Raw genomic sequence first — 127,482 nt, 5'->3', positions numbered from 1 at the left:
ATACATGTTACTGGGCAGAAAATCCATACTGTACATATTGATACAAAATTTTAAGTGGAAACTTTCCTCTTTTCCTTCCTCCACATTCCTCTCTCCAAAGGTAACTGTTCAAAGTTACATATGTTTCCTTCTAGAATTCTTTTTTTTTATTTTTATTTTGAGAGGGAGTTTCGCTTTGTCGCCCAGGCTGGAGTGCAGAGGCGCGATCTCGGCTCACTGCAAGCTCCGCCTCCCGGGTTCACGCCATTCTCCTGCCTCAGTCTCAGAGGAGCTGGGACTACAGGCAAGCACCACCACGCCCGGCTAATTTTTTGTATTTTTAGTAGAGACGGGGTTTCACCATGTTAGCCAGGATGGTCTCATCTCGATCTCCTGACCTCGTGATCCACCCGCCTCAGCCTCCCAAAGTTCTGGGATTACAGGCGTGAGCCACCACGCCCGGCCTTTTTCTTTGCTACTATATTTTCGTACTATCATTTCCTTCAGATAAAAGTTCACAGTCACATGATACAGGAGAACGCCAAAAATCCTGGCATAGGTTATTTATTACTCTTGTGCTAGTGAACAAGGCTTAACCTTTTGAGCTTTAGTTTTCTTTTCTTTTTTTTTCTTTTCTTTTTTTTTTTTTTTTTTTTTTTTGAGACGGAGTTTTGCTCTTGTTGACCAGGCTCCGTCTTTTTTTTTTGAGAGGGAGTTTTGCTCTTGTTGACCAGGCTGGAGTGTAGTTGTGTGATCTTGGCTCACTGCAACCTCCAAGTAGCTAGGATTACAGGCATACGCCACACTCAGCTAATTTTCTGTTTTTAGTAGGGATGGGGTTCCACTCTGTTGGCCAGGCTAGTCTCAAACTCCTGACCTCAGGCGATCCACCCACTTTGGCCTCCCAAAGTGCTGGGATTCCAGGCGTGAGCCACCATGCCGGGACTGCGCTTTAGTTTTCTTATCTGCAAAACCAGAATACCACCTGTCATGTCTACTTTGCAAGGTTTCAAAGATAAAATGACATCATATATATGGAAATCCCTAAAAAATGTTACTGAGAAAAGTTGCCAAATTTCTCTTAATCTTTTTTCTTTTCTTTTTTTAATACATATGGGGGTCTCACTATGTTACCCAAGCTGACCTTGAATTCTTAGTGATCGTCCAGCCTCAGTCTCCCAAGTAGTTGGGACAACAGATGTGCACCACCAGCTACTTAGTCTTTTTTTTTTTGAGACGGAGTCTCGCTCTGTAGCCCAGGCTGGAGTGCAGTGGCACGATCTCGGCTCACTGCAAGCTCTGCCTCCCGGGTTCACGCCATTCTGTGGCTACAGGCGCCCACCACCACGCCCAGCTAATTTTTTGTATTTTTAGTGGAGACGGGGTTTCACCGTGTTAGCCAGGATGGTCTCAATCTCCTGACCTCGTGATCCGCCCACCTTGGCCTCCCAAAGTGCTGGGATTACAGGCATGAGTCACCGCGCCCGGCCTAGTCTATTTTTTAATGTAAAAAATGATGAATTATCTCCAAGCGTTCTTCCAACACAATTAGTCTATCAAGACTGCTAATTAGGGGAGCTATTTTCATTTTAATTTAAAAATACAATATTCTTACTTGATAATTGCAATTTCCACCTCTTACTGAGGGTGGCAGTGCTGGTCTCTACAGAGATCAGGATTATTGGCGTTACAACAACCTTATTATTTGTTACATTGTACAAAACTCTTATTACCGTTCTTATTTTGTGTGGTATGTGTATATTTTTTAAGTACAAATGAAATGAAACTTTGTTTTGTATTAGAATGTGGTACTGTTTTGTTGTTGTTGTTTTTTTTTATGCCCACACTGGAGTGCAATGGCATGATCTCAGCTCACTGCAACCTCTGCCTCCTGGGTTCAAGCGATTCTCCTGCCTCAGCCTCCCGAGTAGCTGGGCATACACGCCATAATGCCTGGCTCATTTGCTTTGCATTTTTAGTGGAGATGGGGTTTCACCATGTTGGCCAGGCTGGTCTCTAACTCCTGACCTCAGATTATCTGCCCGGCTCGGCCTCCCAAAGTGCTGGGATTACAGGAGTGAGCCACTGTGCCTGGCCTATTTTTTTTTTTAAAAGGCATGTCATTGGGGTGGCAATGATACTGAGGTTACAATTTCAATCAAGTGATTTGTGCAACTCCAATTCTCTGTATTTACTTGCTATGTTATGACATTTTGTTGGCTACCATCACTGCATCCACATTAGTCCTTTAAGTAGGTTAGAGGTCATCCTGAACCTCCCTACCTTTATTACTTGTGTGAATGACAGTGTCAATCATTGAAAGCAGAGAAGAGTTCATAGGAAGGGATTGAGGCACTCTGGTCTAACTACTAAACATTGGATTCTGTATACTTTATTAAGTAGAGTTTGCCTTTGGGTAAAAACTGTGAAGGTCATATCATTTTTCCTCTAGCTCCTAACTTTTCTCCTGAAGCCTCTGCTTGACCTTTTGCCCAATTCTCTCCTATTAGGGAGAACCAGATCTGAGAGGCAGAATGTAGAGAAAAGAGCACTGCTTTGGCATTAGAAAACCTATGTTGTCATCTTCACTCTGCCACTCTGAGTTTGATTTACTCCAACTTAATCATTTAAATCTTGAACCTTGGTTTTCTCTTTTATAAATTGGGGTCAATGATGGTTAATTGAAGGTTGCTGAAAGACATAAACAGGAAAGTATTTATATAATTTATACATTTAGATTATTCATTTATTGAGATTTAAGCATAATATTTAATGGATTGCTCCTTACAGCAGTTTGTAAGTAACTCCACGGCCCTTGCACGTGCTGCTGGTTGTGCTGAAATGACCTCTGTCCTTTACCTTTAGGATTCTGACTCTAAAAGACTGGTTAGAGTTTCCTCTTTAGTGATTCCCATAGCACTTATGCTTCCTTCTGTTTGGTCTTTACCACATGTTACAATTCCTATTTACCTGTCTACATCTCCCTCTAGAGCAATTGGAGTCTTCAAGAGCAGAAACGAGCCTGGCATGGTGGCTCATGCCTGTAATCTTAGCACTTCGAGAGGCCTAGGTGGAAGGATTGCTTGAGCCCAGGAGTTCGAGACCAGCCTGGGCAACATAGTAAGGCTCCCGTCTCTACAAAAATACAAAAATTAGCTGGGTCTGGTGGCTCATGCCTGTAGGCCCAGCTACACAAGGGGCTAAAGTGGAAGGATTGCTTGAGTCTAGGAGGTCTGCATTGAGCCACGATCACGCCATTGCACTCCAGTCTGGGTGACAGAGTGAGATCCTGTTGCCAAAAGCAAAAAAACAAAAAACAGCCAGAACATGCATCTTAATAGGTTTAGATAACATACAGGATGCCCAATAGATATCTAATACAGAAGGAAGGTAGGGAGAAAGGATGGAGAAAGTAAGTCCAAGTAAAATGATAATACAAGGCTGACTGTGAAATGTGCTGTGGGAGTTAAAATAGGAACAGGTCATATTTGCTTGGGGAATCTACTTCATAGAAGAAGTGGAGGCCGGGCGCGGTGGCTCACGCCTGTAATCACAGCACTTTGGGAGGCCGAGGCAGGCGGATCACCTGAGGTCAGGAGTTCAAGACCAGCCTGACCGACATGGTGAAACCCCGTCTCTACTAAAAATACAAAAAAATTAGCCAGGCGTGGTGGCGCATGCCTGTAATCCCAGCTACTCTTCAGGAGGCTGAGACAGGGGAATTGCTTGAACCAGGAGGGAGAGGTTGCAGTGAGCTGAGATTGCACCACTGCACTCTAGCCTGGGTGACAGAGTGAGACTCCATCTCAATAAATAAATAAATAAATAAATAAGAAGTGGAAGTGGAGATAGGCCTTGAAGAATGAGAATAATTTGAGAGGCAGAAATTGGAAAGGCAGGATCCCAGATGGAGGGAACAACACAGTAAAAGGCACAGAATAGGGAAAGAGCAGGATGTCTTTGGAAAATGGAAACCACTCTTAATGGCAGTGGGTAAAGTACAGATAGGGAAGTTGCGAGAGATGAAGCTGGAAAAGTAAACAGGAGCTTACTCTGAATTCAGAAATGAGGAAGTTTAAACAGTTCACAAGCTGCTTGGCATATGTGGACTTCTCCTAAACGCTCAGACAGAGCTCCTCTCCTGTTTCTTCTAATATAGTCAGGTTATGGCCTCCTTTCCTCCATCAGTAACTTGCTTGCATCAGGAGCCTTTCCCAGAAGGAGAGTAAATCCCTGCACATGACTTACTTTTATTACCTCTTCCTCCTACCATCAGTTTTACACTTATTGGGTCTTCTGACTTTGTAACCCTGATTTCTTAAATAATCAAGATCAAACAAAGAGGCATGGGCCTGATCTGAATTTTATTAAAAAATAGTTACAATATATTTCACATGATCCACACCTGACAAATTAAAGGAACAGATAAGGTGTAACATAATGAATTGACAACCAAGTCATTTAGATAATAACATGGTAGGGTGGGATGGGGCAGGGGATGGCAAATTTACAAGACAGAAAAGCACTGTGACGTAGTAGCAGGATCAGTACCATTTTTCTGGCAGGCCCTGAGGACCTTCAATAACCTTGTGTCTCTGGCCTTAGTCAAGCCTGACCAAAGCGCATCTTCTGGATTCTGAAGTGGTCTTGCTCTCTTAGTCTTGGACCAGTGCTTGCTGTCATGCTCACACCTTGCCATGACCTCTACTATGTTGGTCTGATCTATAACCATGTAGCTGTGTTGCTTTCCCGATGTGCACAGCAGTTTTCTCATTCCAGAGGATACAGCTTTGCCCTGAGTTACTTGGCAGGCTAGCTCTTCACTATGGGCCATGTTATGCCTAGCAATTTCAGCTATGATACCATATTGGAACTCCTGGAATAATAGTATTGATCCAGAGCAAGCCCTTTAAATTCTGTAGTTTTGACTGCTGACAACTTTGAAAGCCATTCTTTTTTTGTTTTTTGTTTTTTGTTTTTTTGAGACGGAGTCTCACCCTGTAGCCCAGGCTGGAGTGCAGTGGTGCCATCTTGGCTCACTGCAAGCTCTGCCTCCTGGGTTCATGCCATTCTCCTGCCTCAGCCTCCCAAGTAGCTGGGACTGCAGGCACCCACCACCACGCCCTGGCTAAATTTTTTTGTATTTTTAGTAGAGATGGGGTTTCACCGTGTTAGCCAGGATGGTCTTGATCTTTTGACCTCGTGATCTGTCCACCTCAGCCTCCCAAAGTGCTGGGATTACAGGCGTGAGCCACCGGGCCCGGCCTGAAAGCCATTCTTACAGACAAATCAGTGCCTCTATTCCCTGGACCCATTTCTTCTGGCTCTTTACCATTAGCCACTGCCACTACCATCTCTGCTGGTCCAAAGATGAGCATTCAAGACTGCTGAGACCAGCTCGGTCAGGGAGACCCTAACCCAGCAGTGCTAGAGGAATTAAAGACACACACACAGAAATATAGTGTGTGGAGTGGGAAATCAAGGGTCTCACAGCCTTCAGAGTTGAGAGCCTCGAACAGAGATTTTCCCACATATTTATTGACAGCAAGCCAGTGATAAGCATTGTTTCTACAGATTATAGATAAACTAGAAGTATTTCTTATGGGAAACAAAGGGATGGGCCGAAATAAAGGGACGGGCTCTGGCTAGTTATCTGCAGCAGGAACATGCCCTTAAGGCACAGGTCGCTCATGCTATCATTTGTGGCTGAAGAACACTTTAAGCGGTTTTCCGCCCTGGGTGGGCCAGGTGTTCCTTGCCCTTATTCCGGTAAACCCACAACCTTCAGGGTGGGCGTCATGGCCATCACGAGCATGTCACAGTGCTACAGAGATTTTGTTTATGGCCAGTTTTGGGGTCAGTTTATGGCCAGATTTGGGGGCCTGTTCCCAACACAAGACCTGAAAAGAAGGTGTGCTAGGTTGCAATATTGGCCCTAATTCTTCAGCCCTACCTTCATGCAGACACTGCCATGGTCTCATCATGGATGGATAGTGCTTCCTTGCCCCTTGTCTTTGGACCTAGCCATGTAACTTGCTTTAGAGAATGATATCTGAAGGGAGTGTCAGTGTGACAATTTTGAGCCTAGGCCTTAATAGGCTTACGTGTTTCCTCTTGTTCTCTTGCACTTTTGCCATCACCATGAGAAGAACATACCCCAAAACAAGCTGTCTCACTGGTCCAAAGAAGAAAACACTCATAGAGCAAGCCACTCTACCCAACATGCAACCTACAGTGAGAAAAGGGGCCATGATAGCTAGCACAGCCTGAAGCAGCAATACCCAGCTGAGCCCAGCCTATATCTGCAGAACTCCAATCAACCAGCAGATAAATCTTCTTGCCCACCCCATCTGTCCCATGTCACCACTTCTCACTAGGTCAGGGGTGGCCACTTGACTAAAGGTAGTGGCAAATGAGTTGAGCCAGTCAGATCTTCCTGAGGGTTTGTATTTGGAAACAGATTATAATCAATAAAGGATGGAATCTTCTAGACTTGGAGACTGAGGTGTCATTTGGAACCCTGTACAGCCTGATGAATAGAGAAAGCCAATCTTCAGAGTGAAGTAGGAAAACAGAATGGATGCTGAAAAAGTTTCAAAAGAGTCCCAGAGGGAATGAAGAATAAAAATTGTGGAGAGCAGACTCAGTTCTCAGGGGCTTCCCAGCAGCCGCAAACGTGAAGACTGACTGAGCTGCAGGTCTTGTGTCTAAATAGTTCTTTGTTCTAGGCCAGGCACAGAGGCTTATGCCTGTAATCCCAGCACTTTGGGAGGCCGAGGTGGGTGGATCACCCTAGGTCAGGAGTTCGAGGCCTGATCAACATGGTGAAACCCCTTCTCTACTAAAAATACAACAATTAGCTGGGCGTGGTGGTGCATGCCTGTAATCGCAGCTACTTGGGAGGCTGAGGCAGGAGAATCGCTTGAACCTGGGAGGCGGAGGTTGCAGTGAGCCGAGATCACACCATTGCACTCCAGCCTGGGCAACAAGAGCGAAACTCAGTCTTAAAAAAAATAAAAAGTTCTCTGTTTTAGTATTAAAACCATCTCTTACTTCCCACTCAGCACATGCCTCTGTGCTCATGTGCACACAATCACACACATACACACACATAGTTTGGTTTTTAACTAACTTATACGACTATTTCTTCCCTTGCAACTGAAGAATTGACTAAGATACTTTCCATTATGGAAGAAGAGAAAAGATGGCAACCAGGTGTGTAATTGATATTCCCTCACATAGTGGAAAATGGAACTCACTGTGCACGTGGGATGTGTGCCACTTAGCTTTTCCCGACTGGGTGTATACCCAAAAGAATATAAATCATTCTATTATAAAGATAGATGCATGCATATTTTCATTGCAGCCCTATTCACAATAGTAAAGACAAGGAATCAACCCAAATGCCAATCAATAATAGACTGGATAAAGAAAATGTATATATATATATATATACGATGGAATACTATGCAGCCATAAAAAGGAATGAGATCATGTCCTTTGCAGGGACATGGATGGAGCTGGAGGTCGTTATCCTCATGCAGGAACTAAGGCAGGAACAGAAAACCAAACACTGCATGTTCTCATTTATAAGTGGGAGCTGAACAATGAGAACACATGGACGCAGGGGGCAAAACAACACACTCTGGAGCCTGTTGGTCGGGGAGGTGAGAGGAAGGAGAACATCAGGAAAAATAGCTAATGCATGCTGGGTTTAACACCTAGATGATGGGTTGATATGTTTACCTATGTAACAAACCTGCACATCCTGAACACATGTACCCCAGAACCTAAAAAACAAACAAAAATCTTGAAATTTTTGGGCTTAGAACAACAGAATATTTTATTTAGATTACAATTTTGTGGATTGTCTTGTGATAGATGGGATATTTGTGATGTTTGTGATGGCTCTTCTAGTCTAGGCTGGCTGAGCTGAGACTCCATGTTCTAGAATGGCCTCACTCACATGTCTGGTGATTGTCAAGCTGGTTTTTCTAGTAGGGCCTCAGTGGCAATGACTTGTCTCTGCTCCATGGGGTCTCTCATTCTCCAACAGGCTAGCCCAAGCTTCTTCACATGGTGGTTTGAGGAGGATTCCCAAAAGAACTACAAAGGAGCCCTAGCTCTACTGAAGAAGCTCGTTTTAACTCTCTGCTCATGTCATATTTACTACTGCCTCCTTAGCCAAAGCGAGTAACCTGGTCAGGCGTAGACTCAGAGTGGATGGGGACTAAACAAGGACTTGGATACAGGGAGGAGTGAACACATTGAGAGCCATTACTGTGACAATACAATGTACAAGGAGGGGAAAAATACTGAGAAAGAATGGCCTGTGAGTAAAGGCCAAAGGCCAAGGGAATGGTGTTTTTACAGGAGTGAGTCTATGAAAATCTTCAGTTTGTTATAACTTGACCTTACATATCTTTGGAGGTGTATAAGATTTTAACTTGGGGACTCATAATTCTACAGCCATAAAAACATTAGTCTAAATAGTTATAAAACATACAATAATTACCTACAGGCGTTCCATTCTCATTGGAGTACATAATCTGCCTTTCCTCCTTTAGAAAAATATAATTTCGGCCGGGCGCGGTGGCTCACGCCTGTAATCTCAGCACTTTGGGAGGCTGAGGCGGGCGGATCACGAGGTCAGGAGATTGAGACCATCCTGGCTAACACGGTGAAACCTCGTCTCTACTAAAAATGCAAAAAATTAGCCGGGCGTGGCGGCGGGAGCCTGTAGTCCCAGCTACTTGGGAGGCTGAGGCAGGAGAATGGCGTGAACCCGGGAGGCGGAGCTTGCAGTGAGCCGAGATCGCGCCGCCGCACTCCAGCCTGGGGGACTGAGCGAGACTCCATCTCAAAAAAAAAAAAAAAAAAGAAAAATGTAATTTCAGTAGAATTAACAGGAGAAATATCAAGAGAATGAAAATAAACTCTTTCCTGAATACAATCCAGTTAACAAGCTCTCTTAGACTTCATAGCAGAGGATCCCAAATAATAAAACATACCTACGGAGTGAAAAACTATTTTGCTGCAAAACACTTCACCAGGGGATGCTACAGAAAGCACAAAACCCTTCGATGAAATGGGGCTTGTTCCTTTAAACTTTGGAACCACATAGCTGTGAATCATAAGTTAAAAGTGTTCATTCTGTTCCCTATTCCTGAACACATTTGCCAGTCTGAGTGTCCATATCAGTGTGAAACTGGCAGACTGGAGCTCTCCAATGTTCAAAGCATATGAACTCTGTCTCCTGTAGAATATGCAAGTCCCAAAGTATCTAACATAGGCACTACATCAAAGCAAGTCATCTTCAAAGCAAGAGACATCACCCCATTTAGGAGAAGAGAGAGTCATGAGAGAAAAACCATACAAATATATGGTTTCCACATTGTACAAATACAAATTTACAAACATAAGTTATTTCCTCTTTAACCAGGTTCCTCTTACTATGTTGCCTAACTTCAAACCAACAGTTGTGAGATCATCATTTCCAGGCAGTCAGACACAAACTACGAAAGAGAAAAGTTCCACTTGTGTACTGTAATGTCTCTAACCAGTAATCAGGGGAAGCGATATGCAGGGGTGGGGGTAGAGAAGTTAAGGTACATTTGAAAATGTAAATAGAAAATGTACTTGAAATTGTCCTGAATTGCACAGATTTTGGGGTCAACTGTTTTTAAAAGAAGAAAAAAATTATTCTACTTAAGTCAGTGATTTCACGTTGTGCCAATAGCTTACAAAATACTTAAAATAGCCTTAGCTTTTAAAAATTAGTAAATTAGGTCGGGCGCGGTGGCTCATGCCTGTAATACCAGCACTTTGGGAGGCCGAGGCGGGCAGATCACCTGAGGTCGGGAGTTCAAGACCAGCCTGGCCAACATAGAGAAATCCTGTCTCTACTAGAAAATACAAAATTAGGGCCGGGCACGGTGGCTCAAGCCTGTAATCCCAGCACTTTGGGAGGCCGAGACGGGCGGATCACGAGGTCAGAAGATCGAGACCATCCTGGCTAACACAGTGAAACCCCGTCTCTACTAAAAAAATACAAAAAACTAGCCGGGCGAGGTGGCGGGCGCCTGTAGTCCCAGCTACTCGGGAGGCTGAGGCAGGAGAATGGCGTAAACCCGGGAGGCGGAGCTTGCAGTGAGCTGAGATCCGGCCACTGCACTCCAGCCTGGGCGACAGAGCGAGACTCCGTCTCAAAAAAAAAAAAAAAAAAGAAAATACAAAATTAGCCAGGCATGCTGGTGTATGCCTGTAATCCCAGCTACTCAGAAGGCTGAGGCAGGAGATCACTTGAACCAGGAGGCGGAGGTTGCAATGAGCCAAGATCGTGCCATTGCACTCCAGCCTGGGCAAAAAGAGTGAAACTCCGTCTCAAAAAAAAAAAAAAGAAAGAAAAGAAAAAAGAAAAAGAAAAAAGAAGAAATTAGTAAATTAAGGCTGGGTGCAGTGGTTCACACCTGTAATCCCAGCACTTTGGGAGGCCGAGGCAAGCGGATCACCTGAGGTCAGGAGCTCGAGACCAGCCTGGCCAACGTGGCGAAACCCCCGTCTCTACTAAAAATACAAAAGCTAGCCAGGTGTGGTGGCTCACGCCTCTAATCTCAGCTACTCGGGAGGCTGAGGCACGAGAATTGGTTGAACCCAGGAGGTGGAGGTTGCAATGAGCTGAGATCGCGCCACTGCACTCCAGCCTGGGCAACAGAGCAAAACTCCATCTCAAAAATAATAATAATAAAAATAATAAAATAAAAGTTAGTACATTAATATGATTGCTTAAATATAACTAAAAAATTTCTAATAAAATCTATTTTATCATAAGCAAGGAAATATACCAATGCATACGATGTGGCCAATAGTAAGAGAGGTCAAGAGCAGGGAATGGAAGTGGCAATGGCAGAGAAAGAGTGATGATATCTAAATCAAGGTAACGAACACCCAGTAACGTGCAGTCAACTGAGGAGGATACGTAGGCAACAGAACCATCCAAATCTATTGAAATTATTTCTGTGGTGTTTTTGTTTATGTTTTTGTTTTGAGACAGAGTTGCTTTTGTTGCCCAGGCTGGAATGCAATGGTGTGATCCCGGCTCACCGCAACATCTGCCTCCCCAGTTGAAGCGATTCTCCTGCCTTAGCCTCCTGAGTAGCAGGGATTACAGGCATGTACCACCATGCCCAGCTAGTTTTATATTTTCAGTAGACATGGGGTTTCTCCATGTTGGTCAGGCTAGTCTCGAACTTCCAACCTCAGGTGATCCACCCGCCTTGGCCTCCCAAAGTGCTGGGATTACAGGTGTGAGCCACTGCGCCCGGCCTATGGTGTTTTAAAATACATTTTATTTTTTAGGGCAGTTTAAAGTTCACAGCAAAATTGAGTGGAAAGTACAGAGATTTCTTGTGTACCCTCTGTCCCTGCACATGCATAGCCTCCTCCATTACAATTTTTTTTTTTTTGGAGACAGCGTCTTGTTCTGTCGCCCAGGCTGGAGTGGAGTGCAGTGGCACAATCTCGGCTCACTGCAACCTCCAACTCCTGGGTTCAAGTGATTCTCCTGCCTCAGCCTCCCAAGTAGCTGGGATTACAGGTGCATGCCACCACGTCTGGCTAATTTTTGTATTTTTAGTAGATACGGGGTTTTGCCGTGTTGGCCAGGCTGGTCTTGAACTCCTGACCCCTGGTGATCCACCTGCTTCGGCCTCCCAAAGTGCTAGAATTATAGGTCTGAGCCACCGCACCCAGCCAGCCTCCCCTATTATCAACACCCCCCACCAGAGTGGTACATTTGTTGCTATCGATGAACCTATAATGATACATCATTATCACCCAAAGTGCATAGTTTACATTAGAGTTCACTCTTGGTGTTGCACATTGTATGAGTTTGGACAAATGTATAAAGACATGTATCCACCATGATAGAATCACACAGAATAGTTTCACTGTCCTAAAATTTTTTTGTGCTCTGCCTATTTACTCCTCCCCACCAACTCCTAGCAACCATGATTTTTTTACTGTCTCCATAGGTTTGCCTTTTCCAGAATGTCACGTAGTTGGAATCATGCAATATGTAGCCTTTTCAAATTGGCTTCTTTCACTCAATAATGTGCATTTAAGCTGCAGTGAACCGAGATCGCGCCTCTGCACTCCAGCCTGGGTGACAGAGTGAGACTCCTTCTCAAAAAAAAAAAAAAAAAAAAAAAATGGCCATGTCTTTTCATGGCTTGATAGTCAATTTATTTTTTAGCATTGAATAACATCCCATTGTCTGTGTGTACCAGTTTGTTTATCCATTCACCCAGTGAAGGACATCTTAGTTGCTTCCAAGTTTTAAAAAGTATGAATAAAGCTGCTTATAAACATCATGTGCTGGTTTGTGTGTGAACACAAATTTTAAACTCATTTAGGTAAATACCAAGGAGTGTAATTGCTGGATCATATGTAAGAATATTTTTCATTTTGTAATAAACTGCCAAACTGTCTTCCAAAATGGCTGTAACATTTTGCAACCTCACCAGCTATGAATGAGAGTTCTTATTGCTCCACATCCTTTCCAGCATTTGATGTTTCTCTACAGTACTTAATCCCTCAGTCTCTACCATAGACAGATTGATGACACAGATGAAGACTTGGGTTTTGTATACAGTGGTGAGGAATGGAGCTCTGGGAAAATAAAGTATAGAAAGCATGATAGAAAAACTCCCTGAAAAAGGCTGCAGATTTTATCAGTGATGGCTCAATTATTTACACATATAGTGTTTATATGTTTACAGTAACTTGGGGGGAAATAGTACTGTTGATTGATTATAGGTTGGCTTATACTCTGAGTTCTTTTTTTCATGAATAATAGTAAATTCATAAAACACACATGTATCTCACCACTGGGTGAACAATATCATGCATTAGAATGACCTTGGACAATTTACCTTGATTCTTGCCCTCATTTTCTTCATCTCTAGTAAGTGCTACACAATCCTGAAAGTTCTTTTCAATCCTTTAATTAATAAAATTAATCTAGGCCAGGCGTGGTGGTTCACACCTGTAATCCCAGCACTTTGGGAGACTGAGGCAGATCACAAGGTCAGGAGTTCGAGACCAGCCTGATCAACATGGTGAAACCCCATCTCTACTAAAAATACAACAATTAGACGGGCATGCTGGCAAAAGCCTGTAGTCCCAGCTACTCGTGAAGATGAGGCAGAATTGCTTCAACCCGGGAGGTGGAAAAAAAATTAAATCAATATATGTTTTCACAGAGAAATATCCCCAAAGACAAATGTGACCTCTGTGGAATATTTCAAAAAGAAGTAGAGTTTCCCATTTAAAAGACAAAGAATAGATTTCAATTACGATCATCATTCCTCTTTCTTCTCATGCCATTATTGAGTGATAAATGACACATTTTCTTCCTACTCAAGTTTAAATATAAGGCCTAAACAAATAAAATGTAGTTACCTTTTCTTTTCAATAGCATATTTATTTAAAGTCAGCAAATGAATGATTGTAATCTCATTGAGATTAGTGAATTCCCTACATCCATTCAACATATATTTTGTGCCTACTATGTGACTTGTCAAAGGAAGCATTAAATATTATTTTCTCTGTATGATTTGAATGTGTGAATGGAGCACTTGAAAAGTCAGTGTCCCACGATTATAAATGTAATATAAATGTAGTACATGAACTAAAATGTGGTTCCTAAGGCTACATTTTTTAAATCAGTATCCATATTTTTTACTGTGTACATATAGTGGCAAAAGGTAGAAAATAAAAAAGAACATACATCTTTGGGCCGGGCACGGTGGCTCACACCTGTAATCCCAGCACTTTGGGAGTGTAGAGGTGGGAGGATTGCTTGAGTCCAGGGATTCAAGAGCAGCCTGGACAACATAATGAAATCTTGTCTCTACAAAAACATCAAGAAATTAGTTGGAAGTGGTGGCTTGTGCCTGTAATCCCACTTACTTCATAGTTGGGAGTTTGAGGTGGGAGGATCTCTTAAGCCCGGGAGCTCAAGGCTGCCGTGAGCCACGATGGTGCCACTGCACTCCAGCCTGGGCAACAGAGTGAGACGCTGTCTTGAAAAAATAAATAAATAAATAAATAATAAATAAATAAATAAATAAAATAACCTACATTTTTGTCTTTCTTCTATTAGCCACTGGAGGCTTAGAGGTGGACATAGAAAAATGAAAGATAAATAAGCACACAAAAGAGAAAGCATGAGGAAAACGAGAAGAATGTGAAACTGGAAGACCAAAGGGATGTGGAAGAAGGAAATAAAACAGCCAAAGTTACCAATGGTCCCACCTTGAGCACCACTTTGCCCTTAACAGATCCAACCATGACCTCAAGGGCATTCCGAGTATAATCCTTACCCCAGACCCTTAGAAACAACAGGTTTTCAAATTGAAAACTGCTTGGGCCAGGTGGCTCATACCTGTAATCTCAGCACTTTGGGAGGCTGAGGCAGAGGATCTCTTGAGCCCAGGAGTTCAAGACCACCCTGGGCAGCAAAATAAGACCCTCATCTCCACACACACACACACACAAAAAATTAGCCAGGTGTGGTTGCACAACCTTGACCTACCAGATTCCAGCTACTCTGGAGGCTGAGGTGGGAGGATCCCTTGAATCCAGGAAGTCAAGGTTGCAGTGGGGTATGTTCATGCCACTGCACTCCAGCCTGGGAGACAGAGCAGGACCCTGTCTCAAAAAAGAAAGAAAATAAAAGAAAAGAATATTTCTCAATTTGCACCAGTAGCAAGTTTTTCAAACATGTTTGGAAAATAAGAAAACTTCTGGATACTCATATTTTTATTTTTCCAAAAGGCCCAATGCCTTGGTTATAACCAGATATGACCAAGAATTAGACTGTGAGGAATGGAGATCACACCAAAATGTACCAATTGCATCATTTATCTATTGCTGCATTAAAAAAATGACTCCAAAACTGGGTGGCTAAAAACAACAACCGTTTGTTATTTCTCATGATTCTGTGGATTCTATTTCTCATGATTCTAGTGGGGCTCAGCTGTGGCTTTTTGTGTTGTTGTTGTCGTTGTTGTTGTCGCTTTCCATTCTCTGTGCTATTGGCTAAGGTCATTCATTCAACCAGGTCACTCATTCAGCAGCTGCAATCCGCCAGGACCTCGGATAGGGTTTAAATGTGCAAGATGGTTTCATTCACATATCTGGAAGTTGGTGCTGGTCAGCTAGGGGGCCTTAGTTCTCCTTCACATAGCCTTTCATCTGCTAGCAGTTTAAATTATCTTTCTTACAGCATGGCAACTGAGTTCCAAGAGGGAAAGGCTCACTGCTCCACAAGCAGTTATCGAGTCTGCTTGTATCATGTTTGCTAACATCCTATTGCCCATGCAAGTCACATGGCCCAAGCTCAGGGTCAATATGAGAGGGCACAACACAAGGACATTATTATTAGAAGGCATGAGTCGGCCGGGCGCGGTGGCTCAAGCCTGTAATCCCAGCACTTTGGGAGGCCGAGACGGGTGGATCATGAGGTCAGGAGATCGAGACCATCCTGGTCTACACGGTGAAACCCCGTCTCTACTAAAAAATACAAAAAACTAGCCGGGCGAGATGGCAGGCGCCTGTAGTCCCAGCTACTCGAGAGGCTGAGGCAGGAGAATGGCATAAACCCGGGAGGCGGAGCTTGCAGTGAGCCGAGATCGCGCCACTGCACTCCAGCCTGGGCGACAGAGCGAGACTCTGTCTCAAAAAAAAAAAAAAAAAAAAAAGAAGGCATGAGTCATTAGCAGCAGCCTATGTAGCAGTCTACAATATTCATTCATTCAACAATCACTTACAGGACTCCCAGATCCTAGGGATATAGTAATTATCAGGGCAAAATCCCTGGCACCAAGTAGCCTAGCTCATTGCATTTAGGGGGATGTCAGGGTAGGGCAAGTGTGGAAGGAACGAATATGCATCCTTAACAAGTACTCCAGGTGATTCTGACATAAACTAATATTTGAGAACCTCTGCCTTAAGCTTTACCTACCAATATTCTTTTTTTTTTTCTTTGAGATGGAGTCTCACTCCGACATCTAAGCTGGAGTGCACTGGCGAGATCTCAGCTCACTGCAACCTCTGCCTCCCAGGTTCAAACGATTCTCCTGCCTCAGCCTCCCGAGTAGCTGGGACTACAGGCATGCACCACCACACCTGGCTAAATTTTTTTTGTATTTTTAGTAGAGACGGAGTTTCGCCATGTTGGACAAGCTGGTCTTGAACTCCTGACTTCTGGTGATCCACCCACCCTGGCCTCCCAAAGTATTCCCTGGGAATACAGTTTTATCTACCAATATTCTAAGTGGATTATCTAATTGTTAGCAGAGACCTAGGATATAAGAGAAAAGGGCAGTAACAACTCATAAAACAGAGTTCTCTTACCTAATGGTTTTGCCACAATTTTGTCAAAATAGAAAATTAAAGGTTCCAGCATATGCATAGCCCAGTGGTTCTCAAAGTGTGGTCCCTGTATCAGCAGTATCGGCATCACCTGAGAACTATTAAAACTACAAACTTTAAAAATCTGGGGGGTTTGCAGCCTGGCAACCTGGATTTTAACAAGCCCACTAGATAGTTTTGAAGTAGGTAAAGTTTTTCTTGTTTTTGTTTTTGTTTTTGAGACAGAGTTTCATGCTTGTTGCCCAGCCTGGAGAGCAATGGCACGATCTAGGCTCACTGCAACCTCCTCCTCCTGGGTTCAAGTGATTCTCCTGCCTCAGCCTCCTGAGTAGCTGGGACTACAGGCATGCACCACCACACCTGGCTAATTTTGTATTTTTAGTAGAGACGGGGTTTCTCCATGTTGGTCAAGCTGGTGATCTGCCCACCTCAACCTCCCAAAGTGCTGGGAGTACAGGCGTGAGCCACTGCGCGCGGCTTGAAGTAGGTAAAGTTTGAGAAAAACTACCAAACCCTAACTCGATTATAACCGCAACACTGCATAAAATGAAACATTATTCTGGATAGTTATAATTTAGATTATTAACATGCATGTGAGTGGATGCTTCAATTTATAGCGGGTAGGGGTAGGCTCCCAATTTGCCTATTTTTCTCAAGCGGGTTTAAACTCCAAATCTGTGGGCCGGGCGTGGTGGCTCACGCCTGTAATCCTAGCACTTCTGGAGGCCGAGGAGGGTGGATTGCCTGAGGTCAGGAGTTCGAGACCAGCCTGGCCAACATGGTGAAACCTTGTCTCTACTAAAAATACAAAAATTAGTCAGGCGTGGTGGCACACACCTGTAATCCCAGCTACTTGGGAGGCTGAGGCAGGAGAATCTCTTGAACCCTGTGGGCCGAGGTTGCAGTGAGCCAAGGTCAGGTCATTTCACTCTATCCTGGGAGACGATGAGATTCCATCTCAAACAAACAAACAACAACAACAACAAACTGAGTCCTGAATCTGTCTTTAACTCCTTCTGCTACCTTGGCAAAATACTTTGTATATCTGCTTAAATCATCCCAATTCCATAAAATAACAATGTGCCTGCACTCTTTACTATAGTCCTTCCAGCACTAACTCCACGTTATACTTCCAATATCCACATCAATCCATATCCAAGTAATCATTAGAATAGCAAGGAGGGGTTAAGGAAAGGGTAGCTTTCCGAACAGACTAAACTTGAACAAATAAGTGCTACTTCTCAGGCAAATACGTGAAGACCAAGAAGCACTTCCAGGGGAAAAGGGGGTGCAGAGATTCTCGAGGGAAGCGTAGGCTTTCTGCTTACATAAATTCTGTGTAAATTAACAAAAAACAAGAAAAAACAGAGGAAGGGTAAGTGAAACACCTAGGTTCTCTCCAAGAGGGAAGTTAACATTGATTTTCTGCTTTATCAGTCAGAAATCATCACAGTGAGCTTTAGGTGACTCAAGCTACTTCATTTGCATGAAGGACCTTGATCTTCACCTCTGGGTTTTTGGTGGAGATAGGACAATGAGACTCCCTCTTGCCTCTCATGATTAACTGTTCTGCTTGTACAGTACTTTAGCAGGCAGTACATCATTTAAGTTTCACATTAACCCATCTACATCAGTGACATTTTCCCTATTTTACAAACAAGTAACAAGAAGCCATGGAAATAAAGGAGTTATTACTCAAGCTCATGATGATTAAGTGTTGAACGGCAAGGCCAAGATCAAACCAATGTCCTTCCTTTCCCAGTCCAGCATTTTCTCTATTGCTTTGCCTTCAGATCTGGGGTGCGTGGTGAGAAGAAGGTGAACCAGCATCCTATCTTTTTCCTTTTTATTTGATTTCCTACCTAACTTCCTTCAGCTTCCCTTCCCTCAGATTCCTGTGAAAGGGCCCTAGGTTTGATGTCAGGAGACTGAAATTCTAGTTCTGATTCTGCCACAGGAGGCTAGCCAGTCTTAAGACATATGTGTCACTTATGTGCTCTTGGCCTCAGAGACCCCGTTGTTTTTAATACTTCCAACTCTGTCTCAATGATAGTATGAAAAATGGAATCAGAGTGTCTATTGGTTGATTTTTACATTTATATAAAGGTTTTGGACAACAGCTGGGGCTTGAAGGAGTGAGAAAGGTTAAGCAAAAGGGGATTTGTCCCTCTGGGGATTAATTCCAGGACACCCCCTCCCCCGACGCCCTCGCCACACACACTCACCCTCCCTACCCCAGGATACAAAAATCCGAGAATGCTCAAATGCCTTATATAAAACGGCATAGTATTTGCATATAACCTATGCACATCCTCCAGTAAATTTAAATCATCTTTGGATTAACTACAACACCTAATACAATGTAAATGCTATGTAAACAGTTGTTACATGTTATTGTTTTTATTTGTATTGTTATTGTTGTATTGACATTTTTTCAAATATTTTGATCTGCGGTTGGCTGAATCCTTGGATAAGAGACCCACACATATGGAAGGATGACTGTAATTCTAAAAAAAATAAGACAAAGTGGACTTATAGGAATTCACAGTAGGCTGGGCGCAGTGGCTCACACCTGTAATCCCAGCACTTTGGGAGGCCGAGGCAGGTGGATCACGAGGTCAGGAGTTCGAGACCAGCCTGCCCAGCATGTTAAAGCCCCATCTCTACTAAAATACAACAAATTAGCCGGGCACGGGGGCACGGGCCTGTAGTCCCAGCTACTTGGGAGGCTGAGACAGGAGAATTGCTTGAATCCAGCAGGTGGAGGTTGCAGTGAGCCAAGATTGCACCACTGCACTCCAGCCTGGGCAAAAGAGCAAGACTCCATCTCAAAGAAAAGAAAAGAAAAGTTCACAGTAAATATTTAAGATAGGCTGAGCTCAACTCTTCCATCTAACATCTTTCCCCTTATCTTTATTTACTTCGTCTCTAACAGGGTGCTGAGATGTGACTCCTGAAAGGCCAAATAATATTTTGGCTTTTCAGTTTTGTTTTGGTGAAAGGAATGAGGATGTGGAATACACATTGTTGTAGGAACCACAGGATCGACAAATTTAAGAATCCCTCATGTACATCTAGCCCAATTTATTCTGAAATGTCTGAATTCTGATCCCATTGTGCTGCCAAACAAATAATTTGCTGTCCTGTTGGAATCTGAGAGTCAAAAGTATGTGAAAGTTCAAACGTGGTCAGGGATTTTTTTTTTTTTAATGGATCAATGTGGTAGGTTTGGTGGCTTTGTTTTTACTGCCTTCTAGAACCAAGAAAATCCTTTTCTATATCATTCACTCAATGCCTTTCACTGTTTTTAGAGGCAAATTGGCTTAGTTCCTGCTTATATGCCTGTCTTCCTCTTTTCCTCTTCCAGGAAATTCAGAAATACCGACTCATCTTCACTCTTATATTAAAGCAAGCCAGTTTATCAACAGTTATTAAATCTAGTATGTCCATAAGCAGGCTTCTTCTGGAACATTAGAATGTGAGGTCTAGACGGTGTTTAGGAAAATTTGCTTTCAGATCATGTGTGGTAAAACTATACAGAGATGGACAAGTGACGTGCTGTAGAGCAAGGCAAGAAAGGAAAAAAAAAAAAAAAAAGAAATGATGTTCCATAACACAGACATTTGGGAAAGGGATGGAAAGAAATGACAGTGGGTATAGCGGAGTGCTTTTAAAATTGATAGAGAGCATGGTGGGTTACAAAAGCAATTCAGTGATTTTCAATCAGCATTAAAAAAAATGATATGCCATTGAATAAAAGTACAGAATGCATACTGTGGAAGGACAAATATTGTATGGAAAGTTTTTCTATATATATGTATATTAGATGTATATAACATGTATTTACATATGTAACAATTGTAACTACAAATGTTCCCCGCACACACACACTCGAGCCTGGGTTTGTTTTGTAAACTGTTTCGCAGTGTGCGTCTTGGTTCCAAGTTTGAAAGCCCTTAGAACACAGGATCCAGAAGCATCCGGGCAAGGTAAATTCAAGGTCAAGGGAGTCCCTTTTCTGTCCCCTGCCATCCAAAGCAGTTAATGGAGGGAGAGGAAATGGCGTGTGGGGGAGGACACCGCAGAGTGAGGCCAAACGAGGAGCAAGGGCGCGTCAAGACTGGGTGGTGCCGGGCGCCTTCTGCCTGAATGGTCGATTGAGGAACTTGGGGAGGTTGATTTTGGGTGTTTTCGTTAAATACTAAACCGAAAGAACTTCCGCGTTTCTTGTCCCTGAAAAGCTCGCAACAGTGAAGGATTCGCGTTACTCCTTGAGGTGACCCTGTAGGGGGTCAGTTCCAGCCAAAGGAATGATTACGATTATTACCAGGGGTCAGACGCAGGGAGGTGGGCGGGGCGTGGGAAACGCGGGAAGGCCGGGCAGGTTGACACAGAGACTCACGTCGTGCTGTGCACAGCCCACCGGAGGGAACAAGCAGTTCTACACACTTCGGGACCCCTATCGAGGCGAGCCCCTGGACACGAGTGGAAGTGCGCTCTTTTCGCCGGCCAGGAGCGCTGTCTGCCAAAGGGCAGGACTCGTCTCCGCCCCAAGCCAAGCAGCTGGAAGGCTCGGCTGTCGACTCGCCGGGCCCCCACGTGACCTACTGCGCGGGCCACCGCCTCCACCGCGCCCAGGCCCCGCCCCCGTGACGTCTCTTCGCCCTCCGCTTGTCCGAGCGTTCGACTCTTTTGCGTTTGCTGATTGGCTAGCCCAGGTGACAGCGCCCACCCCACCCCCCTGACACGCCCCTGGAGCCTTGGAGAACGCGGTGGGGGGCGGGGCCTGAGCCGGAGGGGCGGGGTGAGAAGGCTGCGCGCGGGTAAAGGGGCCGCCTCGAGCGCGGTCCGAGCGTTCAGCGGACGCGCGCGGCCTCGCTCTTTGGACTCGTCACCCGCCCCTCCCCCTCCCGCCGCCGTCACCCAGGAAACCGGCAGCAATCGCCGGCCGACCTGAAGCTGGTTTCATGGCAGCCTCAAAGAAGGCAGTTTTAGGGCCATTGGTGGGGGCGGTGGACCAGGGCACCAGTTCGACGCGCTTTTTGGTGAGCCCGGGGTGACATTTGAAGAGGCGCTGAGCCGGGGCGGGAGTCGGGGGACGGAGGGGGTGGCTGTTGTGTCCCCATCCCGCGTCTCTCGGACCCGGGATCCCGGCCGCTGGGCAAAGGAGGGAGGCCGGAACGGGACCTGCCACACTGGGGGTGACCCACCCAGGCCTGGGGGACCTCGGCCTCTCATGACCCCCACGGCCGAGTTCAATAGCTGCAGTTTTGGTGGCGGAGCTGGGTCAGCTACTAATGGGGTGACCCTTCCCCCAGAGGGAGCAGGGACTCTCTGAGCATCCGCTTAGAGCGGCCGGCTTGCAGGAGGGGACAGGTGGCCACAATGACGGCTACCGCGGTCTTCCCTAGGAGCATTTGGCCTGCGAGACACAGGACGTCCTTGGATGGGGGGAAAGCTGTGTCACGGCTGTGGTAGCTAACACAGCGTCCTTTCCAGCAGTAGAACGAATAAAGTATTGGAGTGATGATGCGTTGTCATCCTCTCCCACAGAAATTGCAGAGGGTTGAATACTGGGGAGGGTGGCAGAACAAATTAGGAAACAGTCACACTACACTGCTTTTGCCAGAATCTTTATTTAATTCCGAAGACTCGCAAATTTCAGTTCTGAGACTTTGCCCATTACAAACAAATGATTGTCCTTACTGTGCTTCACAGCATAAAGCGAGACGGAAATTCTGTTTCTCTTTTTATTTACCATGTGTGACAGCACAGTTTTACCGCAAAAGATCGCTATTTAAGTGACTCTGCTGATTAATTTTTGTGCAATTAGGAAACTTGCTCTTAAAGTGACCTAGCACTGAGTTCAGTAAGATAATTTAAAAGTAATTGAGGCCGGGCGCGGTGGCTCACACGTGTAATCCCAACACTTTGGGAGGCTGAGGCGGGTCGATTACCTGAGGTCAGGAGTTCCGAGACCAGCTTGGCCAACCTGGCATAATAAAAATTAGCTGGGCGTGGTGGCGGGCGCCTGTAATCCTAGCTACTCGGGAGGCTGAGGCAGGAGAATCACTTGAACCCGGGAGGCGGAGGTTGCACTGAGCGAACATCGCACAACTGCATTCCAGCCTCGGCAACAGAGGGAGACTCTGTCTCAAAAAAAAAAAAATAATAATAATAATAAATAAAAATAAATAAATAAATAAATAATGGTAATTAAATGAATGCCTGCTGATAAAAGCCCATGCTTTCAATGGATATTTGACTAACTTAGCAAGTTGATGTAAATATTTAGTGATTATTTAGCTCTTCACTTTACCGCAAATCATGTTTTCTTGCATTATTTAGTATGTATATATCTATACATATATACACTTATGTGTATATACATATGCATTATACATACAGTGTATATATTTTTTCAAAGTTCTGTCAAAGCTGGCACTTGACTAAAAACTGCATTTGTGCTTTGATCCTTACATATCTTTTTTTGTCTAAAGTGAGAAGCTTTCAGTCTAATTTTGGTTTGAATCTTATTTAATGACTTACCCTAGTTTGAGCTGCCAAGCGTAGTTCCACTGTCTCTTGCACTGTTTATCTTTTGATCACCCAGGGCAGGTTTCACTTTGTCTTATATTCCTAGAAATGTTTATAAAGTAATCCTGAATCATAAGTAAGAAAGTCTGCTTAACTGGATTTGATTAATACATAATATACACGATCATCATCATCTTCCCACTTAAGAAAGACCATTAAGACATGTGCCAACTAACTGTGGGTTGATGTTTAAAGCCATATTCAAGAATTGCCCACACAAATGCCTGCAGGGACCAGGCAGGTAGAAGGGGGAAAGCAGACTAGAGAGATATCCAGGCCAAGGGGACAGCTAGTAGCTGCCAAGCAGGAACGCAAGCCCAGTGCTGCCAGATCATCAGATTAAAAGCAGGTAGTCTAGAGTTTTCAATGAAATCTTTCAATTCTTAAATGTTGGCAATTAGTTTATAAAGCACTGTGGGGGCCAAACCAAGCATGGCAGATGTTCTCAAGTTTATACAGCCTTTGCTTAATATGAAAATGGGTAAAATATTTCATAACTTTGTAGGCTTCCTTTAGGAGTCAGTTTGAACTGTCCATGCCTTATTTTTGACTCTCCATGCCTTCTTTTTGACTCTTCATTATTGCTGTCCATGTAGCCCAGCAATCTTCTTTATCCACTGCAGGTTATTCTTGGTCCCTCAGGTTTTGTTGCCCAAAAGACATCTTTCTACATCAATGAAGAAGGACTTGATCAACTTCATATTGCCACAATTAATTGTTCAGTGTGTAACATGAACAACATGAGCCTTCAAAAATTGGCTCCTGTTTACTGGGCTCTGTGAGGCCTGGTCTCATTGCATGTAAGCTAAGATGCAAATTCAGAAGATTCTCATCCTGCTTAGAGAATGATGTATAAAAGTTGATCAATAAAATTGTCCGCTCCTTGAGAAACAACTGTGAAAGAATGCTCTAGAGGCAAATAAAAAACCTTAGAGATCCTGTGTGAAATAGTGAAAAACTTGGGAATGGTTTAGCAAGGTGTTTTTTCCTTTGTTTATGAGGAAAGAAGTTGCTAAACCACTCCCTGCAAAATACAGATAAAAGATTTGCTGAATAAGTGCTTCAATCATAAGGTGATTCCGGGAGTTATTCCAGTCATATTACTCCATGTTGTAATTATGACTGAAAAATAATTGCTTACCTGTCAGGAAAGAATACAGTGGATAAGAACTGTCATAAGGAAGCTTATAAAATTAAAGATATTTAAGTAATTTCCTGACTATTATTCATTAAATTTGCATATTTAACTTGACTTTCCTGAGACCAATAACCTCTGCAAGCTTTCTTCTTTTTTCTCGGTTAGCAATATTAGCTTTCTCCCATAAGAAGAAAAGACTTTATCTGAGCTCTCTCATCCCAGGGAAATGCCTCCACCTCTATCCGCCATATCTGCTTCTCTACCTCTAAATAGTGGCTTAACTGCCACCTTTTAGTGTAAGTCTTCCTCAAACCGTTATTCAGAATTTCCCCCCCTTCCTATAGCACTTTAAAAAATACTACTTTTTTTTTTTTTTTGAGACGGAGTCTCGCTCTGTCACCCAGGCTGGAGTGCAGTGGCCAGATCTCAGCTCACTGCAAGCTCCGCCTCCCAGGTTTACGCCATTCTCCTGCCTCAGCCTCCCGAGTAGCTGGGACTACAGGCGCCCGCCACCTCGCCCGGCTAGTTTTTTGTATTTTTTAGTAGAGACGGGGTTTCACCGTGTTAGCCAGGATGGTCTCGATCACCTGACCCTGTGATCCGCCCGCCTCGGCCTCCCAAAGTGCTGGGATTACAGGCTTGAGCCACCGCGCCCGGCCTAAAAAATGCTTCTATTAATAGCTCTTATTACACTCCCCCTTGTATTATAATTGTATACCTGCTGTACTTGGGAGCAGGGACCTCCTTTTAAGCTATATGTTGACCAAGATGTTTTATGAAATACAAAGCTGAACAGCACTTAAAGACTGTTCAGAGTGTTTTATACGTGTTTATTGAGTAGATTTTTATTTCTCTTTAATAAGTTAACTGAATTTTTTTATCTTTTATTATTTTTATTAGTTTTTGAGACGGAATCTCACACTGTAGCCCAGTCTGGAGTGCCGTGGCATCATCTTGGCTTACTACAGCCTCTGCCTCCCAGGCTCAAGCGATTCTTCTGCCTCAGCCTCCTGAGTAGCTGGGATTACAGGCATGCGCCACCATGCCGGGCTAATTTTTATATTTTTAGTAGAGACGGCGTTTCACCGTGTTGGTCAGCTGGTCTCGAACTCCTGACCTCGTGTTCCACCCACCTCAGCCTCCCAAAGTGCTGGGATTACAGGCGTGAGCCACCGTGCCTGGCCAAGTTAACTGAATTTTAATTCTGGTTTTCTTTCTTACCTCTTAAAACTTTCTTGGGTACATTTGGTTACTTAATGCCTTACATTTTAGTGGTAGACATACGATAGAACATGTTCATTTCCTCATCAAATTGTCGAGTAATTAATCTTGGGACCCCATGCATATGCTTTGTACAAGCGGAAAATTTCCAACTTATCTGATAGGAAAGTGAATTGGGGTTGGCACATGGTAACTCAGATTGCAGAGTAGGAACTTCTTGGAAAGAGAATTAGTGTAACAGGAGCCATTTCTTTGTAAGACAAAAGTTTCAGCTTAAACAATCAACTTCCTTCTTTAATTTGGTAACTTAAGTTTTTCCCCGCTATGATGATTTTTTAAAAGACTTGTAGTATGTTGTGGCTTGAAATGTGTCAGGTACTATGTTGAGGACTTTTCCAGCATTATCTCATTTAATCCTCATAACTCTGTGATGTAGATAGTATTAGTAAGCTTCTTTACACAGGTGATTAGACTGTGGCTGAGGATTGCGCCCAAGGTCACAGAGTAACTGGTAGAGCAAGGATTCAAGTCCAGGTCTGTTATAATCTGAAACCAGTCCTCCTGACTACTGCCTTGGGTTCCTCAGCTGTCTAGAGTACTGCAGAGGGGAGATGAGAGAAGGGGGAGGCCACCTTCTCACCTATTAATCAAGTGTCAGTTCTGATTATCATCACAAATGAATGAATCTTCACCATGACAAACATACTTATAAATTGGTTTTGCAATCTATAAAAAATATTGCATTTGAATGAATACTGTGGGTTATGATCATCTTGTGACTCAAATTTAGTGGGTCCTAGGCAGGGCTCAGGTGTGTCACTGTGGATAATGGTTGCGTAATCATTTTGTTTCAACAGACAATACATATAAAGAATGACTAGAATTGTAGCTCAGTGTTTGTTTTGGCAGGAAGCATTCCCTTGGCCCCAGCTGTCCCATCATACTTAGAGATCTCATAAGGCTTACAGATGGATTTCCTCTTTCCTTCATTTGTTTATTCTTTTTTTTTTTTATTCAACACATATTTATTAAGCACTCATTATGGGCCAAGGACTAATGAACAATAAATTCGGCAAAACTGATTTGGCTCACAACTGGAATGAGGCCACTCTTGTGATAACTAGAGTTGTGATTCTTTTTTTTTTTTTTTCCTGAGACGGAGTCTCGCTCTATTGCCCAGGCTGGAGTGCAGCGGCATGATCTCAGCTCACTGCAACCTCCGCCTCCCAGGTTCAAGCAATTCTCCTGCCTCAGCCTACTGAGTAGCTAGGATTACAGGTGTGTGCTACCACAGCTGGCTAATTTTTTTGTATTTTTAGTAGAGACGGGGTTTCACCATGTTGGCCAGGCTGGCCTTGAAATCCTGACCTCATGATCCGCCTCCCTTGGCCTCCCAAAGTGCTGGGATTACAGGCATGAGCCACCGCACCCGGCCAAGTTGTGGTTCTTTTGTTGTTTCTTTCTTTCCCCACTACATTTGCTTGTTTCCTTGCCCGTCACATTACACAAGTACCAGGAATACGTTCTCAACAGAGAGCTGCCACCCACTCTTGTCTTCTTGTCTGTCACAAGACTAAGTGGTAAGAGCTTTCAGTTTTGAGCTTTTTGAGGGATAGAACCATGTCCTTTTTCTTCCCCAAAGCCTGACACAGCATCTGGCATGTGGTAGACACACGGTACATGAATCAACATTAGAGCAAGGGACATACAAGGACTCAGGTGTGTTGACTGGAATGCTTGGATTAGAAGAATAGACAGATAAAACTTGAGGCATCTTGGAAAAAGTCAAAATCAGAAACTATAGCTGTATTTGATGTATGTATATGCCATTTACTACAATTTCTTTCTTTCTTTCTTTCTTTTTTCTTTTTGAGACAGAGTTTTGCTCTTGTTGCCCAGGCTGGAGTGCAATGGTGCGATCTCAGCTCACCGCAACCTCCGCCTCCCAGGTTCAAACGATTCTCCTGCCTTAGCCTCCCCGAGTAGCTGGGATTATAGGCATGTGCCACCACGTCCAGCTAATTTTTTATATTTTTAGTAGAGATGGGGTTTCTCCATGTTGGTCAGGCTGGTCTCGAACTCTCAACCTCAGGTGATCTACCCGCCCTGGCTTCCCAAAGTGCTAGGATTACAGGTGTGAGCCACTGCGCTCGGCCAATTTCATTTTTAAGAAAAACATAATTTCATTTGCTATGTTTTCTTTACTTCTGTGGCTTGTTGGAAGATGCCTTTTCTGGTCAAATTTGGCATGGAACATATTTGTGGTTAATATTTTTATTTTCAATCACTCACATTTATGTAGTATCATGGTGTTCTCAAGAGGGAGTTTACATTTCTGAATAATGTCTTATCACATTTTAGTGTGTCGGCCAGGCGCGGTGGCTCAAGCCTGTAATCCCAGCACTTTGGGAGGCTGAGACGGACGGATCACTAGGTCAGGAGATCGAGACCATCCTGGCTAACACAGTGAAACCCCGTCTCTACTAAAAAATACAAAAAAAACTAGCCGGGCGAGGTGGCGGGCGCCTGTAGTCCCAGCTACTCGGAGGCTGAGGCAGGAGAATAGCGTGAACCCGGGAGGCGGAGCTTGCAGTGAGCTGAGATCCGTCCACTGCACTCCAGCCTGGGCGACAGAGCGAGACTCCGTCTCAAAAAAAAAAAAAAAAAAAAAAGTTTAGTGTGTCATAAAAGAGTAGGCTAGGCTAGTGGGGAATCACATGGGGAGGGAAATGAATGTGCACATTTATGATAGGACAGATGAATTAGTCATAGGATGAGTGAGGTAAGCCTATGGGGCAGTTACTTAGTAAAGAGAGCATTTCGGCGCCCCACAACTCTCCTTCTTATAAGGCAGAAAATACATATGTTGTTTCAGAAGCTAATTTAAATTTTTTTTTTGTTTTTGAGACAGAGTCTTGCTCTGTTGCCCAGGCTGGAGCACAGTGGCATGATCTCAGCTTACTGCAACCTCCACCTCCTGAGTTCAAGTGATTTTCCCACCTCAGCCTCCCTAGTAGCTGGGATTATAGGTGTGTACCACCACACCCAGCTAATTTTTGTATTGTTAGTGGAGATGGGGTTTTACCATGTTGGCCAGGCTGGTCTTGAACTCCTGACCTCAGATGATCCACCCGCCTCAGCCTTCCAAAGTGCTGGGATTACAGGCGTGAGCCACCGGGCCCAGCCAAACATTTTTTTATAAAAACAATTTTCCTTGTTTTTTCAGTTTTTAATTATTCTCCTCCTCCAAATCTGGAATTGAGTCATAGTTTGTGCATAGAGCTGAATATAGACCTGGAGACTTCCAATTCTAATACTACCACTTATGGGTAATAATAATAATAATAATAACGTAGCAGTAGTAGCAGCAGTGACAGTAGTGGTTACATGTTTCAAGTGTATACTGTGTCTGCACTGAGCTAAATTCTCATCCTATGTTCACTTTCCTTGTTTCTTCCTTTTTAAATTGCCCTTCACCCGAAACAAAATCTGGAATTGAGACATGATTTGGGTTTAGAGATGAATATAGGACTGGCTTCCTATGTTCATTATTCAGAATTAGTGATTTCTAATCCTTTTTTTTTTTTTTTTTTTTTTTTTGAGACGGAGTCTCGCTCTGCCACCCAGGCTGGAGTGCAGTGGCCGGATCTCAGCTCACTGCAAGCTCCACCTCCCGGGTTTACGCCATTCTCCTGCCTCAGCCTCCCGAGTAGCTGGGACTACAGGCGCCTGCCTCGTCGCCCGGCTAGTTTTTTTTTTGTATTTTTCAGTAGAGACAGGTTTCACCGTATTAGCCAGGATGGTCTCGATCTCCTGACCTCGTGATCCGCCCGTCTCGGCCTCCCAAAGTGCTGGGATTACAGGCTTGAGCCACCGCGCCCGGCCTCTAATCCTTATTCTGTCATCTATTAGTGGTGGTGGGAGTAGTAATTGTAATGATAGTAATTATAAAATTAGTAGCGGTAGTAACCTTTTGGATGTATGCTCTGCCTATTCTATGCTAAATACTCTTCATTAATTACTTTAGTATCCTTTTACAAACGGAAAACATAGAGGCTCAGAAGAAAATGTCAAATAGCTGATGTGGGCAGGGCTGGAGCTTGATGTCCCCCAGCTCTCTGTGCTTCCGGGGTCTGTGTGTGCTCTTTGCCTCGACATCACACCAAGCATGACGTTCTCAACTACCTTTCTGGCCCACACAAAAGTCTGAGAACGAATCTGTTTTTTTCCTTTCTTCTTTTTTTTTTACGAGACAGAGTCTCGCTCTGTTACCAGACTGGAGTGCAGTGGCATGATCTCGGCTCACTGCACCCTCCGCCTCCTGGGTTCAATTGATTCTTCTGCCTCAGCCTCCTGAGTAGCTGGGATTACAGGTGCACGCCACCACGCCTGAAAAATTTTTGTTGGTCAGGATGGTCTCAATCTCTTGACCTCATGATCTGCCTGCCTCAGCCTCCCAAAGTGCTGGGATTACAGGCATGAGCCACAGTGCCCAGCCTGGATCTTTTTCTTTAAGCTTATGACCTAAAATAGAAGCAACTGATCACTGGATATCTCCACTTCAATGCCCAAGCAACACCTCAAACACACATTATCTAAAACAAAATTTGCAATCTCCTATGCGTTCCTATCCTGAAACTACTGCTCCTACCCTATTCCTTGTCTGGTAAACACTGCCTACTCAGTTGCACTGACCTGTAACTTCTCCTCCCTGAGTGTTGCTCTTTTTCCTGCTTGTACCTCCTGAATTAAGTATCTCTCTGCATTTGCACTTCACTTCTGTCAACCTCATCGCAGCTGCCCTCCTAGTGGAGGCCTCTGTATGTCTCACCTGAACTGCAGACACATTGCAACTGCTTTTCCTGTCCCAGCCTTGCCTCCCTCTAATCCTTTCTCATCAGCAAGTACTACGCACCCTCGCCCACCTGTACATCCTGCACTCCTATGCCCACTGTGCCGCATGGACTCCCTCTGTTCAACCTGAAGTCTTAGTTTAGAAGTTACCACTTCTGAGAGCCCTTCTCGGACCCTCAATTCTGGGTTACCTGTCCTTTCTCCTCTTCATAGCTCTGACAGCCCTATGTGAGGCAGAGGTTGCAGTGAGCTGAGATTGTGCCACTACACTTCAGCCTGGGTGACAGAGCCAGACCCTGTCTCAAACAAACATCCCCCCAAAAAACCAAATGACCAGGCTAGACATTGTGTAAAGCAAACGATACAGCCACTGCTATCTTTAATTGACAATGATTTCTGAAATCTACTTGAAAAAATCAGACTAGCATTCTTGCCTCTGGGCACTGTGTTTTAATGTGGAGTTAATTACCCTGTACCATAGAGTCTTGTGGAAACATCATTAGCCTTCTTTGTACATTTGTCCATCTGCAGACAAATGAATGGCCAGAAGGCTTCATATGAACCTAGATATATAAGGAAAAAATTACTCTAGAACTTCATGTCCACTACAATAGCCACTGGCCACATGTGGCTACTGATTACTTTAAATATGACTAGTCTGAATTGAGTAGACTATAAGTGTAAAATATATACAAGATTTCAAAGACTTAGTAAAAACAAATCATTAATATTTTATATCTATCACATGTCAAAACAAGTTTATAGATATTGGCTTAAATGTGTTATTAAAATTAATTTCGTATGTTTCTTTTTACTTTTTTAATGAGACAACTTAAAGTTAGTATGTGGCTTGCATTTTTGATTTGGGTTATATTTCTATTGGACAGGCTACACTAAGGTGGTGTCAATCTCCTAAGTTTCAGAGCTTTAATGAAGTCGGGAGGTTTAGGCTCCATCCCGGTACATCCAAATGTTGTTTGATTGGATGGCTTCATGGTCTAATACAGCAAATAGAATTTACCAAAATCCTTCTGTTTTCTGTGTCTCTTCCAAAGATCCATGAATTCATTTTTAGCATAAGGGCCCTGATGTTGCCCTAATTAAAACTAGGAGGTGATGGAAGAGGGGTCTCACTCCATTCAGAGCCCCACAGGTCTACTATTGAGGTTTTTATGAATTCAGCCAGCAAAAAGGGACACCTTGTCTCCCTCCCTCCCTCCCTCCTTTCTTTCTTTCCCTCTCCTCTCCTCTCCTTTCCTCTCCTTTCCTCTCCTTTCCTTTCCTTTCTTTTTTTTTTTTTTTGACGGAGTCTTGCTCTGTCACGCAGGCTGGAGTACACTGGCGTGATCTCGGCTCACTGCAAGCTCTGCCTCCCGGGTTCACGCCATTTTCCTGCCTCAGCCTCCTGAGTAGCTGGGACTACAGGTGCCCACCACCACGCCCGGCTAATTTTTAGTATTTTTAGTAGAGACGGGGTTTCACCGTGTTAGCCAGGATGGTCTCGATCTCCTGACCTCGTGATCCACCCACCTCGGCTTCCCAAAGTGCTGGGATTATAGGCGTGAGCCACTGCGCCTGGCCCCTTCCTTCCTTCCTTCCTTCCTTCCTTCCTTTCTTCCTTTCTTTCTTCTTCTTCTTTCTCTTTTTCTCTCTCTCTCTCTCTTTCCTTCTTTTTTTTTTTTTTTTTTTTTTTGAGACGGAGTCTTGCTCTGTCGCCCAGGCTGGAGTGCAGTGGCCAGATCTCAGCTCACTGCAAGCTCCGCCTCCCGGGTTCACGCCATTCTCCTGCCTCAGCCTCCCCAGTAGCTGGGACTACAGGCGCCCGCCACCTCGCCCGCTAGTTTTTTGTATTTTTAGTAGAGACGGGGTTTCACCTTGTTAGCCAGGATGGTCTCGATCTCCTGACCTCGTGATTCGCCCGTCTCGGCCTCCCAAAGTGCTGGGATTACAGGCTTGAGCCACCGCGCCCGGCCTTTCTTTCTTCTTTCTCAGAGTTTCGACTTATGTACTGGGCTGGAGTGCAATGGTGTGATGTTAGCTCATTGCAACCTCCGCCTCCTGGGTTCAAGTGATTCTCCTGCCTCAGCTTCCTGAGTAGCTGGGATTATAGGCATGTGCCACCACACCCAACAAATTTTTGTATTTTTAGTAGAGACAGGGTTTTGCCATGTTGGCCAGGCTGGTGTCAAACTCCTGACCTCAGGTCATCCACCTGCTTCAGCCTCCCAAAGTGCTGGGATTACAGGCATGAGCCACTGCGCCCAGCCAACACTTTGTTTCTTAACCTAGAGTCCTTTAGGGATTTGAGAGTAGCAGGGAGCAGCAGTAATATGAATAACAGTAATACAGCTGGAGTTTCCCATTGTGGTGAAGTTTTTCTGCACATAAGTGTTTCTCATTTTATGTGATAATTTTTGTCCTAATAAGTATATGTAATACACCATATTTTTTGGACAGTCAGCAATACTTATTGAGCACCAACTTTGTGCCCTAGTTCCTAGGGATACTTCAGTGAATAAAACAGGGCAAATGGAACTGGCTTCCTAGAGGCACACCCTAATGCTAATGGAGCTGGCATCCTAGAGACATGCCCTAATGTTGCCTTGTAAATCACAGGGCTATCACATGGTATATGATGTATGATGTGTCAAGTTAACCTTTGACTTGTAAGATATTTTATCTTCTCAAAGGACTTCAGAATTTGCTCTCTTGCTTTCATTATGTTTATTATTTCCTCCAGAAAAGAGGAAGGGAGTGTGTGTGATGCAGAAGGAGGAAGGCAGCAAGTCACAGACTCAATGCTTTTTATTTTCTTAGTCTGCATTGAACAGGTAATTTTCTCCCACAGGAAACCTAGGCATGGAAACACTTTACTAATTGGAAGTGACTTCACTGCTGTAATTAGAGTAATTTTGGAAGTTAATTTTAATCAAAATATGCATCTTATGTATATTTGAGATGTATGCATCTTATGTATATTACTTTAGTACTCAAATATAGATACTACAACATGGAAAACAATATATATGAAAAACTTGCATACAGCATCTTTTTTTTTTTTTTTTTCAGACAGAGTTTCATTCTTGTTGCCCAGGCTGGAGTGCAATGGTGTGACCTTGGCTCACCGCAGCCTCCGCCTCCAGGTCCTGGTTCAAGCAGTTCTCCTGCCTCAGCCTCCTGAGTAGCTGGGATTACAGGCATGCGCCACCACACCCAGCTAATTTTTGTATTTTTAGTAGAGACAAGGTTTCACCATGTTGGCCAGGCTGGTCTCGAGCTCCTGACCTTGTGATCCGCCCGCCTCAGCCTCCCAAAGTGCTGGGATTATAGGCCTGAGCCACCGCGCCCAGCAAAACTTGATATATTTTAAAAAGTGTTGCTTTTTAGTAGTGCTAAAATTGTAGAGGATTGTATAGCACTTCTTTGTTAGTTTTCATCCACTGGTTTTAATGTTTTATATCAAGGGTCAGCAATTTATGACAAGCATGTCACAGAGAGTCCTCAGCTGGATGGAGCCAAGTATATACTTATTCCTCTACTAACAAGGACTCTATTGCCTTTTTGTTTTTGTTTTTGTTTTTTGTTTTTTGAGACAGAGTTTTACTCTTGTCGCCCAGGGTGGAGCTCAATCTCAGCTCACTGCAACCTCCGTCTCCTAGGTGGGTTCAAGGGATTCTCCTGCCTCAGCCTCCTGAGTAGCTGGGATTACAGGCACCCACCACCACGCCTGGCTAATTTTTTGTATTTTTAGTAGAGATGGGGTTTCACCATGTTGGCCAGTCTGATCTCAAACTCCTGACTTTAAGTGATCTGCCTGCTTCAGCCTCCCAAAGTGCTGGGATTACAGGTGTAAACCACTGCATCTGGCCTTCTATTTCTCTTTTATAAGAGCTAGATGCATAGCCGCACTTCCCTTCAAAGGAATCTACACAGTACGCATCTGTGTGCTGAGTATCTGTGACCCTTTCTGTCTCCACATCCAAGATAAATGGAGTGGAACCTTACACCATTGCTATTAGGATTGTATCAGCTCTCTTTTATTATTCTTGGTTTTCCTATTCTGTAAAAGAAATCCATACTGTTAATTAATGTGTTAAATTTCCTACAACTAGAGAACCATTTTGGTTTTTAAGGAGTAGGGAATTGCCTCTTGATTTACCTTTATCTTCAATAGGTTTCTTTTTACCTAAAGAGAAGTTATTTCTGATGCTGCCTTATATCTTTTATGAATCCATATGAAAAGAAAGTCGAACATCTTATATGGCATTTCATCTCATTGGACTTTGTCTACCAGTGAACAAGAACTTCAGTTACTGAATAACTTTAAACATCCTTGATATCTGCCTGCATTTTTACCTTAATATTACAATATATTTTTCAGGTTTTCAATTCAAAAACAGCTGAACTACTTAGTCATCATCAAGTGGAAATAAAACAAGAGTTCCCAAGAGAAGGGTATGTTTCCTAATTCGATATGTAAAGACACATTATGTTTGTTAGTCCATCTCACCTGACTTGCCCTGTGGATTTGTAAAGTAAACTTGGTCAGAGATCCTCCTGAAAAGATTTGAGAGGTTGTTATTAGTCAAGAAAATATGCAATAACTTGGTATGTTTTACGTGTCAGAATTGATGGCTTAGGAATTCAGTTACCGCCAAGGAATGAATAATAAAGTAATAAAGCAAAAGAGTATTAAATATCAGAAATTTTACATTGACTTTGAAGTCATTGAGTTCTGTGTTCCTATTATTGTGCAAATGCTGCTTTGCTGATTTGAGTGTCAGGTTTGTTTTATAATAAAGGTATCTTTTTAAAAAAGTATTCACATATCTTAATATCTAATACTAAAATCACATTTTTGGGAATAGTATTCATATGTAGTAATTGTAATTAAATATAATGTTAAGTATATTATTTAAAATTTAATGATGTTTATGATAACCACTTTGAAAAACTGTGTTGCAGTTTATTGCAAAGCTAACCATACACCTGCAGCATTTCACTCTTAGGAATTTACCCAAGATGAATAAAAGCATATGCCCATAGAAGACTTGCACATGAATGTTTATAGCTACTTTATTAAAAGTAGCCCCAAAAGCCAGTCGCGGTGGCTCACGCCTGTAATTCCAGCACTTTGGGAGGCCGAGGTGGGCAGATCACGAGGTCAGGAGATCGAGACCATCCTGGGGAACACTGTGAAACCCCGTCTGTACTAAAAATACAAAAAAAATTAGCTGGGCGTGGTGGTGGGCGCCTGCAGTCTCAGCTACTCGGGAGGCTGAGGCAGGAGAATGGCATGAACCTGGGAGGCGGAGCTTGCAGTGAGCAGAGATCGCGCCACTGCACTCCAGTCTGGGAGACAGCGAGACTCCGTCTCAAAAAAGTAGCCCCAACTGGAAACCACCCAAATGTCTGTCATCAGTAGGATGGATAACAATGGAACACCATTTAGTAATTTTTACAAAGTGAACAGATACTTGCAACAACACGAGAGAATGTCACTGGAATTATGGAAAATGAAAAAGTTGGATACAAAAGAGTATATACTGCATGACTCCATTGATCTGAAATTTTATAATAGTTTAAACTAATCTAGGATGATAGGAATCAGAAAAGTGGTTGTCTGTGAGGTGTGTCATTCACTTGAAAGGAGCATGAAAGAACTTTCTGAGATGCTGGAAGTATTTTGTATCTTGACTGGGGTGTTGGTTAGATGGGTATTTCCACTTGTCAAAACTCAGCAAATTGTGCGCTTTAGATCTGTGCATTTCACTGTAAAGTTTACCTCAATTTAAGAAAGAGAAAAAAATTGATGTGTTTCCAAATTGTATTGTCTTCTTCACATGAAAAAAAAGTTCTATTTTTTAGAGTTCCTTTGTTTAATAATAAAAGTTATTGATGTGCTAGCAGCATTAGCATGACTGTCCACAAGACTGAGCCCAGTGCAATTTGTAAAGAAGATACCTGGGTCTTGGCTAGATGAAAATTATAAATACACAGAAGGAGACTGTGTTTTTAAAAATAAATTAGAGACGGCCAAGTGTGGTGGCTCACGCCTGTAATCCCAGCACTTTGGGAGGCTGAGGCAGGTGGATCACAAGGTCAGGAGATCGAGACCATCCTGGCTAACACGGTGAAACTCCGTCTCTACTAAAAATACAAAAAATTAGCTGGGCGTGGTGGCGGGCGCCTGTAGTCCCAGCTACTCGGGAGGCTGAGGCAGGAGAATGGCATGAACCTGGGAGGCGGAGCTTGCAGTGAGCCGAGATTGCGCTACTGCACTCCAGCCTGGGCGACAGAGCAAGACTCTGTCTCAAAATAAATAAATAAATAAACAAATAAATAAAATAAATGAAAATAATAAAATAAGTTCGAGACAGAATTCAAAGCCAAGGAAGGAAAGGAAAGAATTTAGTTAGGCCTGAGAAAGGCAGAGAAGAAAGTCAGTTGGAATTCCCTTGCTACTTCTGGATCCTATGGTAGAATCATTTTAGGTTGTATCATTTCTACTTTTGAACTTCCTCAAACTACCATATTTCTCCTAGGCTTCTCACCCTTCTCATTTACTATTAGCCTTTCATCCTTCTGAGGCCCTGGTACTTTACCAAAATTGTACTGAGATTGGGTCTAAGAACTTGGACCAATCACTTATCTACATGAAATAGTTAAAAGGAGTTTTAAATATCTCCCTAAATTCCAACAAAACATCTTGGGAAAAAAGTAGCAGAAAAGAATAGTATACTTATTTGACTTTTCGGAATTCCTTTTGCTTCCAATATATCATTCTCAATAATAATAAATATATTTCTGTCTACTTAGAAATAACCAGCGATTGGTGAAACATGCAGATAATTTATCAAAATTAGTTGAATCTGCAGGATATAAAGAAGGGGAACTAATTTCTTATTGGACTTGGAAAAATAATTTAAAATAGGTAGATATTTGCTGTTTGTGGCCTGCTATTGTGGCCTCCTTGAAAATGATTAATTACTATGTGGAGAATATTAAAATTGTAAGGAAATAGGCTTTTATTGAAATCGTTTCTTTAAAATGTGGAATGTAATTTGCTTTGCTTAATCTGATTTTCTTTAATGTATGCACCAGCCATACCCTCATAAGTTAACTTTTCTATAGAAAAAAGTTATATTTGTGTTGCTTTCTTACTGACTAACCAAATGCCTTCTTTTGTTCAAAGATGGGTGGAACAGGACCCTAAAGAAATTCTACATTCTGTCTATGAGTGTATAGAGAAAACATGTGAGAAACTTGGACAGCTCAATATTGATATTTCCAACATAAAAGGTATTTTAATAGAATATTTTACCCACATAATAAGACTCTCTCAATCAAATTCATTAATTTATTCTTTCAGCTTATAATTGAGTGTCTATGCATTGCCAAGCATTTCTGTAAGAACTTGAGGATACAACACTAAACAGGAAGGTTCAAGTTCTTGTCCTCATGGAGCTTTTATTTGGATGGGGGCAAGATAATAAGAACAGACAAATATAATTTCAAATACTAAAAAGTTCCATCCAAAAAATAAAAACCAAGTGGTATGGTGTGTTGTGCCTAGAAGGGCTTGCTTTAGATTAGGTGGCCAGGAAAAGCCTTTCTGAGGATGTGACACTTTTGCTGAGCTCTCAAAGGGCAAAAGGGGTCAGCCATGTGTCTAGAAGAGTGTTTGAGGGAAAGGATGCAGCATGTACAAGGCCCTGAAGTGGGAATAAGCCTGGGACATTTCCGGGTCAGAAAGAAGGCCAGCATGTCAAAAGAAGACTAAAAGTGTTGAACAGTGAGAGTGGGTAGGGTGTTTCTGTAGGAGATCAAATTGTGGAAGTGGGTCAGGCTTCATCAGCCATATTTAGGATTTTGGATGTTATTCTTAGTATCATAGGGAGCCATGAGAAAGTTTAAGCAAGGCGGCAATGGATGATTTGCAGTTTCAAGGCAACTTTCTGACTGCTGTGTGGAGAGTAGATGGTAAAGGCAAAAGTGTGGACACAGGGAGACCAGTGCGGAGGCTGCTATGGAAGTCCTGAGAGAGGATGGTGGCTTGACCAATAATGGTAGCAGTGGAGGTGGAGAGAAAGGGTCATAATTTGCTGATAGACTGGATGTTGCGGTAACAGAGAGAGTAGTGGGGTTGAGGGAAGAGATTGGTCAAAGGTGATGCTTGCATTTTTGCCAGATCTCCTGGATAGATGAGGATGCCTTTTGCTAAGGAGAGAAAGACTAGAGGAAGGAGTAGGTTGTGGGGAAGGGGTATTTGGAATCCAAACTCTTCACTTATAAAATTTCCCTAAAATAATTGCTTGAGAGTGTTAGATTGTTATGAATTTCTCTGTGAAGTCCTAGTAGTTTTTTTTTTTTTTTTTTTTTTTGAGACAGAGTCTCAATCTTGTCACCCAGGCTGGAGTGCAGTGGCACGATCTCGGCTCGCTGCAACTTCCACCTTCCAGGTTCAAGCAGTTCTCCTGCCTCAGCCTCTTGAGTAGCTGGGATCACAGGCACACACCACCATGCCCAGCTAATTTTTTTTTTTTGTATTTTTAGTAGAGACAGGGTTTCACCATGCTGGCCAGGCTGGTCTCGAACTCCTGACCTCGTGACCCGCCCTCCTCAGCCTCCCAAAGTGTTGGGATTACAGGCGTGAGCCACTGCGCCTGGTGAAGTCCTAGTAGTTTTAATTGAATATCTACGTTTGACTTTTCATCATTCATGTAGGGAAAAAAAATCCAGCCACCCAAGATTGATGTAATAGCATAAAAGGTGGAAGCATAATGTGGAAGTTTGCTGTCTACTTTATAGCCTCAAATTTTCCAGTTCACCATTCAAGGGCTCTTTTTTTCCTCCTTAGGTAGTTTGACTATAGATAGAGAGATCGTCAGTTGGTGGTGGTGGCTTGATTGCTATCATCTTGGCTTTGATACCATCACTCCTGAGCCTTTCCCCTGTTTGTATAAATTCAAACTCATTTAAAAAAAAAGACTACAAATCTGTAGAGTGCCTACTATGTGCCAGATGTGCTAAGGATACAATGGAGCTAATGCTTAAGTGCAGATAACATGTTAATCTGATAATCACAAATAAATGGAAATGCATAAAATAATAGAGTTATTTCTGTTATTGCAGATTTTTTAAAGTATAATTTGATATTTTATTAACAACTTTTAATATCGTGCACATATTAATCCTATCCTCCTTTTATCCCTACATCTAAGTGGAAGGGCTTCAACTTATTTTAGGGTTGCAGTCCTGAACTTTATGTTAATTGTGCATTAGTGATTGTTGTTGATCATTTCCTTAAGCTGTTCTTGCAGTTCTCACAGTCTAAACAGTGGGAACAAATAATAGGCAATCAGTAGCACACTCTTGTCAAAATTACCAAAGACATAGGTAATCCAGGCAGCTTAAAGCCATGTTTAGAATGTAGAGTCCAGGGTGATTGACCATGGCTTTGACATCATTCTACCTCCCTTACAGGTAAGGTAGGCTGTGATGTGTTGGCTTTCTGGACCCACTTGGGTGCTATTCCTTTTTCTCTTGTTTTTATGGTTTATGTGAAGATGACACACAACTCCTGCCCAAGTGACTTGTCTTCCACTTGCACTACCTGGTCTAAGAATTGAACAGGCAGCTTTTCTATACTCCTCTGTTTCTGGCCAGTGTGAAGTCCACATCTGAGCCAAAGTGACCCAGCACTTCCATCTGTACAACTACCATCCTCTGGCCACAGAAGAGAACATCCCACAAGCTCCTACATACCAGGCCAGTTGTACTATTATTTTTTCCCGGAAAATTTATCCAATTGGCATTGCCAAAGGCCAAGCTTTTGCTTGCCTGTATAGAACTCTAGATCACAAACTGTTAAAGCTGTAAAGGAGACCGGGTGCAGTGGCTCATGCCTGTAATCCCAGAACTTTGGGAGGCCGAAGTGGGTGGATCACGAGATCAGGAGTTTGAGACCAGCCTGTTCAACATGGTGAAACCCCGTCTCTACTGAAAATACAAAAATTAGCCAGGCGTGGTGGTGGGTGCCTGTAATCCCAGCTACTTGGGAGATTGAGGCAGGAGAATCGCTTGAACCTGGGAGGCAGAGGTTGTGGTGAGCTGAGATTGCCCCACTGTACTCCAGCCTGGGCAACAGAGCAAGACTTTGTCTCAAAAAAAAAACAAAACAAACAAACAAAAAAGGCTGGGCACACAGTGGCTCACGCGTGTAATACCAGCATGTCGGGAGGTCGAGGCAGGCGGATCACCTGAGGTCAGGAGTTCTTGACCAGCCTGGCCAACATGGTGTGAAACCCTGTCTCTACTAAAAATACAAAAAAGTAGCCGGGCATGGTGGCAAATACCTGTAATCCCAGCTACTAGGGAGGCTGAGGCAGGAGAATCTCTTGAACCTGGGAGGTAAAGGTTGAAGTGAGCCGAGATGGCGCCATTGCACTCCAGCTTGGGCAACAAGAGTGAAACTCCAACTCAAAAAAAAAAAACAAAGGAAAAACTGTAAAGGATCTTCAGTCAACTAGACCAGCTCCCTCTATCTGCAAATTAGGGAAGGGGACTTACTGCAGGTTATGTAGCTTTTTAATGGTGGATTAGCATTAAAGCACAGCTCTCCTGACTTCTAGACCAGTGTTCTTTATCCTGAGCCACACTGATGATAATCTCACAAACCACTTCTGTTTTTATTTCTTGTGTGGCAAGTAAATTAACTTTGCCAACTGAAGAGTGATATCATTTATAGTCTTACCTGATGGTCATTAAGGGTTCTTCATGTCTGGTATTTCCTTGGCAAATTTCCATTTCATTGATTTTGTTGTCCTTATCTGACAAAAGGTTTGTTGATTTCAGGTCACTAGGAGCAATGCCTCCAAAATTAAAATTAACTCTCCAACTGAGCAGCACACACTAGCCCAAGGCAATTAGACTGCTTCTTTCCTTCTAGGGGTAGAGTCAGCTCTGTTTGCCTGTCACTGGGCTCAAGGAATTATGAAGTATAAAGAGTTACAGTAGCAATTACAAAATATAAAGAGTTACGGCTGGGCATGGTGGCTCACGCCTGTAATCCCAGCACTTTGGGAGGCCGAGGCGGGCGGATCACCTGAGGTCAAGAGTTCGAGACCAGCCTGATCAACTTGGAGAAACCCCGTCTCTACTGAAAATACAAAATTATCTGGGCGTGGTGGCTCATGCCTGTAATCTCAGGTACTCGGGAGGCTGAAGCAGGAAAATCGCTTGAACCCAGGAGGCAGAGGTTGCGGTGAGCCGAGATCACACCCAGCTAAGATTGCTCCATTGTACTCCAGCCTAGGCAACAAGAGCGAAATGCCGTCTCAAAAAAAAAAAAAAAAAAAAAAAACAGTTACATATTCATTCATGTGATAGAACCAAAACATAACATAAACTGTTTCAAAATTGGGAGCATAAAATTCTCAGAGATTAGATTATCTTGTATCTAAAACAATTATTTCCCTGATAGAGAAAAGGGAAACCCACACATCCATTCCTCCACGCCTTGCCCTACCCAACATATTCACACACATTTCTATCACCTCTTAGACTCATACTCTCAGGGGCCTCTCAGGGGTTTCAGGAAGGCACCTCGTTCTCCAAAATGTTTCCAGCAGCAGCCACATCTCATTTGCAATTTTTCTAACTCACCTCAAGTACACATATTGCAGAGACTGTTTTAAAAAGCTTTATCAGGCCGGGCGTGGTGGCTCATGCCTGTAATCCCAGCACTTTGGGAGACTGAGGCAAGCAGATCACCTGAGGTCTGGAGTTCAAGGCCAGCCTGACCAACATGGAGAAACCCTGTCTCTACTAAAAAATACAAAATTAGCCGGGCATGGTGGCGCATGCCTGTAATTTCAGCTACTCGGGAGGCTGAGGCAGAAGAATCTCTTGAACCGGGGAGGCAGAGGTCGCGGTGAGCTGAGATCACGCCACTGCACTCCAGCCGGGCAACAACAGCAAAACTCTGTCTCAAAAAAAAAAGAAAATAAAAGCCTTATCTCTCTTCCTATATGGTATTACTTTTTGTAGCCAGAGAACCTTCCTCTGAAACTCTTATTTTCTGTGTGTTTTAGTTTTCTCCCAAAAAATGTGTTATAATTATACATTATGATTTGAATTTTAAAAAAGGATGCATCTCATCCATAATTCTACAAAGACAACAATTATTAACATCCTGGAGTATTTTCAAAGGCTCTTTTTTCTAAGGTATATTTTCTTAACTGCGATTATAACTTCACACGTAATTTTAAGAAAAATTAACCAGAGATTTTGAGTGTAGATTTTAACTAGTTTAATTTTACTACTGACATTCAGTGTAGAGAAAAGTGCCCCCAAAGAGAATATGTGGGTAAAGTATGAAGCTGGTAAATGCAAGAGTAATACAATATATGATAATGGTTATGATATCTGTAAATGAAAGACTTTGAGGCCAGGAAATACATGTTTTATGCATGTGACTTTCATATTATCTTAAATGGTGCACATGAGGAGGAGTGGAGAATTATAAAACCTGAATGTGTTATTCTAAGAAAGAAGGAATTAAAATTAGGAACCATTAGGAATGGCACATGTGCTGAGATTAGCAGTCGGAAACGTTTTCTTTAAAAAACGTAGAGGATTTTAGGGTAGGAATGACAAGACACTGGAACATTGAAAAAGTTCAGAGATAAGTTCACACATAAGACTTGTGTGCCCTGGGGAGAAATGGATAGTAAAGACATGTTTGTGGCCGGCAGAGAATCCTGGGAAGCTGTTTCACTGGACTTTGTCTGCAAGCAAAGCAATTTTACTTGGCATGAAGGAATCCAATTAAGATAGAAGAGAAAAAAGGAATGCCCAGGGAGGAACCCGTGACCGAAGAATCAGATTGAAATAGCTCTAGATTAGATTCTGAAGAAAAGTTAGAGTGACCCAGTAAAGATGGGTAGCATGAGAGGCGTAGAATAGTTACTCAAGGATTGTGAATAAGAAAGCAGCCAGCTTATTGATGGTATAATTAACATAGTGAGGAGGAATAGGAGATTTTAGTTGACCATGAGTTCATTTTGATCCCATGTTGTAAAGTTGTCACACACACACAAAAATCACATTCACAGTATGTGCCCATAGAGCTGCTGCAGAATTCCTTTATTTGCCCTGCTTAGCTCAGTCCCATTCTCTGAAACTGTTACTCTACTCTCTTCTCAATAATGATGACCAAGGCAGCAGCAGTAGGTAACATTTATTGAGTGCTTACTGTGTACCAGGCATCTGTTTTAATATACATTGACACCTCACTGTAACCCTGATTCCTCACTGTAACCCTGTAAAGTTGGAACTATTATTCTCTCCATTTTTCACAAGACACAAAACTGAGACACAGAGTCACACTGCTAGGAAGCACAGGCATTGGAATTTGAATCCCAGCTATCTGGCCTCAGAGCCTGAGCTCTACTGAATGGTACCCCAAACTCTTGCCCTGTTTTGGCAGATAACCTTAGCTCCTGCTTCACGGAGAAAGTTGAGGCTCTGCGGCCTTAAATCCTCACCTTCCTGTTCCTGTGCTTTATATCTGGATCTCCTGCCAACTTTCCTTCATCACAAGCGCAGCAATAGCCTTCTGCCCTACTTGGAGCTCCTCCCTCCACTTGTGCTGGTAATCCATCCTCTCCTGTCACTACATCAGTCAGAACCAAGTCCCCATTGATTCCCAGCCCCATCCATTCCCTCATTCTCCTTTCTGTTTATTTACTTTTATAAACATTTTTGTCTTACCCAGAATCTCTTCCTGTACCCTATGCCTCTAAATTTCTTTGGAGTAGAATCTCAATCATCTTTGTATCTCTAGAAAATATTTAAAATATATATATAAACTTTTATTTTCAATACAGAGGGTACATGTGCAGGTTTGTTATGTAAGTATATTGCATGATGCTGAGTGCTGAGGTTTGGGGTACAGATCTCGTGACCCAGTTAGTGAGCATACCATCCAATAGGTAGTTTTAGAAAAAATATTAAATAAAGTAAGTCAATCTGCATTGGATAAATAGTATTAGAACAAGGAAGCTGATGGTTCCCCCTCAGCTCTGTGCTGGTCAGAACATTCCTAGAGTATTGTGTTTTATTCTGGGCGTACAATTTGAGTGATGTGGACATATACTTGCATGTTCCTAGGCGTGGTGATAAAGGGACTTTAAACCATGCCGTGTTTAGGCAGGGTCAGCTGAAGGAAATTGGATTGTTTAGCCTACATAGCAGAAGACTTGAGGTACAAAAGAGCTGCTTCAAGTTTTTGAAAGACTGGCATGTAGAAGGATTACCCTTATTCTATATATCTCCAAAGAATATGACTAAGATCGGGAGGTGGAAGCTACACAGAAAATTATTTTTTTATTTTATTTTATTTTTTTTTGAGTTGGAGTCTTGCTCTGTCGCCCAGGCTGGAGGGCAGTGGCCCAATCTTGGCTCACTGCAAGCTCCACCTCCCGGGTTCACGCCATTCTCCTGCCTCAGCCTCCCGAGTAGCTGGGATTACAGGCGCCTACCACCACGCCCGGTTAAATTTTTTGTATTTTTAGTAGAGACGGGGATTCACCGTGTTAGCCAGGATGATCTCGATCTCCTGACCTTGGGATCAGCCCACCTTGGCCTCCCAAAGTGCTGGGATTACAGTCGTGAGCCACCATGGCCAGCCACAGAAAATGATTTTTATTCTTTTTTTTTTTTTTTTTGAGACAGGATCTAACTATGTTGCCCAGGCTGGAGTGCACCATCATAGCTCACTGCAACCCCAAACTCCTGGGCTCAAGCAATCTTCCTGAGTAGCTGGGACAACAGGTGTGCATCACCATACCACCCTAATTTTTAAAAATGTTTTTGTAGAAATGAGGTCCCACTATGTTGCCCAGGCTGGTCTTGAACTCCTGGGCTTAAGGAATCCTCCTGAGTAGCTGGGACTAAAGGAACACACCACCACATCTAGCTAATTTTTTTTTTTTTTTTTTTGAGATGCAGTCTCCCTCCATGCCCAGGCTGGAGGGCAGTGGCGCAATCTTGGCTCACTGCAACCTCCACCTCCTGGGTTCAAGTGATTCTCCTGCCACAGCCTCCTGAGTAGCTGGGATTACAGGCACACGCCACCACACCTGGCTAATTTTTTGCATTTTTAGTAGAGATAGGGTTTCGCCATGCTGGCCAGGCTGGTCTTGAGCTCCTGACCTCAGGTGATCCACCTGCCTTGGCCTCCCAAAGTACTGGAATTACAGGTGCAAGCCACCGTGTCAGGCCATCTGGCTAATTTTTAAAAATTTTTTATAGAGCCTGGGTTTTGCTATTTTGCCCAGCGTGATTTTGAACTCCTGGGCTCAAGCAATCCTCCTGCCTCAGCCCCGAGTGGCTAGGACTACAGTTGTGCACTACCACATCTGGCTAATTATTTTATTTCTTTGTAGAGATGAGGTCTTGCTACGTTTTCCAGTCTGGTGGATTTACAAAAAGAAGAAAAGCACCAAAGTTGTCCAATAGAGATTGCTCTGCCTTGAGAGATGTAGTGAATATCTTGTCACTAGAAGTGCTGTCTGGATGGTCATATGACAGGTGATTCTAGAGAAGATTTGAGCTTAAAAAGTATTTTTTGTTATACAGCCTTTAAGGTCTATCCTGATCTTAAATTCTGGAAGAGCTGGATCCTTTAGCCCAGTGTGTTCTATCCAGGATGCACATTAGAATCACCTGGGGAAGTTTTAGGACCCCCCCCCCCCCCCATACCAATGCTCACATCCCATCTCAGGTCAGTTAAATTGGAATGTTCTGACCAGGGCTTGGGCATTGGTATTTTTTAAGAGCTCCTCAGTTCATCCTGGCTAACACAGTGAAACCCTGTCTCTACTAAAAATACAAAAAATTAGCCAGATATGGTGGCAGATGCCTGTAGTCCCAGCTACTCGGGAGGCTGAGGCAGGAGAATGGCATGAACCTGGGAGGCAGGGCTTGCAGTGAGCCGAGATCGTGCCACTGCCCTCCAGCCTCCAGCCTGGGCGACAGAACGAGACTCCGTCTAAAAAAAAAAAGCTCCTCAGTTGATTCTAAAGTACAATCAAGTCTGAAAACCTCCAATTTAGCTCAACCAAGCTGAATTGAGTAAGATAGTGTGATAGTGTGGGTTAGTGTTTTTTACATTAAATACAGTACTTGTACTTGTTTTATGTAGGTCAGTGTAATGTAAATGCCATTATATATTATATTTATGCCTGATTCAAATTCTTATGTATTGTGACATATTAAATACAGGAATAAAACTGAATTTCTAACAAATCATAAGGATGCTCAGCATAAAGGATTTTGTCCATAGCTATTTTCTTAAAATGTAGGCATGTACATGCATGCACAGACACACACACACACACACACACACACAAATGCACACACATACGGAGGAAGATTTCTTGTAGCATTTGGTAAACAATTGAATGAGTTGATTATTGGTCTGCTCAGAATAATAAATTGGGTATTATAAATTTGCAAAGTTATTGCATTCCTTAAAGCAACCAGTATGCCTTTTATTTGGATATTGATCTGGGTCCATGTCATTGTGTGCTAGTAGTAAAGCTGGAAGGAGTATGTAGAAATGAAAAGAAATACTTGGCATTGGGTATTGGCTTTTTCTGGAGCCACTCAAAGAAAATAAACGAATATCACTACAAATATTTCTAATTTTTTTTTATTTGTTATGTTTAGTTGCGTCTCTAGTAAGATGAGAGCTGTTCTCCTGAAGTAGTTTCCTACTTGTTAAAATTTTGACTTCCTTCTGTTTAACTTTCTCTTTAAAGCTATTGGTGTCAGCAACCAGAGGGAAACCACTGTAGTTTGGGACAGGATAACTGGAGAGCCTCTCTACAATGCTGTGGGTAAGCTGTCATGCATGGATGTCAAATGTAGGGCCTTTCTTCACATTGCAAATGTGGTCATGTTAAAAAATATCTTGCTAAAAAAACATGCAGTTGCCAGGCGTGGTGGCTCACGCCTGTAATCCCAGCACTTTGGGAGACTGAGGTGGGTGGATCATGAGGTCAGGAGTTCAAGACCAACCTGGAAACCCCTTCTCTACTAAAAATACAAAAATTAGCCGGGTGTGGTGACACACGCCTGTAGTCCCAGCTACTCGGGAGGCTGAGGCAGGAGAATTGCTTGAACCTGGGAGGTAGAGGTTGCAGTGAACCAAGGCCTTGCCATCGCACTCCAGCCTGGGCAACAAAGTGAGACTCCATCTCAAAAAAAAAAAAAAAAAAAAAAAAGCATGCAGTCATGGTCCCTATAATCTTGATGGGATGGCAGAAGAGTCTGCTAAGAAATTGACTGCTGTATATTTACCATTTTTGGATCATACATATTCACATATTGTATGTGAATTAACTCTCCTATGCTCTCTCTCTTGCTGATTGTCTTACAAATGGGCAAATGTTTGCCAAATTGTTTTGACATCTAAAAGAGATCTTACCTCCTTACCCTCAAAAAATTGAAATAACGTATGTTCACAGTCATTTTTCTACAAAGTACTTGTGTGTTTGTCTTTCCATCTAGGAATCTGAATTCTTCTTGTAAGGTTATAAAAATAGAATATTCAAATTTTAGCTGCTTCTGCTACACATGTGGCTATTTGAGCAGGGATTAAAAAGTCCGAAATCTCAAATATACCACTTTTAGGTATCACAACTTATTAGGTGTAAATGATCCTAAGTATATTTTAGCATCATTATTAGCATATGACAGTTGTTGAACTGAATGACATGACCACTTCCTAAAAGGAAAATTTTGTTCTAAATTGCAATCACTAAAAGACTTCATTGTGTCAGATAGCAAAGCACAATTTTTTAGCCATAAAATACTAGGTTGTGGAGTGGGGAATGGAATCAGAAATTATCAGAGAGGGGATAATTTTGGAGGAATAATCTTTATTAAAAGTTAAAGTAATGTTATTGTATTATAGGAAAGCATTTACTATGTTTTCTACATTTATGATAAAATAAATTCTCAAAAAATTTGAAAGAATTACAACTAAAGATCCTTTTAGCACATCTTTTTCTGTACTGTTTTTTTTCTTTCTTTCTTTTTTTTATTGAGACAAGGGTCTTGCTGTTGCACAGGCTGGGGTGCAATGGCACAACCTCGGCTCACTGCAACTTCCGCCTCCTGGGTTCAAGCAATTCTCCTGCCTCAGCCTCCCAAGTAGCTGGGATCACAGGCACCCACCACCACGCCCAGCTATTTGTGTGTGTGTGTGTGTGTGTGTTGTGTGTGTGTGTGTGTTTTAGTCGAGATGGGGTTTCACCATGGTGGCCAGGCTGGTCTTGAACTCCTGACCTCAGGTGATCCACCTGTCTCAGCCTCCCAAAGTGCTGGGATTACTGGTGTAAGCCACCACGCCCAGCCAAAAGTAGATCTTTTAAATGTTTATTTTGTTCTCATTCTCATGAGTAGTTCATTTTGAATATAAGTAAGACAGACTAATGACTAGTATTTAGGAGAGTATCCTTTGATAGATCAGTGTTAGCTAATTTCCTGAACTAGTTAAGGTTTTACTTTCTTTTGTTTTCTTAATGAAAGGAAGAGCCGGCCGGGCGCGGTGGCTCAAGCTGTAATCCCAGCACTTTGGGAGGCTGAGACGGGCGGATCACGAGGTCAGGAGATCGAGACCATCCTGGCTAACACGGTGAACCCCGTCTCTACTAAAAATACAAAAAAACTAGCCGGCGAGGTGGCTGGCGCCTGTAGTCCCAGCTACTCGGAGGCTGAGGCAGGAGAATGGCGTGAACCCGGGAGGCGGAGCTTGCAGTGAGCCGAGATCCCGCAACTGCACTCCAGCCTGGGGGCAGAGCGAGACTCTGTCTAAAAAAAAAAAAAAAAAAAACAAAAGAAAGGAAGGGCCTACTCACACAAACCAGAAAGTTCCAGTTAAATTCTGAGCTTTTTTTTTTTCTTTTTTCTTTTTTTGAGACAGAGTCTTCTCTTTCACCCAGGCTGAAGTGCAGTGGCACAATCTCGGCTCACTCTACCTCCCAGGTTTTAGTGATTTTCATGCCTCGGCCTCCCAAGTAGCTGGGATTATAGGTGTGCACCATCACGCCTGGCTAATTTTTGTATTTTCAGTAGATACAGGGTTTCACCATGTTGGCCGGGCTGGTCTCAAACTCCTGACCTCAGGTGGTCCGCCCACCTTCGCACGCCTGGCCAGTTCCAGTTAAATTCTAAACATTGAATTGTAAAAATGGAACTTTGGACTTTGAGTTGTTATTTTTCAAATAATGCAACTAGGTAAGCTGAAGTTACTCTTACAGTAAAGATTTAAGTAAATGTTTTACTAGAAAATCTTTCTGTGATGTGCTTATTTACTTATTTCCTTCTCTTCTGCCTGTGTCTCTCTGCACCCCTCCCCCATTCTACATGCTTTGCAGTATTAATTCAAATGTTCATAGAATATGAGGAACTCTTTTCTTCTATCCTGAGCCACATGCATGTTTTGAGAACCTCTTACATGTTTGATGTTATCCTGGGTACTATAAAAGATACAAATTATATTGGCTGTTTTTGTAAGCACTTTATAATCTAGTTTTGGAAAGGAAAAACTAGATTAGGGAACAATCCATAAAACAAAATTAGGGAATAGTTGATAAATCATGTGTTGATAAGTTGAATAGGAATTAGAGCAAGTACATATCAGTATGGATTTTGAAATTTTAGCATACTTTTCACAGTGGAGGTTGAACTCCACTTGGGCCTTGAAGTGTATGTTGGATTGCATTAGGAAAAGAGAAAATTGAGGAATAATGTGAACAAGCTATGAAGGTGAAAATGTGCACACATATTTTGCCAGAGTAAAGAAATGGATGAGTTTCATGCATAGGTTGACTCATTTTTTTATTTTTAGTAGAACTAGCAGTGATAATAATACTCAGTAAGTGCTAACTGCTATTACTTTGGGATTGTGCTAAGTATTTTACCCATATTATTTAATCTCACTGACCCTGTGAAACAGATTTTACTACCCCTATTTTATAAATTAATTGTGGAAAAGCTCTATAACTTGTCCAATGGCATGTAGCTATAAGTAGAGTAAAGCCACAGTTTAAACATGAACACTCTCCAACCTCAAAACTTATGTTCTATTTTGAATAGACAGGGGTTGGTGAGGATATAGAGGGGGCTGAAAGCCATGCAGTGTAGTGTAGACTTAAGGCACGGGGCAGCTTGAGGCAAAACAGATGATAAAGGAGAGTTTAGCCATCCCATGGTGGTGGAATGGGTTGTTTCAAGCACATCAGTGTGCTGAGAACAGCCAGAAAACCTGGATGAAAATGAAATAAAATTCTGAAGAACTGGAAGGCTACCAAGGCAGTGAGGAGAGGAGGAAAGCCCAGAGATGTAAGCCTAGCACTTGGTGTTGCCTATCTCCTAGAGACATCGGTAGGTTCTGAAAGGAGTATCTGACAGGTCCATAAAGACAAGGAGGCAAAAGGTGGAGTCAAGGGCTGCCAAGGGTGAGGATGAGTATTGGTAAAATCCCAGACTTTGAACTGAAACTGTGAAAGGTCAAATCCTGAAAGTGAGGTAGACTGAAAAATAAAGCAACCCTCACAGGAATTGAAGCCCAGATTCAAATGATCTTTAACGCTAATTGGATTAAGATGATCTGAGATTGCTAATGCTAGTGGCCTAACTTCCTTTCAGAAATAAAAGTAAATCCTTTCTGGAGGAAGACAACATCAATTAGAGCCTCAAAAAATCTCTAGAATTTTTCATATGCATTATCTAGTTTTCTATTAAAAAAACCATGCATACAAAACAAAACGTGACTGAAAAGCAACAGAAACAAGTGACATTAGAAACAAACTCAAGAAATTCAGATACTAGAGTTTTTAGACTTTAAAATAGCCATAATTAATATGTTCAAGGAATTAATTGACAAGATTGAGATTGATAATCTTGGCAAAGAATTGGAAGTCCATTTTAAATGGACATTCTAGAACTGTATTAAGAACTCAATTGAATGGCCGGGCGCGGTGGCTCAAGCCTGTAATCCCAGCACTTTGGGAGGCCAAGACGGGTGGATCACGAGGTCAGGAGATCGAGACCATCCTGGCAAACACGGTGAAACCCCGTCTCTACTAAAAAAATACAAAAAACTAGCCGGGCGAGGTGGTGGGCGCCTGTAATCCCAGCTACTCGGGAGGCTGAGGCAGGAGAATGGCGTAAACCCGGGAGGCGGAGCTGGCAGTGAGCTGAGATCCGCCACTGCACTCCAGCCTGGGCGACAGAGCGAGACTCTGTCTCAAAAAAAAAAAAAGAACTCAATTGATGGGGTTTTACCATCAGAGGAGACATAGCTGAAGATGAATTTGTGAGCTGGAAGATGAATCAGAACTGCAAGAGAGAGTAAAATATTTAGACTGAAGCACAGAGAAACAAAAGTTTAGAAAATGCACAAAAGAATGTAAGAGAAAGATGGGAAAAGGTGAAGAAGTTTAATATATTTGTAATTGGACTTCCAGAAGGAAAGGAAAGAGAAAAAACAAGGCAGAAATAACATTTGACAGATAATGGGAGAAAGTTTTTCAAAACTGATGAAGGATAGCAAGCTGTAGATTCAATAAGCACTATAATCCCTAGGCAAGATAAATATACAGAAGACCATACTTATGCTGGGATATGAAGATATAAAGTTTTGAAGTAGCCTGAGGAAAAAAGATATGTAAACTTCAAAAAGAGTGACGCTAAGACTTTCAGCTAAGTTATCAATGGAAACAAAGGAAGTCAGAATGCAATGGAATGAAACCTTTAAAGTACTCAAAGAAAGTAACTTCCACATACAGTTCTATATCCAGTGAAAAAACTATTAAGAAATGAAAGTGAAATATACTAGGAGTTGGTGAGGATATAGAGGTCACCAAAAGCTATGCAGAGTAGTGCAGACTTGATACACTAGGCAGCTAACCCATTGTCTTAGTCCATTCAGGCTACTGTAACAAAATACCCTAGATTGGATAATTTATAAACAACAAAAATTATATTGTTTATACATTGGATAGGGCATAAAGAGGAGGGAGAAAATAAAGCAGGCCTGTGAGATTTTCAGCCGGAGAGAACAGAAGGAAATTAAATAATATTTAGGGGGTACCAACCTGAGAGAAAAAATGGCCTTGTTTTGGACAAGGTGAGTATTGGACTTGTAATAGAAGCTAATTCTGGGCAATGAGAAATTAGATGGTTCCAAATGTAGACTTGAAAATTGATAACATAGATGTGATAATCTCAATTTATTATAGATGAACTCACTATAGTAATTAATGTAAAATTAATCCAATGAAAGAATAGGTGCCTTTCTGTGTTCCAGGTTTTGTGATAACCCTTGGCATATAGTGACAAACCAGGAAGACCTTGTACTTGCCTTTGTGCTACAGAAACTAAGGATGGGAGTTTGAAAGCTAGAAGGAGAAAGGGAAATAGGAAAGGAGGAGAGCCACTAAGAAATAACAAGGATAGATTCTGCCTCCAGTTATTATTATTTTTTTTTTTTTGAGACGGAGTCTCACTCTGTCGCCCAGGCTGGAGTGCAGTGGCCGGATCTCAGCTCACTGCAAGCTCCGCCTCCCGGGTTCATGCCATTCTCCTGCCTCAGCCTCCCGAGTAGCTGGGACTACAGGCGCCCGCCACCGCGCCCGGCTAGTTTTTTGTATTTTTTTTTTTAGTAGAGACGGGGTTTCACCATATTAGCCAGGATGGTCTCGATCTCCTGACCTCGTGATCCACCCGTCTCGGCCTCCCAAAGTGCTGGGATTACAGGCTTGAGCCACCGCGCCTGGCCTCTGCCTCCAGTTATATTTCATCCAGGAAAACACTGAAGTGTCATATCTCCATGTAGGTCTTCAGTTGAAAATATCAACATAATATTAAATCTTCAGCACTTTTATTCTAAAGCAACACAAGGTAGGATGGATGGAAACAATGAGACTTTCACATATATTTGTCTTTGAACTTCTTTTGCTTTGTTTATATCACAGTCTGTGGGTTTTATACTTTTTTCTCTGTCTCAGTTCAGGCTGCTTTAACAAAAATATCATAGGCTGGGTGGCTTATAGAGTAGAAATTTATTTCTCACATTTCTGGAAGCTAGAAGTTCAAGATCAAGGTGCTCACCCATCTGGTGTCTAGTGAAGACCTACTTCTTGGTTTGCAGATGACTGTCTTCTCATCCTCATATGGCAGAGAGTGACAAAAAGAAAGCAAGCTCTCTCCTCTTTTAATGAGGGTACTGATCTCATTAATGAGGGCTCCACCCTCATGATCTAATTTACCTCTCAAAGGTCCCATCTCTAATACCGTCATATAGGAGTTAAGATTTTAACATGTGAATTTGGAAGAGACATGTACATTCAGTCCATAGCATTCTCTTTGTATGTTTTCTTCTTTCCTTGTCTATTTCTCTTGTAAATCTCTATAACTCTAGGCCTGTCCTTCTCCTCTTTATTTCTCTGTCTTACTAAATTATACAACAGATGATATATGCATATATATAGCTGTATATAAATATATATATTTTTAAATAGAGATAGGGTCTCACTGTGTTGAGTAGGCTGGTCTTGAACTCCTGGCCTCAAGTGATCCTCCCATCTCGGCCTCCCAAAGTGCTGGGATTACAGGTGTGAGCCACCATGCCCGGCCAGATGAGCAATATTTATTACAAACAAGCATATGAGAGGAGCACCTTATGTTTCCCTTTTTAAAAACTTCTATGTGGCCTCCTTTCTTTATGGCCCAGGGATACTTGATAAGCAATAATTCACTCACCCCCACTACAGTAACAGAAAAACCAAGATAGGAGAACTTCAGGGTATCATTGTTGGCCACGGCATAGGCTTGATGAAGGTTAAGACCGAGAAGGGCTATTTGTTTTTGCTTGCAATAAAGGTATGTTCATTTATTGACATCTTTTCTATCAGATACAATTATAAACAGAAAAAAATTTAAGTGGGTCCATTGAGGAACAGATGGCCTAATTTACAAGTTCTATATATTTTTTTTAATTCTGTGATTAACAAGGTAAACATTAATGTGATATCTAAAATGGGGAAATGTCACTTTGCATCACTGCTTCCCAGCCACTGTGCCATGATGCAGGCATTTACAATAATGACCTCATTGATGGATCCGCAAGAGCTTTGTGGCCCTGGATCTGAAGCAGGCCTTGGGCTTCTCCTGCCTCTTTTCAGTTATCTGAGTCCTCCTGGTACTTCTCTCTCTCCCTTTTAGCATTATCTTCAATATTCCCTTCCACGGGGTTTCCTCTACCCACCCATTTTTCTAAGCCTTTTCCTTCCAAAGGCAGCTTTTATTAATGGTCTACATAACTGGTTGTCTTCTATTATTGAAAAAGTAATTAAGCCACAGACTCAATTGATCAGGAAGCACAAAACTACCCAAGTAGTTAAAATGTGAAGTGGGAGAAGGCTTGAATCAGTGATGTTTAGTATGTTTACACATACATTTTACTGATGCTATCAGAGAAATGTTCTGTCCGAACTTTAATGGCCTAGCTGTATTTCCCCCTAATTGGCCAAGTTTGCTTACTCACCACTGCAGTTGATTGGTATGCATGATAACTATAGACCAATATGACCCTCACTCTGGTAGCTTTCTGTAGAGCACAATTCTTGATTTAATATAAAAATACCATTCATAGGCCGGGCGTGGTGGCTCACGCCTATAATCCCAACACTTTGGGAGGCCAAGGTGGGTGGATCACCTGAGGTCGGGAGTTTGAGACCAGCCTGACCAACATGGAGAAACCCCGTCTCTACTAAAAATACAAAATTAGCTGGGCGTGGTGGTGCATGCCTGTAATCCCAGCTACTCGGGAGACTGAGGTAGGAGAATTGCTTGAACCTAGGATGCAGAGGTTGCAATGAGCTGAGATTGCACCATTACACTCCAGCCTGGGCAACAAGAGTGAAACTCCATCTCAAAAAAAGAAAAGAGCTGGGCGCGGTGGCTCAAGCCTGTAATCCCAGCACTTTGGGAGGCCGAGACGGGCGGATCACGAGGTCAGGAGATCGAGACCATCCTGGCTAACAAGGTGAAACCCCGTCTTTACTAAAAAAATACAAAAAACTAGCCGGGCGTGGTGGCGGGCACCTGTAGTCCCAGCTACTCGGGAGGCTGAGGTGAGAGAATGGCGTAAACCCGGGAGGTGGAGCTTGCAGTGAGCTGAGATCCGGCCACTGCACTCCAGCCTGGGCGACAGAGTGAGACTCCGTCTCAAAAAAAAAAAAAAAAGAAAAGAAAAAAGGAAACCATTCATAGAAGGGACTAATCCAGCAAGGCAAGAGTCCCTGGCTTAACACTTAGTATATTAAAGAAAACCACCCACAAAAAATATTTCATTGTCCCTGAAACATTTTTCTATATTTAAATGGTAGTGCAAACATTTTTTTTCTAAGATGTTGGATTTAAAGTTCCCAGTGGCACACATAACTCTTTATGCAGAGTGTTGCAATTTTAAAGATTGGTTATCGTTTTTACATTTGTTTTCACATACTGGTTAATAGTGGGCCAATTATTAAACCTATGTGATCATGAGTTGAGATCTGAACCTTGAGCTCAGTCCTTTTATCTTTTCTGGAACTGGCTTATGTTTCAAAGAATCAGCAGAAAAGAAAACCATAGATGACAAACCACCTAAAACTCCTAAGCACACTTAACTTTAAACAATAAAGTATGTTTTTTTTTTTTTTAATTGGTTCTTTGTGGGAGGTTTTTCACTTTTGTAAAATCTAGAATTTTCAGCTTCATTAAGATCCACTTATTTTCCATTAAAAAAAATTCCATTATTACAGGATTCTTTGAAAACCTTACATCTCCCTCAATCCTGGGTAAAGAAATACTGCTGTATTTTGGAGTGATTGAATTATTCAAATCTGTCCAAATAAAAAGAAACTGACTTAGTTTTTAACTTTGAGTTCTCCAATCTTTAATAATTATTTTTATCCCGTTAAGACTGTGACGTCATCATGGCTATACCTACCTAGAGGTTTAATTGAGATTCAGGCTCTGGGTTCAGATCCTAGCTTTTCCACTTCCTACAATTCTGTGCCTGTTCCCTTGAGAGTTAAACTGGGGGGATGAATAGTGTATACCTTATAGGCTTGAGGTGTAGATCAGTGCGTTAATCCATGTAGGATACTTAAGCCAGGGCCTGACAAACTCTAAGGCTTCAGTAATTGTTAGCTAGGGCCACTGTTCTGAATTGGCTGATAGCCTTTTTCATCCAGTAATGCCAGATGAAATGATTGGTTTATACATGACAGGTGTTCCTAGCGGAAATGCAGAGCCTACCTGGAATCACCCACGCTCAAGTCAGTCATTGATATTTTGGCATTTTATACCCAAGAGCTGAAATTGGCTTTAGCCCCCGCCTTTTGGCATATATATAAATCAAATTTTCCTCCCCAACTCTCTGTTTTACTTTTGGCCTCACCTGTTTCTGAGAATGTCATCCCGTGAGGGGCAGCCATCAATATAATCTCTTCTACCTTGCAAATGACCACTTACCCAGCTTAATTAATAGCTTAGCTTTTGACAAATTGTAAAATGCCATAACTAAATCTGTTTTACTATCATGTCTCTTGTGGGAGAAACAACCCGTAACACTTTGTGTAACTGTCAGGAGTCTGTGCTTAAGATGTGTTCTGTAACCTGGAGCCTCACCTTCACCTCACTTCCTATCACCCTAGCAGCTCATGACAGACCATTTCAGAGAAGATTTATTATTTGTCTTTGTTTCTAGTCAACTGGAAATCAGTGAGATGATTTTAGTGGTTTTTTTTTTTTTTTTTACTGTATTTTGTTTTTCCTTCTATTGTTATGACTAATGAAACACTGGAAATTTATGAGGTTTTATTATTCTAAATATTTTTAAAATAATTTATTCCTCTGTACTGTTTGTTACTATGTCACTAACTCTAGTCCATGGGGATTGAGGCAACTACATTTATCTTCACTCTTCAAACTTTTTGTTTTTTCCAGAACAAACTAAATCTACCAGACAGATTGGGTGTGACTATTTAATACAAATAAGTTCAGATCGTCTAAGTTGTTTTTATTAACTTACTTATTTGGTGGGCTTGACCATTTAATTCCGCTTTACTTGGTGTAGATAAGGGGAGGGACATACCTTCTAGAAGTGGGCTGTCTAGTGTTCTGGAATCCCTAGCATCTATTTTCCTTCAATTTTTTTCCTAATTACTTTGGAAGTTAGCAATCCCCTGTTCCCTCTAGACACATTGCTCCCTTCTGTGGAGGTGCCTTTTACTCCCAGCTATCTTACCAGGAAAGTGCTTTCTTGGGGACCTGCCTTCCCAAAGCAGCCCTTCCATGTCTTAGTGCAGATGGTCACAACAGACTGTAGCATGCTCCTTGCCATTCCTTTCTAACATCCCCTAGGATTGTGCTCCCTCAGTACATCATCCATCATTTCTTTTTTTTTTTTTTTTTTTTTTTTTTTGAGACGGAGTCTTGCTCTGCCACCCAGGCTGGAGTGCAGTGGCCGGATCTCAGCTCACTGCAAGCTCCGCCTCCCGGGTTCACGCCATTCTCCTGTCTCAGCCTCCCGAGTAGCTGGGACTACAGGCGCCCGCCTCGTCGCCCGGCTAGTTTTTTGTATTTTTTAGTAGAGACGGGGTTTCACCGTATTAGCCAGGATGGTCTCGATCTCCTGACCTCGTGATCCGCCCGTCTCGGCCTCCCAAAGTGCTGGGATTACAGGCTTGAGCCACCGCGCCCGGCCATCATTTCAATTTAGTGGTTGAATGAGTAGTCGATTATCACCTGAGCCACTTTTCTAATTAGGATGCATATATGTTGCCAGGTAGAGAAGAGTCATCCTAAACAAGAAGCAGGTATTTACCTGTCTTCATCCAAATGAAAATATTATTGAATCAGAGATTTATACTGGACTTCCTTTGTTCCCTTTCTGCTCCCTGCCTCTTCCTTTTCTTTTTCTACACTCCAGTGTGTAGAAAAATGTTCATTCTGACGAACTTGCCCAAGTGATCTATCATTTCCTAATGGTCAACAAGAGACCTTGAACCTGGCCATCTCTAGCATGAATTGCCCTTATTTCTCTAATGCTCCAGCTGCTCCAGTTTCTCCTGGCCCTTCAGTTCCAGTTGCCGTTGTTCCCTCTGGCTCTTCAGTTCCAGCTGCTGGTACTTCCTCAGGTATTGGTGCTCTAGCTATTGCTCACTTCCCAGCCTCCCAAGTCCTATATGTTGGGGGAAATTGACTTCTGCTGCCAGATCTGGATCTGTCATTCCTTTTGATTGTTCTCAGAGATTACCTACACAAGGGGCTTAGTCCTCCAGCTTGGGAGTCTTCTCTTTGGCTTTTGGTCTCTTCTGCAAATCTAATTCTGCCGTCTTAGCTTCTTTAATGAGTTTTCTAATTTTTTTGTTCTTAATTCAATTAATTTTGAGCATTTGTGAATTGCTTGGTAGTGTACCAAACACTGATCGTTTTCTCTTTGGCAGTTTTACTAATGCATTCCATGTATTCTAACTGCCTTAACGTCTGGCTATAAAAACAAAGTAATTATTACGACAGCTTTCTGTGATCATGGAACAATGGAAGGAGAAAGACTTTAGAGACCATCTAGTCCAACCTCCTTATTTTATATTTACAGAATCCAGACCAAGAAGGGTAAAATGAGTTGCTTAAGTCACATAGCTTATTGTTGGCAAAGCCAAACATTGAATTTTGGTCTCCCTGATTTCACATCCAGTGTTTTGATTCTTTGTGGTGAGGATTTAACTCTGTGTTTACCGCTATTGTCAGTCATAGCTGCAAACTTTCAAGTGAGGAATAAAGTGCCTCAGTGGTCCTTGCTAATAAACAATAGAATCACAGGGCCACTGGGACTCAATCGGGGTGGGGGGGGTTTAGATTTTTTTTTTATTTAACAAATAATTGGAACACACCTAGTATTTTAAAGAACATGCTCTTCAAAAGATGAAAAGAGTTTCTCCTGGGAGGCGGAGGCTGCAGTGAGCCGAGATTGTGTCACTGCACTCCAAACTGGGCCACAGCACTAGACTCTGTCTCAAAAAAAAAAAAAGAGAGAAAGAGAAAGAAAAGAGGTTCTCATATTTTAGTTTTATACTGAATTACTTGAGATACTTTTAACAAAAGTACAGAGGCTCACAGCTCAGGCCTTGCCTAGACCTGCAATCAGAATCATGCAAGGTAGGGCCTGGATTTTTTTTTTTTTTTTTTTTTTTTTGAGACGGAGTCTCGCTGTGTCGCCCAGGCTGGAGTGCAGTGGCGCGATCTCGGCTCACTGCAAGCTCCGCCTCCCGGGTTTACGCCATTCTCCCGCCTCAGCCTCCGAGTAGCTGGGACTACAGGCGCCCGCCACCGCGCCTGGCTAGTTTTTTGTATTTTTAGTAAAGACAGGGTTTCACCGTGTTATCCAGGAAGGTCTCGATCTCCTGACCTCGTGATCCGCCCGTCTCGGCCTCCCAAAGTGCTGGGATTACAGGCTTGAGCCACTGCGCCCGGCCGGGCCTGGATTTTAAGGTTTTCCAGGTAGTCATGGTATGCTTTAGAGGAAATAACCACTGCTATGAAGTCTAGCAGTGTTTCTCAAAATGGGGCACCTATTTAAAATTCAGATTTCTGGGCCTCATTCCCAGAACTCCTATCCTAGAATTTATGGGGATGGAGCCCATCTTTAAGCTCCCTTGTGAATGTTATATCCATTAAAATATGAAAAACACTGGTCTAGAATATTTTAAGTCATTAACCAAAAAAGCCTAGAGTAGTGGCTTTCAAATGTATTTGTTCATGCCCCTTGGTAAGAATTGCATTTTACATAATGATTCGGCAAATCCACATGACTAAAACAAAAGTTTCACAAATCAATATTTATCTTACCCAGTGCAGTGAACTCTGATATTTTCCATTCTAATTCATCCTATTTCAATTTTTAAAGTAGGTAATCAAAACTCACTAAATTCATTTTTAAACTCATAGCTCACTGTAGTTTGAAACACTGAGTATTGAGATGTGCTTGTTAATTCTACCTATCATAGATTTAAAGCTTTTCTAATTCTTCTATTTTTTCTAGTTATTTCTGTAAGCCAATAACACCTGCTAGGATTGCTTACCTGTAAGGAAGGTTCACGTTTGTCACAGTCATGCAGTACTGCCACTGTGTAAAAGTAGACTGCCCTTGTTCCCTGGACATGGGAGATCTTGCCACCTCCATGATGATGTCACTAATGGCTTGTATCAATCACAGTGTAAATAATAGAAAATTCTATTTCAACTAAATGAAATTTAAAGCAGGGGGCAGTTCTTTTGCTCATGGAAGCAGCAGTCCAAGGGTAGCTAAGTTCAGGTACTGTTTGATTCCAGACTCAGTATCACCTGCATCCCCCTCAAGCTTGCCTTTTCTGGGATGGCTCCTGATGTGGCATATTCAACTCTCCCTTCATGAGGGCAGCAGGCCCAAGCCACACACTGCCAAGGTCAACTGAGAAGAGAGACTCTTACAGACTGAGCACAAATCTTTTTGACCACATGTTATCTCCTGATCCAGTCACTGGGATCCAGACCCATTCCTGAAGCTGGGAGTAAGATCAAATCTCAGGCACACTACATGGCTGAGGATGAGGGTGGACCGATTTCCTAAAAAGAATTCGAAATACCTCTCCCCAACAGATGCAGGAGGAGTAGATACTGGGCAGCAAATGCAGACGTTATCTATTATAGACCATCTATTTTCATGGTCTTTCTCTTTTCCCTCCTGTTTTCCTGGTTGTGATGAGTCTTTTCTTGCTGCTTTTCCCACCTAAAGAAACCAGTATCTTGTCCTGAAGTCCCCAGTTTAAATCTTGTGGGAAGTAGCCACTGTCAAAATGAAGTGCAGGGCCCTCCAGGGAAATGACAGCATAAGTAATTAGAAAGAATTGATTAAAATTTACTACAGGAAATAACTGCTTTTTAATGAAGAGAATGGAGTAATATAGAAGAGTTAACCAAACTACACAGTGATTGCTAGCATTCAAATATGTGGTAGTGGGCAAGCTTGTATAGTCTTCCCTGGAGTCCTTTAAATACACTATGAGACTGAGTCTTTTCAGGAGGTATCTGAGCAGTCAGTGTCCTAAAAATATCAAATGACCACAAATAGATTAAAAGTTATCAAAGTTTAAGTACAAAACTTAAATCTGGCAAATAAAATTCAGATGATTCTATTGGCTGCCTTTCACAATTACTTTACGTACTATTTAATGTTTCCTCTTCCTCAAGCCTACTATCATAAAGCAAAACAGAAATCCTTTTCACCAGGGGGTTAGAAAGTAGGTAATAGCTACTTAGTAAAGATAATGTTGATCCATTAAAATGGAGATTTTTTTTTCTATAGTCCAGCAGAGAGAAAGAATGGTGCCTTTAAAAGTATTCTAACGATTCCGGGTCTAGCATACTTGGAAAGATTTCAATGTAAATAAGCATTTTATATATAACAGACAGAATCTTTTGTTTCCTCAATAATAGAATCAAGTTCTCTACTTTGTCTTTGTCACAAATTGCTCCCTAGTTTGTTAAGATGCACACTTTATATATGGTATGATGATCCTGGGTTTTGCATTTTGTGCTACCAACTAGCCTGCCTAGCTTTTAGATATTCTCTGGCCTCATGTGTGCTTAGAAAATCTATATTCCAAATATTTTTTGTAGTTTTGTTCTATAAAAATAATATAAAATAAGCACTCTAAGGTTTGTATTATTCTTCTAACTTGGTCTGTAATTTTGCATAAAAGCTTTAAATCCTCTCATAAATTTATTTTTATCTAACAATATGCCCATTCATTTCTAATTTTCTAATTTCTATCTCTTGAAAGCTATAGCATTTTAATTCCTTATAGAAACTAATCAATCTTTTATCCTTGATGGTGATTTCAGTAAGTTCTTATTTTTTAAATGAAGTTTTTTATGTATATTATTTTATTTTGGTCTATAGTGTGGCTTGATCTAAGAACCCAGTCTACCGTTGAGAGTCTTAGTAAAAGAATTCCAGGAAATAATAACTTTGTCAAGGTAAGAATTTCTTCAAAAGTATACTACAAGAATGTTTCTTTTTTAAAAAAAAGTTTGCAGATTTCACTAGAAAGAAGCCTCTTATGGTACAATAGTTATTTGATACAATTTATAGAATCTTTTTCCCGGATAATTGAGGCCAACTCAAGTCTTTACCTTCCTATCTTTCTTGCTCTGTGGTGGATTGGAACAATAATACCACAAAATCGACAGGCTGGAGGAGATTATAATGTGTCCCAGTGGCTTAAGTCATAACTTCCCTAGGGGTGCTTTCTTTTTTTTTTTTTTTGAGACGGAGTTTCACTCTTGTTGCCCAGGCTGGAGTGCAATGGCGTAATCTCGGCTCACCGCAACCTCCACCTCCTGGGTTCAAGCAATTCTCCTGCCTCAGCCTCCCGAGTAGCTGGGACTACAGGCGCATGCCACCACGCCCAGCTAATTTTTTGTATTTTTAGTAGAGATGTGGTTTCACTGTGTTAGCCAGGATGGTCTCAATCTCCTGACCTCCTGATCTGCCTGCCTCGGCCTCCCAAAGTGCTGGGGGCGGGGTGCTTTCTATAATTGAACTATGCTTTCCAAATCTATCCCTGTTGTTTTCTACTGCACATCAAAGAATGTTCTGGCTGTTTTTGAGTTTTTAAGCATCTGGATTCAGGGAGAGAGAGAAAGTAGAAGACGCTCTAGCTGTTTATTGAACCCCTCTTCCACTTTGTTCATATGAAGAAGGCTAATAAAACTGCCTAATTTTCAGTCCTTATATAGATCCCTCTTCACATAAAGGAAGGGAGAGTGAATTTTTAAAATAGGCAAGGAATTTTTTTTGGCAAGGTCAAGGCCAAGTTCTTCTAGCATCTAAAAGGAAGTTCCCTTTTTCTGTTTTTGTTTTTTGTGTTTTTGTTGTTGTTTATCCCCTTTTTATTTGTCAGTTGGATGCTTGTGTCATTTTCTTCTAAAACTACTGTTGAAATCCCATTAATTGCAGTAATCTGACCATTCCGTCCCCCCACAATAACTTAATAAATCATTTTCTATTCCGTTCCCTTCATCACCCTGCCCAACCCTCATCCTCACCTCCAGGTGCACTCTGCTTCAAGGGATGCATGTTTTTCTCTCCGATGTCATTCTAGGCAACTTTCTACCCCCATCATGAAAATAAGATATTGGCCGGGCGCCGTGGCTCACGCCTGTAATCCCAGCACTTTGGGAGGCCGAGGCGGGCGGATCACAAGGTCAGGAGACCGAGACCACGGTGAAACCCCCTCTCTACTAAAAATACAAAAGATTGGCCGCGCGCGGTGGCGGGCGCCTGTGGTCCCAGCTGCTCCGGAGGCTGAGGCAGGAGAATGGTGTGAACCCGGGAGGCGGAGCTTGCAGTGAGCTGAGATCTGGCCACTGCACTCCAGCTTGGGCGACAGAGTGAGACTCCGTCTTAAAAAAAAAAAAAAAAAAAAAAGAAAGAAAGAAAGAAAATAAGATATTATGTATTACCTTGCTATTGACTTTGTGAGATCTTCCTAGGTCGTCTTTTGGGATGACCCTTGGTCCTTCAAATTAAATAATATTTCCATAAATTATCTCCTTCCTTTTTTTTTTTTTTTTTTTGAGCTAGAGTCTCACTCTGTCATCCAGGCTGGAGTGTAGTGGCACAATCTCTGGTCACTGCAACCTCCACCTCCTGGGTTCAAATGATTCTCCTGCATAAGCCTCTGCTGTAGCTGAGATTACAGGCATGCACCACCAAGCCCGGCTAATTTTTTTTCTATTTTTTAGTGGAGACGGGGTTTCACTGTCTTGGCCAGGCTGGCCTTGAACTCCTGACCTCAGGTGATCTGCCCGCCTCAGCCTCCCAAAGTGCTGGGATTACAGACGTGAGCCACTGTGCCTGGTCTCTTTTCATTATTTTTGTACATTGATTATTATTATTTTTTTAAAGAAAGCTAGAAAACCTTGAGTTAAGATTTTTAATTTACAGGTTGCATTAAAGTATTAAATATTTTGGTTTGAGTTTTCTAACAAAACTTGTATGAGATCGGAGGGGAAAAGTTAACACTCTCTGTAGTTAAGTGATAAATGAGAATAGGGATGGGGAGGGGAAACATAGTTGCATTATTTTTGTGTATGTATTTTCTTAACTAGTTAACTTTAATCAGCCTTTATATATGCATTTAGTGTTTAATATACTAACCACAAATGAGTTGGGTTTGACCCGTTCTCAAGAAAGATTGGTAAGCACATGTGTGTTTCATTTTTACCCATTAACCTTTCTTCGGTTCATATTACCTCTGTTTAATATATTTGCTAAATTTAGGCAACTGCTGTTTTATATAGAGGAATTCTGTGTTGTTTTATTTATTTTTTATTTATTTTTTTTGAGACAGAATCTCGCTCTGTCATCCAGGCTCGAGTGCAGTGGCATGATCTTGGCTCACTGCCATCTCTGCCTCCCAGGTTCAATCGATTCTCTTGTCTCACCTTCCCAAGTAGCTGAGATTACAGGTGTGCACTACCATGCCCAGCTAATTTTTATATTTTTAGTAGAGACGGGGTTTCACCATGTTGGCCAGGTTGGTTTTGAACTCCTGACCTCAAGTGATCCACCCCCCTCAGCCTCCCAAAGTGTTGGGATTACAGGCATGAACCACCACACCTGGCCCTGTGTTGCTTTGATTTGGCATGTCTTTGAGCTCTACTTTAGTGTCTACTAATTTCAAGTTATGTTATTTGAACATGTGTGTGTATATATGTAAAATATATTATTAAGTCTTATTGTTTTAAAAGTTTTCTGGTTATGATCATTAGTTTATGATTTGGTATACTCTCTGATTTTTAATAGTTTAAATACCATTTTTATGGAATATAAAATAAACAGCATAGTTTTGGGGTAGGTTATACATACAATACTAATTTATTGCAAAAATCAACATCTACACTGTCACTATCTAATTACAGGATGTTGTGTCATTTAATTTTTTCTTTACCTTGCTACATGGATGCCCTTTGAACTGTAAACATGTCACCCTAATCTTTGTTCATGAACATGCTTTCCTGTGCCATGAGACAGGAAAAGTATTTTTATTCATAATACTATGGGATTGCCTTACGGTCTTTGAATATTTTGTGATTTGTTGAGTTCTTTGGTTTGGTGGTTTTGTTTTAAACTGTTACACATTTCATTTGCTAACTGAACTTCACAACTGTTTTAGTCCAAGACAGGCCTTCCACTTAGCACTTACTTCAGTGCAGTGAAACTTCGTTGGCTCCTTGACAATGTGAGAAAAGTTCAAAAGGCCGTTGAAGAAAAACGAGCTCTTTTGGGACTATTGATTCATGGCTTATTTGGGTATGTTTAAATATAATGGATATATGGAGAATTTTTTCAGAAATTTTTCTAGACTGCCTTGCCTATTGTTTTCTACTAGCAGGTCAGACTTTTTAATTAGCAGCATTATGAAGAAAAACCACTCAAGAAACAGCAGGAGAATATTTCAGCTTCCATTCGAGAAGGATTTTTGCCTACTTCCTCTTTATTTTTTCTTGTTTTATTTCCGTGAAAATGAAGGATAATTACCAAAACTGTATCTCATATCTATTATCTTTAGGATGAGTAATTTAGGTACCCTTTCTCTATTGTTTGTTATATACTCCTTTCCCACTAGCCATGTCTGAGACAAAATAACTCTTTAGCAGGATAAAATACTTAGAGTACTTTTATGTTTTGCTTTCAACATTACACAACTGTCTCTTGTATAATCAAGCCATAATATGAAACTAAATCATAGTGGAAATTTCTATTTAGAATCTCTTTGCCTAAACTGAACATGCAGCAATCATCAACCTATGGCCAATCTTGTTTCTACTATACTCACATATTCTTTCTCCCTACAGATAATTTTAAAACAAATGCCAGACATTTCATTTTATTTGTAAATATTTCAGTATGTAATGATCTTTTTCAACATTGAAGGAACGTCAAGGAAATATTGTCCCCACTCTCACTTGCCAGATCCACAGAGCAGGTCTTTCAGAACCCGTATCAGAAAGAGGCACATTCTTCACCTCTCCATGTGCTTGGCCAGGGCAGAATGTGCTTTGTGTTCATGGCCAGCCATTTTCACGTGTGTCAGTCACAGTCGAATGAGTACCTTTGACAATTGCATCGAACCAGAGTAAGGCAAGATGTGGAAACTGTGAGCTGCAGGAGACTCAAGGGAGCACATTTTGGCTATATCCCACTGGATGCTGTTTATCGACCTTTGTTCCTTTCCTACCTCTTATTGCTTCCATGTAAAGGAAGGCAGCAGTGCCTCCAGTTCAGGCATGTGGGTATACCTGAGAAAGAAAGTTTAAAACTCTCCTTTCAAGATATATGCTTAGGTGAGTGTAGACAGCATAATGCGAATTGTTTAAACAACAACAGCAACAACAACAACAAAAAAACCAAAGAGATAACAACAACACAGAATTCTCTAATAATCCTTATGAGGCAGATATTTCAATTTATTTCATCTTGCCAAATTTAATAAGACCCTGAGTTTTCTAAACATAATAGGATGAAAACAAAACTGATTTTTATTTATCCATCAAGTAACTGGAATTGTGCTGATAAGCTGGCCACTAGCCACATTTGGCTATTGAGCACTTGAAACATGATCAAATTGAGGTTGCTGTAAGCATGAAATATACACCAGATTTCAGAGACTTAGTACAGAAAAAAGAAGGTAAAATGTCTCAATATTTACACTGATTATATGTTGAAATGATATTTTGGATATATTGGGTTAAATAAAATATACAGTATTAAGATTAATTCTACCTGTTTCTTGTATACTTTCAACATAGCTACTAGAAAATCTAAAATTACATATGTGGCTCACATTTTATTTCTATTGGACACTGCTGTAAACTAGAAAACTAGATAAATGTAATGTTCCATTGTTTTACTTTATATGCTCTGCTGATTATGACCCTTAACAATATGTAAATTAAATTGCAAATAAGTACAAATTTAACCTGTCTTTTTTATTCTGTCTAGAGTTTGACAGGAGGAGTCAATGGAGGTGTCCACTGTACAGATGTAACAAATGCAAGTAGGACTATGCTTTTCAACATTCATTCTTTGGAATGGGATAAACAGCTCTGCGAGTGAGTTCTGCTTTGTTCTAAATACAGTTTTCCCAATACACTACCTATTTATAATCGAAATCTTACTATTTTCAGATCTCAGTGGAGCACCAAAATTTAACTGTTGATATTTCAACTTCAATATGCAAATCTATGTTGTGTGTTTTTTAAAGAGAGAATATTATTGCATATATAATAAACAGGCCAAATTAATTATTCTTCACGGAAGATTAGGTTCCTTTATAAAAGTACTTTGGTTTCTGTGTGCTTTCTAATTTTTATTGATTGACTTGCATAAAGTTAGAATGTTAAATATCTAGAATACAACTATGTTCTGTTGGCTTATGTATTTATTACTATCTAACTCTATGCTCAAAAACATCCATTTCTAATTGTTATTTACACTTTCTGCATTTAAATACATACACATGTTTCTATATGTCTATTTAAAGCAGTGTTAAATGCCCAATCTTATTGTTTTTTCAGATTTTTTGGAATTCCAATGGAAATTCTTCCAAATGTCCGGAGTTCTTCTGAGATCTATGGCCTAATGGTAAAAAAAAGACAAAAAAAAAAACAAACACAACAACAACAACAACAACAAAGAAGTAAAAACTAATAATTAAAGTTTTTTTATTAGAAAACACCTTTACTATCGTAATTCAAAGGTCAACTGTGTTATATTTTGTAACTTAAAAACTTTAAAGCCCTTCTTATCAATGGATTTACATTTACAAACTTTAATTGGTTTTTCTTTGAGTATTATTATTTTAAAAGAATTAATGGGATACTCTAACTTTAGATGTTGGCATGACCAATTTATTCTTTGAATCAAATAACTGTTTAGTAGTTGTGGTGTTGCTTTTAATGTAGCGGAGAGACTCTGCATATTTAGTAGTGTTCTTTTTCCGTTGTATCTTTTTTAATGGCCAAACTATGTTATATATTAGAATATTTGTCTGCCTGAGCAAAATTTAGCAAAGAAACTGAAAGCAAAGAGTCTGTTTCTGATTTGGGATTGCTAATTAAACTAGTTTCTGTAATGGACATTTTTACTTTTGATTTAATTGAAATTCAGTAAAGACATAGCTTCAGCAGAAAGTGTGCATTAAGAGTCTGTGGTTAAACATCAGGAATGAAAACCTCTAGGAGGATTTGCACTGGTGTTTGAGCACAAAAATCTGGAATTTATGATAATACTCAGGAATAAGTACAATAAATTACAAAAAGTATTGCTTAGACATTTGGTGAAAGATAAGAGAAACTTCACTTACAAAGTTAATATAGATGAACACTAAGTGCTCTGGATAAAGCTTGAGCAAGAATTTTTAACTGTTTCATTTACAATAAAGCTTTTTAAGGCAACATAGAATTTCTTAAGGGAGCATAGTCACTGCTTATCTACAGTAAAAGGGCTTTGATCATTTCATAGCTGTCTGCAAACTGACTTGGGTCAAGGAAAAAGAAACGATGCTTGAGAAATAGTTTCAGAGGATGATTAGAAAAAAAACGTTGAACTGGCCTAGTTTTCTCTTGCATTTAAAATATTATGCTTCTATCCTTCTTTTTCCCCCTTGCTGACTGTAGAAAATCTCTCATAGCCTGGTGAGTAGGTTGCCCACCAATTATGTACCCGTTCATTTGGAAAAGATGCAGTGCACTTCCATTTATTTTTAGACAAGCAGAAGTCCATTTACTAAACATATATATCTAGAATTTCCATGACCTTCCAAATTATTATAAGCTCTAGTCAGATTTTAATTTTAAAAAACCTTAATCCTGTTTGTTTTTAAAGAGTAATGTTCTAAAATAAAAGACTAAGGTAGTTTCCTGGAATGAGAGATTCTGATATTCTCATAAAGTACAACTGTGATGTACTTTGGGCTTTACCATAATAGGGCAATTAGATATAGTTTGAAATGTCTATTTTAAATGATATATTGACCACCTTTCCAGATCAGTTAGTTGGAAATGCACTGTTACTTTTTCTGCATGCTTCATCAAGGATGCTCCAGGAGGAGCATCAGAGGTCCCTCCCTATGAAGAAAAAAGAGCACTTTACATGCCTGAACACACATAGTAGATCCTGTTGATAGTTTGTTAATTTTGAAAGTATAAGCAAAGTACAAAGCAAAGCAAAACAAGAAAGTATAAGCAAAGACTTCTTGTAATATTTAAATATATCAAGATATATAGCCTCTAGGTTTCCTATAGATTCACTTTAAGCCTTTTATGAAATTTACCCTTTACTTAATATCCAGGTTCAGATTTTCAAAGAATATATACAGTAAATAAAATAGCAGGTTTTGAATTAACTGGAAAATATGAAAGAAATAAAATGATACCAGCTATCTAGAGGACGTTTCTGTTTTGTAAAGGGTTTCTACATATATCCTATTATTTCTTCCTTATCGTAGCTATGTGAGGTGGATTCTATTCTTGCCCTCACTTTAATAGATGGGATATCTAAAGCTCCAGAGCCTGGGAGATTTGCTCATACATGGCAGACCAAGGAGTCAGGTCCAAAGCTTTAGTTTGGTGCTCATCCTAGTACATCACTCCTACTTCAGGGATCATATATATATATATATATATATATATTTTTTTTTTTTTTTTTTTTTTTTTTGAGACGGAGGCTCACTCTGTCGCCCAGACTGGAGTGCAATGGCACAATCTTGGCTCACTGCAACCTCTGCCTCCCGGGTTCAAGTGATTCTCCCACCTCAGCCTCTTGAGTAGCTGGGATTACAGGCACCTGCCATTATGCATGGCTAATTTTGGTATTTTTGTGGAGATGGGGTTTTACCATGTTGGCCAGGCTGGTCTTGAACTCCTGACCTCAGATGATCCTCCCACCTGGGCCTCCCAAAGTGCTGGGATTACAGGCATGAGGCACAGTACCCGGCCAGGGATCCTATTTCTTAGTTCTCCTAATTCCTTAATATCATTAAATATTGCCTTAAGTTAGTATGTCTTTTTTTAAAATTAAGGTTGTAAAGTCTACAATCAGCCACTTAAATCTCATTTTTCTTCCTAGAATGCTGGCCATCATGATCAAAATAAAAACCAGTATTTGTGACATAAATTAACTGTTGCTTATCTAAATTTGAAGAAAGATGTTTGCTATGAACAAATAATATCCAATACCTGAACACTCTTGTGTTTAGAGCAGCTTGAGTAGAAAGAAAAGTTGCTAAAATATGGCCTTGCAAAATAAATATGTTTCATACTGGTTTGATAGCTATTGCAAGAATATATTAGTCATTTCTTAATAATGGCAATAATAGCAAAGCACTAATGAACTTGAGCAACCACGTAGCCCAATCTCCATTGTATAGAGAAATAATGTGATGTATTGAGAGGTTTCAGCAGCCTGCTAGTGGATTAATACTAACTAACTAACCAAGAGTAGAGCCCTCATTTACTGGCTCCCCATCTAACGTTTTATGTTCAGTGCCACGTCTCTTCCTGTCATTCTAGGAATACTTGTAGTATCTGTCTCTGTATCATTCATTTAGTTGACATGCTTTCTTTGTCTTGTCTGCCCACATCCTCTGGCACATTGCTACTTGTGTTCACTCTTGTTGCAGTTATGTTAGTAGAGCCAAAATTTAGTGACTATTCATAATCCTTTTTTTAATTTTATTAGAAAGCTGGGGCCTTGGAAGGTGTGCCAATATCTGGGGTAAGTTTCATCATCAAGTATCTTCCCATCCCTACCCTTTTCCATGTCAAGGCTTTCCTCCTCTTAGTTCATCAGTCTGCCCCTTTTTAAACTAGGGAAAACAAGTGAAAGTCACAAAATTGGCTAATTCTTGTTCGTATGTGACATACTGTAGGCCACTGAGAATCTTTTGAATAAATTAATTTTAACTCTCCCTTCCCATACCTATTCTCTTATATATTAACAAATGGTATTACCAAATGGGGAAAATGGCCAAATGGAGAAAATGCAAAGATATGTAGACAGTTCATTCTTTGATAAATAAAAAATGAAAAATAAATCCTATGGCTCTTCAAAAAAGGAAATTCATACTATTGTACTAGTCAGTGTTCTTTATTGTCATTTGTACTTTCAGTGTTTAGGGGACCAGTCCTGCTGCATTGGTGGGACAAATGTGCTTCCAGATTGGACAAGCCAAAAATACGTGAGTCTAAGAAACAGACTTAAAAACCAGTGCTGTTTTGTTTTTTCTACTTGGTGCTTTGAATAAGGAATACGGATCTTATAAAGACCTTAATTTGGCCGGGCGCAGTGGCTGAAGCCTGTAATCCCAGCACTTTGGGAGGCCGAGACGGGTGGATCACGAGGTCAGGAGATCGAGACCATCCTGGCTAACATGGTGAAACCCTGTCTCCACCAAAAAATACAAAAAACTAGCCAGGCGAGGTGGCGGGCGCCTGTAGTCCCAGCTACTCCGGAGGCTGAGGCAGGAGAATGGCGTTAACCTGGGAGGCGGAGTTTGCAGTGAGCTGAGATCCGGCCACTGCGCTCCAGCTGGGCGACAGAGCCAGACTCCATCTCAAAAAAAAAAAAAAAAAAGACCTTAATTTGTAGGCTGGGCATGGTGGCTCACGCCTGTAATCCCAACACTTTGGGTGGCCAAGGCAGGTGGATCACCTGATGTCGGGAGTTAAAGACCAGCCTGACCAACATGGAGAAACCCCGTCTCTACTAAAAGTACAAAATTAGCCGGGCGTGGTGGCACATGCCTGTAATCCCAGCTACTCAGGAGGCTGAAGCAGGAGAATCGCTTGAACTCGGGAGGTGGAGGTTGCAGTGAGCCGAGATGGCACCATCGTACTTCAGCCTGGGCAACAAGAGCGAAACTCCGTCTCAAAAAAAATAAAAATATAAATAAATAAATAAATAAATAAATAATATTACCTTCAAATAAGTATAGTGATTGGTGGAACAGAAAGAAAGTGCCAGATTCAGACTCAGAAGGCGTGGCCTAAAGTGCTGGGATTACAGGCGTGAGCCACCGCTCCTGGCCAACGTAATATTTTAAATATTAAAAAAGCTACCTGCCAAGTATATGTATTCATGAACAAAAATGAATATGCCTCAAAAGCTGAAATGATAGTGACAATTATAACACAAGCTCAGCCAATGGCTATTGTGTTATCTATAATGTTTCATGTGCTTTAAACACACATCATATCATTTAATCCACATATAGATCCTATTATTCCCATTTTATACATCAGGAAACTGAGAATTAAAGAAAATAATTTATGCAACAGCACACAACTAGTAAGTGGGAGATGTAATATTTGCACCCAGATCCATCTCATTCCTTAGCCAGGGTTCTTAACCTGTGTACTATACTACCTCCTGTATGGAAAAGATTTCTATACAACTGGCAAGGGGCTGCATTTAATTGTTCTCTGCTTGAGGATTTCCTAATTATCTCATCGATTTTAACTTCAGTGGTTAAGTTCTTCCTTTGTGAATAATGGAATGTGTAACATTTCTAGATTAAACGTTCTTGTAATCTAGCAGGGTCAGCGGTTCTCATGCAAGAGTGTGACATTATTTGTGGGAGAATTTTTTTTTTTTTTTGGGACGGAGTCTCGCTCTGTAGCCCAGGCTGGAGTGCAGTGGCGCGATCTCGGCTCACTGCAAGCTCCGCCTCCCGGGTTTACGCCATTCTCCTGCCTCAGCCTCCCGAGTGGCTGAGACTACAGGTGCCTGCCACCACGCCTGGCTAGTTTTTTGTATTTTTTTAGTAGAGACGGGGTTTCACCGTGTTAGCCAGGATGGTCTCGATCTCCTGACCTCGTGATCCGCCTGTCTCGGCCTCCCAAAGTGCTGGGATTACAGGCTTGAGCCACCGCGCCCGGCCTGTGTGAGAATTTTTTGAGGAGGAGGGATGTGGGAATTATTTGCAGATCATGGTAATCTGAGGTTACATGACCAAGAGAATTTGAGTCAGCCTGAGTCTGGAAACATTCTTGGAATCTGGGTTCCAGGCAGCTGAATCAAGAGTCAAGAGAAATAACGTAGAAAACTAGGTCATTTTTCTCTTTCTTTCCTCCTCTGCCAGCAACACTATTGCTAGTAAATCAAATGTATCTATATTTAGGTGCCTAGCACAGTACAATCAGACCTCTGTATCTGCAGGTTCCATATCTGTGGATTAAAAATATTCAGGAAAAAAACCCATAAAAAGTAACAATACAATAGAAAAATACAAATTTTAAAATACAGTATAACAACTATTTACACAGCATTTACATTGTGTTAGGTATTATAAATAATCTGGAAATGATTTAAAATATACAGGAGAAGGATGTATGTAGGTTACATGCAAATATGACACAATTTTATCCACAGTACTTGAACATCCTTGGATTTTAGTATGTGTTGGGGCAGTAGGGGACCCTGGAACCAATCAGTGCCCTCTGCCCCAGATACCAAGGGATGACTGTATGTAGCATATGGTAGGTAGCCAATACAGTAGCCTGCTTTTCCTCCTCTCTCTACTGCCCTCCCCACTAGCATTATCAGCCAAGTCCTTAAGTGATGAATTTAAGTTAGGGAGGACTTGTTTAAGTACCTCTGCAGCTACTACAGATTGGAAGAGGGAAATAACAAATTATAAGATCTTTGATCTCATATTTATCTCCCTGAGGGAAAAGAACACAAATATGCAGTTAATCATGTATAAATCAGAACTTATGTGCCATGAGAAACTTTGAAGCAAAGCTGTTGGGTTTCAATGGGAGGAAATAAAAATTACAAAAGATTATCTTAGTAATGAGATGCTTTGAAAAATGAGCAGTATTGGAGGGTACAGGGAACATTGAACAAAGATACGTATGGGGAAATAGAAGACTTTGTTTAGAGAATATAGAGAACATTAGAGTAGGGAAATGACAAAAAATATAAAGCTAGGATCATGTTGTGAAGCCCGATATTTCAGGCTAAGGAGCTTTTCTTGATAGACATTAGGAAACTTTTGAAGGCTTGTGAGCTGGTGTTCAGAGATGACTGGAGTTGTCAGTAGCAGTCTTGGGTGAAAGTGAGGAAAGACTAGAGGCCAAGATGCCATGGAGGAAGCCACTATAGTGTCCTGGTAATGAGCACATGGGCTCAGAAGGATGGAGACAGAGGGAGGCCATGAGTGAATGTGCATGGCACTGTAGAGGAGAAAGGGAGGGGAAGTAGGTATGTCATCTAGGTACCTGTACCCTGTGGTTAGGCTTAGCCAAAGTGGAAAGGGTCCGAGTAGAAGAATTTCTGTTCAGAGTATGTTTGTGGTGCTGGCACACTGTATGTTGCACACATTTGGAAATGTGGAATAAGTTCTGTATAGAAATAGAAATTTTTGGCTAGGCACAGTGGCTCATACCTGTAATTCCAGCACTTTGGGAGGCCAAGGCAGGTGGATCACTTGAGGTGAGGAGTTTGAGACCAGACTGGCCATCATGGCAAAACCCCGTCTCTACTAAAAATACAAAAATTAGCTGGGTGTGGTGGCAAGTGCTTGTAATCCCAGCTACTCAGAAGGCTGAGGCATGAGAATTGCTTGAACCTGGGAGGCAGAGGCTGCAGTGAGCTGAGATTGCATCACTGCATTCCAACCTGGGTGACAGAGTGAGACTGCCTCAAAAAAAAAAAAAAAAAAAGATGGAAAATTTGGAATTTCCCTAGATGGAGGGGATTTTGAAGCAGTAGAAGTAGAAGAATTACCAAGAAAAAATACACAAGTAGAGGAGATACTTACATAAGTAGAAGTAGCAGCCACCGGGATAGAGAAGTCAGAAAAACAATGCAGTTATTCATTTTTGTTTTATATATATATTATATATATATATATATATATATATATGAGATAGGGTCTTGCTCTGTCACCTAGGCTGGAGTGCAGTAGTGAGATCTCAGCGTACTGCAGGCTGACCTCCTGGGCTCAAGTAATCCTCTCCCCCTCAGCCTCCTGAGTAGCTAGTACTACAGGTGCATGCCACCACACTTAGCTAATTTTTAAATTTTTTGTAGAGATGAGGTCTTACCATATTGCCTAGGTTGTGTCAACTTCCTGGGCTCAAGCAATCCTCCTGCCTCAGCCTTCCAAACTACTGGGATTATAGGCATGAGCCACTGCACCTAGCCTGAAGTTATTCATTAGTGTGGAAATCCAGGGTGGAGATATTTATGAGGGAGGCATGGTCAGTAGCACAAAACATTATTAAGAGGTCATAGAGGCTGAGTACCAAGAATGGACCATTATACATAGAAATTAGGTCTTCATTTGGTGACTTTTTTTTTTTTGAGATGGAGTCTCGCTCTGTCACCAGGCTGGAGTGCAGTGGCGTGATCTCAGCTCACTGCAACTTCGGTCTCCCAGGTTCAAGCAATTCTCCTGCCTCAGCCTCCCAAGTAGCTAGGACTGCAGGTGCGCGCCACCACACCCAGCTAATTTTTATATTTTTAATAGAGACGGGGTTTCACCATGTTGGCCAGGATGGTCTTGATCTCTTGACCTCGTGATCTGCCCACCTCGGCCTCCCAAAGTGCTGGGATTACAGGTGTGAACCACCACGCCTGGCCATTTGGTGACTTTTAAGAGTGAAGTTTTACTAGAATGCTCAAGATAGAAGCCTGATTGCAAATGGTCAAAAGAGATGTAAGCAGGTAGGAAATCAAAGATATGTGCTTTGCAAAAATACAACCATCCAGGAATGGTGAGAGAAGGACATAGTTTGTGAGGTTAACAGGATTATGTAACATTTTGGGAATTTTGTTTGATTTTCTTTGTAAGTTATGGTAAGACCAGAGAATGTTTCTTTGGAGTCTGAGCAGAGAACAGATGAAAGTTGTAAAATAAATGGGGTATAAGTGATGGGCAAGACCAAATAAGAGGTTAGAGAGACTGGGATTGAAAATTTAGTTAATTTCTCCCAACCTCAGCGGAGAGAAAATGACAGTCTGCTCAGAATTCAATGAAAAGCCCATCTCTGTTTCAGAGTGGGGGAAGAAATTATGGATGATTCTAATTTTTCTTTCAGCTTAGCTGTATTTTCCGATTTTTCTAGAATGTTAAAAAAATTGATTATTTGAACATTAAATTTTATTTTTCTGAAAGAGCACCTAAGATAGCTGTCTCATTTATCCAGGAGTGCTGATTGAGTGTGACAAAGTTTTTACCTCCCTCATAGCTTCCTCCAGGGTCAACCCCCCTGCCCCTGTGTGCCATCTTTGTCACACCTCTTTGGGCTGCTCAGTCTGATCTGATAGTCATGAAGGAGAGCAAGCAACCTTTACCTTTGCAGAAGTTGGAAAAGTGAGACATCTTTCTGGGATGTTTGAACAAAGTACAGTGTTCTGTGAGTACAATGTACAGTGAGGAAGGCAAGGTAGATCACGTAAATGCTGAAAGCTCCATATGTGCTTGATGACTGGGAAGAAAGAACAATAAAATTTAAGAGGAAAATACTTGCATGTGTACTGCTTTAAAAGCTGTGGCCTAAATATAGCAAGGAAGTCTCTTCATATTTGCTAATACTCATTTTTTTTTTTTTTTTTTTTTTTTTTTGAGACGGAGTCTCGCTGTGTCGCCCAGGCTGGAGTGCAGTGGCGCGATCTCGGCTCACTGCAAGCTCCGCCTCCCGGGTTCCCGCCATTCTCCCGCCTCAGCCTCCGAGTAGCTGGGACTACAGGCGCCCGCCACCTCGCCCGGCTAGTTTTTTGTATTTTTAGTAGAGACGGGGTTTCACCGTGTTAGCCAGGATGGTCTCGATCTCCTGACCTCGTGATCCGCCCGCCTCGGCCTCCCAAAGTGCTGGGATTACAGGCTTGAGCCACCGCGCCCGGCTAATACTCATTAATTGTTTATTAAGTATACTCACTTAAGAATTCACTTTTATTAAGTGCCTTGAGTCTTCTCATCAATTTTGCACTAAGACACATATGCAGCTGTTCAGTATAGTGTTTATATGGATGCTAAATCGGTACAGAGTTCTCCTTTAAAAAGCATGACATAGATAATTAACTTCCATTTTTATGAATATTTATCACAGTAGATTAACTTGAAATATATAGCTTTTTCAGTGTGTGGCAATAAAACAGTATAGTGATTTTGTGTTTTAGTTTGTAAATGTGTTACCTGTACCTAGTGTTATTTGACAAGTGTCTTTACAAAATTAGATATTAGTCCCATGCTCCTTGAATTTGTCACCTGCTCATGAAGCAGGCCAAGAATATATTTGGATGAGAGGATATAGACTATCCTAGGCTAATCCTTATTCAGAACAATGGTACCTGGAAAAATGTCAGAAAACAATTTCTCTTGGTGTTGTGTTTGTTGCACAATCAAAATGCAGCTGATGGGATCTTTTGAATTAGTGCTGACTGGTAGTAGCTTCTTCTGGGATCCTTCTGCCAGCTCCTGGACTGAGTGCTGTCCCATCTTTCAACTGCTGGAATGTCACCAACACAGTTAGAACCCTGGTGGTGGCCGGGCGCGGTGGCTCAAGCCTGTAATCCCAGCACTTTGGGAGGCCGAGACGGGCAGATCACGAGGTCAGGAGATCGAGACCATCCTGGCTAACACGGTGAAACCCCGTCTCTACTAAAAATACAAAAACTAGCCGGGCGAGGTGGCGGGCGCCTGTAGTCCCAGCTACTCGGGAGGCTGAGGCAGGAGAATGGCGTAAAGCCAGGAGGCGGAGCTTGCAGTGAGCTGAGATCCGGCCACTGCACTCCAGCCTGGGTGACAGAGCGAGACTCCGTCTCAAAAAAAAAAAAAAAAAAAAAAAAAAAAAAAGAACCCTGGTGGTGCAGGGCACAGCAGCAAGGCCCACGGGGAGGGAATGCCCAGCTTGGGCAGAGCCAAGCAAGGGTGACTGTAGCAACCTTGTTACCCCAACTCAGCTTAACTGTTCCTCTGTGACCCTTATTGGTATCACTTTGGGCCACTTATCTGCCTGGCACAAGTCAAAACTACCTATTAATGTCCAAGGGCCAGACTTGCTGCAGTGTCCAAAGTTTATATTGATAAGGCTGCCACAAAATAAATTCAGTTCTTCTGTAACAGCCATGTTACATTCTGGCTCTGATTATCAAAGGTAGACCTTAAATTGCCTTCCCTTCCATGCCACTCTTGTCCTAACTTTCCAACTACACCCTCCCACACTCTGTATCCAGCCTCCCCACGCTGCCTGAAGATAGTGGTGTTTCTCGGTTTATGACTGTATTAATGATAGAGCTAAGCTGGCTGTCAGTTGTGATGCTTCACTCCACATGGATTAGTAGTAACATAACTATGACAGAACTTAGAATTTATTGTAATTCAGTGGTATTTTCTAAACACAGCCCTGGCCTAGGACTGACTAAACACTAAATACTATATCTGCATTTTTCTATTAAGATTGCACTGGCCAGGCACAGTGGCTTACATCTGTAATCCCAGCACTTTGGGAGGCCGAGGGGGGTAGATCATGAGATCAGGAGATCAAGACCATCGTGACTAACACGGTGAAACCCCGTCTCTACTAAAAATAGAAAAAATTAGCTGGGTGTGGTGACACATGCCTGTAGTCCCAGCTGCTTGGGAGGCTGAGGCAGGAGAATCGCTTGAACTCGGGAGGTGGAGGTTGCAATGAGCCAAGATTGTGCAACTGCACTCCAGCCTGGGCAACAGAGCGAGACTCCATCTCAAAAAAAAAAAAAAAGATTGCTCTAAGTACATTTTCTTCTAGGCTGATTTCTAAAACATTGCATGAAGATATATGATTTTTGTTAACTTTAGGAACTTTTATAAAACTATAATATAATGACTTTTTGGACTAAATTATATGTCAGTTTTGATCATTTGTATTATTAATGTTTCATTATTTGCTTTCAATAAAATTGTCTTACTATTCATTCTCCCTTCAACTCTAGGTATGGAACAGGATGTTTCTTACTATGTAATACAGGCCATAAGGTTGGTTCTTTAAATTAAAAAATTGATAAAAGTCTTTAAGTTCATATAAATAATGCTTGAACATAATTTGCTATTAAATTACTTTTAGTCTTTAGCTTTTACATAATCTTTATCAGGGTTTAATTTAGAGCTCAATACAAAATTTGAATGGTTCTAGTAAGAACCATTTTAGGCTTTTTGAATTTTATATGTGTGTTTTTAATTGTATTGGTGGGAAATCTAGACTGAGACCTCGTCAAATTCTTAATGCAAATCTAATTTGAAACAAGGAATAAACTTTTTATACAGCTTAAATGTGTTCTTAATTCTGATCATTTTGACTATATTTATTTTTAAAAATTGGTTTATTGATTGCATTATTTTGTACCTATGTTATTATAACTTTAAAAACATATTCTCATGTTATCTTTTCATTTTCCACTACTGAAATCTTTTTTTTTTTTTCTTTCCTACAGTGTGTATTTTCTGATCATGGCCTTCTCACCACAGTGGCTTACAAACTTGGCAGAGACAAACCAGTATATTATGCTTTGGAAGTAAGTTCTTTTTAATCAATATGGATAATATGACAAACATTCAAAGCTAATAAAAATTACAGTGTTTTCTAACACTTTTCTGGTAAATCTTAATACAGAAGACTCAAAAAGTTCTGCTTTCTTGGCATTTGATTGAGTTGAAGGAACCTGAGACTGACCTGGGTGTCAGGACTCACAGGAGACCTTGATTAGATTGGTTCCTCAGTTCTTATGCCAATTAATCGTGTCACCTTAGGCATATTACTTGACAGCTCTACAATGTAAGGTTGTTTTGTTGTTTTTTTTTTTTTTTCAATCTCTAAAGTTTAATTGGATTAATGTGCTAACATTTCTTTCATCTTGAAAATTCTTTGTTTTTATAAATAAAATGCTCCAGTGTTCCAAAGAGAACCCTGGGCACAAAAAAGCAGAATAACTCTCTTCACTTGTCTCCTCATAAAAATAAATTTTGTATAACATTTTGATATAGAAAAGAAAGTGAGGAGATTTATGCCACTTATCACTGGAAACATTTATTTCAAACATGTTTGTATGTTGTAGTAGGACTATGCCAGCCTAAGCCTGTAGGATATGGTAAGTTTGTGTTAGAAACATTTATTTATAAAGTTAAATAAATAGTATTATTTTTGTAAAATTAGATACATTTCTTATAAGTGTTTCTATATAATTAATTTTGAAATGGCTACCTTATAATGCACAAGTATACACTTGATCTGCAAACTTATTGAGGCTCATTTTTTGGAGTGTCTGATAATAATTTGGTCACAAGGTAAAGACTTCTAGTTAGAGTTAAAACATTTTATCGGCCGGGCGCGGTGGCTCAAGCCTGTAGTCCCAGCACTTTGGGAGGCCGAGACGGGCGGATCACGAGGTCAGAAGATTGAGACCATCCTAGCTAACACGGTGAAACCCCGTCTCTACTAAAAAATACAAAAAAAAACTAGCCGGGCGAGTGGCGGCGCCTGTAGTCCCAGCTACTCAGGAGGCTGAGGCAGGAGAATGGCCTAGACCCGGGAGGCGGAGCTTGCAGTGAGCTGAGATCCGGCCACTGCACTCCAGCCTGGGTGACAGAGCGAGACTCCGTCTCAAAAAAAAAAAAAAAAAAAAAAACATTTTATCAGTCATTATGCCTAGCGCATGAAGAATATTAGTTTATCTCTATTTTTCTCCCTTCCCCAACCCATAAACACTATAATATCTCCCCCCTGCTCCTTTTCTATGGATGGAAGCATTTGTGAAAACTTAGTCTGTATATTAACGGTATCTTAACACTTCTCATAACTTAAAATCCTACAAGCCCTCTCCCTCTCTACTTACCATCTGTGGAGAGTGCATAGCACAACACTAGGCACATAGAATATGCACTTGATAAGTGTTACCTATAATATAATAAGAAGAATATGATTCTGCCTTTTTTCTTCTTGCATAGGAAACATTAGTGCTTTAGAATTACAGGTGCCTTAGACCTGGGACAGGCCTCAGGGACAGGGGTCACCAGGTCTTAACTCCCCTCCCAATATGAAAAGCCTTCTCCTGTCTCCTTTACCAGTCCTTTACCAGTAGCCATCCAACTTCTATCTGAAGACAGCACCCAAAGTTGCTTCTTAATAACACCTCTAGCATTGGACCTGCATTGGTTGTCAAAAGCGTTCCAACATTGGAGGCTGCAGTCAGTTTCTCTGGGTCTTCCTCCTCCAGGGTAAACTGACCCAATGCCTTGATCTCACATGGTTTATGGATGCTTTATAGTTCTGAGCTCCCTTCAGCAGGTGCATTGCAATTCATGTCGTCCAGAATGAAATATAATATTCTACGTCTAATCTGACCTGTACTCAATCAATAGGGTGATTTGTGCCTCTCCTACCATAAGCACTACTTTTGCTTTTCTAGCCTGAGAGTTCATTAATTTAGACTAGTAACCCCTTCATATTATTGGCCCTGGGAGCATATGCTAAAAAACCTAGCTTGTTTTCAAATGAATCATTGTCAAACCAAGTCTGCTCTGTTCTGTATTTGTGTAGTTTTTTTGTTAAATCTAAATTCAGGTCTTTGTTTCTTCCTGTTTAATTTTATAATCGTGATTTTAGCCTATTCCTATATAGTCTGAATTCGTTTTCACTCTTTACTGTTACTCTTTCAGTTTTGTCTCATCTAGAGATTTAACAGGCATATGCTTTATGATTTTGTTTCAATTTATGTAATGCTTTTAGATGCTTAGAATTGTAAAAGCTGAGAGAGACACTAGATCATATGACAATATACTTAGTTACACCCTCCTATCCCCTTGTTTTACACATGAGGAAACTGAGATTAGAAAAGTGAAATTGGAGTACCTTGGCCAAGTAACTTTTGACAACAGTAAGTAGCAGATCCAGGATGCACATCCAGATGCTTGGACATCAAAACCTTGATGCCTAGGCCACCCTGCTGTACGATTTCCTTCCTTGTAAGTCTGGAAGTTCTGGGCTCCAGACTACCAAGCCCAGTGTTGTTGTCCCTGCATCCAGCTTATGTCCCTTCCTTCATCTGCTAACCTAGCAGTCTCAGCAACAACAACAACAACACACATACGCATACTAATATGTTAACGGTGTAGTTAGAATTTTTTTCTTTATGTTTTCTTACTTTTTTTTCTTACAATTAACAAATATTTAAAAAAATTAAATTAAACCAAACCAAAAAACAAGGGTGGGGAATAATGCTAGATTGGTAAGACTTTTTATCAGTAAACTCATGCTAATTTCACTTGGTCATACGAATTCCTTTTTTTGTAAATGCTTACAAAGTATATATTTAATAATATTGTCTTTCATTTGATCGATATTGTTAGTCTTAGAAGTTGGAGATAGGAACATTTTAGTCTTTATGCTCTTTAAAACCTGAAACTATGGCTACCCATCTTCAGTCTTTTAGTCTTTTTTCATTCTTCCTCTGCTGATTTGGGAGGAATAAGAAGCATTTCTATGTTTTTATTTTGGTGATTTTTTTTCTTTTGTGTATACCCTTAGATTTTTAAGACATTGTTTAACCATATATTTTCTAAGCGTGTATGTCATTATTTGATATTTTTAATCTCCCAACCATGATGAAGACCTCTATATTTTATTCTACCTCCTTCATCACCAATTGTGTTATTTTATTTAAAGCTTTCATTTCCCCCATTTTGTTCAACATGCAATAATTACTATTGTTTTCTTTGCAGTCCACAATGAATCATATTTATTGACTTATTTTTCTTAGTTTTCTGTGTCCAGTATCATTTCTTTCGTCTCATACCTTTTTTATTCCCACCTACTTTTTTTTCTTCTTCTTCTTCTTTTTTTTTTTTGCTGAGGGGCATCCTTCTATATTTCTTTTAGTAATAGTGTGGGATAGTAAGCCTATTCTTTTTAGGTTTGTCTTTATTTTGCTGTCACTCTAAGGATTAGTATAAAAGCCTATATTAATTGTTTTTCCCACATCCCTTCTGGCCATTTTCGATGCTGATGAGACCTCTGCTGTTAATATGTAGTTCATTTATAGATAATCTGGTTTATTGTCTGGGAGTTTCTAACATTATCTCTTTATCATTGATGTTCTATAGTTTTACTATGATATGCCTGGGTTTGGATTTATTTTTATTTATCCTGTTAGGTACTTGGATCCAAGTCTGTCTTCAGATCTGGAAAGTTCTCAGCAATTATCTCTTCAAATATTGCTCCTCTACCATTACCTCCATCCTCTTCTGGAATTGCTATTGGATGAATATTGGAACCTTTCAACCCATCATCCATGTCTCTTAACTGCCCTTTTATATTTTTTTAATCTCTTTGTTTCTCTGTGCTGCGTCCCTGGTGAGTTTCTCAGTATCTACCTTCCATTTCCAAATTCTCTCTTTAAAACAAACAAGACAAAACATAAAAGCCTTTTTTGTATTGTGAAATATAAGACACATACAGAAAAATGAATTAAATATCAATGTACAACTCGAAAAATTACTATAAAGTCTCATGTAACTTGTTCCTAGAACGCTGCCAATCCCAAGAACCTCTATTTGCCCCTGATCACAACTTCCTCCCTCTCCCTGAGATAAACATCAGCCTGACTTTTATCATAATCACTTCCTTACTTTTCTTTGTAGTTCTAACACTTAAATGTGCAACCCTGAACACCAGAGTTTAGTTTTGCATGTGTTTAGTATTTGATATATTAAAAATATAAAAGAGAGAGAGAGCATGTGCATGCATATCTGAGTCACTTAGTGTGTATTTTTTTGTATTTTTTGATCTGGCTTCTTTCAGTCAACATTATGTTTGTGAGATTCATCCACAGTATTATACATAGCTGTTTTTTTCATTCCTTCTTATTGCTATATGAAATTATTGAAGTTCAGTATTTATTCAGCTGTTGATGATATTCGAGTGGTTTTCAGTATTTGGCTATTATGAAAAATGCTGCTATGAACATTTTTGTATATGCCTCCTGACGTAAATGTATTCACCTTTCTGTAGGAGTAGAATTTCTAGGCCATAGATTATGTGTGTCTTCGCTTTGAGTAGATAATGCAAACCATTTTTCACAGTAGATGTGGCAAGTTGCACTCCTACCAGCAATGTGGGGGAGTGCTAATTTACTCATCATCTCTATCTAATCTAGAGTTTACCCCATCTATTACATTTTTCATCTTATTTAATATTTTCATTTCTATAGTTTTTATCTGGTTATTTTTCACATCCGCCTGATTTTGTTTCAGTTCTCTGTTTTTATTTTGATTCCTAATTTCATGTTTGCTTATTTTTAAAATGGAAGTCATTTCCTAATTTATCTCCGAATACTTAAAGCATACGTATTTTAAAATCTGTGTTAGGCCGGAATGAACTCTAGTCCAGCTATTAAGTTTGTTGGATTTCTTTTTTTCTTTTTTTTTCTTTTTTTTTTGAGATGGAGTCTCGCTCTGTTACCCAGGCTGGAATGCAGTGGCCCCATCTGGGCTCACTGCAAGCTCCGCCTCCTGGGTTCACACCATTCTCCTCCCTCAGCTGGGACTTACGCTAATTTTTTGTATTTTTAGTAGGGATGGGGTTTCGTGTGTTAGCCAGGATGGTCTCGACCTCATGACCTCGTGATCTGCCTGCCTCGGCCTCCCAAAGTGCTGGGATTATAGGCGTGAGTCACTGCGCCCGGCCTTGTTGGATTTCTTAATACAAGAGTTCTTCATATAATTTAGAATTGTCACTTCCAGCCTTGTCTTCCATTAAGCCTCAGTCAGCAAATACACAATTGCTTGTTTTTCTAGCATTCCTACACAAGTAAGAGAGCGCCACCTAGCCCCTGGCCTCAAGCATTGAGCCTGATTCTTTCTATTCCCTGTCTTACACAAAACATTTGGACCCCTTTCTTCTGGAGGAACCAGTTCCCAGCCACCACTCCTACTCCCTGACACATATAGAAAAATAAATCAGAAGCCATCATGCTCGTGGCTTCAGTCCTGTTTGGTTATGTGTTTCCGTGTCTGTCCACGTAGATGTTATTCTGTATTTGAGTCAGCATGTTGTTTCAGTTTTCTCTTTTATGTAGTGTCTGTTATCCTCTGTGGTTAGAACAAAGGGGATTTTTGAAGTACAAACTCATTATTTCTGCTCATGTAAGCATCTGTGTCTTCTTTTTCATCAAAAGAGAACTCTTTTTCTCTCTCTGAAGCCCCTGGCAGGTGATACTAAGGCCTGACATTTTAACACCTCTAAATTCTCATTTTCATTATTTGTAAAAAGAAATTGGGGTTCATGATCCTTAAGTTGTTCTGTGATATTAAGCTCATATTAAACTGGTTAAATTTGTCCCACCCTTTCTAGTTGGAAAATATTTCTCAGTAGTGGAAGAGACTGGAGCAAAATAGAGCCATTGAGTGGTTCTGTCTTCCCTCTGGCATCCCTGTTCCTCTTCTTTTTCCAAATACTGTTCACAAAACAAAAATCCTTTTGGGAACTTTTAATATGATTATGAACTTGAGCTTACTTATGACTTGAGACTTCCATGTTCCGTGTTTTGTCACTAGAATATAGATTTCCCAAGGCCAGGATACTTGTCTATCTTGTTTACCACTCTGTCCCAGCAGGCTGGCAGATAATACGTACCCATTAAATATTGTTTAAATACCGAATCCTATGTTAGGCCATTTTTTTTTTTTTAAATATGAACTTCAAAGAGGGTTCCCTATATCGCCTTATTGGTTTCTTTAAATGTCTCTTCCCCTATTTTTTCTTTGGTATGGTTTAACAATTATAGCATTAAGATTTCCTTTTTAGAGTTTTTCATCCTTCTTGAGCTAAATCCCGATTTTAGGTATAAACCTATGTAGTAGATTATCTATTGCTGTGTAACAAGATTACCACAAACTTAAGTGGCTTAAAACAACACGTGTTGTTTCTCAGTTCCCATGGGTTCAGAATCCAGGCACAGCTTAGCTTGGTACCCTGCTCAGAATCTCACAGGGCTGCAGTCAAGGTGTTGACTGAGGTTCTTCTGTCATCTGAGGTTTAATCTGCTTCCAGGTTCATTCAGGTTATTGGCAAAATTCAGTTCCTTGTGGTTGTCTGCTTCCTTAAAGTCAGGAAGGGAGGGAATATCTCCAGCAAGACAGGCACAGTAAATCATGTAATGGAAGCACGTACACATCACCACACATATCCCATCACTTTTGACATGTGCTCTTGGGTAGGAGAAAGTCACAGATATCACCACACTCAAGAGGCGGTGATTATGCAAGGGTATGAACATCAGGAGGCAGGGATCATGGGAGCCACCTTAATTAAAAGTCTATCTGCCACAAGCATATAAACATTGTTTATGAACTTTTATAATGTTCTTTCTTGAAAAGTATACTTTCTGAGCAATAAATGCTTTTAATTGTAGTTCCCCAACTTGTTACTGAAGTATTAATGAAATCTGTTACATTTCAAAAGTAATGTTGCTCCAATTCAACTCTTCCCTTCTCTATGCAATTAAAAATGCTATAGAGTTAGACACTGCATTTGTAATCTAATATATACAAATTAACTACATTATAAATTATATATGTACAGATACATGGCACTGTAGTATACACAAAACTGTGTTTGCTATGCCTGATGGATGATTGTAAGCAATTTAGGGTAATCTTTACTTTACGTGATTTTTCTTCATACTCACCAATTTTCACCCTAATTGCCTTGTAAGCTACAATTCTACTGCATCCTGAAATATCCTGCTTTATTTTTATACTGTTTGTGGCAGTGGCATTCATGTCAAGGAGCTTTTGAAGAAAAATGTGTTTGCCTGCTATGACATTACATCAGATCTACTTGATTATTTTTAATTCAATCTTCGTATAGCCTATTTCTTAGCCTTTCACTTTCCAGGCTACATGTCTAGTTTTAAAATAATTTATTCCTCTTGCCCTGTTATAATTTAATTCATTATTCTTTACACCCTCTTACTTTCATTGCATCTCCCTTAGTGTACAACCGTTAGGCTTGCATGCATCTTTTCCAGGGAGTCATAACCTAGAACAAGGGCCGATTCAAATTTGTAGATGATATACTAAAGTATTGGATCTTTATACTTAGGATGTAACTTATGGCAACTTAATTGATAACAAGTAGATAGTCACCTTCTATTTATCACTTTAGGTTTTGGCTGCTATACTCTTTTCCTGTCCAGCTTTGAAGCATTATACCATCTTCCATTTTGTTTCCTGCCTCTGAATTCAGAAGACCACATGTCTTTTGTGAATTTAGAGGTGTCTCTCATTTTTATTTCTTTAAAAGCTAAACCATACCATGTATTATATCTTGACAGCAAAATTATTTACTTTTTTCAGATAAGTGTTTTTATCTACCTTTTATTGTGTTATATTGAATCTAGTTTTTCAATCACAACAAAACACTTCTGTATATTCCTGATGACAGAATTTAAAACAATTATCTCCTGGAGCCTTAACAGTGACTATGTATTTTTTTCTTTTGTTTTAATCTAAATGATACTCTGATTCTCAACTAGTTACTTCTAATCAAAACCTTGATTTTCCTTTTGCTAAAATCATATTGCTTCCTCTTAAAAATATGGTGTAAGCATGTCACATCCTATCTTTTTCAATGGAAATGAGGTATATCAGCACGTGGTTCCTAGAGTATAAAGTCCCACTAGCTGTGCCACAAAATCACTTTACTAGACTCCTAGCACAGTGGCTTCTAAAAATTCAGTTTAACTCTACTTGCCTAAAACAATTATGTATGCATTTCTTGTTAGATGCCATTTAAGGACAGTGTCTTTGAGAGTATAAGGAGGAGGGACACCTGTTTTTGTTTTTGTTTTTGTTTTTCAATTAGGTCTAGAATTATACTGCCCATGGCAGCCATGGCCACATGCAGCTATTGAGCACTGGAAATGTGGCTAGTCTGAATTGAGATGTGCTGTTAAGTGTAAAGTGTATACCAGACTTCAAAGATAGTACAAAAAAATAAAATATCTCAAAATTTAATATTGATTTCGTGTTGAAATTTTTTTAATACATTAGGTTAAATAAAATATTAATTTTACCTTACTTTTACCTTTTTAATGTGGCAAAAATGTAAATTACATATGTGACTCACTTTATATTTCTATCGGACAGCACTGGTCTGAAAACTCTTACGTGTTTACTAATATTTGGCAGCTGCTATCTCTGAACTGTCTGTTTCCAGGGGAAATTTGAGAGTAAAGTTCTTAAATCTCTTTAAACCAAAATTTTACTTAGTTCTCTTGAATGATCCCACTAAGTACCTAAATATGTAAATGTGTCAAACTTAATAAGTACAACAAGTTCTTTTAGGCAGGGAATGAGCTGTGTTAGAGTCCCTCGTAAGGTATTTGTTGCATTGTTTTTGTCCCATTTTTAAAGCCTTGTCATATTTGCACAGCTATGTCAGATCTGTTCCTCAAATACTTTTTGTGGTTAAAAAGCCATTTTATATATGTAGTAATACAGAGTACTGTATGTATGTCTACATATATAAAAATGTATAAACGTATAAACGTATAAACAGAATACAGGCATTCTGTAGGTTTGCAGTAACATAGTAACTTCTCATAGAAGCTATGAATGATGGAATATACCAGCATATTCATTCTCTAGTTTACTTACATCTTGACAACTGACAACAAGAAGGCATGACCATTTGTAATTCAGTTAATAGAACTGGGGACAGGTCCCTACATTTAGTATCACCTGACATTTGGTTTGGAGTGACTCTGTGGAAGTAATTTACATTAATAATCTATATGAATGAACTATCAGAGCTAAAAATATTTTCTTGGAATTCCTAGTGGTTTGTGCTGATTTTTTTTTTTTTGCCGTCAGGATCTTTTTATAATAGCTTTATTGAGATATAATTCATATTCCACACAATTTACCCTTTTAAAGTATACAGTTCAATGGTTTATAGTAATACTATATTTACAGATTTTTACAACCGTCACCACTATCTAACTTTAGAACATTGTCACCACCCCAGAAAGAAACCCCATAACCACCCCCTATCCCCTAGCCCAGGCAACCACTACTTTCTTTTCTATGGATTTGTCTGTTCTGGACATTTCATATGAATGGGATCATACAATATATGGTCTTCTGTGCCTGGCTTCTTTCACTTTGCATAATGTTTTCTTTTTTTTTTTTTTTTTTTTTTTTGAGATGGAGTCTCGCTCTGTCGCCCGGGCTGGAGTGCAGTGGCCGGTTCTCAGCTCACTGCAAGCTCCGCCTCCCGGGTTTATGCCATTCTCCTGCCTCAGCCTCCAAGTAGCTGGGACTACAGGCGCCTGCCACCTCGCCCGGCTAGTTTTTTGTATTTTTTAGTAGAGACGGGGTTTCACCGTGTTAGCCAAGATGGTCTCGATCTCCTGACCTCGTGATCCGCCCGTCTCGGCCTCCCAAAGTGCTGGGATTACAGGCTTGAGCCACCGCGCCCGGCCCCCACTTTGCATAATGTTTTCAATGCTCATCCATGTTGTAGCATGTATTAAGATATCATTCCTTTCATAGTCCAATAATACTCCATTGTATAGACATACTGTGTTTTATCTATTCATCAGTCACTGGTATTTGGCTGATACTTTAACATTAAAAAAATTAATGAAGTCAATATTTACATTTAGTAAGAACCTTCACATATATTCTCATATTGAGCCTCACAGTAGTTTGTTTAGGTAAGTGTTGTCATAGTCATCATTTTATAGGTGAAGAAATGGAGGCTCAGAAAGCCTAAGTAATGTAGGCAAGTTACTTAGATTAATTTACTAAGATTAACTTACTAAATTACTTAGATTAGTTACTAAGATTACACAGCAATTAGGTACTAGAACTGGGACTCAAAGCCAGTTTATCCGACTCTAAAATATGTTTTTATCTTTATTGCCACAGCTCTAGGTGATTTTGTTTTAAAGAAAAATTACTTACTAGCTAGCTTCTTTGCTTTTATTTATTTATTTATTTATTTTTATTTACTATACGTTAGATATGGGAAACAGACTTGAAAAACTTTTAATGTGGCCTCTCCCAGTAATATATGGTAATATATGGCAATATATTTCTAAGTGATAACATACCTCAATAGCTTAGCAACAGACAGAAAATTGTTCAAGAGGCAAACTGACCAATAGATCGATGTCCACCTATAGGGACAAATCCAAGGGTGTGCTGGAAGGCTCACTTGTTTTCCCCATCCCATGAAAAACTTTTATTAGTGACTTAGACAAAACTATGTTTGTATTAGAAGACCTAGTTTATCGTATTTGTCGGAGTCCCAAAATGAAAACTGAATTCTGTCCATCTGGTTGTGTCATACACAGAATATGCCCAATAAAAACCTTTGATCGTGATAAAATATATTCTGTCTTGGATTCCTTTTTTTCTTTAGGGTTCTGTAGCTATAGCTGGTGCTGTTATTCGCTGGCTAAGAGACAATCTTGGAATTATAAAGACCTCAGAAGAAATTGGTGAGTGTGTTCTAACAAAAGGTTAGGAAATCTGAAAAATGACACATTTCAGTATTTTATCTCTGCAATCTGAATACTTATGCTTTGCCCCAAATGTGATCCGTAAATTATGTAGATCCCTAGTATGAGTTTGACTTATACAAAAGACTATTTTGTGAAGATTTATAAAACAAGGAATTGTCATAATTAGTGGTGGTTATTAATAAACTGGCAATGTAGGGCATAAAAATTATCCAAGTGTAAAACTGAACACTGGAGATTGCCCGAAGCTGCAGATAGAGAAGTTGAGTTAAATTTATCTGATGAGAAAGAGCTTTAATTCTTAGATTCGAGTGAGCATTAAAACTCTGGTACCTATAATTTAAGTATTAATACGGCTGTTTTCAGTCTATAGATAATTAGTTTGAGCTTCCCTACTCACTCTTTCATCCGCTTGTTTAACTTTGCCTGAAGGTGAGACCATCAGAAATACATTTCTGATTAGGGACACACTAGAGGCCACTTTTTCATCTCCTAGTCAGCAACCTTAAAAATAGTGGAAATGAGCTAAAATACCTTAAAGAAACGCATCTATCTGGTTCCTTGATTTCTTGAGCTAGGCTACATTTTAGTAGGGGGTATTTAATGTGGGAGAAACTCATTTTTGTTGATACTAGCATACTACTGTAGTTAGCAACATTTTGCTCTACCAATGAATTGGAAACCAAAACCCTGTCCTAATTTTTCTAATTTTTAAAATAGGTGTGCTTATTTAATAATACACAATATTTGTATGATTTTTGTTTTGTTTTGTTTTGTTTTGCTTTGTTTTTAATGTTAGAAAAGCTTGCTAAAGAAGCAGGTACTTCTTATGGTTGCTACTTCGTCCCAGCATTTTCGGGGTTATATGCACCTTATTGGGAGCCCAGCGCAAGAGGGTAAGTATTGAAAATGTGGTGTGCTTTTGGGGATCTTGATTTATTTACTAACGTCATTAATAACTAATTAGTTTCTTATCTATTTTCAAATAATTATAACATGTTGAGAAAACCTTTTCTTTTTGGATAATATAATTTCAGAAACTTTAAGCTCCAAGAAGTTATGAATCAGCTGACAATAACCCCTGCCATATCCATATTCATGTTATCTTTTATCTTCAAGATGTCTGCAAGTTGTATAGTGAAGGGACATCATCATAATGAATATTGGTTCAGTTTTACGATGCCAGCATCTCTTCAAATGCATCATAAACTTTTTCATGTATGAATGCAGAATTGTGAAATATAAGGTCTTTCTGAGTTACTTAATGATTATGTCCAGTTTTCTCTTCCTGGACACTTCTGTCTACCAAATTTGACCTTTTCATATTTGAGATATTTCAAATTGATTGGCTTATACCATTCTAATCTGAAAATCTTTGTGCGTATTTTTAGGATAATCTGTGGACTCACTCAGTTCACCAATAAATGCCATATTGCTTTTGCTGCATTAGAAGCTGTTTGTTTCCAAACTCGAGAGGTAACAAATACAGGCCTGTTTTCTTGTACTTAGTTCACTTTTATCACTCTTAAGTTATATGTTAATGCCTGAGCTTTATTCAGTACTGAAAATGTAGTTAATCAAATATTAAGGCTACCTAAATACTAATCTAAATATAAGCAGGGTTTTTTCCCTTTTTCCAGCTGTCATTACCTTCTAAGTTCCTGTTCCCTGTCAGCCACTGAGAATTTTATGGTTGTGGGGAGGCTGAGTGGCACACATTAGGCAAAGGAAATAGCACAGAGGCATCAAGGCAGAAAAACAGGGTACCAAACAGAGTTGTATAGCTTAGCTGAATATCAAGGTGAATGCAGAGGTGTAGTGAGAGAAAAGGTTGGCTGTGAGCAGATCAAAGAGGGCTTAGAAGACTAGAATAAGAAGTCTCAATTTATTCCATAGGCTCTTGGAAGCTCTTGAGAGTTGAGTGGAGGATTGCCGTTTTCAGAGATGTTACTATGAAATAGATTTATAACATTAATTACACTGGTTTATTTAAGATTTTGGATGCCATGAATCGAGACTGTGGAATTCCACTCAGTCATTTGCAGGTAGATGGAGGAATGACCAGCAACAAAATTCTTATGCAGCTACAAGCAGACATTCTGTATATTCCAGTAGGTTAGTAAGTCTTCATTCCTTTAAACTCCTGGAGTAATGTTTCTTGGGGAAAACTAGTTCTTTGGGCATATGTAACCACAAAGATGTTGATGGAACTCTCTCCCCTCAGTGAAGCCCTCGATGCCCGAAACCACTGCACTAGGTGCTGCTATGGCGGCAGGAGCTGCAGAAGGAGTCGGTGTATGGAGTCTCGAACCCGAAGATTTGTCCGCCGTCACAATGGAGCGGTTTGAACCTCAGATTAATGCTGAGGGTACATTTAAATAAGGAAATGTTTAGTGATAATACTGTGAAAACGACCTTAGTGCATGGGAGTTTTGTTTTTCTGTTTAGTTAAAAGTTAAGGAACCGGCCGGGCGCAGTGGCTTACGCCTGTAATCCCAGCACTTTGGGAGGCCAAGGTGGGCGGATCACAAGGTCAGGAGATCCAGACCATACTGGCTAACATGGTGAAACCCCGTCTCTACTAAAAATACATTAAAAAAAAAAAAATTAGTGGGGCGTGGTGGCAGACGCCTGTAGTCCCAGCTACTGGGGAGGCTGAGGCAGGAGAATGGCGTGAACCCAGGAGGTGGAGCTTGCAGTGAGCCGAGATCGCACCACTGCACTCCAGCCTGGGCGACACAGAGAGACTCCGTCTCAAAAAACAAACAAAAAAAAAAGTTAAGGAACCAAGTAAAATAGTAAATGTTATCATTGCAGATTCGGGTACTAAGCATATTGGGCTTTACTGAATAAATGTGAATGACAGAAATCATTGCTTATCAAAAGAACTTCTAAAATCACTTTTTAAAAACCATTTGCTTTTAATGTTTATGGTCCTTTAGTGTAGGATAATAATACTGCCACACTGTCGGGTATAGCTAGTTAGAACAGCCTTTTTTAAAGTGAGAAGGAAGATGTATCAGCCACTCATCCCTAATGTCTATACCAGATCATCTTTGGTGCCAGTGGTCCAGCTTTAGGACATAATTAGCTGGGTTAAGAGACACTGGTAACTTTTAAGCACAGCGGGACTAACGTGATGAAGGCAGCAACAATTTAAGTAAGTGAACGTTAGATATCTGATTCACTGTACTAACTAAGCTAAGCCACAAGCTGTGATCAGCACTTTCACTAAAATGTAGTGATGCCGTTCTTAAATTTAAATAAATGTAGAAAAAATAAGGTTTTATATATTAGAATTGGTTTTATAACTTTTTAAAAACCTGTGCATAAAATAGCATCAGCTGGGAATGGTGATATGTGCCTATAGTCCCAGCTACCCAGGAGGATCTCTTGGGCCCAAGAGTTCGAGTCCAGCCTAGGTAACATAATGAGACCCCTGTCTCTTAAAAAAAAGAAAGCATCAAAGTGGATTTTAAGATATTGGGAATAAGCTTTCAAATGCATTTTTGTTTGGTTTTCTGGGAGACTATGCCAGTGTTTCTCAATTTTATTCATTCAACATATAAGAAAATGAATTATAATACTAGTAATTTTATAGTCAGAGTATACCATGTACCTTGATTTAGAAATATATTTCAACATCTGATATTCTGTCATTTTTAACTTTTGCAATACTGGATGAAATATGAAGTTCAAAAAATGTTTCTACTTTTCAAAAAAAAAATCAACTTTATAATAAGTAAATAATGTCCAGAGCAGGTATATGGCCTCTAAATGCCAATCTCACTCTTAAAGCAAGGAAGCTCTATGTCAAGACAGCCATCTCCATTCGTAGGAGAGCCATCTTTGCTGGTGTTGAAGGCCTTAGCCTGGGGTTGATCAGTCATGCCCTATTGTCCTCCCTCTCACCAGCCCTCACTCCTCCCCATAAACGAATGGGCACCTAGATATAATAGTACATTTTGCCAGCAAACAGTTGTTTATAGCCAACCACAGGCCAGAGACTGTACTGATGCGGGGATATAGAGATGAATAAAGCCTTATCTTCTTACCTTCTTTTGCCCTTCAGAAGATTAAAGTATATTGGGAGCAGTAGACAAAACCATAACAATTCACTGTGGTAGCTGACATCCTGGGGTGTGTGTGAAGAGGGTGGGAGGATAGAAGTGGGGCACCCGAAAGCTTTCTGAAGTGAGTAAATCTTGAGCCTCGTCTCCTGGGTGTTGCAGGCCTCAGGTGCTATGGAAAGTCTGGGAGGCTTGAGAGAAAGGTAGCCCCACATGGGGTTCACCACCCTTAGAAGTACAGCATCAAGCTCATTTTTGTTTAGACTTTCTGTTGTGGATTTCCACCTTTAAAAAATCTTGCTTTAAGATGCTGGGGTTAGGGGGCATGGGGCTAACTCAGAGGAATGCAATTCAAATCTTATGAGAAACCAGTATTTGTTAAATCCTCTGACTGAAATAAAAACGCCTCCTTCTAGTCTTCCCACATTCCTGCATACCCTTTTTCTCATACTCTTTTCCCCAAAAATGAAGAGAAAACACATCAAATGGGATTCCCCTTTCTAATTCATTAACACTTGTTTGTGAGTGGCTCAGTCTGCATAGCAGGCAGTCTGTCTGCCAGTCTTCCTTTACCCTGCTGAATTTACCCTATCCTGTTTTTGTTTGTTTGTTTGTTTGTTTTTGAGACCGAGTCTTGCTCTGTCACCCAGGCTAGAGTGCAGTGGTGTGATCTTGGCTCACTGCAACCTCTGCCTCCCAGGCTCAAATGATCCTCCTGCTTTAGCCTCCCGGGTAGCTGGTACTACAGGCAGGGTTTTACCGTGGTGCTCAGGCTGGTCTCAAACTCCTGAGCTCAAGCGATCCTCCCTCCTCACCCTCCCAAAATGCTGAGATTACAGGCATGAGCCACCACACCCAGCCTCCCCATATCCTGTTTCACTCCAACTTCCAAGCAAGCATCTCTTCCAGTCACTGGCAGTCATCAGCAACCATGTGCTTTCAAATCTAAGTCCTGCTAAAGCCCCACTGCAGTTTAATGTATGCAATAATTTGTGAAGAATGTTGAGTGATAATAAGTATGGTACTTAGAACATCTCAGCAAACTACCTTTCATATGTGTTTTTTCTACCTTCTAATTCTAGAAAGTGAAATTCGTTATTCTACATGGAGAAAGCTGTGATGAAGTCAATGGGTTGGGTTACAACTCAATCTCCAGAAAGTGGTAAAAATGTTTTTGTTTATTATTGCCACATTTTCTTAGTATGTTAAATAGTTATTTAAGTATCTAGCCATTTACACATAGCCAGCTCTGAAGCAAAGTATTATCGTATGTCCAGAGATTCTAACATTTTGAAAACACTTTAAAGTTCTAACACGAAATGTAAATTATCAGGTTGATATACATACTTAACTCTATCCTGCCATATCTTTCCTTATTAGTTTATTCTTGGTACTTCAATTGACAACTTAGTCTTCCAAGAGTAAAATTATTTCTAGTTTCTTCTTAATGAAAAAAAATCAACTAGAGTCTTCATTTTTTTCCCCGTCTCCTCTTACTTTACCTTTTTGGGGGGCTGTCTTTACGACTTGAACCAACTGAAAGCTGTATTAATTTCAGGATATATTCTGCTACTTCCTAGGCTGATTCCAAGTACATAATGGGAATTCCTTTGGAATCAGAGAGGAAGAAATATACCAAACATAGTAAATTCGAACTCTTATAAATAGATTGGGCAATCCTCTTAGCAGAAAAAATAGTGGACTATTCTACCTTTCAATCACTTAGGAAGGTCAAGAGATTAAGTAAACCATTTAAACAGCCTTAAGATGCATAGTATTATTTTTTGCTAAATACAAGATGTGGAGCATAATGAATGGAACAATGGCAAATATTTATTGAAGCATATACTTTTTTTTTTTTTTTTTGAGACAGAGTCTTGCTCTGTCACCCAGGCTAGAGTGCAGTGGCACGATCTTGGCCCACTGCAACCTCTGCCTCCTGGGTTTAAATGATTTTCTTGCCTCAGCCTCCCAAGTAGCTGGGATTATAGGCGCCCACCATCACGCCCAGCTAATTTTTTTGTATTTTTAGTAGAGACGGGGTTTCACCATGTTGGGCAGGCTGGTCTGGAACTCCTGACCTCAAATAATCCACCTGCCTTGGCTTCCCAAAGTTCTGGGATTACAGGCGTGAGCCACCACACCTTACTTGAGCATATACTTTAATGGGGAAGAGTTGACGAATGAAATAATACCTGTCTTCCTTCCAACCCCAAGTTAATGTATCTGTTTTTTAGGAGAAGCTTCCAGAACTATCTACTGCCACAGATAACTGTGGTCTGTATTTTCAGTCCCGGATGTTCCTATTTGAAGCTTTTGTTTTTCTCCTAAATAAGCTTAATATCTTTTGTTGTGAGACTCAGCTTCCTTTTCCAAGATGGTGGCAAAGTTTTTCTTGCTAAGACTGTAATTTTGAGAGACCCTTTACAATTAAACTTCTCAATCATAAGTATTTTTCAAGCACAGTGCTAGTTGCTGTGTGAGATATAACAGACGTAAGCCCTGACTTCTTTTCTAGTTCCCGCTAATTATTGCTTATAAGAAGTTGAGTTACATGATTTATTTAACTAGCTGGACGTTTTAAAATGGCACTTTAAATGGCATGTTTAAAATGGCATTTTGTTTTGTTTCTTGTTTTTTGAGATGGAGTCTCACTCTGTCGCCCAGGCTGGAGTGCAATGTTGCGATCTCAATTCACTGCAACCTCTGCCCTCCAAGTTCAAGCCATTCTCCTGCCTCAGGCTCCCGAATAGCTGGGATTACAGGTGCCTGCCACCGCGCCTGGCAATTTTTTTGTATTTTTAGTAGAGACGAGGTTTCACTATCTTGACCAGGCTGGTCTTGAACTCCTGACCTCGTGATCCACCAGCCTCGGCCTCCCAAAGTGCTGGGATTACAGGCGTGAGCCACCACGCCCGGCCTTAAAATGGCATTTTAATCCCCCTGTCTCCCTCCCTTCAACCCCATGTCTTACACACAGATATACAGTTCTCCTCACTAGCAGTTCAGGATGTAATTTTAACTGCAAAATTCCCACAAAATCAACTGATCATTTTTCCCTTATTTGTGTACTTACTATCAATGAATTTAAAATGCTAAGAAAACGTTGATAAAACAAAAAAAAGATATGATTACTCCAATTCTGCTATCAGCATTAATGATAAAAGTAGTTTGGTTTTGTGAGAGTTTTATATTTTAAAGAACTTTGTTTTTGTTTCAGTTAGGCTGCAGTGGATTTAAGCCAGTTTGAAATTTTTTTGCTTGTTTGTTTGTTGGAGATGGAGTTTCACACTTGTTGCCCAGGCTGGAGTGCAATGGCGCGATCTCCGCTCACCGCAACCTCTGCCTCCCGGGTTCAAGCAATTCTCCTGCCTCAGCCTCCTGAGTAGCTGGGATTATAGGCATGTGCCACCACACCCAGCTAATTTTGTATTTTTAGTAGACACAAGATTTCTCCATGTTGGTCAGGCTAGTCTCGACTCCCAACCTCTCAGGTGGTCCGCCCGCCTCGGCCTCCCAAAGTGCTGGAATTGCAGGCATGAGCCACTGCACCTGGCCTGAAAATGTTTTTTGAATAGATTTTGAAAAACACTCTAATATGTAATATTTTGGGGGTCTCTAAGCTGTGTAATAAACTTGGAATAGTAATCGTCAGTTAATAAAATGCTAGTTGTATTCCTTTAAGCAATCTAAGCTATATAACTATATAATGTATATGATAACAGCAATACAGATAGAATCCTATTTTAATAAACTTGAAAGGATGTTAGAACTGCTACCTGTATCTTAACCTATGGGAAGAATATGAGGCTTGCTTAAGTTTCAAAGCAGTTTGCCAATTTTGAAGCAATCATATTTATTTTCTTGTTTGTGACTATATTTGAATGCTTTGTAAACAATTTTTAACGTACTTTTCATGTGTTTAAAATGTATTGTCAGGTGCATTTCGTTACACACCAAATTCTATTAAAAAAAAACACTGGCTGGGTGCGGTGGCTCACGCCTGTAATCCCAGCACTTTGGGAGGCTGAGGCGGGTGGATCACGAGGTCAGGAGATTGAGACCATCCTGGCTAACACCGCGAAACCCCTTCTCTACTAAAAATACAAAAATAAATTAGCCGGGCGTGGTGGCGGGTGCCTGTAGTCCCAGCTACTCGGGAGGCTGAGGCAGGAGAATGGCGTGAACCTGGGAGGTGGAGCTTGCAGTGAGCCAAGATTGCGCCACTGCACTCCAGCCTGGGTGAAAGAGCGAGACTCCGTCTCAAAATAAATACATAAATAAAAAATAAAACTGAACTAACATTTTAGCAAAAATAGAGTTTTAAGTTCATCTTAGAACACTAATATAACTCTTCTCTCATAGCCAAAAGACCTATAATTTGAACTTGGGTGGAATTAAATAGATCATTTAGTATATTTGGGGGAAGAATCAAGAAAGCTAAAATTAACAGCCTCCCAAAAAGTTATCCATAGGCTCTCTCTGGCTTTGCCAGCGAAGGCTAATGTTGGTCTATATGTATTATGTTCTTGGCTGTGTGGCATGCTATCTGTATTGTTTGTTAACTGTCATAAGCCTTCAATATTGATTATATTTTGATTTGAAGTAATAACTCTTTGCTAGCTTTTATGAATATACTATTTTTATAGCTTATTTTGTTTTGCTATCTTGTGATTCTTAACACAAATATTGTAATTATGTGTCTCTCTTTTGGTTTGCTTGACTGGAATTCTCTTCTGCTTGGATGACCACAGGTGACCCTAGTATCTTCTGTAGTCTGCCCTTGGGCTTTTTTATAGTGAGTAGCATGGTAATGTTAATCGGAGCAAGGTACATCTCAGGTTAGTTACTCTTTAAATTAGACAACTCTATTTAGTTAGCTTTAATGTTTTCGTGTACAACTTAACAGAAATTTTTCAGTGTTTTTCATTCTTTCTGTGTCTAGGAGGCTGGAAAATCAATTAAAGGTCTAATTAGTTAGACCAATTAATCTTTGGGGGCAGTTAGAAGTAAGAACTGTGACTCTGCTTAACCTATTTACATTTTTAATGTGATGATTTATTTAAGAGGGACTACATTCTGCTGTGAGCTGCAGCAATAAGCAAAAGTGAAAATACTAATATTTAAATGAAAGGACTTTCAGACTGCTGAAAGTTAAAGTATAGTTTTGACATTAATTAAATTGTCTTTCAAATGTATACAAATTATTTTTCATACTCCTGAAAATTTGCTAAGCAAGTCTTAACTTTTCAATTCTGGCAAGAGTTTCAGCCAGAGCATGTCAGCAGAGTTCCTGTAAAACCCTAAAACCAGGGAAGATTTATAGTCACTTTTGTTTTAGTTAAAAGAATGTATTTTGTGAACTGAAGTTTTAAAAATGATTGCTGAAATAAAGGGGTTGAAATGAAAATAGAATTATTTTTCCACATTAATTTCTACTGAATAATCTTTTTTAAATAAAAGTAAAATGGCTCAGGATGTTATGAAATATATTGCATAATCTTATTAATTTATAATAGCCATTTTTGGAAGCTGCTCTTGACGATAGCTCAATTTTTCTTAAAATTACTGGCTTAAATGGAAATGATGCTTCTTATTCTGTAAGTTCCCATGAAAGTGAAACTTAAAAAAAATCTTCATGGTTAGGGAGAGTTAAATTCTCTCTCTCAATTAATAAGATAATGGCCCGAGCTTAAGATGTAAAATTTAAACTTTAGTGATGTGAGAGGGAACATCTGTTTGTCGAGATCTGACAAACATTTATTTAGCTTGTCATTATCATTTTAGTGCTATACATAAATGTAGAATGAAAATTATTTACAGAAAATTATTTGCAGAACATTAGGTTATCTTTTAATGAGAAAATTTAGGTTACTTGCATGAGAATTTAAAACTAGATTATATTACTTTTTCCATATTCTGAATATTCAAGCATATTCAGAATAAATTGTTCAAATTGTCTGCTTCTGTACTAACAATACCTTAATTTGGTATCAGTAACAGAAGAAAAAACTATGGAATGCTACAGTAAATACTGCGTTTCTAAAAACACAACCACTAGTCCGAATAAAGTTAGTTTTTCTTTGAATTACCTTACAAAAGGCCTCTGTATACATAAATCTATATGGAATCTGTTCTTTCTGCTTCTCAGGAATGTTTGGTGGAAGACTAAACATTCCCATGAGAGCTGTAATTTAAATCTATAAAGAAACGTACACATTGTTTTAGAAAAAGTTCTGTTACTCTTCATTATCCTGAGTATTTTGGGCTGTATAACAATGGTCTGGAAAAGTAAAGAAAAGAAACATTGCAGCTGAAAGTTTTGATTTGTTTGTTTGTTTGTTTCCCCCTTGGTATCATGACAGCATGAAAAGGCCTTGTCTCTATGAAAATTGAGACATGTGGCATCTCTCTAAGCTAAAAGATGTGCTACCTGTCTAGATTCTTAGGCTTCTAAAATGCACGTGGTCACTATATTTAGGTTCTCTCTTTGATGACATACCCTGCAATTTGAGAGGGCTGGAAATTGTTTGCCTTGGTAAACAATTAGCAACAGTGGCAATATTGCTAATTTTGGAATTGGCCCTGTTTGTTGCATTTTAATTGTGAGGCATGATTTAGAAATCATAGGACTTTCTAGTTTAATAAATGATTGAATCGTCTTCATTGCTTTAACTCCTGAATTGTATGCATGTATTATTGACATATGTGGTTTTTGTTCCCCATTTCAGGTATTCCATAAAACCAACCAACTCATGGAGTCCCAAGATGTGAGCTTTTTACATAATGAAAGAACCCAGCAATTCTGTCTCTTAATGAGATGACGCTATTCATAGACTTTGATTTTATTTATAAGCCACTTGCTGCATGACCCTCCAAGTAGACCTGTGGCTTAAAATAAAGAAAATGCAGCAAAAAGAATGCTATAGAAATATTTGGTGTTTTTTTTTTTTTTTTTTTTTTTTTTTAACATCTACAGTTAAGGTTGGACCAGCTACCTTTGGGGCTGACCCCCTCCATTGCCATAACATCCTGCTGCATTGCCTCTAAGATGTAGGAAGAATTTGGATCCTCACCATTGGAATCTTCCATCAAACATATTCAAACACTATTGGACCAGGATTTGAGTCTCTGCATGACATATACTTGATTAGAAGGTTATTACTAACCTGTTAAAAATGAGCAGCTCTTTGATTATAACGGACACCCCAAAAGTCTTCTTTTCTACATAGTAGAAGACAGCAACACCTTCACTGAACGTTTGAATAGAAATTCTACTAAATTATTAAAATAGACATTTAGTGTACTCACAGCTTGGATATTTTTCTGAAAAGTATTTGCCAAAACTGAAATCCTTCAGATATCTTCCTTTGTCCACTAATTATGATGACTTTCTGTCTGGATCTTATAGGAAAGGATACTTTCTTTTTTCTTCCATCTTTCCTTTTTATATTTTTTACTTTGTCATACCTGCCTACATATTTTATACACTGAGGGTAGCCCATTTACAAATTAAGAGCACATTAAATTCAGAAGGTTCTAACAGGGCTGGTCTTAAGTGAACCACTATGTATATAAATATATTGGAAAACAGCTGTATACATTTTTGGGCAACGGTTATGCATAATATTTACCAGGAGAATTTTTTTTCTTAGAGAGCCAACATTTAAAATTTATGTTTTATGTCAATAAAAGAAAATATACTTTATTGTGACTTCAACTATATTTCTTATCCCTTACATTTTAATTTGTCTTAGCTTAAAAAAAGAAGAAACTGTGGAATACTACAGTAAATATTGTTTTCAAACACAAGCAATAATTCAAATAGTTATTTTTCTTTTGAATTCATTTTAGACATATTTTGGATCCTATTGAGGGGATAAGAGGATGTCAAAAAAGTTAAATACGTAAGTAGAAAAAAATATAGAAATAAAGCCAATAATCTCTTTCAGTTCAAATGTTAGCAATTGTTAATAAGAAATTGCTATCTGGGATGACGGAATTATCTCTGCTTAGTATCTTATTGTCACTGAAAAAAGGTTTATCATTACAAATGTCTTCCAATGAAACCAAGAATTTCTCAGAATATTTAATGTCACATAAGAAGTTACCCAATCTAGGCCGGGCGCGGTGGCTCAAGCCTGTAATCCCAGCACTTTGGGAGGCCGAGACGGCGGATCACGAGGTCAGGAGATCGAGACCATCCTGGCTAACACAGTGAAACCCCGTCTCTACTAAAAATACAAAAACTAGCCGGGCGAGTTGGCGGGCGCCTGTAGTCCCAGCTACTCGGGAGGCTGAGGCAGGAGATGGCGTAAACCCGGGAGGCGGAGCTTGCAGTGAGCTGAGATCCGGCCACTGCACTCCAGTCCGGGCGACAGAGCGAGACTCCGCCTAAAAAAAAAAAAGAAGTTACCCAATCTAGCTTCTTAACGTCAATTTTTAAAAATATCTTAAAATTACCTAGTTTTGTAGTAAACAGTGAAGAAAAGATTGCCTCCTAATTATTTTTTTCAATTAGTGCTGAATGGGAAAACATTTATATCTTACTATAAAAGGTTCTGTTTTGTTTGGAATTGATGGTAGCTTTATTTACTGTTCTGATCGTGCTGTCTCTAAATTACTGAATCTGATAGGTTTCATTGATGCAGCCATCACTTAAGTGACATAAATATTATAGAGAGGTACTGTGAAATGATCACTTTGTGGCAGGGGTACTTTTAAACAGTGTTTCTACAAAAGTACATTGAGTTCATTGTAAATAATTGTGAAAACCACTGTTCAAATGATTATAAGATTACATTAATTTTTCTATAAATTGCAAGATTTATAAATGTTTGAAATTGTACACATTGATATTTAATGACAAATTTACTTAAAATAAATTGACCCCTCGTTCTTACTTGCACTTCTCATTTACAGACTAGAACTTAGATGAAAGTTAAATTAAGAAAGATGTTTCAGGAAATGTGAAACTTGGCTGTTAGCACTTGATAGGGCACACTCTGAAGAGTTAACCAACAGCCGAAGAAGTAATTTCTGTAATGATGAACACCTTAATCATTCTATTAGAACAGACTACACTGTCCCATCTCAGCATTTGCAGAAAATACGTTGGTAAGGTCAGCAGCCATTATCAATAGGGCCTTGTGTGGCTAACCTTGACCACCATTCTTCTCTCAATCTGATAGGTAACACCTCAATCCTTTGTTCTTCAACTAATCAGTAAAATAAGTAATGCATCTCTGCTTCTGTAATGATATCTTAGAATTTTTACTATGTTTCTTTTGAAGTGCCCAAAGCCCAATTCTTTGGGATATCTTTTGGGTATCTGGTATCATGTGGGAGTGAAGAATGAAAGTTTTTGGAGAAACCAGCAAATGAAAGCTGTGATAGCACAGAAGCTAACGGCGTTGACAGTGGAGTAGGTAGTATTTACTCTGTAGTGTTTACAACATAGTAGATAGAAGTACAAAATTTTTTTAACTGTAACTCTTTCATAGCTTGTTTTATCTAGTAATATTTAAATAATGACGTTTCCTTGATCCTTTGCTTTTGCAACCTAACAACTTTAATAATAAGTTCACATAATAAACAATGAGTAGAAAACTGAGTGACTTTGTAAACCAATCTGATTTCTACTTTGTGTGTACTTTATAGTACATATCTTCATTCTGGCCTTATCATTAAATATACGTTGTGCCAAGTATCGTAGACAAAAAAAAAACCTCTCACAGGTATTTCCTGAGATTTCCCCGTCATCAAATTTAATGAAAATGACCCATTAAATTAAATTTGAGGACCATAAAGATAAATATTCTGAGAAGGAGAAGTTAGGTTAAAAACAAGTTTCTCAACTAGGCCAATATCTTTAATTGCCAGTTTTCATTCGATTTCAAATAACTAGTTCTACCTGACAGCGTAACAGTTGAGAGGATGACAATATTTTATTTTAAGAAGCAGCTTCAGGCCTCTTTCAATTTTCCTGTTTAGTATTAAAATTAAGTAGTTTCTTTTATTCCTTATTATTGAACTTGATAATATCTATCTCATAGATTTCTTATTATTGTATGACTAGTTACAAGTGGATTTCATAAATATCAAATCATTTAATCACCAAAATATCCATCAAAGAGAAGCTTGTTAAATAAATTCTGGTACAGCCATACAGAGAAAATGTGTAGCTTTAGAAAAGGATAAGGACACTGTCTAGAAAGATATGATATTCAGGGTAAGTGAAAAAGCAAGATGCGGAGTAGCATGTAACTGTACTACCCTTCTATTAGAGAGAGAGAGAGAGACAGAGAAACTAGAATGTTTGCCTATGCCGGAAGGACAGAACAGCTGTTAATAGTGCTTATCCACTGGGACAGAAAGGGGTGATAATTAGGCACTTGGGAGAAAGGGGTGGGAAAAAATTTCACTATACATATATGTGTGTGTGTGTGGATATATACACATTTTTTTTTTTTGAAACGGAGTCCCACTCTTGCCCAGTCTGGAGTGCAGTGGCATGATCTGGGCTCACTGCAACCTCCGCCTCCCAGGTTCAAGCAATTCTCCTGCCGCAAGCCTCCCGAGTAGCTGGGACTACAGGTACATGCCACCACGCCCAGCTAATTTTTTTGTTTTTGGTAGAGATGGGAGGGTCTCACCATATTGGCCAGGTGGGTCTTGAACTCCTGACCTCGCGATCCACCCTCCTTGGGCTTCCAAAGTGCTGGGATGACAGGCGTGATGCCACTGTGCCCGGCCTGTCCACTTTGTTTCTTTGATAAAACTGCTACTCCTCTTATAAAAATTGTAAAATGAAAGAGGTTAGAAAGGAGAAAGTCAACCATAGTCCTAAAATGATCCCTGTGGTTATTTTGATTTTCCCCCAGACTTTAAGGGAATCTTTCATAGAACTTGAGTGTTCATAAACTATATAAAAATTTCAACATGCAAAATAATCAGGGCTGTCATGTATGTAGACACAGGTGAACTAAAAGTATAGAACAGGCATAGAGATGATAAATACCAAGTTTAGTGGTGATTACCTCTGAAAGAGGTGGATGGGGTCAGGGAAGGGGACTTTGCTGAAACCTGGAAAGTTGTGTTTGTAAAAAAAATTAAGAGTTAAAACAAATACAGCAATACCTTAAGATTTGGCACTGCTTAGCGGTGGGTACACGTCTTTATTATATCCTCTACATTTCTGTATGCTCCATATATTTCATAATAAAAAGATAAGGTGTGTTTCTCCTGATTGTGTGGATCTAAATCCATCACTCACTGTCTGTCTATCATTGTAGTTTTGTTAGTACTGACAGCCTTCCCAATTAGAAGGTTTGAAATTTTATTGATCTTATCTTTTGGCAGAATTATTTCAAGCACCTCCTATGAAGCATCAATATACAGAAGAAATAATGTGTATTAGAAATTACATCCTGGCTGGGCGCGGTGGCTCACGCCTGTAATCCCAGCACTTTCGGAGGCTAAGGTGGGCAGATCAGTTGAGATTAGGCGTTTGAAACCAGCCTGGCCAACATGGTGAAACCCATCTCCACTAAAAATACAAGAATTAGCTGGGTGTGGTGGCGCACGCCTATAATCCTAGCTACTTGGGAGGCTGAGGCAGAAGAATCGCTTGAACCTGGTAGGCGGAGGCTACAGTGAGCCAAGATGGCACCACTGTACTCCAGCCTGGATGACAGGGCAAGGCTCCGTCTCTAACAACAACAACAACAAAACACACAAACAAAAAAAAAGAAATTACATCCTTACTTAGCCATTCACTTGTTATGAACAGAATTTAGAAGACACAAAAAAGAAATGCCCATTTGTTTTCTATACAGTACCTTCCATGAATTTTAATAGATGACTGCATGGCTGTAAGACCATCATATTTGTAATTACGTGTTAAGGCTAGAAAGTTTCTAGACAGAAAAGTCTCGACTCTACATTTAAGTTTAGTGTCCAAGGGAAAATATTGTTATCATCATATTAGATTTTAAGTTACGTATGAGACCTCTTTTACTGTATTCTGCGTTCTAATTCATTACAGTCCAACGAAAGCACTAAATAATAAAATGGAATGACATTTGTTTCCTTTCGAATATGGGTTTAAAAGACCACAAAAACGTGGTTAGAACAAAACGGTAGGGTGATCATCGAAGTGATTAAAACCTGCTATTGAAGGGAAAACTTGACTCTAAAATAGAACAATTCTCTAATTTCACCTATGCTGGTTTCTTCCCCATTATGGTTTGATATTTTAATTCTCCTTGCCCACTCAGGGAGACTTACTAGTAGTTAGTTGCATTATATAATCGATTTTAAAGGAAGAGACATAACTAATGACTAAAACTAAGTTATTAGGATTCTTCCTTGGCTTTTCAATGTTATCTATGTCTCCATCCCACAGGTTCAGTTAATTCTCTAATTCTATATGTTAAATAGATGTGTATCCTACAAGGATATACACTCACCCCCAACACACACACGCACACACACACACACACACACACAGAGTACTTTTTTTTTTTTTTTTCTTTTGAGACGGAGTCTCGCTCTGTCGCCCAGGCTGGAGTGCAGTGCTGCGATCTCAGCTCACTGCACTCCACCTCCTGGGTTCACACGATTCTCCTGTCTCAGCCTCCGGAGTAGCTGGGACTACAGGCACATGCCTCCATGCCTGGTATTTTTGTATTTTTAGTATAGACACGGTTTCACTATGTTGGCCAGGCTCGTCTCGAACTCCTGACCTCGTGATGTCCGCCTCAGCCTCCCAAAGTCCTGGGATTACAGGTGTGAGCTACTGCGCCCAGCCAGAGTACATATTTTTGTTCAGGATAATCAGAAATGAGTATAAGAGAGATTCTTAATGTTTTCTATTAAGCAGGTTCATTTAGAATAAACAAAACCAGAGCTATTATCTTCTATGGATTAAGACTGGAATAATAAAAATTGTTGGAAGGAGATTTTTTTTGTCAGGTCTCCCATGTATACCGGTGTTCATCAGAGACACCATGTTCCCCTTGTCTCCCTCTCAGAGAGAGACACCCAGGGATGGCAGGCGTGGGCAGGGCCATGCCTGTCATACACAGGGCTTTGTATATGCTGAAGCCTGCAGCTGGTTATTATCGTCTCCTAATTAGCTCCAACAACTGTATTTGGCTAATTGAATTGCACTCCCTGCTAGCCACCTGAGCCTCCCCAAAAGAAGACTGCCCTTCAAAACTAAGGAAAGAAAATCTTCACACCATGATCCAGCCCCAGATTCTTGGCTTGAGCCAAGCATCTATGTAGCTCAAGCCAAGGATTTCTGTGCCCAACTCGAAGAACTGGTGAAGCTACAAGTGTCAACATAGGTTTCTTACATTTAAATCATAGTGGACAGGACTTCAATGGCTGCGTTTTTATTATTAAGTTGTATTTTAGACACCATAATGCCAATATTAAGTGATTTTAATGTGGACAGATGCTGAACCATTTCTACTGAAATGTCTCAGATATCAATCAAAATTTATTAAGGAATTGTACCATACAAGATTCCCCTATTTTTCAACCAGAGAATCAGAAGCTTAGGGAAAAAAAAAAAATTCCTTTATTTTCCAAATCCATCACTTGTAGTCTAAACTATTTTAAGTTTTATTTATTTTCTTGAGATGGGGTGTTGCTCTGTTGCCCAGGCTACAGTGTAGTGGCACAATCACGGTTCACTGCAGCCTCGACCTCCCAGACTCAAGCCATCCTCCAGGATTAGCCTCCTGAGTAACTGGGACCACAGGCACGCACCACCACACGCAGCTAATTTTTTTTAAAACATTTGGGGAGATGGGGGCTCACTATATTGCCAAGGCTGACCTTGAACTCCTGGGTTCAAGAGATCCTCCCACCTCGGCCTCCCAAAATGCTGGGACTACAGGTGTGAGCCACCACACTCAGCCTAAACTCTTTTATCAGCTTGCTAAAGGCCATGTAAATAGAATAGGCTCTAGTGACCCAGTCAGTCACCTTTGGAAAAGCTGGTCGATTGTAAGAAACAAATTCGGCCGCTAGGTGGCGCTACTTTCCACAGTTGGGCTTCTGTCTCAGCCACTCTCAGCAGAAGTTGCTACTGTACTGGTTTTTAGTAATCATAGTAAAGTGAAAGCATTGTAGTGACCGTGGGAGATGTACAGAATGCTTTCATGCTAGGATCGTAAAAACCAGAGGATTAACTGAATCCAACAATCCGTTTACGCTCTTGCATCTTTGATTTTCCTTAGACTTTCAGCTCATCATAAAAGTCAGGTTTATAGACATTTCTCTTTATAATTTAACACTTACTACTTGAATATCTCCGCTAATTACACATATACTCTGCTAAACTTATTCAATCACAAATATAATCTTAGTTATAGCCTGTTATATTAAAAAAGCGTTTTTTAAAAAAACATTTCTGTTTATGCTTGAGTCTTGGAATGACATACTAGAATCAACCAATTCCAAGGCAAAATTTTTCCTCCATTATTTTCCCAGTATGAACCAACTTTTTTTTACTCTTATTTTTTTTTTTGCTTTTGCCTTTCACCAAATGGTTCTAGAGAGGTATACAGAAAAAAAGAATCTCTTTTTATATAACAATCTATAAACATGGCCAAATCAAGACAAAATCATGTTAATTGTCCTGTATGTTGATAGCATCATCATTGCATCAATACCAGGCAAATCTTTAACTCTATCATCATTGTCATTAGCTTTTTAAATGTTGAGCTTTACAAAGTTATTAAGAAAGTATTCTTTATTACCACAATCCATCAGCATTTTGATCATATGTTGTAAGTGCCATAGCATCCAAGTATAATAAAACTGCCAGGCACAGTGGCTCACACTTGTAACCTCAACACTTTGGAGGCTGAGGTGGGAGGATTACTTGAGGCCAGGAGTTTGAGACCAGCCTGGACAACACAGTGAGACCCCATCTCTACACAAAATTAATCTTAAAAAGAAAATTGGCCAGGCATGGTGGTACATGCCGGTGGTCCTAGCTAACATTCCACATACAGTTTTAAGACACAAAGTATATACTTCTTTTTTTTTTTGAGATGGAGTCTCGCTCTGTTGCCCAGGCTGGAGTGCAGTGGCCGGATCTTGGCTCACTGCAAGCTCCGTCTCCCGGGTTCACGCCATTCTCCTGCCTCAGCCTCCCCAGTAGCTGGGACTACAGGCGCCCGCCACCTCGCCCGGCTAGTTTTTTTGTATTTTTTAGTAGAGACAGGGTTTCACCGGGTTAGCCAGGATGGTCTCGATCTCCTGACCTCGTGATCCGCCGGTCTCAGCCTCCCAAAGTGCTGGGATTACAGGCTTGAGCCACCGCGCCCGGCCACAAAGTATATACTTCTAAAAAAAACCACAATAGATTCATATCAACAATAATAAGCTACATATAAGATTAAATTTATTTAATCATAAAATTTCTTTAATCTGTAAGCCAATAATTTTTTTTTTTTTTTTTGAGACAGGGTCTTACTCTGTCACCCAGGCTGGAGAGCAGTGGCGTGATCATGGCTCACTGCAGCCTTGACCTTCCTGGGTTCAGGTGATCCTCCCAGCTCAGCCTCCCCAGTACGAGTACCTGGGACTCATACTTGCACCTGCACCCAGCTAATTTTTGTATTTTTTGTAGAGACAGGGTTTTGCCATGTTTCCCAAGCTAGTCTCAAACTCCTGGGCTCAAGAGATCCACCCACCTTGGCCTACCAAAGTGTTGGGATTACGGGCGTGATCCACCATCCCCGGCCTAAACCAGCAATTTTAACACCGTAATCCGTTGGGCATTTTTGGATAAGGTTTATTTCAAATTGAATTGTTTTATTTAAAGTAAGAAATTTTTAAAAATTTATTACTCTAAAAAACAAACTATTTTGGAACTGAGTAATCCAAATGTAAAAGAAGTAAAGGCATTTTGCTTTACATTGTACTATTAGTGAAAATTTAGTTGTAGATTTATAGATGCTATAATTACACAACAATGAATGTACAGGCAAGGAAAGTAGGCATATAAAATGTCTTGCTCACAAAACTATTTTTGGAGCTAACTCTCTTATAGAAAATCATCAAAAGGGTTTTATCCAAAATATTTCAGTAGGATGTTAACTTGAATAAAGTGAATGGCCTTAGGGTTATGCTATTCCTTCTTCTCCTCTCAGGTTTCTAGGTTAAGAAATAATGAATGTTGTTTCTAAATGTTGCTTTAGCAGAGCTAATTGTAGTCCCCTTGGTGAAGGGATTGGAAAAAGGAAAATTCAGGTTTTTTTTACCCTGCTTCAGTAATCAATTGACTTTGGTATACCCAAGTGGACTTGGCGATTTTAACTGTGTATGCTTAAAGATTTTTCTGAAGTCAAAAGGAAAAAAAATACAATTCTGCCATCAAATATTTGATGACTACAGTAAAATATATTTACATTGTTAACACATTTTTCATAAATATCTTCTCAAAATAACAAATAACAAGAATTATGATAGTAATGTTTTAGGCATTAAAATTTCAGTTTAAGGTATTTGTGGGTTTTTTTGTTTGTTTGTTTGTTTGTTTGAGATGGAGTCTCGCTCTGTTGCCCAGGCTGGAGTGCAGTGGCGGAATCTCGGCTCATTGCAAGCTCCGCCTCCCAGGTTCATGCCATTCTCCTGCCTTAGCCTCCCTAGTAGCTGGGACTATAGGCGCCCACCACCATGCCCAGCTAATTTTTTGTATTTTTAGTAGAGACGGAGTTTCACCGTGTTAGCCAGGATGGTCTCGATCTCCTGACCTCATGATCCGCCTGCCTCGGCCTCTGACAGTGCTGGGATTACAGGCGTGAGCCACCACACCCAGCCGGTATTTGTGGTTTTTAATAAATAGTGAGCTGGGTGTATCAGTTATCTATTGCTATATAAGAGACCACCTCACAACCTAGTGGCTTAAAACAACAACCATTTTGTTGGTCAGTATTCTGTAGAGCATCGATTTGATCTGTTCTAACTGAGGGCAGTTCTGTTGGTCTTGCTTAGATTACTCCTGGACAAGTAATCCAAGTCAAATGGCCCATTGGCTGGAGGCTGGATGGCCCTGGTTGACCTCACTCGTACATCTGGGAGTCAGCTGAGGCTATCAGCCAGAGCCCCTCAGTTTTCCACATTGCTTGTCCAGCAGGAGAGCTCAGACATCTTCCCATAGTGGCTGGATTCCAAGAGGGAAAGAGTAGAAGTTGTAAGGCCTCATGAGGCCTTGACTTGGAAAGTTCCACAGTGTCACTTCTGTCATTTTTTTTTTTTTTTTTTGAGACAGGGTCTCACTCTGTCACCCAGGATAGATGCAGCAGCATGATCACAGCAGTGGCACATTGCAGCCTCTACCTCCTGGGCTCAGGCAATCCTCCCATCTCAGCCTCCCAAGTAGCTGGGGTCACAGGCACGCGCCTCCATGCTCGGCTAATTTTTGTATTTTTTGTAGAGATAGGATTTTGCCATGTTGCTCAGGTTGGTCCTGAACTCCTGGACTCAAGCAGTCCACCTGCCTCAGCCTCCCAGAGTGCTGGGATTACAGGCATGAGCCACCACAGCAAGCCTACTTCCACACCTTTCTATTGGTCAAAGCAAATCATAAGACTGCCTACATTCAAGGGAAGGGAAAACAGACCCCCCACTTTTTTTTTTTTTTTTTTTTTTGAGATGGAGTCTCGCTCTGTCACCCTGGCTGGAGTGCAGTGGCGTGATCTTGGCTTACTGCAGCCTCTGCCTCCCAGGTTTCAGTGATTCTCCTGCCTTAGCTTCCCAGGTAACTAGGATTACAGGCATATAGCCACTACGCCCCGCTAATTTTTGTATTTTTAGTAGAGATGGGATTTCACCATGTTGGCCAGGCTAGTCTCGAACTCCTGACCTCAGGTGATCCGCCCACCTTGGCCTCCCAAAGTGCTAGGATTACAGGCGTGAACCACCGCACCTGGCTGAGACCTCTTGATAGGAAGAGCAGCAGATAGTTTGTGGCTATATTTATCTTTCACAGTAGGTTATTCAGATCAACCTTCTCATTGAAAATGTCAAAATAATACCTTAAAAGTATTGAAGTGGCCTGGTGTGGCAGCTAACGCCTGTCATCCCAACACTTTGGGAGGCCGAGGCAGGCGAATCACTGGAGGTCAGGAGTTCGAGACCAGCCTGACCAACATGGCAAAACCCCATCTTGACTAAAAATACAAAAATTAGTCAGGCTTGGTGGCACACGCCTGTAACTCCAGCTGCTTGGGAGGCTGAGGCAAGAGAATTGCTTGAACCCAGGGGGCGGAGTTTGCAGTGAGCCAAGATTGCACCCCTGCACTCCAGCCTGGGTGACAAAGCGAGACTCCATCTCAAAAAAATAGAAGAGTATTGAAGGGCTGAAAAGACATTAGTGAACTCCTAGGGCAAGTTTTAATTTTGGGGCGATAGGCTGTAATCAGAGAGATAAGCTTCTGAGCACCAAAGATGAACAGGCTTCACACTTGAGATCCAGATCCAGAAGTCCAGGATCAAGATGCATTCAAAATATAGGGACTCTTATAGAAGTTTCTCCAGCATTACAGAAGGATTCAAAAGACTACACCTCCAGTATGAGGACTGGATCTATTGCCTAACTCCCCTGTCCCTGGGGACTACAGAGATGGTTGCCTTGGCTAAGAGTGAGCTAGAGAAGAAAAATTAAAGGAAACGTATCCCTCAGAAGTTGTTGCCACATACCTGCCCTTTTGCAAATTTGCACCCCAGGGACCCATAGCCCCAATGAACAGGGTCCATCAAGCCCTGAACTTGGTCGTTGCAATCTGGATTGGAAGTGCTCCCAGGTGGCTGAGTGAATCAAATCACAAAGCCTCTTTAACCTAGGCCTTTGGAGGCCACCAAAAATAATTGTCCAAAGGCAATGAAAGGCATGGGGTCAGAGATAGTACTGATACAGCAGTTAAGAAGAAAGTACTTAGGCGGATAGGGAGGGTACAGGAATGGGAGTCCTCAGTAAGGTCTTCCTTATAATGAAAAGCAGCCCCCAAATCATTTTATTTTCTAACAAAAAGCAGCCTGTAAAATCGAGCTGCAGATAGAGACAAGCAAGCCTGAATTTTGCACGGGTGAATGCTGGTAGTTGTGACAATAGGAAAAGACATGATCAAAACGGCAGCTCCATCTTCCCTTCCTTTTGCCAGCCATGTGTACAATAGGGAACAGACAAGATGGCACCAGCGAAGTGGAAAGCCTATTTGCATAATAAGATTAGGTAGGGTGACTGGCTTTCCCCACACGCAATGCAAATGTCACACCTGGTCCAACCAATCTGTGGGTCTATGTAAATCAGACACTGTCTCCTCAAGTCTGCCTATAAAATCTGCTGCAGTCCACCGCAGGCTGGCTTTTCCCTTTCAGACACCTCTCTCTTGCAAGAGAGAGCTGCTCTCCTCTCTTCTTTCTTTTGCCTATTAGACTTTCTGCTCCTTAACCCACCCACGTGTGTCTGTGTCCTTAATCTTCTTGGAGCAAGATGGCGAACCCCGGGTATTTACCCTAGACAATGATGCTGCTTCAGTACTAGAAAGCAAGGCATCATGAATGTGAACCAGCTGATATAACAGCAGGAGATTTTAACAATTTCAGATGTTATCAGACAAGTTTCAAGAAATAAATGACAAACTTGAAAACATTCACAAGGCAGAAAGCTATAAAAGAGACATGGCAGGTTTGAAAAAGAAACGAACTGAACTTCTAGGGATGGAAAATTCAATAACCAAACTTAAGAACACAGTGGATATTGTGAACCCTAAATATCTGAGACAGGTCACAACCAATTTAGAAAGTTTATTTTGTCAAGGTTAAGGAAGTGCCTGTGACACAGCCTCAGGAAGTCCTGATGACATGTGCCCAAGGTGGTCGGGACACAGCTTGGTTTTATACATTTTAGGAAGACATGAGACATCAATCAATATATGTAAGATGTACATTGATTTGGTTTGGAAAGGCGGGACAACTCAGGCCACGGAGAGGGCTTCCTGGTCACAGGTAGCTAAGAGACAAACAGTTGTATTCTTTCGAGTTTCCGATTAGCCTTTCATTGAATGGACAACTTACATGTGAGAGGAGGGTAGAGGAACAGTCAGTAGTGCCTTAGTCTGGCTTAGTGAAATAACATGGCAGAGGAAGGGGATCTCAGGAGCCTCAGAGGGATCCTGTCTGTCTGTCCTTTGTCCACAAGGAATTTGTGGGTGAATTGTGAGGGAAGTCTGTAGCTTTTTTTTTTTTTTAATCTTTGTAGCTATGTTATTCAGAAATAAAATGGGAGGCAGGTTTGCCTGATGCAGTTCCCAGCTTGAGTTTTCCCTTGGTTTAGCGATTTGGGGGTACTGAAATTTATTTTCCTTTCACAATATATTGAACAGTTTGGACACATCTTATTACTCTCCCAGTTTAATTAGTAAACTGTTTTGGTTTTGTTTTTTTAAGATGGAGTCTCACTCTGTCACCTAACCTAGAGTGCAGTGGTACAATCTCAGCTCACTGCAGCCTCTAACTAACTCCTGGGTTCAGGTGATGCTTGTGCCTCAGCCTCCGGAGTAGCTGGGCCTATGGGCGCACACCACCATGCCCAACGAATTTTTGTATTTTTAGTAGAGATGGGGTTTCACTATGTTGGCCAGGCTGGTTGCGAACTCCTGACTTCCGACTTCAAGTGATCCACCCACCTCAGCCTCCCAATGTGCTGGGATTACAGGCTTGAGCCACTGCTCTCGGCCATTAATTAGCAAATTGGAAAGCAGATCGGGACAAATTACCCAGCATTGAGCAAAGAAAAAAAAGAAGGGGAAAAAAAATCTCTGCCAGCCCAACTAGGAGTCCTGGAGTGGAGATTGCCAGTTAAAGAAGTCTCACACTGGGCAGAAGTGGCCAGGCCAAGTTTCACTGAGCAGTCTTTGAAAGTGCTGGATGTTTGATAAATGTCTACAACTTTTATTTAAAGATAAGGATGGAAGGTGATCCTTCCTCGGTGAATAATAATTAAAAATCAGACAGGAAAAGAATCTCTTTATATAGTTTATATACCTCATGCTCAGTCACTGGCTAGGGGCCACCCTGAGAAAAGCATAATCTCTGTTCAAAAGCTGACATGGGCTCTGCAGGAGCTAATGGCTGGAGGCATATATAGGTAGTAAAACTATTAAAAAATGCAAAGGAGACTGGGCATGGTGGCTCAGGCCTGTAATCCCAGCACTTTGGGAGGCCAAGATGGGTGGATCACTTGACGTCAGGAGTTTGAGACCAGCCTGGGCAACACGGTGAAACCCTGTATCTACAAAAAAAAATTAGCCTGGTATGGTGGCACACACCTATAGTCTCAGTTACTCAGGAGGCTGAGGTGGGAGAATTGCTTGAATCCAGGAGGCAGAGGTTGCAGTGAGCCAAGATCACACCACTGCACTCCAGCCTGAGCAACAGAGCGAGACCCTGTCTCAAAAAAAAAAAAAAAAAAAAAAAAAACAAAGGACACTGAGGGTCAATCCCAAGTGTCAGACTCCAAAGCCAAACCTCTCAACCACTCCCCCAAGTTTCTTAGCATCATTGACCCTCTTCTGAACATGATTAACTATTGTTCTGCCATATGCATTTCTGGGGCCAAAAGTTGGGGGATGCATATGTTCAAAAATGTTACCAAGAAATGGTAGTGAAGTAGTATATGGTCAGGCGCAATTCAGCCACCCACCTTGACATCCTACTAGGATAGCTTAGATTATACATTCTAGTCTATGACACATGCAGACTTTCCAGGAACGTGGGCCACTCCCACTCAATAAAGTTGCCATGACGAATATTTGCAGGTATATTTACTTCTAAGCCTTTATTTTCTACTTCAATAGCTTCTGCCATTAATATTTATTATTAATCCACAAAGCCTATGTGATTGTACCTAAGTAGGTGACCCTAAATTATCAAATTTCTATCCTATCAACCACAGAAGATTTATTTGTTCCAGGAGTAATTTATTTTGTAATCACTGATTCTCTCTGGGGGGTGGGGATTTCAGAGCTTTTCATGGCCATTGCTTCTCAGCTCACTAGAAAAATAGACTGAGGCCGGGCGCGGTGGCTCAAGCCTGTAATCCCAGCACTTTGGGAGGCCGAGACGGGCGGATCACGAGGTCAGGAGATCGAGACCATCCTGGCTAATACGGTGAAACCCCGTCTCTACTTAAAAATACAAAAAACTAGCCGGGCGACGAGGCGGGCGCCTGTAGTCCCAGCTACTCGGGAGGCTGAGGCAGGAGAATGGCGTAACCCGGGAGGCGGAGCTTGCAGGGAGCTGAGATCCGGCCACTGCACTCCAGCCTGGGTGGCAGAGCAAGACTCCGTCTCAAAAAAAAAAAAAAAAAAAGAAAAATAGACTGAGCAGTCTTTGAAAATGCTGGATGTTTGATAAATGTCTACAACTTTTATTTAAAGATAAGGATGGAAGGTGATCCTTCCTCTGTGAATAATAATTAAAAACCAGACAAAAAAAGAATCTCTTTATATACTTGGGGTAAAAGGGGCACAGTGAGTGATACATTTGGTAACTCAGTTTAATGAACAAACTTTTTACCCACCTGTTCTGGCAATATACACATGTAGAAATAATAGATAAATTAAAAGGTTTGTATATGTTTTATAAATAAAATAAAGGAGAAGACATCTCAGATAAATTTAACCATCATTTAGGGGAAAAAATTGGAAATAAAAGGTCAAATAAATAATCTTCTGTGCCTTAAAACTTTTAAAACCACATTTTAAATGTGAGGTGGAGGAGGGAGAGGAAGGGGAACAGGGGAGGATAGGAGAAAGAGGAGAGAGGAAGAAGCAAATTAAAAACCAAATGGCCAGGCATGGTGGATGCTAGCACTTTGGGAAGCTGAGGCAAGAGCATCGCTTGAGCCCAGAAGTTCAAATCCAGCCTAGGTAATATAGTGAGACCTCATCTCTACAAAAAATTAAAAAATTAGCTGGGTGTGGTGGTGTACACCTGTGGTCCCAGCTACTTGGGAGGCTGAGGCTGGAGGATCACTTGAGCCCAGAAGGTTGAGGCTGCAGTGAGACATGATCATGCCATTGCACTCCAGCCTGGGCAACAGAGTGAGACCCCATCTTGAAAAAAGAAAAACAAAACAAGCAAACCAACCAACCCAGGAACTCAGTGTGACCAGTAGATTGAAAAGACAAGTCATTATTGAAAAACCCTTATTAGCTCACTGTCAAAGTCAATATGATAAATTATTGTGCAAAAATACTCCATCCCTCTCCTCTACTTCTGTGGAAGGACTCTATTTCACCACATCTTAACTTTGAACTTGGCTACATGTTGGGCCAGTGGAATGTTAACAGATGTGCCACAAGCAGAGACTTCAAAAGTGCCTGTGCAGTTGAGTGTGTCTTCTTGTGCTCCTGCATCATCAGGAGAAGTGCCTTGGCTAACCCTCTGAATCAAGGATGATGAGAGACACATGGAGTTAATGAAAATCCAGCTTAAACCATCAGACCCCCCCCCCCCCCCCCCCCCCCCCCCCCCGCTGATCCGCAGACATATAAGCAAAATCAACGTTTATTGCTGTATGCCATAGAAACATTGCATTTTGCCATTACTTACCAATAGCTGACTGATACAATAATTATATCTGTTCTAAATGTTCTAAAGAAAGGACTTTTTTTTTAGATGAAAAGCTTACATAAGCAAATGTATAGTGGTGCGTGAAATACTTTGAGTCAAGTAGAAGACATGGGACATACCAAAATACAATTCAAAGTTTTCTCATTAGAATCACAAAATCCACAAGAAGTGATACTGCAGTGACTGGAGAACCTGCTAGGGAATCAATGCATCAAAGCCATGGAATGACTGAGCATTAATCAATTCTATGCTTTGGTCTTGACTACTGAGGACACAAATAACATTAACATAGCTAGACACCAGGTCAAGAACACTAGGTCAAATCGGTGTTGGGCATATGCTAATGTACTGACTCTACATAAATGTCAATAAATCACTGGGACTGTAGAAAATTCTCCTACAAGTTTTGAAGTCATTCACTGTTAAAACAATAAAAACATATGTGGCAAATTGTTTCAGTAATTATCTCAAATTTGGTCACAGCTCTCTATATCCATGTCCTTAAGTGGTCCTCTTGTACAATGATTGTGGACTTTACTATGTGACTTTTGTCCAATGGAACAACAGTAAATGAGATGCAAATGAAAGCAGGGAAACTGACAGCACTCTGGGGCTAGCTAGTCTTTGGAGCTCTGATACCATCATGTAAAAGAGAGCAGGTGTATTAGTCTGTTTTCACGCTGCTAATAAAGACATATCCAAAACTGGGCAATTTATAAAGGTAAGAGGTTTAATGGATTCACATTTCCACAAGGCTGGGGGTGGGGTGCCTCACAATCATGGTGGAAGGCAAAGGAGAAGCAAAGGCACGTCTTACATGGCAGCAGGCAAAAGAGCTTGTTCAAGGAAACTGCCCTTTGTAAAACCATCAGATCTCATGAGACTTACTCACTACCATGAGAACAGTATGGAGGAAACTGCCCCCATAATTCAATTATCTCCACCTGCCCCCCTATGTGGGAATTATTACAATTATAGGTGAGATTTGGGTGGAGACACAGCCAAACCATATCAGCAGGTTAGCCTACTGGAAGATGAGCAGATCATGTGGAGCAGACCACCCATCTGAGCACAGCCCAAATTGGCAAGCCTCAGAATTGTGAGTGAATAGATTATTGTGGTTTTAAACCATTACATTTTGGGGGTGATTATACAGTAAAAGCTACCTGATACACCGTGTGAGTGACCTCATGTGAATGCCTTTGCAATTCTTGTCCAAAAGAAAGTGCAGCTTGTTTTTACCTTTAAGAAGTTGCTAGAAACCTTAATAAAGATAATATTGAAATTTGGCGAGATATGTGAGTCAACTTTGACACTTTCTTCAGCCTGCATATACCCATCACCAAAGTCTGTTGTTCTTATCTCCTATACATCTGAACTCCTTTTCTCCATGTCCACTGGCACCATCCTAGTCCAGGTTCTCAGCTATAGTAATAACCAGGGATTCCTCTTAACCCATCTCCCTGCACCCACCCTGGTCCCACTTTGAAGATCTGTTCTCCATGCAACTGTCAGAACAATCATTTTAAAAGCAAATTTGAACATGCCCTCTCCCCCAACTTAAGATCCTTTATTCACTCTCATTTATCTTAGGATAAAAACCTCTGTATTTCCTGGGACCTACAGCCCTTCCCAGGATATGCTGCTCCCCATCTCCAGCCTCCAGCCCTTCCTTCAGTTCTGCTGAAGGGTGGTGGCTCCTCCTGCCACAGAACCTTTTTGTGTGCTGTTGCTTTTGCCTTGGATTCTGCACCTCTTGCTCCCCACTCTCCTTCCCACCTTCTCATCTCATCTCAGGCATCACTTACTCAGGGTAGCCTTTTCTGCCCCCCAGGTCCAGGTTATATTCTTCTCCTTTATTTGTACTTTTATCGCATTTTTTGGATTGGATATACTTACGTTTGTATAATCATAAGATTGATTTCTGTATTCCCAACTACAGTATAAACTCTAGAAAGCAAAGAATGCCAAATTTTGCTCACCTGTAGAGTTCTAATATCATGCATTGTACCTGTCAAGCATAGTGTCTGACACATAACTGACACTCAGTATGTATTTGTTGATGGAATGGATGGTTTGATATGCAGAGTTGCAATTGTAGTACTTGGCATACAAAATTTACTCAATAGATATTTGCTGAATGAATACGGAATGAATGAATAAGCCTGCAATGAGGAGGGGCTGGCAAATAAGAAACCATATCTTATGTGACATTTAGCATTGCTCCTTGCACCTAATAAGCCAATAAGTATTTCAGAATGAACAACTAACTAGGAAATTTTGAAGGGATAAATAGGAATATGGACAACAAGGGAACAATAATTTGTTTCCTTTATACTTGAAATAATCATGAATTAAGTGGCCTCCTTGTGTAGATATGAAACTAATCTGCAAACAAAAAGTAAATTTAAATGGGTACCTCTCTGGATGTAGAGCTGGAAACAGTGGTGAGTTTCTATAGGACAATACCTTGGGATCATAATTACCTAACATTTCTATACAGTCTACGGGATGAATTTTCTAGGTTTATACAACGTTAACATCTTCCCAGTACAGAAATGAGCACAAACTATAGTCAACTTTTCCTAAACATAAATAGAAATCAAAATAGAACATACATATTAGCCTGTCCCCCTAATTGTCCCCCTTATTAACCTTGTTTAAAGCCTCATCAGCTCTCAAATGTACACAGATGTTTAAAAAGTCACCAGAGCTGCAGAAAATCTGCCCACAAAGTTTGAAGTAACCCACAGGTGATACAATGAAACCCTCTGCTATAGATTGCTGCAATGATAGGCTCCAATTTTGTCAGACCTCTCTGTAGCCACGCCTTTGATTGGTCCCCACGTGCACAAGGGCACTAAATCAGGGCTTGACCATGTGATTTGCTTTGCCCACAGAATCATGAGCAATAAAATGATTGTTTTTTTAAGCCTTTATGTTTGGGGTTCATTTTGCTACTCAGCAAAAACTAACTGCACCAATGTTGCCACTGTAGCAGAGTTTCCCACACATGAATCTGATATGTCATTCTATTACTTAAAAACCTTCAAGAACCATCATCTCTGAGGAACCGGGGACTAGCCAAGGAGGTCTCTCTCAGAAGAAAAGTCAAGATTCATTCAGGAATTTGGTAAGGGGTGTGTGTATGTGTGTGTGTGTGTGTGTGTATGTGTGTGTGTGTGCACGCGCGCGCACACGTGTTTGGGGCAGAGAATGACTCAGTGTCCATGAAATTACACGTGTTTCTGTGGAATCTAATCTAGTGGCAAGTTTTAACCTTATTTTGAAAATTCAGACTTTTGGGGATTTTTTTTTATACATGATATTGACAGAGTTCTAAGTATTAGGGAAAGAGAAATGTTTGTAGTCATCTCTCCTTGAATTTTTTTTTTTTTTTTTGATGCATACTTAGCATCTTAGTGCAATACTCTGTTTAGGATGCAACCCCTTCACATTTTTAAACAGTGATAAATAGGTGCGGATGTTTTACTTTAGAAGGACATTTTAGTTAATGTTCCTTGAGGAGAAGCGGTAGTAACCAATGTTGCCCATTTGTCTGGTCATTTTGAGCTCCAGATGGCTTCATCAATGCTTGAGGAAATAAGAATGTTTTATTGAGCTGGGAGATTAAATATGTGTGGAGCCACTTGTACCACTTTGGGAGGAGTTTTCAGTTTAAGCCTACAGCATTTCTGGTGAAACTCACATGAAGTGTGACAAAGTAATCAGAACTGCTTGCTATTGCAACAGGGAACTGTTACTGTCTTTTCCACAACTGAGAATTTATAGAACTGTCCCTCAGCCTACTAGCAGAAAAGCACTTTGGAGTATTACCAACTGGATTTGCAAAGGATGTAGTTTCAGGACAAAGAAGAAATATATACAATGTGCATCTCCGAGATCATTAATTACATATCCTATCCAAAGTCCTTAAAAATGGGATTACCCAGCTAGAATGCCAGTAGGGGATTGCTTTGAAGTTACTGTTGGTTTAAAGACTTGAAATAGACGTCTCGTAAAATTTGCCTGATTAGTTGTAAGTGATTGCTGTGGCAATGATATATAATTGTAAACATTCCACACTAACGCTTTAACAATTGTTGTTGTTTTTTTTTTTTTTTGGAGACGGAGTTTCGCTGGAGTGGAGTAGAGCGATCTCGGCTCACTACAACCTCCGCGTTCCATTTTCCAGTTTCAAGTGATTCTCCTGCCTTAGCCTCCTGAGTAGCTGGGATTACAGGCATGTGCCACCACACCTGGCTGATTTTTGTATTTTTAGTAGAGATGGTGTGTCACCATGTTGGCCAGGCTGGTCTCGAAAACCTGACCTGCTGATCCGTCCACCTCGGCCTCCCAAAGTGCTGGGATTACAGGCATCTGCCACTGTGCCCGGCCCACTTTAACAATTTTTAAATAGCTTCTATCAGTAGTTGATCAAGTGACAGAAATCCAAGTTGAACTAGCTATAGTAGATTGCAAACTATCAAAATTCTTTTCCTCCCTTCCCAAGGTGTAATTGATTTCTCTAACCTTTGCACCGGTATTGACCATGTGGCTGGCTTTGGCCAATCGGACACTAAAAAATGTGATGCAATCAGAAGCTTGAAAAGTGCTTGCACATTGAGGCTTGCCTTCTCCAGCAGCAAACAGAATCCCGCAACTGCCGCGTGGAGAAGGCGAACTGGCGTACTGAAAACAAGAAAAAACATGGCTCCCCCACAGCACCCTAACCAATAGCCAACCACCTGTCGGCCCATAAGTGAGGGCATCCTCTGGATAACCCAGCTGCCAGCTGACCACAAATGCGTGAGTTAGCGCAGGTGAGATCAACTAAGGCAGCCCAGCCCAGAGTCCTCTAGCTGACCCACATTATCAGGAGCTAAATAAATGCTGGTTTTACGCCACTGTCGTAAAGGAGGGAGTTACGCAGTAAAAGCTAACTGCTTAGCTTTTTTTTTTTTTAAAGCTTAAAACAAAGAAAATTTGTTGGACGACCCTGTGTGTTCTGAGACTGAGCCAAGCAGAAGAAAGATGGGATGTACTTGGGCCTGAGGAACAACCAGAACTAACTATATGGATGTCAGCACAAAATAAAAGATGAAGATATTTTAAAGGCTCATATCTGGTAAGCAATTAAAAAGTCAAATGTTGACCAAAACAGGAGTTCAAATCCACTTTTTTTTTTTTTACCCTTTGAAGTACTTCCTTCCACTTTTTTTTCATGCTCCCCGCTGCCGCCATTTTACTCTTCCCTTTCCCTTTCCCTTTCCCTTTTTCCCTTTCCCTTTTTCCCTTTCCCTTTTTCCCTTTCCCTTTCCCTTTTTCCCTTTCCCTTTTTCCCTTTCCCTTTTTCCCTTTCCCTTTCCCTTTTTTCTTTTCTGACAGAGCCTCGCTCTGTCGCCCAGGCTGGAGTGCAGTGGCGCCATCTCGGCTCACTGCAACCTCTGCCTCCCCGGTTCAAGCGATTCCCCTGCCTCAGCCTCCAGAATAGATGGGATTACAGGCGCCTGCCACCAAGCCCGGCCAATTTTTCGTAGTTTTAGTGGAAACGGGATTTCACCATATTGGCCAGGCTGGTCTTGAACTCCTGGCCTCAAGTGATTCTCCGGCTTTGGCCACCCAAAGCGCTGGGATTACAGGCGTGAGCCACCCCGTGCCCAGCCTACCCTCCGTTTCTATGTATTCAACCTTTTTTTTTTTTGTACATAAAATCATGCAGCATTTTTTTTTTCTATGTCTGGTTTATTTCATTTATCATAATGTTCTCCAGGTTCATCCATGTTGTCACAAACGGTAGGATTTCCTTCTTTTTAAAGGCTGAACAATATTGTACCAAAATACTCCTTTATATCACAATTTCATTATCCATTCATCTATCAACAGACATTTGTTTTCATATTTGGCTGTTGTGAATAGTACTACAATGAACATGGGATTGCAGCTGTCTCTTCACCATATTGGTTTCAGTTCCTTTTGATATATGCCCAGCAGTGCCCAAGTGGGATTCTTTTTTGTTTGTTATGAGACAGGGTCTTGCTCTGTCGCCCACACTGTAGTGCAGTGGCACAATCACGGCTCACTGTGGCCTTGACCTTCTGGGCTCAAGTGGTCCTCAGCCTCACAAGAGTAGCTGGGACCACAGGTGCGTCCCACCATGCCTGGCTAACTTTTTTACTTTTTGTAGAGATGGAGTCTCCCGCTGGGTGCTGTGGCTCCTGGGTTCCACCTCCCCTCCCAGGTTCAAGTGATTCTTTTGCCTCAGCTTCCTGAGCACCTGGGATTACAGGCGCACACCACCATGTCCGGCTAATTTTTGTATTTTTAGTAGAGACGGGTTTTAACCATGTTGGTCAGTAATCCCAGCACTTTGGGAGGCCAAGGCAGGCAGATCACTTGAGGTAAGGAGTTTAAGACCAGCCTGGCCAACATGGTGAAACCCTGTCTTCACTAAAAATACAAAAAAAAAAAAAAAAAAATTAGCTGGGCGTAGTGGCAGGCCCCAGTAATCCCAAGTACTCAGGAGGCTGAGACAAGAGAATCGATTGGACGCGGGAGGCAGAGGTTGCAGTGAGCAGAGATTGCACTTCAGCCTGGGTGACAAGGGTGAAACTCTGTCTCTGAAGGAAAAAAAAAAAAAGAGCGAGAGATAGGATCTCCTATGTTGCCCAGGCTGGTCTCGAATTCCTGGCCACAAGAGATTCTCTCACCTCAGCCTCCAAAAGTGCTGTGATTACAGGTGTGAATCACCGTGCCTTGGCCAGTTCTACTTCTAATTTATTTAGAAACTTCACTATTGTTTTCCACAGTGGCTACACTAATCTACATTTCCATCAACAGTGTATTAGTGTTCCCTTTTCTCCGCACCCTTGTTAACATTTGTAATTTCTTGTTTTTTTGATAAAAGCCATCATAACAGATGTGAGATGATCTGATAATTTTGGTTTACATTTCCCTGATAATTAGCATACTGGCTATTTTTATGTCCTCTTGGACAAATGTTTATTGAGATCCTTTGCCCATTTTTAAACCAATGTATCCTATTTTATTTTATTTTTGCTATTGAGTTAGGTGAGCTCATATATTTTGGTTGATAACCCCTTATTATATGTAGCTTGCAAATATTTTCTCCCAACCTATAAATTGCCTTCTCATTTTGTTAACTGTTTCCTTTGCTGTTCAGAAGCCTTTTTGTTTGATGTGATCCCACTTGTTTGGTTTTTTGTTGCCTGTGCTTTTGATGTCATAACCAAAAAAAATCATTGCTATGACCCATGTCAAACTCTTTTCCTATGTGTTGAGTTTTATGGTTTCAGGTTTTATGTTTGAGTTTTTAATCATTTAGGTTTGGGCGGGTTTTTTCATGCATGTATGACATAAGGGTCCAATTTCATTCTTTTACACGTGGATATCCAGTTTTCTTGTGCTACTTAATGAAAAGACAATTTTTTTTTTTTTTTTTTTGAGACGGAGTCTAGCTCTGTCACCCAGGCTGGAGTGCAGTGGCCAGATCTCGGCTCACTGCAAGCTCCGCCTCCCAGGTTTACACCATTCTCCTGCCTCAGCCTCCCGACTAGCTGGGACTACAGGCGCCCGCCACCTCGCCCGGCTAGTTTTTTGTGTTTTTTAGTAGAGACGGGGTTTCACCGTGTTAGCCAGGATGGTCTCGATCTCCTGACCTCGTGATCCGCCCGTCTCGGCCTCCCAAAGTGCTGGGATTACAGGCTTGAGCCACCGCGCCCGGCCCAAAAAGACTATTGTTTCCCCATGGTGTCATCTTAGTGCCCTTATCAAAAGTTAGTTGACCAAATATTCTGGGTTTACTGCTGGGTTTTTCTATTCTGTTCCATTGGTCTATGTGTCTGTTTATGCTACTGCTATAATGTTTTGGTTACAAAAGCTTTGTGTAGTAGATTTTGAAATCAGGTAGCATGATACCTCCAGCATTGTTCTTTTTGCTCAGGATTGCTTTGGCTGTTTGGGGTCTTCATGGTTCCCTGTGAATTTTATAATTTCTATTTTTGTGAAAAAGACATTGAAATTTTGATAGGAATACAAATTAAAAGCTCAACTCCTTCTATCTAATTCAATGCAAATTGCATTGAATCTATAGATTGTTTTGGGTAGTACAGACATCTTAACTATTTTTCCAATCTGTGAAAAATATTCTATTTATTTGTGTCTTCAGTTATTTTTCAATTTTTCTTTTTGAAGCAGGGTCTTGCTCTGTTGTCCAGGCTGGAGGGTAGTGACACAATCATGACTCACTGAAGCCTCCAACTCCTGGGTTTAAGCATTTAAGCAGGTGTGACTACAGGCATGCACCATCACACCTGGCTAGTGGTTTTTATTTAATTTTTTTTTTTTTTTTTTTGTAGAAACAGGTCTCACTATGTTTCCCAGGCTAGTCTCAAACTTCTGACTTCAAGTGATCCTCCCACGTCAGCCTCCAAAAGTGTTGGGATTACAGGCATGAGCCACCATGCCTGGCCTCTCTCAATGTTTTATAGTTCTCTCTGTACACACCTTTGACCTTTGATTTAATATATTCCCAACTGTTTTTTAATGCTATTGTAAGTGGGATTGTCTTCTTGATTTCTTTTACAGATAGTTCATTGTTAGTGTATAGAGAATCACTGCTGATTTTTCTTTGTTGTTGAGATTTTCTTTTTCTTCCTTTTTTTTTTTGAGATGGAGTCTTGCTCTGTCACTGAGGCTGGAGTGCAGTGGCGCAATCTGGGCTCACTGTAACCTCCCCTCCCAGGTTCAAGCGA

General features: G+C 40.7%; 1 protein-coding gene across 1 annotated transcript; it reads left to right on the top strand.

Annotated features, from left to right (window-relative positions):
- Nucleotides 1–21,195: 21,195 nt before the first annotated feature.
- On the top strand, nucleotides 21,196–102,752 carry GK (glycerol kinase). Its single transcript, XM_033201839.1, is given in 24 exon segments — nucleotides 21,196–21,461; nucleotides 34,608–34,681; nucleotides 37,422–37,528; nucleotides 47,056–47,133; nucleotides 62,298–62,374; nucleotides 65,578–65,680; nucleotides 65,683–65,714; nucleotides 67,407–67,516; nucleotides 67,982–68,048; nucleotides 69,083–69,100; nucleotides 71,145–71,180; nucleotides 71,575–71,592; nucleotides 71,594–71,643; nucleotides 79,386–79,428; nucleotides 79,884–79,964; nucleotides 90,875–90,953; nucleotides 91,774–91,870; nucleotides 92,366–92,450; nucleotides 92,969–93,089; nucleotides 93,199–93,342; nucleotides 96,127–96,150; nucleotides 96,153–96,206; nucleotides 99,799–99,885; nucleotides 101,776–102,752. Coding segments are annotated over 24 exon segments (1,674 nt in total). The 5' UTR covers nucleotides 21,196–21,383; the 3' UTR covers nucleotides 101,787–102,752.
- Nucleotides 102,753–127,482: the final 24,730 nt, after the last annotated feature.

The sequence above is a fragment of the Trachypithecus francoisi genome, unplaced genomic scaffold (assembly GCF_009764315.1).
Source record: "Trachypithecus francoisi isolate TF-2019V2 unplaced genomic scaffold, Tfra_2.0 Lachesis_group6, whole genome shotgun sequence".
Classification (NCBI taxonomy): domain Eukaryota; kingdom Metazoa; phylum Chordata; class Mammalia; order Primates; family Cercopithecidae; genus Trachypithecus; species Trachypithecus francoisi.
This window is presented reverse-complemented; position numbering and strand designations above follow the sequence as displayed.